The sequence below is a fragment of the Telopea speciosissima genome, chromosome 10, assembly GCF_018873765.1.
Source record: "Telopea speciosissima isolate NSW1024214 ecotype Mountain lineage chromosome 10, Tspe_v1, whole genome shotgun sequence".
Classification (NCBI taxonomy): Eukaryota; Viridiplantae; Streptophyta; class Magnoliopsida; order Proteales; family Proteaceae; genus Telopea; species Telopea speciosissima.
In genome coordinates, this window is record NC_057925.1 from 2432842 (window position 1) to 2563817 (window position 130976).

At 38.0% G+C, this 130976-nt stretch overlaps 8 protein-coding genes and 1 long non-coding RNA gene across 9 annotated transcripts in view; 5 read left to right on the top strand and 4 right to left on the bottom strand.

Moving 5' to 3' along the window:
- The first annotated feature begins 3216 nt into the window (after positions 1-3216).
- LOC122641343 lies at positions 3217-15679 on the top strand. The gene is made up of 3 exons (XR_006329888.1): positions 3217-3227; positions 11470-11473; positions 15550-15679. It is a non-coding gene; the product is annotated as an uncharacterized LOC122641343 (long non-coding RNA).
- A 13188-nt stretch (positions 15680-28867) lies between these two features.
- Positions 28868-44079, top strand: LOC122642232 (receptor-like protein 35). The gene is made up of 3 exons (XM_043835668.1): positions 28868-29771; positions 42601-43925; positions 44032-44079. Exons 1-3 carry the CDS (start codon positions 28868-28870, stop codon positions 44077-44079), a joined length of 2277 nt encoding a protein of 758 aa, XP_043691603.1.
- On the top strand, positions 43723-45053 carry LOC122642681 (putative receptor like protein 25). The gene has a single exon (XM_043836230.1). The coding sequence runs from the start codon at positions 44101-44103 to the stop codon at positions 45013-45015; it is 915 nt and encodes a 304-aa protein (XP_043692165.1). The 5' UTR covers positions 43723-44100; the 3' UTR covers positions 45016-45053.
- A 2687-nt stretch (positions 45054-47740) lies between these two features.
- LOC122642680 (arginine--tRNA ligase, chloroplastic/mitochondrial-like) lies at positions 47741-81493 on the bottom strand. The gene is made up of 18 exons (XM_043836229.1): positions 81455-81493; positions 81205-81356; positions 80903-80978; positions 80677-80778; positions 80364-80579; positions 79244-79324; positions 78394-78477; positions 78072-78176; positions 71886-72064; positions 69691-69775; positions 68868-69054; positions 68678-68747; positions 65090-65159; positions 64110-64199; positions 63801-63869; positions 63487-63585; positions 59496-59615; positions 47741-47837 (listed from the first exon to the last, which is right to left on the bottom strand). Exons 1-17 carry the CDS (start codon positions 81455-81457, stop codon positions 59505-59507), a joined length of 1779 nt encoding a protein of 592 aa, XP_043692164.1. The 5' UTR covers positions 81458-81493; the 3' UTR covers positions 47741-47837; positions 59496-59504.
- On the top strand, positions 53452-54411 carry LOC122642233 (putative receptor like protein 25). Its single transcript, XM_043835669.1, has 2 exons — positions 53452-53574; positions 53698-54411. Exons 1-2 carry the CDS (start codon positions 53452-53454, stop codon positions 54409-54411), a joined length of 837 nt encoding a protein of 278 aa, XP_043691604.1.
- Positions 81494-85278: 3785 nt separating the features above from the next.
- LOC122642726 (dirigent protein 19-like) lies at positions 85279-85879 on the top strand. The gene has a single exon (XM_043836301.1). It carries the CDS (start codon positions 85280-85282, stop codon positions 85877-85879), a length of 600 nt encoding a protein of 199 aa, XP_043692236.1. The 5' UTR covers position 85279.
- A 6372-nt stretch (positions 85880-92251) lies between these two features.
- On the bottom strand, positions 92252-98309 carry LOC122643097 (beta-glucosidase 13-like). Its single transcript, XM_043836730.1, has 12 exons — positions 98107-98309; positions 97771-97840; positions 95931-95989; positions 95611-95686; positions 95180-95345; positions 94812-95061; positions 94599-94714; positions 93889-94106; positions 93737-93768; positions 93507-93609; positions 93303-93411; positions 92252-92442 (listed from the first exon to the last, which is right to left on the bottom strand). Exons 1-12 carry the CDS (start codon positions 98275-98277, stop codon positions 92256-92258), a joined length of 1557 nt encoding a protein of 518 aa, XP_043692665.1. The 5' UTR covers positions 98278-98309; the 3' UTR covers positions 92252-92255.
- Positions 98310-115743: 17434 nt separating this feature from the next.
- Positions 115744-124561, bottom strand: LOC122643098 (beta-glucosidase 13-like). Its single transcript, XM_043836731.1, has 13 exons — positions 124349-124561; positions 124067-124136; positions 122094-122152; positions 121735-121810; positions 119103-119180; positions 118934-119021; positions 118567-118816; positions 118354-118469; positions 117700-117908; positions 117556-117587; positions 117342-117444; positions 116983-117091; positions 115744-116023 (listed from the first exon to the last, which is right to left on the bottom strand). Exons 1-13 carry the CDS (start codon positions 124514-124516, stop codon positions 115819-115821), a joined length of 1563 nt encoding a protein of 520 aa, XP_043692666.1. The 5' UTR covers positions 124517-124561; the 3' UTR covers positions 115744-115818.
- A 5789-nt stretch (positions 124562-130350) lies between these two features.
- LOC122643096 (dirigent protein 22-like) overlaps positions 130351-130976 on the bottom strand; it is a 670-nt gene continuing 44 nt past the window's right edge. The window contains exon 1 of the mRNA XM_043836729.1: positions 130351-130976. This exon is cut by the window's right edge and continues 44 nt beyond it. Coding sequence (XP_043692664.1) covers positions 130410-130976 — 567 coding nt within the window. The 3' untranslated portion in view covers positions 130351-130409.

Here is a 130976-nt window from a genome sequence, read left to right on the forward strand (position 1 = left end):
AGCATCTAATCTCAAGTGGGAGATCACAATAAGTTTGAAATAGAAAAAAAAAAAAAAGGCTATCAGGGCCCTTTTCAGATGTTGTTGCACTATCAATGCAAGAGGCGTCTTTTGAGGATGTTAATGTCCTTGGACCCCTCATTTTAATTTTAGGTTCTTTGATGGGTTATGAACTGACATTATTATCAATTATAAATCATGGATGATTTGTCTCTTTTGTTATATTTTGACCTCTCAGTGTGAATTGCACCACATTATTAGTCTATGGATACCCTCAGTCTTGATTAATTAATATATAAGACAAGATTTTACACATTTGGTATAATCTAATTCTGCAAGTCACACACCAATGTGGAAATCATGAGAATATATATATAAACTCTGTGGCTGTAAATGGAACATGACCTTAAGCTAGGATTTCCACCCCTTTATATACTGGATTTGGGGGGTTTTAGTGGCTGAAAAGCCAAAGGCAATGGCTACCATGTAAAAGCATCAGATTTTTTTTTTTTGCCCTTTTCATGAGTACAGCTTACCATGCCCAACAAAAGAAAAAGTGCTCAGTTTTACTTTGAGGAACTTTTACATGCATTACATCATTCTGTTGAGGAGTGCAGCTAAATGAGGAGTCTGTACATTTCAAGCTGTAAAAATGGTTCCCTAATCCATAATATACTTAAGAGATTTTGACTTGAAAAGGTAAAATTTCCCTTTAGGTCTGTCTGCCTAAATTAAACTTAAGTTTTTGGGTTGGACCCCAAGTTTGTGGGTTATCTTATTTATCATGAAGAGTGGTAAAGAGTAGCTCACTGTTTCAGAAATCAGACGGGCATCGAAACAAAAAAGGGGTCCAGCAGTTGCATTTTTCCCTTTTTAAAACAGTGTGCGATGTTACACCAATACATGCACGAGAGACAATTTCGAATACAAGGAAGTCTATTTGGTCTGGGAAGAGAGAGTGTCAGTGTGGAATCCATTGATTAGAATATGAAAGTGCATGAGAAGGAATCCCCATATTAGTGTTGTGGGGATGCTTTCCCATGAGAGAGAGAGAGAGAGAGAGAGATGAATAAATAAAAGAAAAAAAGAACTCTAAAAAATAAATAAATAAAAGTAAATTCCAGGTCATAGGGGCTGTTCCAATGTGCCTTGATGCAAGCTCCAAGGTTGAAGTAGGTGTCCCAATAGAGAAGACCTTAGAAGATTTTTGTTGTTTTGTAGTCTTTTAGGAAGACTCTCTTGAACAAATGGAACTTTGTGATCTTCAAGAAAGATTCTTGGGAGAAATAGTTGAAGGAGCTTGGACCAAGAGAATCTTTGAGAGAATGACTGCCACATCATCTTTCATTATGGGAATTGAAACAATCATCAAGAAGGATGCCACATCATGCATCTTCTACTATTAAGCTTTCAACATATCAAACCCTAAAATCTTCTATGATATCGCAACCGTCGATTTCAATTGAGCTTTAATGGTTGGGATTAAACCTTTATGTTGCATAATAAAGACTAAAAAAATGTTAGTCATGGGCTTGCTTTGCATTATGGGCTAACTAGACTTGATGTGGGTAGAATTCCATAAAAGCTTAGTTGTTGAGCTTGAATGCTTGGACTGCATCAGATTTGCAAGTCTGAGGATGATGGATGATCAGGTTTTCACGCTAGGGTTTCCTTAAGTCCAAAACAGAGTGAGTCGCAGGTCCAATGACACTTTAGATTTCTTCTTCAAGCTTTGGTTTTAGCAAATAAAGCTTCATCTTCATCAATGGCACAAGGAATTTCTAGATTTTGGTTTCTCCCTCCTCCTTAATCACTCGACCTCTCTCTGTTAACAAGTTCTCTTCGTTAGCAGAACAGAACGTGTTCTCTTTTATTTTATATACGAGGGCAATATGATCATTTCATCTTTTTATTTGACATCGTTAATAATAGGGGGTGCAGGAGTCCAAATCCGAGCGTCAGCGAGGTGCCTGGTATTTGGCCATTCTTCATGGGACGTCCGTGAAAATTACCCTAAAAAAATTCAATGTTAAGTCAATCTCAGACATCATTGGTAAGCTTGCCTTTAGTGCTGTAATTCACCATATTTGGTGAAAAAAGAATAAAAGAAAATGGACTTTCACATCACGTATTATAAAACAGATCAAAGAAGCTATTTCTTTTGAGATTGGACATAGGCTTTTTCCAATTCGTTATGCAAACCAAAACACAATAAGAAATAGGCATCTCACTATTAGTTGGGACCTTCCTCTAATTTCTCCTCCAACCCTGATTTTTTGATGTATAATGTTTTACTGATGTTTCCCCCTCCCCTAACGTTTGATTTATCATCATTTCATCAATTGTTGGTCCTCATTCTCTAGTTTCTGATATATCAACATTTTATTAGTTGTTTAGGACCCATTTTGTCTTGCCTATGGATTTTATTGTACTCTGCTTTTTAACATAATTTATTTTTCATGAACCCAAAAAAAAAATGTTATTGTACAACTTTATGTGTGAACAGCTAGCTAGCCTTTACATCTGCAATTGACCTTCTTCAGATGAGAAACAATCTGCAATTGATGACACTTTTTGAATTACTGGCTTCAAGCTATCTTACAATTTATGAGAAATGAATTTTATTTGTTACAGAGCAACCCAATACTATATGTTTCTGATCAATTATCTTTTATACTTATTTTTCAGCTAGCTTTATGTTCTGTAACCATTCTTGAGTTAGTTAATTTTTTTTATTTACCTATTAGTTTATTTTAATTAATTTATGACCTCTAATAGAGCTGATTAGAGGACAAGGATCTATGTAGCCGACCCCATTTAGTTGGGATAAGATTTGGGCACTTACCATTTCATGGGTTTCTTCTAAACTTGAGTACTTACTATTTACTATATATAGTCAGAGAAGGTTGATAAATTTTTTGGTAGAGAGCTCAACTTAGTTAGATGGTATATTGCCTTGAACTAAATGTAGAAAACAATTAGATACACTTCAACATCACATCTCCTGGGTACGTTATTGCTTACTTTAAAGCAAAATTTTGTTAAAGAAAAAGGTCCATATCCCTTGCCTTTGAATACTCACCTCATTATGTCCTTCCACCAATCTTAGGTTTTACATTGACATAAAAATGCAAAGAAGTAAGAGACTTTTGATGGGTCATTTTCCATCATTCAAGGAAGCAATCTTTAAGTTAATGTGGTTGATCATTGAAATGAGACAGATTTTAGTGCGTTTCTGTGTGAATCAAAAATTCAAAAAGAACACTCATCCTTTAAAGGTTTTCAAGTGTTTTGACATTAAAGAGATACCATTTATAAGAACAGTAACTGAAAGGTAGGTGTGGCTTAACGACCATCACATGAATGATGTTTCCCCAATTACTTCAATCACTGCTAAATGGTCCACATTTTCCATTCAAGATGTTGGCATTTGATTCCTTAAAAGTCTTAAATTTAAGGAGGATACTGTGTAAACTTGTTTGAAATAAAAAGCAACAGGATGCTCAACCTTGACAAGAGAACCGTCAGATTCCATCTGAGACCCAAACATGTTCTTCCTTCACAATTTAACCTGTAGGGGATTGAGTTGAGGTCAAGGTTCAAGGTATCGGAACCGAATCACTCCAATTTTCTTGAACCCTAGATGTTGTTAGACTATGATGTCTTGTATTCCATCGTTTGCATAAGTGGACTGATTCAGAAGGCCGTTAAAAGGCCGTAAATACGTTATATGGATATTTCGGTAAATTACCTGTATAGGATTTTCCTATAAATTTGTAGTGAGAGTTCTTTATCTATAAGAAATCTAAGAGAGGTGTGTGGATGAGCAGTTATAATACCCTATTCTCCATTGATAGTGAAACAAATATCATATCACTGAACGTACGCAATCTTGATGTGATTCCATTCTTTTCTGCATCGTTTTAGGTTTTCATTTTTCTACAGAAATCTGTGGAGCAATTCAAATTGCATTAGGATCAGTATCAACCGATTCTGATTCGGATTGATTGGAATCATCAATCAAATTCCAATTCCACAAACCATGGTTAGGATGGCTAAGATCTCAACCTCATGCACCTTATTTCCTAAACATGGCTTTACAGTCTCAACCAAGCCTCTCAATTTGGCAAATTCTGTATCCTATATTCATCACTGTAAAGGCAGCACTGATTACTATTCCTTAACAATTTTACCTAGTGAGATCTGAGAAGCCAGTTCTCCCAAAGCTACAGTAATTTTTATTTCTTTTCTTAGCATGTTACATGAGTGACAGGACACTCCTTTAATGCTACAGTTGTTGCTGTTTATTGGTATTTGTTAAAGTATCCCCCACATATGGAAGAAAGAAAGAGAGAGAGAGAGAGAGAGAGAGTCCATGCACTTGGTGGGCCGTGGTCCATATGCTTACTAACAAAAGCTTTTTGGCATAATAAGGTGGTCCCAAACAAGTACTATCCCATGTCTAGTGTTTATTATCTTCTTTTAGACTACATTCTCCTTACACAACTTCATTGACTTTTTCTTGCATTCTGGGGGGGGGGGGGGGAATGTAGGGTCCTTGATGGGCACTAGTTGATGGAAAGCATTTGCAACTTCCAAAAGCTAGAGAGATGCCAAGTTACCCAAAGTGTGAATTCCTGAGTCTTAGAACACAAACTTAAAACTAGATATGGAAAGCTTGAGAAATATACAGAAATTCTATGTTTGACAATATGTGCAAGAGCATGTTTCCTTGTTTCTCTGTTTGAGTGGGTGATGATAATAATTGAGAGCCATGTGTCATGCTGTAGATCCCCCAAATTAGGTTAGTTAAGGAATACCTTTTAATCACAGACCATGCCCAAGGGAGGATGGTGGGGTTAAAAGCTCAGGAGTTTCTTTGATTTCAATGTCCTTATTGTGGTTGCAGCTTGAGCCGTATCATCTCCAGTAATAATTTTTGGGCATTTATATAACCTATTACAGAAACCAAATACGGAACCGGATGACCCTACTCCCCAAGTATCGAATTCAGGGGGTACGCCCATGGTTGATCCTACTCGCTATCACTCTATTGTTGGAAGCTTTGCAATATGTCACCCTCATGCGCCTTGGTGTTGCTTTTGCTGTTAACAAGGCATGTCAGCAGGATGCATGCCCCTACTGAAAATCATTGGACTCTTGTTAAACGAATTTTTCACTATCTCAAGCACAGCCGTACACGTGGTCTTCTTGTAGAACGTTCACCCAATACATCTCTCCAAGCCTTTTTTGATGCAGATTGGGCGGACAGCAGTGCTGATCACCGATCCACGTATAGGGGGCTATGCTATATTTCTTGGACTGAATCTCATCTCATTTTTTAGTCTTCTAAAACTGTTGCACGGTCCTCCACTAAAGCGGAATATAAGTCACCCAATACATCTCTCTCTCTCTCTCTCTCTCTCTTAATGTTTAATATAGAATGCTCTAGTGGTGAGAGAGTCCCAAAGAGACCCAGAGTTAAGTGGTCTCTCTAACCTTTAAGTACGTGGTTCTCACTACTTCTCCCTGACCTTTATTATCCTATACTTGATTCTTCTTTTTCTATTAATGTTTTTTTCCATTTTTTTTTTATCTTATTGTGTCTTTTCACTTTAAAATCACTAGGATCCAGGGGAGGTAGTTGTCGAAAATGAAAACCTAAATTGGGTAGAAAGTATTGGGAATCACAAACAAAAAATCACACAATGCACAAAAAGAATTACAGGATTTGGAGAATAAGGTTCCAGCCGCTCGTCCTCACATCTCTCTCAAAACAATCTTAGAAAAAAAAAAAAAAACACTCACTACAAATATGAAATATATAGCGAATAATATACAACCAATTTAATGAAATACCCATATAGTCTTACAAAAAGATTTCTAATGCAAACGACAGAATATAAGACACGTATTCTACCCCAATAGTGGTGTGGTTAATTAAGGGATATGGAGTTTTTTATTTCAATATCCTTGTGGACATCGAGGAAGAGTTGGTTCGATCCTATTAGTTATTTATAGGAGAAGAGATCTCTACTTGATCACATGGTTTCTACACAAGCGTTGGACCAATGGGAAAGCACGCCTGGTTATCTACCTAGGGGGCAGAAGCGTCATTTCCTGGTTCTGAATAGGCTGTTGCTAAAGTGCATTCATGGCACACATGTGACTCAAGTCCCAAAGTTCCTAGTGTCTTTCCTCCATACTCTGTGGGAGCAAGTGTCAAACAAGTTCATCAGAACTCTCCTTGGATCACTGGGTTCATTATGTCCCTACAGTACAAACATCAACCAATGAACCGACATAGAGATCCAGTATTTTCTTGGTGTCCTTAACTTTGTAAATAAGGATGCTTATTAAGTGAATGTGCATTGTTTTTTTATTTTTTTTTGAAAATTTATGCCTATCACTCCTGGAATTTTAAAAATTATGTCAGTACCCCTGAGTGCTAACTCTGTTAATTTTATTTTGAAAAAACAATTTTGCCTTTTCTTATTTATCAATTCTCTTTTCTTATTTGTTATTAAGGAAATTTATGTTTACCACTCCTGTGGTTTCAAGCACTTACGTCTACCACCCCTGATTTTTTTTTTAAATTCACCAAAAAACAAAAGGTGCTTTTACATATTTACCCCCCATTTGTTTGAAACACCATTGTCTCAAAAGGGAAAGTCGCCGCCCACACATCCTCTGCAAAATCAAGCGTAGCACTTCTACCGAAGCATCAGGTGATCGCAAAATGGAAGGTCGTCGGCTCCCAAACCCTTGTCGCTCCAGATCCTAGGGTATGCAACGGTAACAAGGGTGGATGGGATGAGTTTATTAACAACAAATAAGAAATGGCAAAATTGACTTTTCAAAATAAAACTAACAGAGTTAGCACTAAGGAATGTACATAATTTTTATAAATCCAAGGGTGGTAGACGTAATTGTTTGAAAACACAGGGGTGATAGATGTAAATTTCTCTTATGTAAAAACACCTTCATTAAGGGTATTATGCGCATTTAGTTAATATTTGGACGATGACATCATCACTTAACTGTTCTCATCTAACGGTAGAGGTACGTTTGTAAGAATCTTTCAAAATACATGGAGGCTTATGAAATAGATGAAATTCCAAGGGTGGTATACGTAATTGTTTGAAACCACAGGGATGGTAAACGTAAATTTTCCTTTTTTTTTGAATGAAAAAGAAAGTAATTATGGGCCATGGGCTTAATATATTTATAAGTTTAATGTTGTAATGGGCTATAAACCCAAATATTATGGACTTAATTCCTATATGAGATTAAGTTTGTAGTTAGTTTCTATTTTGTAATAGTTTAGAAAAGTTTCTATATGGAAGAAGACTGAAGTTGTGAGTGATGATTCTTCCTACCTTACATAAGGGTTTTTTTTTTTTTTTTTTAAATATTTTAATTATTTTGATTAATTCCATGAAGTTATAAATAAAGAGTATGGGGTCATACCCCACTACCAATGATTTGAATAATTTGTTAATCTTATGCTTTCTCATTTTTGTGAGATTCAGAACTCCTTTGCTGTGAGATGCAGTTTGCTCTTGTGAAATGCAATATTGACAACTTCGGTGAGATGCTAAGGAAACTTGGTGGATACCAAGTTGGACTGGTGAGTGGTGAGATGCTAGTCAAGCTTTAGGTGGGAGGCCTAGCTAAAACATATCTTCTTCTTCTTCTTCTTCTTCTTCTTCTCTCAAGGTCAGATTCTGTTCTCTTCTTCAAACTCACACCAGTTGTTTTTTTTTGTTTTGATTTCTTAATTGTTGCTCTGTCCTTTAACTCCTATTGAATTCTTTTCATGTTTTAGGATAGGTTCTATTGCTGAAACAATCTCCAGCCATTCTATTGAGCCCTCTTTCCTATGTCCTGAGGCAGCACCATATGTTGCTGTGATTTCTTTTTCTTGCTAGCTTCTAATTCCAACCTTAGTTCCTACTTTGTTTCCTTGTTATGTAATTGCTACTCTCTGTAGAAATTAATTTTGAAATTTTGTTTTTAACCACTTTCTATTTTATCTTAATAGAAATCCAATCATTAGTTTCTATTTTGGATTTACTTACTCTTCTTTGTTCTAGTTGCAATTTTACCGAAGTTACTAAATCTAAACACTATTTTCCAGTAAGTTGCAATTTTCATGTCCTATTGATTACTTCAAATATGACCCTTGGATTGGCCCCCAATTTGACTGGGAATTTCTGATCATGCCCAGTCCAAACCAAAGACTAGAAAGGTTTAAATGGATTTTCAAGTCATTTTTCGACCGGAGTACAAACCCAAGACCCAAAGCCATTGTATTTTTATCTGCTCCATTTCCTTTCCGCTTCATTTCCCCAATTTCCTCTAATAGAGGGGGTGGACCCCACCAGGGCAGCGTGTTGGGGCACAGTTAGGGTGATCATTTCTGCCCCCCCTCTCTATTAAAGGAAATTGAGGAAACGGAGAAGAGCACAGTTCCACTCATTCAACAAAGTGGCCCTACCTTACCTCCCTCAGGTGCCACAAGAATTAATTATAAAATCCTATGACTTTCTAGTACTGCAGGAAAAACACAAGTTTATGCTAAAGTTGAAATTAGATATTCAGATCTAGCACATAACAAAATTAAACTTACCTAATAAAGCAAAATAAAACATACATAAGTGTGAAGTTTAATGTTGTAATTTGGAGAGCAACTGGGCCTTAAAAACTTTAATTCCGAAGGACAAGAGCCATGTATCTAGAAGTTCTATAGATATCCAAATCACAAACAGAAATGATAAAAAGAAATAGAGAAAGAAAAGGGGAACAAGAGGCCTTAGAGTTCACGTACAAGAAGAGTATCTAAGAATGGGAGAATAGAAAGGAAGAAAAATGATGAGAAGCAGAGAACAATATTAAGAGTCAATAAGAGACAGGAGATAAGACAGAGACCTTTCAGATACAACTGAAACCATAAGCGGCAGAAACCACTTAACCAAACTCAAATTTCCATTTAATCTCATATAGCCATAGCCCATAGGACATGGTACATATGCTTATTTAGATTTCTCAAAATTTTACTCTTACTATGACTAGAACTTGCCTAATCCTAGTACAACTCAAATCACTACTATTTGACAAATAATTTACAGAAAAGAGCATAATTGTATTCCTAATGAAAACTAAGACCAAACAATAGTTATTAGATTTTAAAACTCTTAATGCTGCTCGGAAGAGATTTGATTAGGGGTGTCAATTTGGCCAGGCAAACCTGAGCCTGCCCTAAGCCCGAATAGGATCTCGACCCGGTTTTTTTCAGCCCGCAGAGCGGGATTGAGTTTAATTTTTTCCGGGTCCTGACTGGGCTAGGGTAAACCCCAGTAGGGTTGGTCCTGGCTCGAGGGTTTGTTAGGCCATGATAGGCCAACTTTAAGACCCCTAACGTTGGGCTGGGGTTTTAACATGCCTGGCCCACCCCAGCCCAGCCCGTTGACACCCTTAGATTTGATATAAGTGTATCCCCTGAGTATGTCAAGTGGAGGGATCCTATTAAGCGATTCTATCAGCAATTTTTTATTAGAGTCAAACTTTATTTTATAAATAATGACATTTACTCACAAGGACACCCAAAGTTGGATATAACATGGAAGCCCGGTAAGTTAATAGGATCATTACGACTTAATCCTTTGCAAAATCACATAATAGACCTACTTATTTGCATGGAATTAATTACCGTCACTACCCCAATCCATTGGAATGTTGTATACATAGAATCTTAATCATTGATTAGACATATAATAGTTTAAAAAACTGTCACTGAAGGTGTATTTAGGGGGGTACGTGTATTTAACCCTTAAAAGAAGGTGTCAAGTTCTAGTCACACCAATAGAGGTGTCATTGAGACACTCCATAAGACCATAACTAATATATAAGATATCTCTATTAATGCATGACAAGGGTTCATATCTTTATAATACTTTTTTTTTTTTTTTGGATGAAAGTGTTATCACACAAACCACACACCAATCCCAAAAGGTTAACCGACTTTTGGGACCGTGAAATGATGGATATATACAACACACATCACACTCACACACCCGATGTGGGACTAAACCCACACATATTTTTTTTTTATTTTTTTATATCTTTATAATACTTGACCTAATAAGGGCCCTTTGGGGTCCATGCATGATAATATGTGTTGGAAAAGTGAACATAAAGAAAAGGCTGGCCGACATGAATGCAACCACCACTTAAGTTTCTTTTAATTCCAACCTTTGAAAGATTATTTTTTTCAATATTTGCCACCTCTATCATAAAATATTTAGATCAATAAAATACATAAGATATATATAAAATTGAGTCAATTTTCAAACATTTTCAAATGGAACTTCTAGTGTTTTATGGAAAACAAAGGATTCCAAAATGTTAATGGTTCCTACTAAAGATGTATATTTTCTTTTTTATAGCTTTATATTTAAATCATTGATTGTATTAGCAAATAAAAGTTATTTTGTAAATATTTTTTGATAATAAGTTATCTTGTAAAATTACATAAGAACATAATTTGACTTAAAAGGGGAAATTGCCACTTTGCAGTCGAATGTAGATAAGCTCATCTTAGTGACCCATCTGATTTTGGCACATGGTAAAAGAATTTGGCAATTTCAACCGTTGGATAAACATGATACTTTGGATATGCTACTCGTGGAATTACAAACACAACTTCGACCACGTATTCCATTGTGTTGGCATATATCCTTATGTATGTTCATGTATGCCTACAGTACTCACCACTGCACAGTCCTTTAATTTAGGTGTATGCCTTTGAGCGTGAACCGATGTCCTTATTTACTTTTATCCTCTAGGCTTAGAATTTTTATTTGCTCAAACATTGATGGCTCAAGTGTCCATTTTTTTCATTGGGGGTTATGCCCCGGGTTATGAGAGTTGTTGGAGAACCAAATCTTCCAACCCAACTCACCTTTTACAAAATCTAGTGATTCGGGTAGTCAAACCAGGTCCGGGAGAGTCAGGTTTTTCTATTTTTTCAAATACAATAAATATAGATAAATAATTAAAAGTAAGAAAAATACACAAAACATTTAAAAAAAAAAAAAAAAAACCTCAAACCGAAATCAATGTTGGTTGTGTAGTCGATGTTGAAGACAAGATTTAGATTTGTTCACTTGTTGACGAACAAGGATCCTCTACAGTACCGGCGGGGTGGCAGTGCGCATCCGACGAGACACAGCAGAGCTCATGTGGCACACATGGCACACATAGCCTCTGCTGTGCCGTCAGATGTGCACTACCGCCCCGTCAGGTACTGCAGAGGATTTTAATTCCTTGTTGTTGACACTAGCCAAGTCTTCAAGCTTATTGATTCGGTTTTTGTTTGTTTTGTTATTTTTTTTTTTCTTTTGACTTGGGGTCAAGTATCAAGACTATTTTTTTTTAGTATTTTTTTTTAAATGATCCATCGAGGAGAAGGGTGAGAAATTATATGCAGGATTGCCAGTCAAAAAGACCTTTTTTTTAGTAGAAAGCCAAGTCTCAAGACTTGGTTGTCCGACAATGGCTCCAATATTTTTCTTTTATATATATATTATGAAAAGAAAAATAAAAGAAACGGAAAAAAAAAAAAAGTTTTTTCTTTAATCCCATAAACTCAGACGGAGATAAAAAGCTTCAAAAACCTTTAAAAAACAAATGAAGAAGTGGAAGAAAAAGCTGGATTACTAAAATAAACCAAATAATTATGCAATTGCCATCTATGGTCCTGAGTTTTAACCAGAACTAATCTTCCTTCAATCTAATTCTATCAACTCTGTAACAAAAATAAAAGTGAAAGTCACAGTCAAAGCTGTCTTAGCCCATGGAATATAGACTATAAATAGAAGCATTTTTTGGTCATTAATTTTCGTGTTTCTTGAAAAGCAATAGCTTAGGTTAGGTGTTTGAGGTGGGTTTTGTGTAAGTCAAATAGCAGTTCATGGGATATCTCTATGGTGAATTACCCTGAGAAATCAATAAGAAGCATCATCTTGGATTCACAAGAATTGAAAAGTCTGGATTGACATGGGGCACCCTATTTAAATTTTGGTGGTATTATATGAAATTAAAAAAAAAAAACAAAATATTGATCTGGCTTTCTTTAGTTTGTCGTCTTTGGGTAAATGAATTTTCCCCCTACTGATGGCCTTGCCCATAGGTGGGGGATAACCTCATTTTGCTTGCATTTTTGTTTTTGTTTTTGGTGTCTCACTGACCCAGCTTGTATATTCTTTTTCCCCTTTTTCTTTCTCTTAATACAAATGATCGTCTAGCTAAAAACAGAAAAATAAAATAAAATAAAAAAATAGAGCGATGTTTTCCTTCAACCCACGTACTTTGACACACATAGTCTTATTTGATAGCTCCGTCTTAAGTGTAACTGACTAGGTTACACTTGAAGTTATAACTTAATTTACGATCCAACAAATGTCCCTATATTTATAATAAAATTGCAGGTCAAAATAAGGGTAAGTATGTCATTTAAGTTTTAAATGATCCTCTATAACATAGACCAATCCTGTCAATTTCCTGCAATAAATACAAGTCCTTCAACAGAATTTCCTTATCCAAAATTTTCTCTTGAAATATTGGAATCAAAACTCCATTAAGTCCCAAATAATTTTCAGTGTACATCATTGCTGGCCTGGGATACTGAAATATATACCCCTTAAATGCAGTAAAAGAAGAATGAAGAAACTAAAGAAAAAAGCTAGAATTTCTAATTTGAAAAGGAACAATGTGTGAAACCAAAATGGTTAAAATCATGTTTTGTTTTGGGATTTGGAATGCTTTATAGTAAGTCCAATTCCCTTTGGTTGAATGAAGTGGTTTGATAATTTCAAAAAGCCAAGAGGGGGGGGGGGGGGGTTGGATTTTTTGTTTGGAACTTTAATGGGTAAAAAGTAGGGTTTTGTTTTGGGGCTAGGAATGCTCAGCAAGAAATTTCTAGGTTAATTGGATGAAGTTTTTTTAAGAATTCCCAGGAATAAAAGGGGGAGTTGGATTTTAGTACTTTCTCTTTGCCTTTTTTGCTTAATTGTTTCATTTCTTCTATTTTAAGAGAAGAGCCAATACAGTTCAAAAGTTCCTGCAGTTGAATTCTCTTTGAATTATTTTACAAGTATACTGTCCTTCTTGTTAAGAAAAGCCAATAAATACAGTTCAAACATACTTCATTAGATTTCGTAATAAAACAAGGCCCTGTCATCTTAGAGTTCACATAGTCTACGGTTTCTGACCGGTGCGGTTCTCTAGTGCCTCTCACAAGAGGGGGTGGGACCCACGCATGACACCTAACCCAACACTCTATCAGGGTGGGGTCCACTCTTATGGAAAAAATTGTCTTCCTATTGTTAAAGATATTCAACTCGATTTGATTAATCGCTACAAAGATGTGATCTTCAGAGGGAAGGAATCACACTCCGCCTGCCCTTCTTATTAGAAATTGGGGCTTGCTATGTTTTGTGGTGTGGTTAGGCTTTGTTTTATCCGAGGTTGTGGAAGTTGTCCCTCGGGGGTTGTCCTTGGGAAGGCTGTGTATAGGGGGTGCAAGTTTAGCCCTGTCGGCCCGAACCCACCCTAAGCTCGAACATGGCCTAGGTTGAGAATTGAGATACCTGGCTTAGAGGGTGGGCCAGGACTGAAAATCTTTGGCCTAGCTGAGTCAGGATCGGGTCGGGCCAGGGTTGAGGTGTCATGCTGAGCTAGTGAGTCCAGCCTGAACCAACCCGACTCTGTTTTAAGTTATGCTATAAATATATATTGATATACGATATTTATCAATAAATATAAATTTAAATGTTGTTTCCATTTAAGAAGAGGATTTGTTGAAAAAACAATCCCAAAAACATTGATCATAAACTTCCATTACAAAAGAATACTGGACAGCACACAAAGAAAAAACACAAATTAAAATTTCAGTCTTTTCACCGAGTAGTTCTTATAACCAATGCAAAAAACACAAAAATTCTCTTTCTCCACTCCACTCTAGTTAGGTTGAAATCTTGAGGTAAACAATATGTCTTCTTGACTCTCCTAACCACAGAATACCAATCTAGCATACCATGATATTATACAAATTAAATTATTGTCTTCAGCTTACTTGAGTAGTTAACTGCAATATTAATAGGACTTGAGAGTTGAAAGAATTAGAAAACTCATACTCATCAATCATCATCCATGAGAGAAGGTTTTTTCTTTTTTCGATGAAACTATAAATTTTCAGGGCAAGGATAGCAGTAGTGTAAATACACAAACGAGGAGGAAACAGTTGTAATTAATTAATTATTGGAATAGTGACTTAAATCTCAAGTTTAAAAAATCTGCTTTACCAACAATTGCACCCCCCCCCTTGTCAATACAATACAATACAATACAAAATAATAAATGGTATAATAAGAAGATTATCATTACCGGACCAGGATCTGCTCCCTGTGTTTTTTCCATACCTTCTTTTTCTTCTTCTTCTACTCCCTCCGCTCCCTGTGTCTTGTTTTTTCGCTTTTGGTTGTTCAGTTACAACAACTTATTGTTTGGGATTGGGTGAAACCAGACTCCCAAAGTAGCTCAGTGTTGTAATTCTACTACCTGTATAATTGGGAACACCATGAATCCCAAGAATCCTAACCCACCCTGTGCAGGGATCATAAGAGTACAACACTTCCCTTGAGAGTATAACTTCACCATTCTTTGAATAACATACAGGTTGGAAGTAATCAGAAGACATTGTTGTCACCCATGGATGTTCGATGGACAACATTTTCTCCCAAGAATTATCCTCCTCCATCATCTTCCAAACCTCATAACCCCATACACCCAAGAACTTATTATGGAGGACGAAGCAGAGTTGTCCTCCAAAAACAACAACATTCAGATCAATCACATTGTTCAAAAAGTCAGGCAGTGGCACCTTTCGAAACTCCTCACCTTTAAGATCACAGGAAACTATAAAATTGGACACCGCCGTCTCGTCCTCGAGCTCGCCCTGGCGCTCAGGAACCCAATGGATAGCAGAATTTGCAAAAAGCCCAGTTCCGGAAATATCGTAGGTGAGATAGAATGGCACATCACCGATGGCGATCCTTCTCCATGAATTGGTGTTGAGTGAATAGACTTTCACCACCGAACAGTCACTGTTACCGCCGTTACCAAAGAATCGCACAACCCTTAAAACCTTGTAATCATCGGTGGTGGAATCGTAACCGAATCCATAACTAACATGAATCGTTGGCTGATGGGGAACATGAATATTATTAAATCTGGCGAGAAAATCAATAGGTGGAAGGGGCAGCTTCTGATGCCTTCTGGTACAAGGATTCCAGAGGCAGAGATCCTTATTAGAGTTGGTTATACAGAGTAAACCGTTGCATGAACCCACTATTGAGATCTCGTCGTTGTATAGAGATGGAAAGGGATGATGATGGAGGGGAATATCGAGGTTTACCGTTGGTTTTTGTTCGCAAGTATCTAAGTCGACAGATAATAGATTGGTATTGCTTTGAAAGTTGCTATCAGGGATGATAATGAGGCTGAGGTTGCTATTGCTTGCAAAGGATCGATTGAGTTGCATTTTGACGAAAGTAGGATTTGTTATAAGAACAAACCAGGGTTTGCATGCACAACTGAATCTTAGAAGAGACTTGACCGGAAGCCTTGACAGTATCTCTGCAATGACGTCCATAGGGAGGTTCTTGGTTGCCCTCGCCATTGCCTCCTCTTCGTTTATCTTCTTCTTCTTCTTCTTCTTCTTGTCCACTGCCCTAGCTAGGGACCAGGGTTGGTTGGGTTTTTTTTGTTTCCAAAGAGAAACTGAAAGAATAGAAGACGGTGGAGAGCGTGAAGCAGTCAGTGAAACTGCTATTCCCCAACTCCTTCTGATAAGGAATCACCATTGCTGAAGACTCGAAGGTTTTTCAGAATTTCTAAATTATTCAAAAATCAGAATCCTTTCTTCAGCTACTAAATTACTCTCTCTACTTTCCTTTTTATCCCCCTCTTTCTCTCGTCTCTATAAACAGTCTAATTCCCCAACTCCTTCTGATAAGAAAAGAATTTCTAAATTATTCAAAAATCACAATCCTTTGTTCAGTTTTTTTTTTTTTTTTTTTTGGTAAAATCCTTTCTTCAGTTACTAAATTAATCTCCCTATTTTCCTTTTTATCCCAATTCCCCAACTCCGTCTGATAAGGAATCACCTTGCTAAAGACTCGGAGGTTTTTCAAACTTACAAAATTATTCAAAAATCCTTTACTCGAAGGAATCCTTGCTAATAACTCTCACTCCACTTTCCGTTTTATTCCCCCTCTTTCTCTCCCTCTCTATAAAGGAAGCTACCATATACGGATCAGAGGTGATTAAAAAAATCTCTCATTGCCTCCACCATCGTTACACACCAAATCCTTCCATAGTGGACCAAATCTACCAAACGGAAATTTTTTTTATTTATCTATATTTATTTTAAATAATCAATAAATAAATTAACCCATTATGTCGGATCAGGATGGTCTATGGCATGCTGTCCGGAGAAGCCATAGCAGAGCCCTAATGAGGTGTGGCGCAATGACCGCCTTACGGCTGCTCGGGCAGGGGGTAAGGTGGTCATTACACTGCGCCTTATTCGGACGCTACTATGGCTGCTACGGGCAGGCAGGCCATAGACGATCTGAATTGCATTATGTCCTGAGGAGAAAAAGTAACTTATGGGTTGTGGGGGGAGTGTACTGCCCACACCCACACAATGGAGCGAAATGATGACCCCACCCCTAAGGGTGTCGATTGGTAGGATCTTTGTCGTCTCCATTTATCTGCCCTTCCATTTCCTCCATTTCATCTAATAGGGGAGCCGGGGGGCGGACATGACCACCCCACTCCCTGCTCGGTGGGGTCCACTCTCCCTTATTAGATGAAATGGAGGGGCAGATAAATAGAGACGATAATTTTCCCAATTTGGTATGGTTTCTTAACGGTTTTGGGCCTCAAGGGTCAGATTAGAACCGGATCAATATGCTAATCAATTCCAAACCCAGGGATCCAGGATCATTAACTAATGCATGGGCCGATTTTGGTTCCTAATCGGTTCTAAAATACAAAAAAAAAAAAAATTCCTAACACATTCTGTACATATATTCAATAATATTATAATAAGACAATACTTTCAATTACATATGCAACCTACCATTATTTTTTTTCTCAAATAACATAACTAGTATATAGTAACTCATATTTTATATTCGATTAATAAATAGGAACACCACCACCCTCATTAATTAGGATACCACCCTCATTAATTAGGATTACTTTAAGCCATACATATTTTTTATTAAGTTAGAATTCTCAAATGAACATTTAAAATAGCAATCAAATCTTTCGTAAAATAGTATATGAGACAAGAGGTACCAATCAAAATTGAAAAATTGATAAAATAAAGGACCTGTCTTTAGCTCTCATGACCTTAAGTCAAGGGCTGGGCACTGGAAATGCGCTTGTTCGCAGGAATATTTCAATTGACCCTAGCTGTAGAAGGTGTGGTGAATCTGTGGAGACTATCAACCATATACTGTTTGGGTGTCAATTTGCTCAGGGTGCATGGTTTGGTAGCAGTTTATCCTTCTCGACCCCTATGGATGATAACCCCAAGCTCTGGAGGTGGCTAAAGTCTTGGAAGGAGTTCGACTTCCCTTCCAAAGCGTGTAGCAGTGAAACGCTGAGCAGAGTGCCCTTCATGTGCTGGTCCCTGTGGCTAGCTCGTAACGACTTATTGTTCAACAACAATTGGGGATCTCCGGTGGATGTTTTCAACAAAGCCCAAAAGGCCTTTGATGAATTTTGGGCGTTGGAAGGTCATGCTCTGAATAAGAGGGCGCTACATGAACAAGTTCCCGTGCCCAATCTTAGTTCTGATGGTGGTTACCTGATACACTGTGATGCAGCTTTTTGTGCGGAGACCGAAGCCAATGGGGTTGGGTTCCTGATCCAGGATTCACAAGGAACCATGTTAGGAGCTTGGTCGTTGCCTTTGATGTTCCATGACGTTCTCCTTGGGGAAGGAATGGCCGTTAGGGAAAGCTTGCGTATGGCAGTCCAGCTTAATCTTCCACATCTGACTGTAGCCTCTGATAAGCTGAGCGTGGTCAACTTCGTCAACCACACTGCCACGGAGCCCCCAACCCTGGTTTCCAATGTCATATGGGATATTCAACACCTGAGACAGAAAATGTCTAGTTGTCATTGTGTCCATGTTTCTAGGGATGCCAATCTCATTGCGCATTCTCTAGCCCGAGGGCCCTTCCCCCCGTTAACAGGATGGATTGGCCTATTTCCACTCCCTGGTTACTAGAGTTATGTAACTCTCAAATCAGGTGTTTTGTTAACCCCCCTTTGAATGAAATTCCCCTTTACCAAAAAAAAAATAATTATATAAAATATAAGGTTAGAAAGTGGATTTATTTCGGTTCCAACGGTTCCTAGTTCGTCTTTCAATTCTGGAACCGTTGGGATACCAATAACTTAATCAGTAGATCCAAAACATGGCCAAGAACTTATTAGTAGATCCAGAACCGACCCAATAAACTATTGAGTGGGTCTAGGGGTGTCAATACCCAACCCGAACCGATGAAACTGGCCCGAACGAGCCCGAACCACACCGGACCGAACTCTTAATGGTTCGGGTTTGGTTTGTGGATCCAGAGAGGCAAACGGTTTGGGCTAGCCTGACGGTGCACCGGTAGCCCGAACCGTTAGGCTTGAACCCAAACCAAACCGACCTAACCCGATAAATGAGTAAATCAGTAAATGCCTAATGCCCCATTACCCCCTAAATGTGTTGTGATAGTTTCTCACTTTATCTCATATCCTTTGTTAGTGATTACCCAACCAATTGTATCCATAGGCCATAGGACATAAGATAGAAAGATGCATTGTATTTGAAATAAGAAAAATTAGCACTAACCGGACTTTACTAGTTATATAAAACCGGTACCAAACCGAATCCAAACCGATATCAACCCTTTATCATAAATCGAAACCGACACGAAATCGAAACCGCACCGAAACCGAACATTTCTTAATGGTTTGGTTTCGGTTTCTATAAAAGTCACACCGAAACCGAAAAACCCGAAACCTGCCCGAACCAGTCCTTTGACACCCCTAAGTGGGTCAGTTCCAGTTTTTACGAGCTGATTTTGGTGCCCAATTGACACCCTTACCCACCCCCCAAAGAAAGGTGGAAATCCCACCCCCATGATGCTTCTAGGCGCACTCTCATTGTCCCCTATGTGCTGGGGCCACGTTCCCCCTACAGAGAACTCTTGCCCTCTTTCTTATTATCCATTTTCTCTTATTTCACTCGACTTTCCTGGCGGTGCTGTGGGGCATGGTTTTTCATTGAAAGTGACTTGACCCCGATACAGAACTGTGGGAGGAGGATTATGTCATTAGCGATGGCATTTAGAACAGATCGATTGTCCATGGAAAATCAAATCCAAAAGAAGGAAAATTATTTTACTACTGTTTAAAAAGACAAAGAATGCCACTCTTATATTTTGAGGTCCGACCCAAAGCCTTAAGGCATTAGGTGGAAAGAGTTCCTCAAGCATACGAAGGACAGCACAAAGAATTTGAACAGACTGATGTGAAAATATAACTCTATAACTTCCAAAATCTCAACTAGAGGTGTCAATTCCATGCCTGGCCAAGCCCGGCCCGGTCTGGCCCGATTATTAAACGTGTTAGGCTTTACACGTTTAATAATTGGGCGGTCCTATTGTGGGGTCCTAGCTTATCAGGCGCCTGACTGAACCGATCGATTCCAGGATTTGACTTATTGACCCTGATTACAACCAGACGTAGCCCGACCCATTTAAGATAGATTGAAATTCCCATTTTACCCTAAGATACATTTTCTACTGATTAAGTTGATTGGATGAGTAGTTGAGGGTAGATCTGGAAAGTTGTTTTGGACAGATTAAAGCAATTGATTATTATTTTTAAGCTTTGGGTTGATTGCCCTATACGTAAATTCTATTATCGAATTATCGCTATGCAACAAGACAAATGAAAAAGGCATCATAGGATGTTCTGGTAAATTTACTTTTGATGTTTTTAAAAAAAAAAAAAGGAAAAAAACTTTGGGCCTTGTTTGCTATTTTAAGTGGTGCTCTTTCTTTACACCATAAGATACATCTAGGAAAGAAACCTTGATGATCAAGTTATTCTTTAATTAATGGATACTGGATTGATTAAGAGGTCACGAATTCGAGTCTGAAAACAGCCTCTCTGCTAAAGCAGGGGTAAGGCTGGTACATTATGACCCTCCCCGAATCCTGCAGTGATGGGAGCCTCGTGCACTGGGTATGCCCTTTTTGGATTGATTAAGATTAATAAATAATGAACATCATCCTATTAGCCCGATTAAAGACCATTTATAATTAAATAGGCCCATGGAACAATTAAGGCCCGATTCTAGTAGCTCGATTATAGCCCGAGACTGACCAAATCTGTCCAGACCCGACCCGATTACCTAAATGGGTGATCATGGTGCAAGGCTTGAGATTGGTGGAGCCTAGTAGGCCCGACCAGTTGACACCCCTAATCTCAACACACCCTCTGTGGTATAGTTTTGTCATAGTTACCTGTACACGGGAAAGACAACTTAGTGAGGATAACCAAGTGAGTTTGGCTCTGATATTACGACAAGAAAATTAAAGCGCTCCACAGAAGCACTTGTATGAGGCTTTCTTTTGTATAATTTTATTTTTGTTTATGAGCTATTTATAAACAAACAAGTAATGAGAACCATTTTCGATCAAAAAATGAAACCGTTTGATAAACATTGAACATAATAGAGTATAGAATGAGAAAACGTTTGATAACTACCTAAGTATAAATAATTTTTAAGAAATGGCCCAAACTGTGAATTTTTATCCTCTCAATTACACTGCTCGTACTTGAAATCAAGTACATCTAATAGAGGGATGTGGACCCTACCTCGAGTAGGGAGTAGGATAGTCATTTCGGCCTCCTATGTTAAATGTACTTGACGTCAAGTATGGGCAGTTGAGTTGAGAGTATAAAGATCCCCAAACTATGGAAAGTTAACATTAAAGTTAGCTTTTTATGAAGACATTGTCCTAAAACCTATATATAACTCAAGTAGTGAATGAAGGGATTCCCCCTTTACCTGTCTTCCATCTAAATTCCTTCACAAAACCATAATTAATAGAGTATTTTGTTTCAGCTGTTTCATTTTTTTATTAAGTTGGCAAGATACATTCAGAAGGCTATTTCAGGAGTGAATGACTTGAGTAAGAAAGGGAATGTGTAGTGGTCAGGCCAAACACGGTATATAACATTTTAGAATACAATTTTATTTTATTTTTTTTAATGAAAGTGTAATCACACAAATCACACGCCAATTCCAAAAAGTTAGCCGACTTTTAACATTTTGAAATACATTGAAGCTGCAAGATTGCAGTAATTTCCTTGAGAACAGCCTTTGATCATTGTGTTCCAAATAAAGAAACTGGCCGGGTTCTTGATAGAAAGCGGGTATAATCCATATCATCCGTTTAACGGGTGCAGCGAAAGGTGATGATTCAACATTGTTCAAGGGGATCATGGATGAGATCAGTCGTGATCAATTGGGAATGGACCTGTGAAGCAACCATATCACATGCAATATTAGATTACATCACATGTGATATTGGTGCAGCTCTCCAATCTCCTCTTTCCTGTTTCATGTGATTCTCTAAGATCACATTCCTTTCCTGTTTCATGTGATTCTCTAAGATCACATTCTTGTAATGTGATTAAACTCCACTTGTAGAGATCAATTAATTAAGGATCAAAATATTCTTTAACATGATATACAGAGCCTGAAGCTCCACCGAGCACACACATTCTCCTCCATTTTTTTCTGCTCTACCGAATTCTCCATCACTCTACCAATGGGCGACAACAGCAGCATCACTTCCACCTCTACCAATGTCCATATGAATAGAATATCCAAATCTGTCCCAAATTGCGTATGGTTGAAAGTGTAAACTGCAAAGAGTAAATTAGCCCATTTGTGCTCAAAACAGAATAGATAATTTAAAAGCAAATAGATGAATACATACAATGACTTGAAGGCCTATTCAATACTTCAAAGTGTCAAATAATTCTAACCTTACCTTATGCTTTGTCCTTTTAAAATTACATATAATTTTTTTCAATGAGGGTGAATATTGTCATTTCACATGTGTATAACAATGACACCTTTTGAAAATGAGATAGTGATATATCATTTTTAAATTATTTTTGAAAATCATTCTATACCGCTAATTTTAAATAACTTTTGAGAATAAAACAAGGGACAATTAAAATTAAAAGAAGGTATTAAAGTTCTAAAAACACATATAGAGGTGTCATTCAGATACTCTCATAACTAATATATAAGAGATCTCTAATATTAATACATGATAAATGTTCATATATTTATAATATTTGACCTAATAAGGCCCTTTCAGGTTCATGCATGATAATATGTGTTGGAAAAGTGAACATAAAGAAAAGGCTGACCGATATGAATGCAACCACCACTTAAGTTTCTTTCGATTCCAATCTTTGGAGGATCACTAGTGGACTAAATTCTAGCACCAATAGCTCAAGAACACTCGGAGTCTTGTCACTTGTTGACAGTAGTCAAGTCTTCAAGCTTGTTGATCAGATTTTTGTTTTTGTTTTTATCTTTTCTTTATTTGACTTGGAGTCAAGTCTAAAGTTTCTTTTTTTAGTAGAAAGCCAAGTCTCAAGACTTGGATGTCTAACAATGGCTCCCACTAAGATAAATATTTTTCTTCTGAGATAAAGAACTGTGTCTGAGAGTGTGGCCTACGCTAGCACTCCCATGAGTCCATCTTTCTCCTCCCATATGAAAGGACAACTCTTTCCCTTATTTTAAGGAGGAGAGATAGACACATGGGAGTGTTGGTGTAGGCCACACTCTCGGAAAGAAAACTGCTTCCATTTTCTTTTATTGGGAATTTGCATGTTTATGTATTTGCATGATGCCAATTTGAGACTGGATTGCAAAATATATATATATTTTTTGGTTTTATCAGGAGGGATTCTAACATGAATTAGATCAAATTGGGCATTGATGGAAAGACGATTCAGCAAAAGGATAAGAGAACACATATGAAAATAATTCATATGAAACAACTACATATTTTTCCTCTTCTTTTTCTCGTAACCATCTTACATAACAAGGGCTTATTTTCAGGTCCATGCATGATAATTAGTGCCAAAAAAGTAAATATTGGCCGACATTAAAGCAACTTCCACTTAAGCTTCTTTCCATATATGATTTAACAATGACACCTTTTGAAATTGAGATAATGATATATCACTTTCAAATTATTTTTGAAAATCCTTTTATACCCCTAACTAAAAGGTAAATATGTATATAACAATGACACCTTTTGAAATTGAGATAATGATATATCACTTTCAAATTATTTTTGAAAATCCTTTTATACCCCTAACTAAAAAAAACTTTTGAGAATAAAACAAGTGGCAATTAAAAGAAGGCGTCAAATTCTAAACACACCAATAGAGGTGTCATTGAGACACTCCATAACTAATATATAAGATATATCTCCATTAATACATGACAAGGGTTCATATCTTTCTAATACTTGACCTAATAAGGATCCTTTGAGGTCCATGAGATGATAATATGTGTTGGAAAAGTGAGCATAAAGAAAAAGCTGGCCGACATGAATACAACCACCACTTAAGTTTCTTTTGATTCCAAGTTAACTTTGGAAGATCACATTCTTCAAAATTTGCCAGCTCTATCATAAAATATTTAGATCAGTAAAATAAATAAGATATATATAAAGTTGAGTCAATTTTCAAACATTTTCAAATGGAAAGTTAGTTTAATTTGACTTCTAGTGTTTTGTGGAATACAAGGGATTCCAAAATGTTAATGGTTCCCACTAAAGATATACATTTTCCTTTTTATAGCTTTATTTTTAAATCATTGATTGTATTAGCAAATAAAAGTTATTTTGTAAATGTTTTTTGGTAATGAGTTATTTTGTAAAATTACATAAGAACATATTATGACTTAAAAGGGGAAATTGCCACTTCTCAGTTAAATGTAGATAAGCTTATCTTAGTGACCCATCTGATTCTGCCACATTGGTAAAATGATTTGGCAATTACAACCGTTGAATAACCAGGATAATTTGGATATGCTACTTGTCGAATTACAAACACTACTTCGACCATGTATTCCATTATGTTGACATAGATTCCTATATATGTTCATGTATGCCTATATATAGTACTCCAACCACAACTGTACACACTCCTTTGATTTAGGTATGCCTTTGAGAGACCGTTGTCCGTATTTACTTGTATTCTCTGGGCTTAGAATTTTTATTTGCTCAAACATTGATGGCTACCATTTTTTCCCCCTCTTTTTTGGGGGATGGGGATTAAGCCGTGAGTTACGAGAGTTGTTGGAGAACCAATCTTCCAACCCAACTCACCTTTTACAACTCACCTTCTATTTTTTTCAAATTCAATAAATATAGATAAATAATAAAAGATAAGAAAAATAGAAAATATATATATTAAAAAAAAAAAAAAAAAACTCAAAGCCAAATCAATTTTGACTGTTTAGTTGATGGGGAAGACAGGATTTACACTCTACATACAGATGATTATATTCCATGTCTAAGGACAATAATTAAAGAGAATGAAGGGGAAATGATTAAACTTAACAAGTTTAGGACAACTTATGAAAAAAATAGTCATTGGTAAAAATACCGAATCACTAATGACTCAAGAAGCTCACAAAAAAAAAAAAAAAAAAAAAAAAAAAAAACTCAAGAAGACTCAGAGTCTGGTCAGTTGTTGATACTAGTCAAGTCTCAAGCTTAATGATTTGGTTTTTTGATCCAGATCTTCTACGACATGGGCTGCCCGTCTTGCTGTGCTGCACAGATACAAGGCGGTGCACATTGACCGCTTGACCCCTGCCCGAACGCCTTGTCCATGCGGGGGTAAGGCGCTCATTGCATGTGGCCCTATGTCTGCGTAGCACAGGCAAGACAGGGCAGCACACCGTAGAAGATAAGTGTCGTTGGTTTGTGTTTATTTGTTTGTTTGTTTGTTCGTTTGTTTGTTTTTTTTTGTGTGTGTGTCTTTATTTGACTTGGAGTCAAGTTTCAAAACTATTTTTTTTAGCTTTTCTTTTAAGATGTTCCATTGAAGGGTGGGAACTTATATGCAGTATTGCCAATCAAGGAGACTTTTTTTAGTAGAAAGCCAAGTCTCAAGACTTGGTTGCATGATATTACATGTTGAAAAAACTGAACACAAAAGTAAATATTAGCCGACATGAAAGCAACCACCACTTAAGCTTCTTTCCTATCTTTTCTCTTATTTTTGTATTTGTTTTCTATTTTCTCTCCTCCAAGATCTGTGCAGCTAACATGTAATATGTCAAAAAGGGGTCTGATGTTTCAACGAATTTCTGGACCATGGGGCATAATTTGGTTAACAAATCTATTAAGGGGAAAGAAGAGAGAATTGCTTATCTTATGGGGTGGGAGAAGAGAATTCCATCATGGAATGCCTATATGACCTCCCTATTGTGGTCGAATGTCCAAAGTATCTTTGGTATTATTCTCAAATTTCCAATCATTCAAACATTGGAACTCATAAATGAGGAGATTCTCTAGTCACCGTTAATGAAGGAAAATTCAATCCTAAAAAAAATAAGGGTTTAATTGAAGTGCCATAAGGAAAGTACATGCAAAAAATTAAAGAGAATCTTGTCGAACTATGTAAATTCTTGTACACATGCATCTATGCCATGTGCAAGATTCTCAATGGAATCAATGTTGATTTTGATTTCAATGTCTTGAAAATTATAAACCGCACTTCTATGTATCCAAAGCATTAAGAAAAGAGAAGAAAAAGAAGTTTTTTCTTTAATCCCATAAACTCAGTCGAGGGAGATAAAAAGCTTCAAAAACGTAACCTTAAAATAAAAAATGAAGAAGTGAAAAAAAAAAAGGCCGGATTACTAAAATAAACCAAATCATTATATATGCAATTGCCATCTATGTTCCTGAGTTTTAACTAGAACTAATCTTTCTTCAATCCAATTCTATGATCAACTCTCTGTAACAAAAATAAAAGTGAAAGTTACAGTCAAAGTCGCCTTAGCCCATGGAATAATATAGACTACTTCGTGTTTCATGGAAAACAATAGCTTAGGTTTGGCGTATGGGGGCGGCTTTTGCTATTAATTACCAAATGTGAACAGACCAGGTGGCCCCTGCTCTGTTCTAGCTGGGCTAGATCCTCCAACTCTTGCCACGACTGGAGAAGAGCGGAATTGAATGTGAACTCATGGAATTTCCCCACACCCCTTGCGTCACTAAATTAAACAAGATCAAAAGTGTTTTAAAGGTTTCATATAACTATACAAGAATTAATGCCATATTATACAATAATGCAATAATGTCATATACTTTTTAAAACTATCTATCATGCATGCCTTTGAGCTGGCGTCTATAAATACCAAGGCTCTCCTCAATCATTTTACAAACCAATTAAGCTTCTCCCTCAAAATCAAAATCAAAATCAAAATCAAAATCAAAATTAAAAAATCGTCCCAGCCTCTTCAATCTTTGTAGTAGGTTCAGTTCCTTTGAAGGCATATATATATAGAGAAATATGTGGTGGTGGTGGTGGGGGTGTTTCCCGATCATTTTCTTACTGTCTTCTCTGTTTCAAACTTGTTTTCCTTCTTCTCATCCTCATCCCCAATTATGTCTCCATGATGAGAGACATGCCTTGCTGCAACTGAAGCAAATTCACTATCATCATTTCCATCCAAAATCCAAAAACCATCATTTCAATTCCTGGAATAGGCCCAATAATACTGATTGTTGCTACTGGGAAGGCATCACCTGCGATGCCACCACTGGTCATGTAGTTGGTCTTGACCTCTCTCATTCATCTCTCTACGGTTCTATCCATTCCAATAGCACCCTCTTCATCCATCTTCGTCACCTTCAAACCCTCAACTTCTCTGGTAACCATTTTTCAGGACAAATTCCATCATAGATATCACAACTCACAGATTTGGTTTCTCTTGATCTTTCTTTTAACCATTTTGAGGGCCAAATCCCATCTGAAATCTCACTACTGCTGACCAAGCTGGTTTTCCTTGACCTCTCTGAGAACTCCCATCTTGAAATCCCTAATTTGAGAGCATTATTATTTGTTCATCATCAAAATCTATCATCATCTAGCTTGAGAGAATTACGTCTTGATGGGGTGAACTTGTCAGCTCCAAAAAATAGGGATTGGTAGTGTCATCACTTATCATCCGCACTCCCTAACCTTCGTGTGTTGTCAATGGTGAATTGTTCACTTACAGGCTCCTTGGATGCATCCATCTCACGCCTTCGTTTCCTTTCGGAGCTCTACCTTGACTTTAACGAAGATCTCTCTTCCAGAGTACCAAGTTCTTTGGCGAATCTCACTTCTTTGACTGTCCTTAGTGTTTGGGTTTGTGGATTCCATGGAGATTTTCCGAGCAATGTTTTCCTTCAACCCAACCTGACGCTGATTCACTTATCTCGTAATCCTCTTCTCTCAGTTCAGTTGCCCAAATTCCCTGAAGTCAACAACAGTTCTCTTCGATTTCTGGGTGCTAGCGCCACGAATTTCTTAACTGGTGGTAAGTTTCCAAGTTCAGTTGGGAATCTCAAGTTTTTGAAGGTACTGTATCTCAATGATTGCAACTTCTCTGGACCAATCCCACCTTCTCTTGCAAATCTTACCCATCTTACCGAGTTGGAACTTTCAATGAACAGTTTCAGTGGTCAAATTCCTTCTTCCTTTTTCATGGCTGGGAGCTTTCCCAGTCTTGAGAAACTACGGTTGGGATACAATTTGCTCCAAGGGCCCATCCATTCTTCTTTGTTTTATCTCCCATCATTGATCAAACTGGACTTGTCTTATAACCAATTCAGTGGAGTAGTCATAAATGATGGCCATGATAACTTCGTCAACACTCGAATCGGGGTATTGTACATGAGATCTTGCAATATTAGTAAATTCCCAGAATTCCTTATTAGGAACCTAAAGGAATTGTCTGTGCTAGACCTTTCTAGTAATAGAATTGATGGTGCAATACCCAAATGGTTTTGGCAAATGAATTTGTCAGGGCTATACCTTTCTAACAACTCGTTGACTGGTCTGGAATTGCCATTACCTACTAATAATCATTCCTTTGTCGGCCTCGATGCACTTGATCTTAGCTCAAACATGATACAAGAAGAGTGTATCTCAACCGCTTTATGCTTTCCCCAAACATTCAATGAATCAAACAACGGTGAGTTTACCTATCTTAGGGAATCTCACGTCCCTTCTCTCCAAAGCCAGTTACTTTTCAATTTCTGACAATAATTTAACTGGCAAAATCCCTTTCTCAATCTGCAAGGCAATTACTCTCAAATATTTGGATTTTTCCAATAACCAATTGAGTGGTACCATCCCAAAATGCCTTGGCAGCCGCAACTTGAGGGTACTTAAGTTCAAGAACAACGTACAAATTAGCTGGAAATATCCCTTTCTCTATCTGCAATGCAAGTAATTTGGATATTTTGGATTTCTCCAATAACGCACCATCCCAGCATGCCTCAGCAGTAGTAACTTATTGGGGGTACTAAATTTAGAGGGCAACATATTACATGGTCTTATTCCTCCAATAATATTCAGAAGTGGATGCAGTCTACTTATGCTAAAACTCAATAAAAACATGCTTCAAGGACAAGTTCCGAGATCTTTGTCTAACTGCGATGAATTGGAAGTGTTAGATATTGGGGACAACCAGTTCAATGGTACCTTCCCATATTGGTTGGAGAATCTCTCTGAATTGCGTGTTCTTGTCATGAGATCCAATAACTTTGGTGGTCACATTGGACAACTCTCTCATGTGGATTCCCCCTTCCCAAACCGACATGTCTTTGACATTTCTTTCAATGCTTTTAGGGGGAAGTTACCATTGCGATATATTCTTCATTCGAAGGCGATGATGATTGCAGAGAACAATTCAGATTTGAGTTACCTCAGTTTCCAAGCAAAGACTTCTGGCTACTACTATCAAGACACAGTTGCTATTGCGTACAAGGGACTATACTTGGAAATGCCGGGAATTTTAAACACCCTCGTCACCATTGATTTATCCAACAACAATTTCCAAGGAAAGATTCCAGAAGCTTTGGGCAATTTGAAAGCACTTAGAGTACTCAACTTGTCAAGAAATAGCCTCACCGGTCAAATTCCATTTTCATTGGGGAATTTAAGTGAACTCGAGTCGTTTGATGTTTCAAGAAACAAACTTTCAGGAGAAATCCCAAGGCAATTAATAAGTTTGACCTTCCTTTCAGTCTTGAATTTATCATATAATAACCTCATAGGAAGTATACCACAAAGAAGCCAATTTGACACGTTTTCAAATGCTACCTATGAGGGAAATGCAGGACTATGCGGGTTGCCTTTGTCAAGGAAGTGTGAAATACCCGATGGAGACTTACCTCCAACATCAACATTCCAACAAAATGAAGATTCAACACATCTATTTGATTTGAAATTTGCCGTAGTTGGATATTGCTCTGGTTTAATAGTTGGGTTGATCATTGGACAACAATTGTTTTGGAGAGGCAACCGATACTCTGTATGTGGCTTGAGAATCAGAGGATCCAAGCAGAGGAAAGGATTAAAGAGAAAACACCACAACAGAGGAAAATGAATCAATGTATGTTAAGCATTAGAATAAACGAGATTTGAGTGTCACATCATAATAAAGTGAATGTATCTTCTTTTTATGTTCCTTCTTTTATTTATAGTCACATGTTTGTATTTTATTGTCTTGTTTTAGGTCAAAATTGCTTCCCCTCTCCCCAAACTAGTTGTATCCTCTTCTTTTATTACTAGTGTGGTGCATGCACAAAGCAAAGGCAGTACTTAGCATTAATTTTTTAAGTGAAATTTAACCTAATATGAGCAATAGAAAGAGAGGCAATTTTTAATTAGCTTATTTGGATGTATTATATGGAATCAAAAAATCAATAATATTGATCTAAAGCGAATTTCATGAGAAGAAAAAAGAGATCAGGTTCTAGGGTGTCACCATCTAAAGTTACTTGGGTGCGTGGTCATGTATTTTTTTTTTTAACTCGAATATTATCTGGGACTCAAGCCAGCCCCTATGATTTTATTAAAGATCAGACAAATAATCGGAAAGAATACAAGGGGGGACATACCTGCCTTACCCCAACCCAAAAGATATTAAACCCTCAACTCTCAAGAAAGACAGTTCACAGCCCTTAGAAGCAACCCCAAGTAAAGAACTTGGTATAAGTTCACTAATTTACAAATATAACTTGGAAAGAAGAAGTGTCCAACAACCAAAATGAAAAACAAGTTCACTGATCTACCCATGTGGATTTTCACCAGCCTAAATTATCAAAGTTATTTCCATCAAACAACAATTCATTTAACCCTCTAACAGTAATTGTTCTTATTGATTTGCAGTAAAAAAAAATTTTGAAAATCTTAATTTGAAATTTTGAATCGTAAGAAGTTCTTGATTAATTGACCAAAATTTTATGACATGAATAACCTCAACAATGTCCCAATCAAAAATCAAGAATCAGTTTTTGTACCTATAATAGAATTCAAATTGAGCCTTGAATATTTAAACATTGATTTTTTTTTTTAAAAACAAATGGATGGATTTAAAAAAAAACAAGCAAAATGGGGAAGGGGTTATATGAGTTAATTTGGCTATGGAATTTCGACCCATATTTAATTGGACCATGCCCTTTCTATCCAACGGTTGAAATTACTGCATCGCCCTTCTTCATCGCACAAATTGGATAGACCATATCAGAAGGCACTTCTTATGTTGACAATGTAACATAAGATATTGTTAGATTTTCATATTTTTCTTTTCTAGCATAGCTTTGTATTTTAAAAATCGTTTGATTTGTATAAATAATATGTAAAATTATTGTAAAAAGTATAAAGGACATATCAAAATTTAAGGAAAGAGAACGCTACCTGGTTGCATGCGGTGTGCGGCCCCTGCACCCAAACACATGACTGCATGAAATGACCACCGTCCCCTCAACGATTTCCGCTTTTTCATAGGGGCTTGGCAGTCATTTCACGCGGCCCTATGTCTAGGCACAGGGGCCGCACGCTACCAAGTAGCATTCTCTCTCCCTAAAATTTATAAGAGAAATTTCTCACCTCTTGTAGATAAGTTTATCTTAGTAAACCACCTAGTTCTATCAAACGAAAAAATAATGTGGCAATTTACAGCATTAGATAGACAGTGAAAATTTTGGATTGCCAGTTGTCAAATTTCATATTCAAATTCGATGATGTATTCCATTGTGTTTGCATGCATCTCTATGTATGTCTATTCATGACTATAGTACTTCGATCACTGTTGTGCACTCTTTCAGGATTTAGGCATGTTTATTTAGAATGAATTGGTATCTTGACTTACCTGTATTCTGTAAACTTATTACTCATATTAGATCAAGCTTTGGTGGCTCAATGTCCTTTCCTTGCCCCTACCCCCTTTCGGTGGGGATGTTAAGCCGTGGAATATGAACATTGTTAAAAAATTGAATTTTTCTACTTAACTCACCCTCAACAAAACCAAGTGATGATTCAAACAGTCAAACTTGGTTAGGGCGAATTACTTTTTTTATTTTTAAATATAGGAAAATATAACATAAATCTTTAAGAGAATGTAGGAGAAAAAAAAAAGCAAATCTATGAATTTTTGGTGTCTAGTCGATGACAACAACAAGAGTTACAAAACATATAGATAAAAATAGATCATAACAATTGTCTTACAATAAAAAAAAAATTCGAAGGGAATGCAAAATGTCCAAACTTGTCAAATTTTGGTTGATTTAGGTAAAAAAATATCGGTAAAATCCCAAATTATTAGTAACTCCGAAAAACTAAGACAGAATTTTATTACTTTTAACCCTTAAGCAAGTCCTCAAGACTATTTATCAAGTATTTGTTTTCTTTTTTACTCGACTTCGAGTCAAATTTTTCAACAAACGTTCCTAGGGAAAAATTAATATTTTGGTTGGTGAGTTCTAGGATTTTAGCAGGAATTGACATATGCATGGATTTGACATGTGTTTTGTGTGATGCAAAATTGAGTCCATCGCATTTGTGTTTCTTTTGGGTTTTTAAACTATGGAGTCTAGGAATGAGAGGGGACTAAACTCTCCTCTTCACATATTTATGGATTTGACTACATGGATTTTGAGTGATGGAAAATTCAGTCCGGATTGCAATTTTGTTTCTTTTGAATTTTTTAACTATTGAGTCCAGGAATGGGAGAGGACTAAACTCTCCTCCTATTCCTGGTCATGGAGTGTATTCACTGCATCAACTCTCCCCAGCTTGGGCCATGAGCCCCCACAAGGCTGGTGCATGGACAACTTGCTCTGATACCAGACATCCAATCCAAAAGCTTAAGCTTCAGGGTGGAGAGACTCTTCCAAGATCATAAGCCAAATTGTCGCACACTACCCAACCGATCTGGGACTAAACTCCCATCCCATTTCTGGCCATGGACTACATTCACTGCATCAACTCCCCCTAACTTTGGGCCATCAACCCCCATATAGTCAGTGCACGGATCACCTACTCTGATACCATTTAATGACGTCCAATCCAAAAGCCCGAGCTTTAGGGTGGAGAGACCCTTCTAACTAAGATCTAATCAACTCGAAACATATTTGCGATAAAGAACTCAAGTGAGTTCCTACGAAGCCGAGAATATTCCCTTGTCCATATTGTGTCTTGATAATAAAGGCCAGCAAAATTTTGAAAACTAATATATTTCAACTCAAAATCGTCCTCATAAACTACATCATCATTTTTCATTAAAGAATAATATATCGCAATGGTAAGTTCTCGATAAAAGCATTGGAAGAGATGTAAAAAAGATTTAGGTTTGGGAAAGGAGAATTAACATAGGAGAGCTGTCAATAGAACCATTAAAGTTGTTGGATCTCATGACAAGAACACACAATTTAGAGAGACTTGCCAACCAATGTGGGGAAGGTATCATTCAACTGGTCGTCCCCAATATCAAACATCTCCAATTCATATAAACTCGGGAATATGATCGATATCTAACCCCTCTAACACACATGCATGTTGTCCAATAGCTAATTGAGTGGTCCCATTCCAACATGCCTTGCCAATAGCAATTTGGGGGTAATTAATGGTGTCCAACCCAAAAACCCGAGCTTCACCGTGGAGAAGCCCTTCCAATATCATAAGTCAAACTGCTGCATACTACCCGACTGATGTAGGACTAAACCCCCCTCCCATTCCTATCCAAGGAGTGCATTCACTGCATCAATAATGAATTTAAAAAGAAACATATTACATGGACACATTCCTCCTACTTTCAAGCAATGGTCAATAGATGCATTCTACATACTCTCAAAGTCAATAATAATATGCTTCAAGGAAAAGCTCCAAGATCACTGAGCAGTTGCAAGGAACTGAAAGTGTTAGATATTGGGGACAACAATTGAATGATAACTTCTCATATTGATTCGAATTTTTCTCTGAATTGCAGGTTCTCATCATGAGATCAAACAAATTTTGTTGTCCTACTGCTCAACTCCCCCAAGTTGATTCCTCTTCCCCAGGCCTACATGTCATTGACCTCTCTTTCAATTATTTTACTAGAAATTTATCATTGCAATATATTCTTTATTGGAAGGCAATGATGTTTGATGAGGACAATTCTAAACATCAGTTTCTCTCAATCTTTCGGATGCTATCAAGACACACTTGCAGTTATGGGCAAGGGGCTATACCTGAAAATGCCAGGAATTTTCACCACCTTCACCACCATTGATCTATCCAACAACTTCTAAGGAAGGATTCCAGATGCTTTGAGCAGTTTAAAATCACTTAGAGTACTCAATTGGTCAGGAAATCGCCTCACAGGCCAAATTCCATCTTCCTTTCAATCTTGAATGTATCATCTAATAACCTCATAGGAAGTATACCGGCCACAAGGGAGCCAATTTAACATGTCTTCAAATGCTTCTTATGAGGGAAATCCCGAACTATGTGGGTTGGCTTTGTCAAGGAAATGCGAAATAATAGATAGAGCACTACCTCTGGCTTCAGTGTTCCAACGAAATAATGATTCAACATGTCTACTTGATTGGAAATTTGTCATGATATTGCTCTGATTTAATGATTGGAGAGGTCATAGGACAACAATTATTTTGGACAAACAACCAATACTTTACAAGTGCAGCTCAGGTTCACGTATGAGAACCATCTCATACGCCCCTGAGTTGACGATATGGAATCCACTTTGTGGACCTCACTTTGTGGATTCCATCTCGTCGGCTCAGGGGCGTACGAGATGGTTCTCGTACATGAACCTAAGCCGAACTCGTACTTTACATTTAATTTGAGAATCAAAGGATCCAAGCAGAAAAAGAGATTAAAGAGGAAACATCACAACAGAGGGAAATGAATCAATGTTAAACATTAGAATAAATGAGATTTGAGTATTATATCAGAACAAAGTGTATCCTCTTTTCTATGTTCCCCCTTTTATTTATGGTTACATGTTTATATATCCAAGTTCAGTTTTTGGCCAAAATTTCTTCTCTTCTCTCCAAACTAATTGTATCCTCTTCTTTTATCACTACTAGTCTTGTGCACGCACAAAGCGCATGCGGTACTTAGCATTAATTTTTGAAGTGAAATCAACCCTGATGAGAGGAATAGAAAGATGTAATTTTTAACTAACTATAGTTTATCTAGTGGTATTAGATGGAACCAAAAATAAAAATATTGATCTAAAGAGAAATTCATGGGAAGAAAAAAGAGATAGGATTTTAGGGGTGTGCCATCATCTAAAGCTACCTGGGTTTTTTTTTTCCTAGAAGGTCATATTTATTAAGAGAAAGTATAGAGGAAAAAGAATGTATAAGCTGGTTGTCATGTACTTGTATCACGTCATTCAAATTGGGTAGAAATTTGGTGGATAAATAGACCCCAAGATTCCCTCTCAAATGTCATGTTTTATCGCAAAAAAAAAAAAAGGTTTTCTATGTCCAAAAAAAAATAGGAGCTTAGGCTGTCAAAAAGATTGCATAGGCTTCCGATAGGATACATTAACATACATAGATGTATATAGTTAAGGCTGCAACAGGGTCGGGTTTTTTAAAACCGCAGCCTAAACCTAAATCCTCTTAGGTGGGCTAACGCCCGGCCCAGCCCTAACTTAGACCCGCCCTTAGGGCCGGGCAAGGCTGACCCTAATAGCCCCTAACCATGGGGCTTGACAACTATGGTGCTATGCTCTTCCTTTTTGGTTTGGATATTTTAGTTTATATCAAGATGTTTTGCAATTTTAAGGTTTAATAGGCTGACCTTTAAAACGATGTATCTTAAGCACATGGTTTGAAATTCTATCTCTTTTAGCCTAAGGTACCATGAGGGTTACTAAGGTATCGTACAAGTACCTTCCTACTAAAGTTCTACTATATCTATTATTTTAGATTGTCGAGAGTGATAAATCAATGAGAATTATCTTTAGGAGATGCAGGGGCTGGACCAGGCCCGAGAGAAGAAGAAAGAAATAAGAGGAAGAAAAAGAAAGAAGAATAAAAGGTCCAGTAGAGCCAGGTCAGACTCAGCCCGAGGCCTCAACCCTGGCCCAGCTCGAAACTGACTCAAGGCCAGAAATCAAAATGAACAAATTCACTAATCTACCAACGTGGCTTTTCACCAGCTAACTTATCGTAGTTGTTTCCACCATACAATCAGTCATTTAACCTTCAATAATAGTTACTGTTCTCATTGAATGCAGTAACAAATTGAGGATCTTTGAAATTTTGAATCCAAAGTGTTATTGATTACATGATCAAAATTTGATGACAAGAATAACCTCAACCGTTTCGCAATCAAAAAACTAGAAACAGTTTATGTACATATAATGTAGTATTCTACAATTCAAATTAACCTTGAATATTTAGGAGTTATATGATAGGTCAAAAATTAAATAGTTAGGGTTGGTCAAATTTTATCGACAGGCTTAATTCCAAGTAGAAAGAAGCATTTTCCCATGACGATGGCTGTTGCCTCACATAACAATAATCTACTTGTTTCCTCAGCTGATCCGACAACCTGCAAAGACTCAGAAAATCTTAGTTGTTCGACAAGTTATAATAATAACTGATATCAAGCAAAACAGGATACATTGAAGACAAATTGCAATCCAAGCCAAGTTCGGTTTAGTTCCACTTCCACAATCTCATCTCCAATTAAATTTATGGAAAAAAGATCGCTACTTGGTGGTGATTCGTGTGTCACCAAGTATGGGCCAATGGGTGAGCACACCTGGGTATCTACCCAAGGGGGCAGAAACGTCATCTCACGGTGTCCTGTGAGAAAGCATAGAAAACACCACCAAGTAGAGATCTTTTCCCCTAAATTTATATACAGTTATCTCTTCTTGCCAATCACTGAATACCGCAAAATTTAATTACTGGGCCAATTTCCTGTTGGATTCACATAAGAAGGGCATCTAGTAAAGCTCTTATATCAGCCAGAAGGGACCAACTTTTCTGGAGAAATAGAGCCCAAGCCCCCTGCTCACACGCATGAACTAAGTTTCAAACCCACAGAGTATAGGCCGTATGGTGAAATAAAGCTCTGAAAATCAATTAAAAGGAACTTTTAAAAACTTTGTTGAAAACAGATGGATGGATGAAAAAACAAGGGAAATGGGGAAGGAGTTATACGAGTTAATTTGGCTCTAAATTTTGACACATATCCAATCGGATCATGCTCTTTCTATCCAACAGTTGGAATTACCACATCACCTTCCTCGTGGCACAAATTGGATAGACCATATAGGAAGACACTTCTTAGTTGGCCATGCAAATAACCATTTGCCTCAATTTTTTTTATATATATATTTTTGCCAATTGCTGGTGGAGCCACGTGTAAGTGACTAACAGGCCATTATCCTTCTACGGACTTTATGCATCTGCTTTCCCAAACTTATTAGGTTGGAACTAGGAATATGGTATTTAGGGTTGATATGGGTGGGTATATATTGCATCTCAAATACGAAAAATCTTTAGTTGCATATACGCTTCTTTGGTTGGGAGGGGAAGTAAAGGGAATGAAAGTGAAATTTTCAAACAAAAAAGTGAAACATTTGTAATAATTACCCCATGTGACTATATCACTAATCCAAACCACTCCATATTTGATTATTAAATTTCACTTTACTTTGCATCCATTTCCATTTGGTTTAAAAAATAAAATAATTATTATATGTAAATTGTATCATTGCTAAATATGGTAAGACATTTAAGTAATTTATTAAATCACATGGGATAATGATTACAAAAGTTTCTTTTTTATTTGAAAATTTTCTCTTCCAATCCCTTTAATATCCCTTCCAACCAATCGTAGCCATAAGGAAAAATGTGTATAACTAATATGTAACATATGTCAATCAATGCATAATATGTGTTCTTCATACTTTATGCTGCTTGACCAATAATAAAGGCCCCTTTGCAAGTCTGTGCATGATGATACATATTGGAAATATGTACACAAAGAAAATATTGTCCGACATGTGTAGGTACAAGATCCCTCGAGCACTGTAAGTATCTAAAAGAGGTCGAGGAGTTTTCACCTTGAGATTGTACCCACTCACATCGAAGAAGGGTAAAAGGGAGTCGTCACCTAAATTAGAGTTTATGAGACATAAATGATGTCCCTCCTTTGTAGGAGAAGGACTAAATTAACTCCAACTTGAATTCCGATCTGCCTAGATCACTGGGGAAGTGTCAAGTTATGCTTGGAGGAAGGTGTTAGTCACCCCCAGAACTCTCGACCGAAACTAATCATCCTATACCAAATTCTTGTTGTATACTGTTGTTTATACACATTATACACCTAATTAATCTAGTTTGGGAGATTTAACTTATCTTTGTTAAGATTTATAAACATAGTTAATCTAGTTAAAATAAATATTTTGACCCTAGTTACTAGCCCTAGGTAGGTACTTACGTACATTATGAACTCTAATTAACTAATTTATATATTTTCACCATAATTTAACAATCATAATTCTAAGGCTAACATCCTAAGTCTGACTTTAAAAATTAATCAAAATATCTAACCTAGGCTTAATACACTGTTAAATGCAACAACATCTAACTTACGGCGAAATTAAACACTAAAATACTCAAAATGACGAAACTTCCCTTAAGAGACCAAATTTGTTTGTTTGTGTTTTTTGGTAAATCCTTAAGAGGTCAAGGTACAAGATAAATACATGAATACCACATTTAAATGCAAAAACTGGTTAAAACATGTTTCACTAACATTAAAATCATGAAAAGGACATAAAGAAAAGTATTTACAAGATATACGAGCTCTGTTAGCTAGAAATGAGTTGGCTGAATAACAGTTTTATGAGCCTTCTGGATAATAACAAAATAAAAAAAAATAAAAAACTGAAAGTAAGACATAATATTGTGCAAAAGATGGAAGAGTTTCCACGGTCAACAATGAAAATTCTCCTTTTGTAGCCAATTTGTTAAGTCAGTCCAAATAGCTAGGCACTTGATGCCCTTGTTTGTAGAGGATCGGATGCCATATTCGATTGCTTTTTCCTTCTGTTTCATCTGCAAAATCTACAATTCCATAATCAAATGAAAACACAAACATATCTAAGTTAAGGTATAATATTGATGTCCATCCACTTTCCTAGGAGTCACAATGAAAATTCCAATCAGTGAGAAGTAAAAAGTATCCTTCCCATGAATTCAGTTGGTTTAGAGGGATAATACATGAAGTAGGAGAAAGGTGTGATGTTTAAAGGTTGGTTTCCTAACTGCTGGATAGATATGGGAAAGACTGTGATGGACTTGGAGATAAGGTTTGATATTAGAGAGAACCCAATGGGGGTTAAGTTTATCCTGGTCATGAAAGACCCGATTCCATTTAATGAACCAAATTAAACGAGAAAATGGACACTCAAGATTCTCCTTGCCTTCAACCCACAGGACCCGTCAGGTAATCACCATCGTTGGGCCTCTCCATGGAAAATGAAGCATTAGTAGTCACCATTGTTGGGCCTTTCCATGAAAAATAGACCACGAATAGAGTAGTAGGTACTTGATCTAAAAAAACTTTGGCTCTGTCTGGTTGCAAGGGGAATGAAAGGGAAGGGAAGCGAAAATTTTCAAACCTAAAAAAGAAACTTTTGTAATCATTATCCCATGTGATTGTATAAACTACTTATATTTCTTACCACATTTAGTAATGATACATTTTACACGTAATATTTATTTTACATTTTAAACCAAAGGTAAATGGATGCAAAGTAAAGTGGAATTTAATAACCAAATATGGAATGATTTTGAAGTTAGTGATATTATCACACGGGGTAATGATTACAAAATTTTCTTTTTTAAGTATGAAAATTTCACTTCCCTTCCCTTTAATTCCCTTTGCAACTAAACGGAGCTTTTTAAGGAAAAAAATGCAAATACATGAATGGATGCATTAATTTCTTCAAGATTCTCCTTACCCCATAAGACCCCTCATGTATTCACTATCAATGGGCCTTTGCATAGAAAATGGATCATGATTAGAACGGTCAGTGATTTGATAGGAAAAAAAAAATAGCCCATAAGACCCGTCATGTATTCACTGTCAATGGGCCTCTGCATAGAAAATGGATCGTGATTAGAACCTTCAGTGATTTGAAAGGAATATTTTTTTTTTTTTTGCTCAAACATAGAATCTCAATTGGCACAATAAAATCCTCAATTTCGGAGAAGGCAAGAGATTTTTTTGTTTTTGTCCGAGACCATACCTCTAGAAGTGTTAAATATTAAAGAGAAAGAGAACGCCACTCGGTCGTGCCATACACGCCGCTCTTATGCCCTGACACAAACAGGGGTGCATGAAATGACCATCGTAGGGGTGGTTATTTCCAGGATTCTAGAGGGATGCTATGGTTATTTTGCATGCCCTTGTGTCAAGGCGCGAGGATAGCGTGTATGGCAAGACTACGTGGCGTCCTTTCTCCCAATATTAAATATTAAGTTTTAGATTTTATACAAGGGAGAGGGTTCCCTTCAATGCCCGTTTTCTGATGCGGGCGTTTGAGGGTTTCCCCTGTCGAATCTTCCAATATGAGATATTCTGAATGAATAGTGAAATGTGAGGGGGTTGTGTAGTTTCATTTTGAACTCACTTTGTGAGGATTTTTTTTTGGGGGGGGGGGTAAAAGAATCTTTTTCCTTTTAAATAATTATAAAAATGGTATTTCATCATAATGGGATTTTCTTCTTGATACCTCTCAAAGTGTCAAATAATTTGTAATCTTATATTTTTTATTCTCTAAGTACAATTTGGATCCTCTACTGCCGAGTTGCTCGGTAGGACCATGCCGCCAAGACACGGTGAGGTGCGCAATGACCGCCTTACCCCACTCGGGCAAGACGCTCAGACAGGGGTAAGGCGATCATTACGCACCTCGTCGTGTCTTGACAGCAGCACAGTCCTGCCGGGCAGCTCGATAGTAGAAGATCTGAATCTTCTCTAAGTATGACATCGATCAATTTTTTCCAATAAAGATATTAATTTCATTTCACTTGCATGTTTGAAAAATGTACATGAAAATGACGCCTTTTAATAATGACATAATGATATGTTATGTTCAAATTTTTTCCATTACTTGCACATATACAAGTGGATACATTAATTTTTTCAACATTCTTCTTAGCCTTAGCCCATAAGACCCGTCATGTAGTTACCATCATTGGGCCTCGACAAAGAAAATGGATCATGAAAAGAACGGGCAGTGATTTGAAAGGGGGAAAAACAAAATGCTCAAACATTCAATCTCAATCGTCGCAGTAAAATCCTTGAGTTCGGGTAAGTTTTAAGTTTTATATAAGGGAGAGGGTTTCCTTTGATACCTGTTTTATAATGCAGGGGAATATGAGGATTTCCCCTTTCAAATCGTCCAATAGGGTGTATTTAAGACATGTGAAATAAAATGCTACCTAGACGCGTGTGGTACACTACCCCTGCGCCAAGACACAGGGATGTGTAAACAGACCGTTGTGCCCCCAAAAAAATTCTGCTTTTTTATGAGGGTGCGGTGGTCATTTCGCATGCCCCTGTGTCTGGGTGCACAGGCAACGCACCACACATGCCCAAGTAGTGATGAAAATGAAACTCATTGATATTGTAGAAATCAAAGTCACCAATGAGTGGATGTACAAATTTCTTCAAGGTTCTCCCTTAGCGACCCGCCACGATCGAATCACCATCAATGGGGGAAGGCAATTCGTACCGATCAAAAAAAAAAATCAATGGGGAAGGCAATTGATCAGGTTTAGGCGATGAGAGAAGGGATCTTTATGGGAAGGCATTGTCGTTTAGCTATGAGAGAAGGGACCTTTAGCCGCTGCTGTACGAATCGTGCGGCGGTGCAACAGCGGCCATGTCTACATAGTGGGGTCTATTGTGCACACATGACCACTGTTGTCCCGCACAATGTGTACAACAGTGCTACCTGTACAGCAGCGGATAAAAATTCATGAGAGAAGGGGGTTTTTTTGTTTTGGTTAAGAGAGAAGAGTTTTACTATCATCAAATCAAATCAAATCAAATGCGATCCTGTTAATAAGCATATCCTTGAATCCATTATTTCATAATGGCATGCTTGTAATTTTCTCTCATGCCCTTCAAGACAATTAAAATTAAGAAAAAAAATCCTGTGAGTGGGGTCCCACAGGTCCGTGGGGTCCCACGGGTCCGTGGGGATCCTCCTATCTTGTGTCTATAAATAGGAAGCGGTGAAGGCTCTCTCACTCATCTATCATTCTACAAAGTACAGACCAGTCAGATACCCCTCCTGTCTCAAAAAAAAAAAAAAAAAAAAAGTACAAACCAGACCTTCTAGCTCCCCCCTCTGCCTCTGGCTCTGAATTGTCCCTCTCTCCTTTAAATAGTTCCTTTGAAGGCATATATAGAGAAATATGTCGTGGTGGTGGTGGTGTTTCCTGATCATTTTCTTACTGTCTGATCTGTTTCAAACCTGTTTTCCTTCTTCTCATCCTACTCTCGAGTTATGTCTCCATGATGAGAGACAGGCCTTGCTGCAACTGAAGCAAATTCACTATGATCATTTCCATCCAAAATCCAAAAACCATCATCATCGTCTCAAGTCTTGGAATACTAATACAACAACGGATTGTTGCTACTGGGAAGGCATTACCTGCGATGCCACCACCAATGGTCATGTAGTTGGGCTTGACCTCTCTCATTCATCTCTCTACGGTTCTATCTATTCCAATAGCACCCTCTTCCATCTTCCTCACCTTCGAATGCTCAATTTCTATGGTAACCACTTTTCAGGACGAATTCCGCCACAGATATCACAACTTACGGAGTTGGTTTCTCTTGATCTTTCGTCCAACCATTTTGAGGGCCAAATCCCATCTGAAATCTCACTACTGCTGACCAAGCTGGTTTTCCTTGACCTCTCTGAGAACTCCGATCTTGAAATCCCTAATTTGAGAGCATTATTATTTGTTCATCATCAAAATCTATCATCATCTAGCTTAAGAGAATTGCATCTTGATGGGGTGAACTTGTCAGCTCCAAAAAATAGGGATTGGTGTCATCACTTATCGTCCGCACTCCCTAACCTTCGTGTGTTGTCAATGATTGATTGTTCACTTACAGGCCCCTTGGATGCATCCATCTCAAGCCTTCGTTTACTCTCAGAGCTCTACCTTGACTTGAACCAAGATCTCACTTCCACAGTACCAAGTTCTTTGGCGAACCTCACTTCTTTGACTGTCCTTAGTCTTTACCATTGTGGATTCCATGGAGATTTTCCGAGCAATGTTTTCCTTCAACCCAACCTGACGTTGATTCACTTATCTCGTAATCCTCTTCTCTCAGTTCAGTTGCCCGAATTCCCTGAAGTCAACAACAATTCTCTTCAATTTCTGGGTGCTAGCGGCACGAATTTCTTAACTGGTGGTAAGTTTCCAAGTTCAGTTGGGAATCTCAAGTTTTTGAAGATACTGTATCTCAATGATTGCAACTTCTCTGGACCAATCCCACCTTCTCTTGAAAACCTTACCCATCTTACTGAATTGGAATTAGTTGGTAATAGGATTCATGGTTCAATACCCAAATGGATATGGCAAAAGAATTTGTCAGTACTGCACCTTTCTGAAAACTCGTTGACTGGTCTGGAATTGCCATTACCTATTAATAATCACTCCTTTGTCCTTGATGTACTTCTTCTTGACTCAAACATGATACAAGAAGAGTGTATCTCCACAACTTCATGCTTTACCCCCCAAACATTCAATGAATCGAACAACAGTGAGTTTGTGTCACCTATCTTAGGGAATCTCACATCTCTTCTCTCCAAAGCCAGTATCTTTACAATTTCTGATAATTATTTAACTGGCAAAATCCCTTTATCAATCTGCAATGCAACTACTCTAGAAGATGTGGTTTTGTCCAATAACCAACTGAGTGGCACCATCCCAACATGCCTCAGCAGTAGCAACTTAGGGGTACTACAGTTCACGAACAACAAATTAGCTGGAAATATCCCTATTTCAATTTGCAATGCAAGTAATTTGGATATTTTGGATTTCTCCAATAACCTATTGAGTGGCACCATCCCAGCATGCCTCAGCAGTAGTAACTTATTGGGGGTACTAAATGTAGAGGGCAACAAATTACATGGTCCTATTCCTCCTACAATATTCAGAAGTGGATGCAGTCTCCATACACTTAAAGTCAATAAAAATATGCTTCAAGGACAAGTTCCAAGATCAATGGCTAACTGCGAGGAATTGGAGGTGTTAGATATTGGGTACAACCAGTTGAATGGTACCTTCCCATATTGGTTGGAGAATCTCCCTGAATTGCGTGTTCCTTGTCATGAGATCCAACAACTTTGGTGGTCATATTGGACTCTCCCATGTTGATTCTCCCTTCCCAAACCTACATGTCTTTGACATTTCTTTTAATACTTTTAGGGGGAATTTACCATTGCAGTATATTCTTCATTGGAAGGTGATGATGACTGTGGAGAATAATTCAGATTTAAATTACCTCAGTTTCAAATCAAACTCTTCTGGCTTTTACTATCAAGACACAATTTCTATGGTGTACAAGGGACTATACATGGAAATGTCTGGAATTTTAACCACCCTCATCACCATAGATCTATCCAACAACAACTTCAAAGGAAAGATTCCAGATGCTTTGGGCAATTTAAAAGCACTTAAGGTACTCAACTTGTCAGGAAATAGCCTCACAGGTCAAATTCCATTTTCACTGGGGAATCTAAGCGAACTCGAGTCGCTAGATCTGTCAAGAAACAAATTTTCAGGAGAAATCCCAAGGCAATTGACAAATTTGACCTTCCTTTCGGTCTTGAATTTATCATATAATAACCTCATAGGAAGTATACCCCAAGGGAGCCAATTTGACACGTTTTCAAATGCTTCCTATGAGGGAAATGCAGGACTATGTGGGTTGCCTTTGTCAAAGAAGTGTGGAATACTAGATAGAGCATTACCTCCAACATCAACATTCCAACAAAATGATGATGATTCAACACATCTACTTGATTGGAAATTTGTTGTAGCTGGATATTGCTCTGGTTTAATAGTTGGGTTGATCATTGGACAAGAATTGTTTTGGAGAGGCAACCGATACTTTGTATGTGGTTTGAGAATCAGAGGATCCAAGCAAAGGAAAGGATTAAAGAGGAAACACCACAACAGAGAGAAATGAATCAATGTTAAGCATTAGAATAAATGAGATTTGAGTGCAATATATGTCATAATAAAGTGTATCTCCTTTTCTTGTTTTTTTTTTTTGTTTTTTTCTTTGGTGTAAAGTGTATCCTATTGTCTATGTTCCCTTTTTTATTTATAGTTACGTATTTGTATAATCATATCTGGTTTCAGGGAAAAATAATTGCTTTTCCTCTCCGCAAACTAGTTGTATCCGCTTCTTTTATTCCTAGTGTTGTGCACGCACAAAGTGTATGCAATTCTTAGAATAAATTTTTGAAGTGAAACTAGACCTAGTGAGAGCAATAGAAAGAGAGGCAATTTTTAATTAGCTATAGTTTATTTGGATGTATTATATGGAATTAAAAAATCAAAATATTGAATCTTAAGAGAATTTGATGGGATGAAAAAAGAGATTGGATTCTCGGGGTATCACTATATATAGCTACCTGTGTAGTCTTGTACTTTCATTTAAGTTCATCAATTTACAAACAGAACTTGGAAAGAAGAAGTTGTGTCCAGCAACCAAAATGAACAAGTTCACTGATCTACCAATGTGGATTTTCACCAGCCTGATTTAACAAAGTTACTTCCATCAAACAACAATTCATTTAACTCTCTAACAGTAACTATTCTCATTGATTTGCGGTAAAAAAAAATTGTGAAACATTGAAATTGTGAATCGAAAGAAGTTCTTGATTACTTGACCAAAATTTTATGACTTGAATAACCTCAACTGTCTCCCAATCATAAATCAAGAATCAGTTTATTCAATCATGGATTATGTGAATATTAAATGGTAGGAAAGCTAGGTAGGTAAAAAGTAACACTTGGGGTGGAGAGAGAGCTTAAAAGTAGAGTATTTTTATGCTTGACACATGATGGATAAATTGTAATCTTGATCTTTCTTTTAACCATTTTGTTGGCCAAATCCCATCTGAAATCTCAGGGTTGACATTGTTTTGACTTCTGGAGGGGAATGGTTGATTGAAATTTTCACACTAAGAGGAGGAAGAAAGTTGATTTCAGTCATTTAAATTTGAGAATTCTGAAATATTTTTTGTAAACGGAGCACAAAGAATATACCTTAGCCATCCAATCTTTCACTTCTTTGATTCCACGATTCCGAGATAAATCCATCACCTAGCTAGATCTCCATTCTGTTGCAGGTACTAAGAACAACGTAACAGCCTCTTCTATGTGGTTCAAGTCACAGATCTGTCTAATGGCCGGTGGCCATTCTGCTTCCGGAATAGCAAGTTTCTCACGCATTTCCCACTGGTGCGGTGTGAACACTAAGCCGTATAACCACAATGTTTTTCCTTTCTTTTGTATACCTTGACAGAGATTAAATATGGAAAATCTTCCCCTTTTCAAACCTTAAATGATTTGGGAAACATGAGTTGCAGGTTTTTTTTTGTTTTTTCTTGAAAGAGCATTTTTGTCACTTTATCCCTTGATTTTAACACTGTTAGTACTTAATCGTAAAACTCGACGGAATGGGTGTATATATTAATATTCATGAACCTCGGAGGGTACGCAGAATTTTCCAAAACTAAGGAGACTATGGTTATACTTTCGACAAACCTCGGGAGTGGTATGTATAAATTACCCTTGAAATTTTGTATCCGAGGAAGTTCTTCATTATTACATGACCAAAATTTGCCCCCCCCCCCCCCCCCCCCCCCCCCCCCCCCCCCCCCCCCCCCCCCCGCGCCGCCCCCCCCCCCCCCCCCCCCCCCCCCCCCCCCCCCCCCCCCCCCCCCCCCCCCCCCCCCCCCCCCCCCCCCCCCCCCCCCCCCCCCCCCCCCCCCCCCCCCCCCCCCCCCCCCCCCCCCCCCCCTAAAAAAAATTATATGTAATGAAATTATATTCAATTTCATTCCATCTCATCATACTAAAGATTCAAAAGGTCTTTGTCACATGTGGTCTTTGTCTTTTGTCTTTTGTCTAAAAGGTATTTTCACCAATCTTATTCAAATTTGAGTTTTCATTTCCCTCCAGATTTTGAGTTGCATTTGTAAAAGAACCAATGTTGTTTAGTCCCACATTGGTTAGCTTCAAGGATGTGAGCTTGCTTATAAGTATTCATGGGTCCTTAAGGGACATGGGTTCCTTAGAGAGAAGTGTGTCCTCTCACTTGTGTGGGGGGTTGATCCGGGGTGCTTTTACATTCGCGCGACGAACCGAACCGAACCGAGCCGAGTCCGGTCCGGGTGTGGGTGTGGGTGTATATAAATATCTTAATTTTGTTTTTATACATGCACCCACAAGTACCTATACGAGTGTGTAGTGGTACCTGTACACACATAAGGAGACACTTAAAGTATCAAGGCGTGGTTCTTCTCTGTTTTCATCAGAGAGTGTTTCTGTCCGTCCTTACTGTCTCTATGTGTTGAGTATAGCTTTCGAACCCCTTCTGTAATCACTTTGGGAGTGCCGTCTTTAATGATTAGTGGATCGTTTCATCTTGGAGGTATAATCGCATTGTTCCCGGTCTGCACTAATAAGGGGCGATTAAAGACCTTAAGGAGAGTGTCTTCTAGATACGACTCGATCCAACCTACTGTCTCCTTTGGCGATATCCTGCAACTACCAAGTATGTATATTTATTTGATTATTTATACTCTTGTTTCGTACTACAGTTTATGCTTTTATTACTGTTTGTATTCTTATATTGTTCTGCCTATAGTCTGGTGATAACAAAATTTTATGACATGAAAAACCTAAATTCTCCCAATCAAAAATAAGAATCATTTTATGTACAGATAATATTCTACAATTCAAATTGACCTTTGAATATATAGACATTAAATGATGGGTCAAATTTGATCGATGGGCTTAATTCCGAGTAGAAAGAAACATTTTTCCATGATGGCCATTGCCTCACATAACAATATTCTACTAGGGCACCAATTTTCTATTAGATTCGTATAAGAAGGGCATCCAGTAAAGCTCTAATATCAGTCAGAACTCAGAAGGGACCAACTTTTTTGGAGAAATAGGGCCCAATCCAAAAAAATTAAATAAACCCCCTCATACATGAGTGTATGCATTAGGCTCTTCAAGATTTTCCTGTGGCTTGCTTAGTCCATAAAACCTACCATACAGTCACCATCATTGGTCCTTTCCATGGAAAATGGACCATGAATAGAACAGGTCAGGTTTGGCCATTGGGTTTGGCTTTTACTATCATGAAATGTGATCCTATTAGGTCACACTACAGCCATGTCAGAAGTGTTTAAAAATGAGTGTTAGTTTTCATATGGTTACAAGAATAGAGCAGTCTCTGATTAGAAAAAAAGTAAAATGCACTTGCATAGTAGGAGTTCAGTCCTATCAACATCAACTAGTTTTGGTCAAATTTGGGCTACCTTTTATTTTAGGGAAAGGAAAGTGGTCAGGATTTTCTTTGGGGGTGGGTTTTAAATATCTTGACCCTAGTTACTAGCCCTGTGTTGGTACTTAATTAACTAATTTATATATTTTCCTCATAATTTAACAATCATAATTCTAAGGCTAATATCCTAAGGCTGACTTTAAAAATTAATCAAAATATCTAAACTAGACTAAATACACTATAAAATGCAACAACATCTAACTTATAGCGAAATTAAACACTAAAATACTCAAAATGACGAAACTTCCCTTAAGAGACCAAATTTGTTTGTTTTTTTTTTTTTGATAAATCCTTAAGAGGTCAAGGTACAAGATAAATACATGAATACCACATTTAAATGCAAAAACTGGTTAAAACATGTTTCACTGACATTAAAATCATGAAAAGGACATAAGAAAAGTATTTACAAGATATACGAGCTCTGTTAGCTAGAAATGAGTTGGCTGAATAACAGTTTTATGAGTCTTTCGGATAATAACAAAATTTAAAAAAAAAAAAAAAAAAAAAAACAAAAAAAACCTGAAAGTAAGACATAATATTGTGCAAAAGATGGAAGAGTTTCCACGGCCAACAATGAAAATTCTCCTTTTGTAGCCAATTTGTTAAGTCAGTCCAAATAGCTAGGCGTTTGATGCCCTTGTCTGTAGCGGATCGAATGCCTTGTTCGACTCTTTTTTCCTTCTGCTTCATCTGCAAAATCTACAATTCCATAATCAAATGAAAACACAAACATATCTGAGTTAAGCTATAATATTGATGTCCATCCACTTTCCTTGGAGTCACAATGAAAACTCCAATCAATGAGAAGTAAAAAGTATCCTTCCGATGAATTCAATTGGTTTAGAGGAATAATACATGAAGTACGAGAGAGGTGTGATGTTTAAAGGTTGATTTCCTGACTGCTGGATAGATATGGGAAAGACTATGATGGACTTGGAGATAAGGTTTGATATTAGAGAGAACCCGATGGGGGTTAGGTTTATCCTGGTCATGAAAGACCCGATTCCATTTAATGAACCAAATTAAATGAGAAAATGGACACTCAAGATCAGGGCTGCAACAGGGTCGGGTTGGGCCGGGCTTTATAGTACCCTAGTCCAACCCTAAGTCCCCTTAGCTGGGCCCAGGCCCGACCCGACCCTGACTCAGGGCCAGAAAAATCCAACCCTGACCCGCCCTCAGGGTCGGGCCGGGCCGACCCTGATTGGCCCTGATCATGGGGAGGGGAAAAGAAATGCATGGGCTGGAATGGGTTGGGAAGAACATTATTAATTTTATATAAAATAATAATATAATAAATTATATTATAACACTTATTATCTTCATATATAATATATTATATAAAAAATTGTGGGTGAAATTTAAAGTTTATAATGTATAAATTATATCAATATATATTTTATAGTATAACTTAAATCAGGGTCGGGCCGGGCCAGGCCAAGCTTAGCTCGAGGCCTCAACCCTAACCCAACCCGACCCTAACTCAGGGCCAGAAATTTCTAGCTCTGACCCGTCCTCAGGGCCAAATATCTCAATCCAGACCCTGTTCGGGCTCAGGACGGGCCAAGGCGAGTTTGGGCCGACAGGATCAAACTTGTACCCCCCCTACTCAAGATTCTCCTTGGCTTTAACCCATAGGACCCGTCAGGTAATCACCATCGTTGGGCCTCTCCATGGAAAATGAAGCATGAGTAGTCACCATTGTTGGGCCTTTCCATGAAAAATAGACCACGAATAGAGTAGTAGGTGCTTGATCTGAAAAAAACAAAAAAAAGGAAAAAATGCAAATACATGAGTGGATGCATTAAGTTCTTCAACATTCTCTTTAGCCCATAAGACCCGTCATGTATTCACTATCAATGGGCCTCTGCATAGATAATGGATCATGATTAGAACGGTCAGTGATTTGAAAGGGAAATTTTTTTTTTTTGCTCAAACATAGAATCTCAATTGGCACAATAAAATCCTCAATTTCGGAGAAGGCAAGAGAAAGTTTTTTTGTTTTTTTTTGTTTTTTTGTCCAAGACCATATCTCCAAAAGTGTTAAATATTAAAGAGAAAGAGAACGCCACTCAATCGTGCCATACACGCCGCTCTTATGCCTTGACACAAACAGGGGTGTATGAAATGACCGTCGTAGGGGTGGTTATTTCCAGGATTCCAGAGGGATGCGATGGTTATTTTGCGTGCCCCTGTGTCAAGGCGCAAGACACATGCATGTATGGCGAGACTAGGTGGCGTCCTTTCTCCCAATATTAAATATTAAGTTTTAGGTTTTATACAAGGGATAGGTTCCCTTCAATGCCCGTTTTCTGATGCGGGCGTTTGAGGGTTTCCCCTTTCTAATCTTCCAATATGAGATATTCTGAATGAATAGTGAAATGTGAGGAGGTTGTGTAGTTTCATTTTGAACTCACTTAGTGAGGATTTTTTTTTTTTTTTTGTGGGGTAAAAGAATCTTTTTCCTTTAAAATAATTATAAAAATGGTATTTCATCATAATGGGATTTTCTTCTTGATACCTCTCAAAGTGTCAAATAATTTGTAATCTTATAGTTTTTGTTCTCTAAGTACAATTTGGATCCTCTACTGCCGAGCTGCCCGGTAGGAATGTGCCGCCAAGACACGGTCAGGTGCGCAATGACCGCCTTATCCCCACTCGGGCAAGACGCTCGGACAGGGGTAAGGCGGTCATTATGCAGCTTGTCGTGTCTTGACAGCACGGTCCTATCGGGCAGCTCGGCAGTAGAAGATCTGGAAATCCTCTAAGTATGACATCGATCAATTTTTTCCAATAAAGATATTAGTTTCATTTCACTTGTATATTTGAAAAAAGTACATGAAAATGATACCTTTTAATAATGACATAATGATATGTTATATTCAAATTTTTTCCATTACTTGCACATATACGAGTGGATACATTAATTTTTTCAAGATTCTTCTTAGCCTTAGCCCATAAGACCCGTCATGTAGTTACCATCATTGGGCCTCTACAAAGAAAATGGATCATGAAAAGAACGGGCAGTGATTTGAAAGGGGAAAAAAAAAATGCTCAAACATACAATCTCAATCGTCACAGTGAAATCCTTAAGTTCGGGTAAGTTTTAAGTTTTATATAAGGGAGAGGGTTTCCTTCGATACCTGTTTTATAATGCAGGGGAATATGAGGATTTCCCCTTTCAAATCGTCCAATAGGGTGTATTTAAGACATGGGAAAGAGAATGCTACCTAGACGCGTGTGGTACACTGCCCCTGCGCCAAGACACAGGGATGTGTAAAAAACAGGCCGCTGTGCCCCAAAAAAATTCTGCTTTTCTATGAGGGTGCGGTAGTCATTTCACATGCCCCTGTGTCTGGATGCACAGGCAATGCACCGCACAGGCCCAAGTAGTGATGAAAATGAAACTCAGTGATATTGTTGAAATCAAAGTCACCAGTGAGTGGATGTACAAATTTCTTCAAGATTCTCCCTCAGCGACCCATCACGTAATCACCATCAATGGGGAAGGCAATTCGTACCAAAAAAAAAAAAATCAATGGGGAAGGCAATTGATCAGGTTTAGGCTATGAGAGAAGGGACCTTTATCAGCTGTTGTATGCATCGTGCAGTAGTGCAGCAGCGGCCATGTCTACACAGTGGGGTTCGTTGTGCACACATGACCACTGCTGCACCGCACGATACGTACAGCAGTGCTACCTGTACAACAGCGGATAAAAATTCATGAGAGAAGGGGGTTTTTTTGTTTTGGTTAAGAGAGAAGAGTTTTACTATCATCAAATCAAATTAAATCAAATGCGATTCTGTTAATAAGCATATCCTTGAATCCATTATTTCATAATGGCATGCTTGTAATTTTCTCTCATGCCCTTCAAGACAATTAAAATTAAGAAAAAAAATCCTGTGAGTGGGGTCCCACAGGTCCGTGGGGATCCTCCTATCTTGTGTCTATAAATTGGAAGCGGTGAAGGCTCTCTCAAGTACAAACCAAACTTTCTAGCTCTCCCTCTGGCTCTGCTTTGAATTTTCCCTATCTCCTTTACTTCTCTTCTTATTAATTAATTAGTTCCTTTGAAGGCATATATAGAGAAATATGTGGTGGTGGTGTTTCCTGATCATTTTCTTACTGTCTGATCTGTTTCAAACTTGTTTTCCTTCTTCTCATCCTCCTCCCCAATTATGTCTCCATGATGAGAGACATGCCTTGCTGCAACTGAAGCAAATCCACTATGATCATTTCCATCCAAATTCCAAAAACCATCATCATCCTCTCAAGTCTTGGAATAATAAGCCCAATGATACTGATTGTTGATACTGGGAAGGCATCACCTGCGATGTCACCACTGGTCATGTAGTTGGTCTTGACCTCTCTAATTCATCACTCTACGGTTCCATCCATTCCAATAGCACCCTCTTCCATCTTCGTCACCTTCAAACCCTCAACTTCTCTGATAACTATTTTTCAGGATGAATTCCATCACAGATATCACAACTCACTGAATTGGTTTCTCTTGATCTTTCTTTTAACCGTTTTGAGGGCCAAATCCCATCTGAAATCTCAGTACTCCTGACCAAGCTAGTTTTCCTTGACCTCTCTCCCTACAGGGCTTCCCAACTTCCAATCTATGAGAACTCCCAACTTGAAATCCCTAATTTGAGAGCATTATTATTTGTTCATCATCAAAATCTATCATCATCTAGCTTGAGAGAATTACGTCTTGATGGGGTGAACTTGTCAGCTCCAAAAAATAGAGATTGGTGTCATCACTTATCGTCCGCACTCCCTAACCTTCGTGTGTTGTCAATGAAGAATTGTTCACTTACAGGCCCCTTGGATGCATCCATCTCACGCCTTCGTTTACTCTCGGAGCTCTACCTTGACTTTAACGAAGATCTCACCTCCACAATACCAAGTTCTTTGGTGAACCTTACTTCTTTGACTGTCCTATTCCTCTTACAATATTCAGAAGTGGATGCGGTCTCCATACACTTAAACTCAATAAAAATATGCTTCAAGGACAAGTTCCAAGATCAATGGCTAACTGCAAGGAATTGGTGGTGTTAGATATTGGGAACAACCAGTTGAATGGTACCTTCCCATATTGGTTGGAGAATCTCTCTGAATTGCGTGTTCTTGTCATGAGATCCAACAACTTTGTTAGTCCCATTTGACAACCCTCACATGTTAATTCTCCCTTCCCAAACCTACTTGTTTTTTACATTTCTTTCAATGCATTTATGGAGAATTTACCATTGCGATATATTCTTATTCATTGGAAGGCGATGATGCTTCCTGAGAATAATTCCGAATTAAATTACCTCCATAAGTCTTCCGGCTACTACTATCAAGACACGGTGGCTATTGTGTACAAGGGACTATTCTTGGAAATGCAGGGAATTTTAAGCACCCTCATCACCATAGATCTATCCAACAACAACTTCAAGGGAAAGATTTCAGATGCGTTGGGCAATTTAAAAGCACTTAAGGTACTCAACTTGTCAGGAAATAGCCTCACCGGTCAAATTCCATTTTCATTGGGGAATCTAGGCAAACTCGAGTCGCTAGATCTTTCAAGAAACAAACTTTCAGGAGAAATCCCAAGGCAACTGATAAGTTTGACCTTCCTTTCAGTCTCGAATGTATCATATAATAACCTCATACGAAGTATACCGCAAGGGAGCCAATTTGACACGTTTTCAAATGCTTCCTACGAGGGAAATGCAGGATTATGTGGGTTGCCTTTGTCAAGGAAGTGTGGAGTACCAGATAGAGCATTACCTCCTACATCAATGTTCCAGCAAAATGAAGATTCAACACATCTATTTGATTGGAAATTTGCCGTAGCTGGATATTGCTCTGATTTAATAGTTGGGTTGATCATCAGACAACAATTGTTTTGGAGAGGTAATCGATACTCTGTATGTGGTTTGAGAATCAAAGAACCCAAGCGAAGGAAAGGATTAAAGAGGAAACACCACAACAGAGGGAAATGAATGAATGTTACGCATTAGAATAAATGAGATTTGAGTGCTTTATCATAATAAAGTACTGTGTGTTCCCTTTTCTGTGTTCCCTCTTTTATTTATAGTTACATGTTTGTATTTTTATGTTTGATTTCAGGAAAAAAATTCCTTCCCTTCCTCCCAAACTAGTTGTATCATTTTTATTTTTATTTTTATCTATAGTTACATGTTTGTATTGTTATTTCTGGTTTTAGACCAACATTGTTTGCCCTCTCCCCTGTGTTTTAAAATTATACAGCCACACCCCCTGGATGGTGTTAATTAATACATTTTAAATATCAACTTTGTCCTCTTCTAATATCCTGTTAATACTCAATGGAAAATTCCAACTTTATCCTTTTACCCTTATGTAGAAAACCCTACTGAGATGTGAGCTTACCATTTTGCCCTTAGGGAAGCCCAAACTTCACACCCCTTCCCTTGCCTTCCCTTCCCTTCCCCTGCTACTCGAACTTACCTGTTTGCTACAAGGCTTCTTCTAAAACCCTTCTTCTAGGGTTTTTGAAGAAATAATTGCTGTCTTGAGAAGAGCTATCAATCTCATGAACAGATTCAATAATCGCCTCTCAAGCAACGGCATTTCTGAAATCTCTCCTCAAAAAAAAAAAAAAAAAAAAAAAGAGAAAAATGAGAACTTCGTAGAGAGAAAATCTCTCAATCTTTCAATCTCTCACAGCTCCTAACTCTCACGGTTACTGTGTCAAGTTAAAACTCCTTTGAAGAGATATATAAAACGTTTTATATGAAAAGCCCCAAACATTTGATTCCAGAATGATTCCTGCAAAACACAGGATCTTTGGATTTTTACTTGGATTTTCATGGAGGTTAAGGTTTCTACTTCCCCCTCCCCCCTGTATTCTCTTTTCGTGCTTTTTTGTCTGGGATCTCTGGATTTTTACTTGGGTTTCTCGCATTTTCGTCTCCTCCTGATTCTTCTTCTTCTTCTTTTTTGCTTTTGTTAATTGAAAGTACGGTTTTGTCTTCTCTATGCATTTTGCCCCTTTTTACAGTTTCAGCTTTTCCTGCTTTTTTCTTCCTTCTGTTTCGTATCACTACATGTTTTTGTAGAGCTTCTTTAGTTTTCTGGTTTCTATGTTAGCTTAGCATTTAATAAGATATTTTTACCTCACTAAACCACAAGAGACAACAAACTTTTTCAATTCTCCCTTTCCTTTTTAGGGCAAATCTTCTTGACCAAATAAAATTTGTGAAATCACAGAGTACATCAAACCAGCAGACCCTCCACGTCTCCAATGTTGGAAGGAATTGTGTAAGACACATGGGGATTAGTAGGAAATAAGGCTTGCAGAGCTCAAGCAATAGCCTCAGCGCCCTCTATTCCATCTTCAATCGATCTCTTTACATCATGTAGACCCTCTCTCTCTCTCTCTCTCTCTCTGTTTGTTCTTCAAGAGTTGAGCTCTAGCACTTATGCATAACTCATATATGGGAGGGTGTAATTTCATCTGTTTTGTTCAAGCAAATTCAAGCCGGGAGGGGAGGATGGGGTGTGGTGGCGTTAGGTTGCAGGGGTAGGGGCGGATGGGTTGGGTTGCAGCAGGTGGTGGGGCCAGTAGGGTTGGAGAGAAGATCGAAGAAGAAGAAGAAGAAGAAGAAGGGATGGTGATGGGTCCCATTAAGTCTATTTCAAGGATAAAATTAGAAAAAAGAAAAAAGTTGAGCAATTAGGGGTATATTAGTCATTTTAAGTCATGAATTACTAACATCGTACCACTTAACGGGAATGATATAACGAAGTGGGGCTGTCTGTAACAACTAACCAAACCTCAAGTGTGTGACTGTATAATTTAGAAACACAGAGGATCGCTTTGTATTTAATACAAATCTCAGGGGGTGGCAATGTAATTTTCCTTTTCTTTTATTACTTAGTCTTCTGCACGCAAAAAGCACATGCTGTACATAGCATTAATTTTTGAAGTGAAATTAGACCTAATGAGCAATTTTTACTTAGTGTATTTGGTGGTATTATATGGACTACAAACACTGATAAAAAAGGGAACTGAGGAAGAGTCTCTGATTTGATACTCAGCCGTGGGTTTGTTTAATAAATCAAAACTTGCTTTAAATATCACAACTCACAGATTTGGTTTCTCTTGATCTTTCTTATAACAATTTTAAGGGCTAAATCCCATCTGAAATCTCACGGCTGACCAAGTTAGTTTTCCTGGACTTCTCCGACAACATTTTTAACAATAATCCCAAACTTGAAGTCCCTAATTTTAGAGCATTTGTTCAAAACCTATCTAACTTGAGAGAAATGCATGTTGATGAGGTGAGCTTGTCAGCTCAAATCTCTCTTCCACAGCAACCAAGTTCTTTGGTGAACCCCACTCCTTTGATTGTCTTTAGTCTCTGGTTTTGTGGATTCCATGGAGACTTTTCGAGCAATGTTTTCCTTTAACCTACCATGACATACATGGCCTTATTTGATGGCTCTGTATGAATGTAACTGACTAGGTTACACTTAGGGACATTAGTCTTGGATGATGGTTGGGACCATTGGTCATAGTGGTGTCTGGGGTATGTTGGTACTCGAGACCTCCCTCCTCCCCTATCTCCTGCAGCAAGTCAGATCTTTTCTAGAACAAGTGTTGGTCCTTTGTGGGCCCCTCCTGGCCCCTTGTGGATCTGTTGATCCATTAAACATGGATCAATGGGGTCTTCAATACCCACATTATCTAGAAAAGATCAACTTATGGGGTTGAGTACTTCCTCTTTGCCTTTTTTAGCTTAATTCTTTCATTTATTATATTTTAAGAAAAGAGCCAATACAGTTCAAAATTTCCTGCAGTTCTATCCCCTTTGAATTATTTTACAAGTATATTGTCTTCTTGTTAAGAAAAGCCAATACAGTTCAAAGAAACTTCATTAGATTTCGTAATAAAACATGGCCCTGCCCTCTTATTGTTAAAGATATCCAATTCAATGTTATTAATCGTTACAAAGATGTGATCTTCAAAGGACAACTTATGAAAAAATACAATCACCCGTAAAAATACCGAATCATTAATATGACTGAAGAAGAAGAAGAAGACTCGGAGTCTTGTCACTTGTTGACACTAGTCAAGTCTTCAAGCTTGTTGAACAGGTTTTTGTTTGTCTGTTTTTGGGAAAATTATATGATTATCCAATAGTAGATTTCAGTTTACAAAATTATCCAAAACTTTTGTTCTTTTAAATAAACTACTCAAAATAGTGTTAGGTACCGTTTGACAACGTTACTAGTGTTTCTGTGCCGTTTCTGATAAAAAACGTATTTTGATGTTACTGTTACCAGAATAACGTTATTGGCTTCCTGAAAAGTGTTTGATAAACTTGTTCCAGAAACGTATCCAGAACACTATTAATACTGAAAGGTGTTTGATAAAACCTGTTTCTGTAACAGTTTTGTATTGATTAATATAAATTACAAAATTGTCATTTTTACTAAAATACATATAAAATCATGAATGATAGGACATTAAAAATTATTTTTAATAACAAAAATTAGCCAAAACAGTGATTAACATACAGATTCCTTTGTATTTCTCAACTATTGATTACGTACCTAAAATTTTTCTAAGTCCAACGCATTTCATAGCGGCATAGCGGGAATACGCAGAGGATGGTGAAGTCACAGAGAACGGGGAAGTCACCAGAAACCATAATTAAAAAGCCCTAAATCGTTACGTATGAAACCATGTGAAACCCCACATTTTGGATCATCGGTGAAGATGAACTCGTACTAGAGAAAGTTCATTAACATAAGAACGAACGAAGAACTATGAAACCTCAATACGTAAACCTCAAATCATGAAATCATTAAATCTTGTCGTGAATCCCTCGATTGAGAAGAATCATTGCCGAAAAAATGAGGAACAACATAGTAAAATTTAACATTGACATATTTTTGGATTAAAAATGGTCGTCTAAAGCTACCTGGGTTGTCATGTACTTGTATCACGTGATTCAAATTGGGTAGAAATTTGATGGATAAATAGACCCCAAGATTCCCTCTCAAATGTCATGTTTTGTCGAAAAAAAAAAGGTTTTCTAAGCCAAAAATAAAAAAAAATAGGAGCTCAGGCTGTCAAAAAGATTGCATAGGCTTCCGATAGGATACATTAGCATGCATAGATGCATATAATTAAGGCTGCAACAGGATCAGGCTTTTTAAAACCGCAGCCTAACCCTGAGTCCTCTTAGGTAGGCTAAGGCCCAGCCCGGCTCTAACTTAGACCCACCCTTAGGGCCGGGCAGGGCTGACCCTGATTGCTCCTAACCAAGGGGCTTGACAACCATGGTGCTATGTTCTTCCTTTTTGGTTTGGATATTTTAGTTTATATCAAGGTGTTTTGCAATTTTAAGGTTTAATAGGTTGACCTTTAAAACAATGAATTTTAAGCACATGGTTTTAAATTCTCTCTCTTTTAGCCTAAGGTACCATGGGGGCTACTAACGTATGGTACAAGTACCTTCCTACTAAAGTACTATTATATCTATTATTTTAGATTGTCACAGAGTGATAAATCAATGAGAATCATCTTTAGGAGATGCAGGGGCTGAACCGAGCCCGAGAGAAAAAGAAAGAAGAATAAAAGGTCAGGCTCAGCCCGAGGCCTCAACCTTGGCCCAGCCCGAAACTGAGTGAAGGCCAGAAATTAGAGCCTCATCCCATCAAGCTCCACTGCATACAAGTCTAGATTTACAAACAGAACTTGTAAAGAAAGTGGCCAGCAATCAAAATGAACAAATTCACTAATCTACCAACATGGCTTTTCACCAGCTAACTTATCGTAGTTGCTTCCACCATACAATCAGTCATTTAACCTTCAATAACAGTTACCGTTCTCATTGAATGCAATAACAAATTGAGAATCTTTGAAATTTTGAATCCAAAGTTCTTGATTACATAACCAAAATTTGATGACATGAATAACCTCAACTGTTTTGCAATAAAAAAACTAGAAACAGTTTATGTACATATAGTATTCTACAATTCAAATTAACCTTGAATATTCAGGAGTTATATGATAGGTCAAAAATTAAATAGTTAGGGTTGGTCAAATTTTATCGACAGGCTTAATTCCAAGTAGAAAGAAGCATTTTCCCATGACGATGGCTGTTGCCTCACATAACAATAATCTACTTGTTTCCTCAGCTGATCCGACAACCTGCAAAGACTCAGAAAATCTTAGTTGTTTCGGCAAGTTATAATAATAACTGATATCAAGCAAAACAGGATATATTGAATACAAATTGCAATCCAAGCCAAGTTTGGTTTAGCTCCACTTCCACAATCTCATCTCCAAATAAATTTATGCGAAAAAGATCTCTACTTGGTGGTGATTCGTATGCCCTGTGACAAAGCGTAGGAAACACCACGAAGTAGAGATCTTTTCCCCTAAATTTATATAAAGTTATCTCTTCATGCCAATCACTGAATACCGCAAAATTTAATTACCGGGCAAATTTCCTGTTAGATTCACATAAGAAGGGCATCTGGTAAAGCTCTTATATCAGCCAGAAGGGACCAACTTTTCTGGAGGAATAGAGCCCAAGCCCCCAGCTCACACGCATGAACTAAGTTTCAAACCTACAGAGTATAGGCCGTATGGTGAAATAAAGCTCTGAAAATCAATTAAAAGGAACTTTTAAAAAATTTGTTGAAAACAGATGGATGGATGAAAAAACAAGGGAAATGGGGAAGGAGTTATACGAGTTAATTTGGCTCTGAATTTTGACACGTATCCAATCGGATCATGCCCTTTCTATGTAGAAAACCTAGGACCTATAATAGTGTTGAAGAGGAAGACGAAGAGGAGAGAACTGTTATATTTTTCAGTCTCCCTCATAATGCTTGTATTTATAATCTCAAATTACAATAGAAAGGGGAACTCCTAATCAGATTAGGAATTCCTAATCATGATAGGATTCCAAGTTACAATAGGAAAAGAACTAGAACTAACAACTCAAACTGAAACTAAGACTACCAACTCACAGTAGAATTAAGACTTGACATAATTAGAAACTAGGACTCCAACTAGGATTAGGAAAATAGAAGATACACATATCAACCAAATCACTATTCACATGAACAGTGTCACATGAACAGTACTTCAACACTCCCCCTCAAGCTGGATTATACAAATAAGTAAAGAAAGAAGATCCAGGTTGAATTAAAAGGAACAAAAAAAGAACTGCATAATAATGCAAACACTCTCCCTCAAGTTGGCGCATACAAGGTATCAATACCCAACTTGAACAAAATGAGAAGAAACTAAGTTCCAGCAAAATCCAGCTTGACAGTAGCTCCCAAATAAACCTTCAAGAACTTAAAATAATTGATCTTCAAAACTTGGGCAGATTTGAGCAGCAAACTTTCACCAATCTTTAACAACTGTCCAGTGATGAATCTCTGACTGATAATCTGGAAGATAAGCAACTAGGGCAGCAAGCAGATGAATCAAGCAGCAGAAAAGATCAAGCAGCGGAAAAAAACAACCCAACTGTAGAACCTCATATAGGCAGGCAATAACCAAACATGGTCCCAAAAATATCTTCAATACTTGAAAACTTCAATCTCCCCCTTACGGCAAACTCAACCCAATAACGAAAGATACCCAATGGCAATGGTGGAGAAAACTGATCTTCTGTGTTCTGCACCAATGTTCCTGCAAGTTCTGCGTTCTGCAATGTCTGCAGGTGTATTGTACATAATCCCCCCTCACGTGTAGTACACATGGACATAACAGAGATGATGTAAGAGATAGGGCAAAAACATAATATTCTAGAATTGTCCAAGAGGTGCTAAGGGTAATGGAAAAGGAAGAAATGATAAATTAGAGAAACCATTAACTTCCAAAGGGGTTATGGGTATAGGCCAAATGTAGGGGATATGAAGGGAATTAGAATTATTGAAAGGGAACGGTGTTGGAAAAAAGGATGGCATGGCTGTAATTTGGTGAAAATCCACTTTTAAATACAAACCAAGCCAAAGGGCAAACTGATAATAAACCAAAATTTTAAGGGTCAATTGGGTAGTCAAATAGGGGAATGTATCAAAAAAGAATGGCAGTTCCGTAAATAACCAGAATTTTGCAAGGGTCCCTTGGTAAATAAGAAAGTAATGGGTCATGTAGGGAATTAGATTTATAAATGGGAGACAGACTTGGAAGGAGAAAAACTTAATGGCAAGATGTAAATAGACATGAAATGGATGGGTAATAATTAAGGAAGGGTAATAGGAGCATTAAATACCAAAGAGGTTAATAGGGGAGAATGAACCGTGAGTATGGAGAACCCATCGTCTTCAACCTCAAGGCTCCAAACAGTAGCGGAAACCAGGGAAGAAAAGGAACCAGCGGCAGCGGCAGCGGCAGCGGCAGCGGCAGCGGCAGCGGCAGCTCATAGACTTCAACCTTACGAAACCCAGCCACAACTCCAAAATTCTCCTCCAGATGCAACGATACAAATCAAATACGAAATTTGAATCGCAGGCAGCAACATTAGCATCGGTAGGAGCATTACAAGTGCAAATAGATTCAGCAAATCAAAGGGAGTTGTGATAAAATAAAAGGAAACATAAAGAAGGATGTTAACTTCTTCCTTACGACTCAACAGAACCAGCAAATCCAGCGAAAACCCAACATGATTCAGTTAATAGATCTCTCTCTTGCAAGCTTGGTTCAACCTGAAATTTAAGATGTTGTAACATAATACCAAGGCCTATTGATTCCCACAATATTGAGTCCAAAGAGTAACAATAGAGTTGAACTGGTGATTCTGAAATCAGCCGTGGCGGTAGTTGCAGCTCAGATCGAAACCAGGGAGAAACCATAAACCAGCAAGTGATCGATGCAGCCAGTCAAAGAAGAACCAGAAAAAAATAGTTCGATATTTGGAGAAATCGATTCAAGAGAGTGAAAACCTTTGATAGATGCTGTCCATGGCTGCTGGAATGAATCTCCAATAAGAACAACCAATCTCCAAGGGAAAAAAAGAGACTTGGTCTTCAAGGGAATAGAGACTCCAAAAAACGCAGGTGAAGAGGGGCAGTAGCTACCGCAGGAAAAAGAACTTCTTCAAACCATTAATTGATGAAGTTGAGTGTCTCTCTTGATGGTAGAAACTCCTCCAAAAAATTACTGTAGCAGCAAGCAAAGCAAAAAATCGACTCCAAGAGACCGCATATACTCCATCGACCAAACCTTCGAACCAACAAATATGTATGATTCATCATACGAAACCCTAGTTCTTCTTCTTTTATGAACTAGGGTTTCCTTCTTCAAACCAAAAAACTTAAAACGATTCTCAAAACAGCTATTATAGAGAGAATTAGTACTGGTTACAATAGCTCAGATACCATGTAGAAAACCTAAGACCTGTAACCAGTAACTTGAGAGAGAAGAAAAGATGAGGAAGAGGAGAGAACTATTATATTTTTCAGTCTCCCTCATAATGCTTGTATTTATAATCTCAAATTACAATAGAAAGGGAACTCCTAATCAGATTAGGAATTCCTAATCATGATAGGAGTCCAAGTTGCAATAGGAAAAGAACTAGAACTAACAACTCAAACTGAAACTAAGACGAACAACTCACAGTAGAATTAGGACTTGACATAATTAGAAACTAGGACTCCAACTAGGACTAGGAAAATAGAAACTACACATATCAACCAAATCACTGTTCACGTGAACAGTGTCACATGAACAGTACTTCAACACTATCCAACAGTTGGAATTACCACATCACCTTCCTCATGACACAAATTGGATAGACCATATAGGAAGACACTTCTTAGTTGGCCATGCAAATAACCATTTGCCTCAATTTTTTTATATATATATTTTTGCCAATTGCTGGTGGAGCCACGTGTAAGTGACTAACAGGCCATTATCCTTCTACGGACTTTATGCATCTGCTTTCCCAATTTATTTCCATTTTTTGGGGGAAGTACAGCTCATAAGTAGGTAAAAATATCATCCAACAACAGAAACTCGAAAATAAAGAAAGCTTCAAAGAAGTTTAGGATAAACAGACCTGACAATTGGAATAAAACTTTGTGAAGTTCTCTGACAAGTTATAAAGGTACTCGCACAACACATTTGGCAGGAGATTGGTGCAAGCCTCCTCAACAGTCTGATATGCAGGTAGATAACAAATTAATATCCATCCAATGGAGCTGGAAGCATCATAAAAGGGTATCATAGAGGCCAGCATCTATCTATCACCACTTGGAAGTTATAAATAACAAACAAATGGAAAACAGCAAAGCAAATTGTACCGCTGCTTGCGATAAAAACAAGATATGAAATAACCCAATCCTCCAAACCCTCCCCCCTTAAAATTAATACCTCTGCAAATTGGAGTAGATGAAGGCCCAACACACGCTCGTCTGCATGATCTAGCGAAAGGACTCCTGTCTGAACCAGAGAGGACTATGAGAAATCTATTGCATAATAAACCTTGCCTCAAAACCGAGTTATTCAAACTGCAACCCACATTTGTGGCTTAGGGGAAATACTAGCACATGTTACCCCAACAAGTACCAAGCTGATTGAGATAAAGTTACTCAGTTACAGCTTTAGCCAAGCCACAAACCCAAACCCAAAATGATTATCAGTTCTATCATAGATGTTCTACAAAATAGGAAGACAACTTACTTTCTTCAGATCTTCTATGTCTTTACAAGATTTCCTGATGATTGAACATATTCGAGCATATGCATACATAAGGTAAACTGCAGTATTTCCCTGCTCAGCAAGACACCTAGGTAGGTAAGAAATAACCTTGGGGTGTGTGTGAGAGAGAGAGCTTAAAGTAGACTATTTCTATGCTTTACACATAAGTAAAATTGTAGCCAACTTGATCAACAATCAAGCCCAGAGTACTTTTATGTCCCAAGATATAACTAGATAAAATGATGCCAACATGATTAAAAAAAAACCCAGCTCTTGATGCTAATGACCAATTCGGATCAGTAGCAAAATTATCTGTAAACATTCCAGAATTGCAAACAAAGCACTCAGTCCAAAAAGAAAAATCAATCCAACAAAATCTGGTTAGAAGGCTCCCATTTTTTGTTCGTGCACCATATGATCATCCAACATTTGCAAGGTCCTAAAGGATAACTAAGCCTGCAACATCACTAACTGCTGGTTTACATCCAAATTGCTACCTATCATCACATCATCATCAAAACTTCATCCAAACTGTTTCGTATCGACTAAATGAGAGTGAGAGCTAACCACACTCACACGAAGAAAAAAAAAAAAAAAAGGGGGATGAGAATGCAATGTTAAGACCTCCTGGCAGCAATAAGCTTTTACACACCACAAGCTACCAAGTGCACTAGGTAAGGGGGAGAATGCAATGTTATCTCAGCTGCCAAACATCCAAGAAAAAAGATGAGCATATTTGACGTATTGTCAACATGGTTATAACAGCATATAAACATTCTGGAAATATATAAAAAAAATAATAATAAAAAAAGGACCCACTTTTTACATTAAAAAAATTCAAATTAATGTTTAGACATATGGGGAGAAGAACAAAAATAGAGATGGTACATATAGTCAAGCAGTGTCAGACAATTATGTAAGCTACTTCATAACATTACACACACAAGAAATTTAAAACATACCTTATCATTAAGCATCTGATCAAAATTAAATGTATAATTGGTCAGCCTGTTGTTTTTCAAGTCAGCATACCTATTAAAGAACAGGTGCAAGCAGAACAATACAAGTCAACCAGCATACCCGTTATGAATAAAAATTAGACTCCAAAAAGAGAAAGAACATGAGCAGATACATACTGCCCAACATAAGCATGCTAAGAATAACAAATGTAATAAAACAAAACAAATAAATACATTTGCTCATACAGAAGCAGCTCTCAATGTGAGATAATTATTCCAGCCTGTCGGCTAACCATATTTACGATGCTGTAACTATAAATCCATTTCCCATTTAGATCAAAGAATTGACATGTGCTGTGCCAGGTGATGATTTTTTTTATTCCCAAACTGATATATATATATATATATATATATATATCATAATAGAAAAATTAATCTCAACCTCTAACACAGTGAGCAAGAGTGGAAATGACAGATACAACTACAAAAAATTTGATAATTTGATGAACAAGAACATATCTGACTATGCAGCCCTAAATATTCCATCAATTTTAGTCTCTTCATATATCAAAAATTTAAGTTCCGTTTTCATCTCCAAACCAGCAACAGTGAGTTTGTTTACCAAGTCAAAACTTGCTTTAAATATCAATTCTTTATCTAAAAAAAAAAGGAGGGCCGTAGGCCCATAACCAGTGCAAATTCCACTTTCACAAGTCCCAGGAGGGGTGCATTGGAGATGGTCTAAACCCTTGGTATTTTTGCACAAAGTGGCCACTCTCTACACTTAAACCCACAGCTTCACAGTAGCAGCCCAAGCTCTTACTATCAAACTAAGAGATAACCCCCTAAATTCTCAATTCTTGATACAGTCAGTAAAAAATTAACACTCCTTTGAAAAACAATTATTTAAATAAAATTCAGCACCATCATCTTGTGAGCATCACAATGTAGGAAATATTCTTTCTCGTGCCAAAAAAATTAACATGAACAACTTGAATTGTCATGCAAGGTTTGGGCCTTAATCACTTTGCATCCCTTTATTATGTAGTAGGCTAGTAGCATTCCACCACACATCAAAATTGTATGATGCAATACCTGAAGGAACTTTGGATTTGTCATTTGTATCAAGCCTTGTGCAGTTTATGGCTAAAAGTTACATCAGTGTCCTATCTCACACAGTTTTGGACATTAAAAAAAATGCAGTTTAATCACCTGTCCTATCTCTTTTATCTTTTTCTCTCTTAAAGTATTGAATCACCAGTTCAAATATGCCATTGGAATGTAAGTTGTGTCTTTTGACATCTAGTACAATTTTCAAGATGGTAAAAGATAAACAAAGACAAATAGAAGGGGAAGGGGAATGCCCCTTCATATAGTAAAATTAACTATATAGCTACCACCCCTTGATGCAGATACGTGGTTCAACCAGCTTGACCAGTCTTACCATTCAGAACAAGATGAACCAGGTCCCAACTTTGTTTTGGTTCAGTATTATATTTAGGGTATTTTACTTTTATGGTTTATTTTGTAATTTAAACATGGCAGTTCTAGATAAAATAAGTGTACACATAGTAGAATTTATCTCAGTTTCCTTTGGGAAGTAGTTTCCTACTTGGCAACACTGCAACAGTATCCATTTTTTTTAGGAATTTCCTTTTCTTTATATATGCTTGAAATCCCCACCGTGGGAGTAGATTTGAGGATAAAACAGTGAGTTTGGTTTAGAAGAATCCTGTGTGGCTTGTACAACTCCCCCCCCCCCCCCCCTTCATCTCTTCTTCTTTCTCTCCCCTTCCCCTGCAGGACCTTCTTCTTCCTTTCTCTCTCAGGTACGATACCCACTCCCTTCATTTTCTCTCCTCTTCTTCTTCCCTTATTTTGCATCTATCTTCTTTCTGTTTCTTTTATTCTTACCATTGTTTTCCCCCATTCTCTGTGCTGCCAGTATTTGTTGTCTTGGAGAAATTGTTAAAAAACCCAATCGGTTAAACTTAGAATGGGCTGAGGATTGGGGAAGATCTTCCTTGGTTGGAAGCAACTCATCATCCCAAGTCTTAGGTCAAAACAGAAAAAGGGTTGTGAGAATTAAACCTGATACTAATGCTGAATCCTTGTCTTCCACTAGCTAGCCCCAGTTTCAGTCAAGTCTTGTTTCGATAATCCTTGTTTTAAGGGACTGAGATTGGATGATCTTTAGAGGTCTATGGGTCGGTGAACTCCACCTGAAATTTCAGCCTCATTGGTTGTCGTGGGAGAGAGTTCTCCTCTTCAAACTTTATCTGGTTCTACTGCCCCTGTTTTGATAGAAGGTTGAAGACAACCTCATTCAGGTTGTTAAAAGTAGGTTTTATCTTGTTATGCCATAAATACCCCTGTGATTCTTATTAAGTCGAAGTTTGTCCAGCACTACTAATTGCTTCCAACTCTGAATGCATAGAAAATATAAAAGACATTTGTATCCTAACCCACATCCACCTTCCAAAGTAACCCTTTACAATTCTGGTTATCAGATTGCCACTCCCCCTTGCCAGCTTTGATATATTTAAATTTTGCCATGATCTTCCTACTATTAGCTATTGTGCATTAGGGTGGGGTCCACAGCAAACCAAAACAGGGTTTCTTAACCCAGGGATCACATCACCCCTTCTTGGACTGGGTAGAAGGAACTGTAGATTCGGATGAAAAGGAACCATAATTTCAGTACACCAAGTAATTAAACCAGCTAGGACAGCTAGGAGAGCCAATAGAATGATAGAAATATCATGATGGAAACTTTTAGATAATTTCCATTTAATTATTGGGGAGAGGGTTCTCTGAGCAAGTAGCATAGAGGAGTGCACCAATTAAGTGTGGTAAAACGGTATCGTACAACTGAGGGCAGAGAGGTCATTTCAAGTGAGGAGAAAGATAGACACAAAGATACTAAGGAACCCTACCCTAGCGCCTCAGAGAGCCTTTTCCTTATTATTAATATTTCATTTATAAAGATTTAAGTATTTAACAATTATCTAATCTTTCGTTTTCCTTAGCATTAAATAGACTTTTTGGGCTGTTTGTTTACACGGTGGTGCTAACAGCATTTGCTTTTTCTTTTTTTTCTTTTTTTTCTTTTTTTTTTTTTTCTTTTTTTTGGTTGGGGGGGAGGGGAGGTGGTGAGGTTTGGGATGTCAGCTTTGACTAGGTTTGGATGCATGAGTACCATAACCAACATTACCGTAAAACTACTCAGGCATGGTATGGATTACATGGCCATATGTGAATGATCTTTGCTTTTAAAAAAAAATTTGAAACTATAACCCACCCACCCTAACATTGAATAAAGTATGATGAATTTGAAGGTCCCCTTTGTTAGTGATAAAGTAGGATCCATAATAGCAGTTGCTAAACCATGACTGGGATGAATTAAAACAGAACCAAGACTCCATGGTCGCAGCAGGTTTCAGACCTTGCATGTAAAGCTTTTCGCAAATAACCCACCAATATCATAAGAAACATCAAGGAAACTATAAGACCCTTTATAATTTTCATCAATTCACATACAACATATCATTAATCATGTGCATAGGCAGGCATAGATACAAGAGAGCTTACTTTACAGCCCCATAACCAATTTTTTCAGCAGTTTCTTCAAGCTTCTCCTTTGTCCACTCTGCAGCTTTACCTGATCAGTACTCACGAATTTCAGCAAGTGAAAAATTCACATGTTACACCACAGAGAACAAATGTATAAATAGTGAGTTGGCCTTATTTGGCAAAGACAGTAGACCAGTCAACAAAATACCACGCTCATTAAGTGCTGCTATGCTGCGATTTTTGGCTTCATCAAGTAAATCAATCAATCGAACCACTTCACTACTGCGGGTCCGAAAGCGCTTTCCATCATCTCCAAGAACAAGACCAAATCCCACATGATTAACTTTGGGATACAAATTAACATCAGAGGGAAGCCAAGAGGCCATTCTGGCAGCCTGAAAAAGGAAGAGAAAAGTAATTCTCACTTGCAACATCGTAGTGGGACAGCACTGAACAGTTGTTCACAATATTGGCAAGGCATGATAGTAACACATTCATGATCCACACCAACCAGCATCCATGATCAATTTAGCTAGCAAAATCTTCAAGAATTAGAGATTCAGGAATCACCAAACCCAAAATTCCACCTAGTTCCAGTAAGTTCAAGAGACTGGAGTGGACAAATAACTAAATTAGAAAATAAATTGATAGCAAAATCTTCAATAATTAGAGATTCAAGAATCGCCAAACCCAAAATTCCACCTATTTCCAGTAAGTTCAAGAGACTGGAGTGGACAAATAACTAAATTAGAAAATAAATTGATAGCAAAATCTTCAATAATTAGAGATTCAAGAATCACCAAACCCAAAATTCCACCTATTTCCAGTAAGTTCAAGAGACTGGAGTGGACAAATAACTAAATTAGAAAATAAATTGACCTGTCCTCAAAGCCATGATTTTGGTTCAAACTTGTCTATTATAAGTAATAGGATCAGCAGTAGCCACTCCGGGGGGTGGGGACCAACAGACAAGAAGGGAGAGAAAACCATAGTGTAGCAGCACATAGTTGGAGATGGCATGGGATACATACACTGAATACCATTTCAAAGTGCTGTTGCTGACCAACATCAGTGACATATATTACCCACTCAGCTTTCTCTTCATTAAGACGATACCTGGAAATTGGAAGCAGCACCATTTACTATGGCATGTGCATCTAAAAATGAAATGAAATGAACAGAAGTGGAATGGGTACACACAGATACAATTTTTGTTCTACAAATATTTCAAATATGTAATTAAAAAAAAAGGTCATATACAAAATACATGGGTCAGTAGAACTCATGACATAAGGAAACTGCATCAATATAGAAGTCTATGGGTCAATCATTACACAGTAAGGTTAGGATGGGGAATCAATATACAACTGTCCATTCATACCCCAAGGAACAGGCATATTGTTGTCTCCTGGGGCTCCCTCTCTCTTTGCTTCAGCCCCCCTCCCCCTCCCCCTCCCCCTATTTGAGGCTGAGTTTGATCCCTTCTGGGTTCTTTTTGTAGTCTTTCTTTTCCCAAGTTTTCAGGGGATCCTTGTTTCTCTCTTCTCCTTTGGTGATCATTTATTCACCCCCAAAAAAAAAATCTTAACTTCTGGAGTCGCCAAATTGAGTTGAGTCCTCCAATATGATATCATGCTTGTCATGGTTTTGGTATCTGGTGCCTTTTGCAAAGAGGGGCAAGCTACATTGAGCAAAGTAGAGGAGCACTTGACTGGTATTAAATCTTACACAGGGCAGTCAAAACAGAGAAGTGCAAGGGAAGAACCAGGAAATCTATTTTAGTAGACTGGCACTAAGTAAATCCTCCAGCAACAAAATGTAGGTAATGTAGTCCTAGATAGGTAGGAGACCTACTAGGAGCCAAACAACCGGATCAAATAACAAAAGGGGCTGCTGGTTCGAATGGACAGCACTAGGATTTAGGTCAATTCCTAGGGTTTGGGTTGGATATTGGGAAAGGGGTTTATAGGGTATTAATGGGCAGGTCTTGGGGGTCAATATGGTATAAAAAGGTTAGGGTTTGGATGAGTTTTGAAATTCTGCAATTCTGGACAGAATTGAGTTGCAGGTTTTGGGCTTTAATGGAGTTAGGGTTTATGGGATTCAAACCAAACATAAAGGGGATCAATTGGGGGAAAGGATTAGAGGATTAGAAGAAGAATTTTGGCGTCAAACTTACTGGAGATTCCATTGGCAGCAAGCTTTGACAGTTGTGAAGGATAAAGCCACCTTCGAATTTGAAGAAGATCCTCCCAGCCGTCACGGCGTAAGGAGTCAACCAGATTCCACCAGTCCCTTTCTACCTTAATAGAACCACAAGGATGCACACTCACAAGGAGCACAGAAGCAGCAACAATGGCAGCCAACAAGCAAAAGCTTTTTTCATTAATCAAATTCGTGTACAATGCTGGCCTCCCTTACAAACTTATATAGAAGACTCAAAAATAGACTTAGACACTAAAAAGGAATGACCTAATCCTATCCCTAACCTATTAGGTAGTTTAAATTGACTAGGAAACTAAAATACTAAAGGAAATAGACTCAAAACATGGCTGGACTTATAGAGTCTTAATCCAGCCCAACTTACATCACATGACCACTTAACCAAGTCACATAATCACTTAAATTGAACCAATTGGATGCAACCAATTTGAACCGGTTTAATTAGAAAACATAAAAATAAACTAAGTATTGGGCTAATCCCGTATGCAACCTATGCACCCCTAGTTTAGGCTCATTAAAATGGCGTAATACATAGAAAACCCTTGGGAACAAAGGCCCAACATATATATAACCCAACCCTAGGCCTATTTCTAAAGAAATAAGCCAATATCTATGATGAACCTGCATCAGGGGCGGCAATACTTTGTACCCATCAACCAATTTGATCTGAGTTGGATATAACTAGAGTCAGAAAGAATTTTCTGCTCGATATCCAGGTTCCTGACAATAGATCTCATCCGCTCTAAAAACTGGCAATTCAGACAATATCTAAATTAGTCGTATTAGGTAATATGAACTAATAGATTATTTACCTGAGAAGCTAAGAATTAGCTTAGTGGTTTACCTTAAGATTAAAACTAAGAAGTTAACTTAATGTTAGAAAAATAGACATATGGTTACACCATATTGATCTACTAAATTTAGTATGAGGAAAAGAAAAGAAGATATGGTAGCATAGAGCTACATATACGAAAACCTTCCAACTGCATGCCAATAAACTTACCAAATAGCAGTTAGATCGGTTGAAGCATAGTTGTAACCGCCATCACTCTTCACAACAATAAGAGGTATATCCTTCCCATCAATAAAGATCACACGAGCACCCTCACTATCCTTAATCAATTCTTTCTCAGCCAATAACTTCAGAGCTCCAGGAATATATGAGTTATAAAAGCTTTCCCCCTGGCCATGAAAAGAGAATAATAGACAGAGAAAAGCTGTAAGCATGTTGCTTTGTCATTGAAAAGGTCACTTGTCAACACATACCGTGTTCAATTGTTTTGGGTTCTGCTAAGATTAAACTTTACAGCAAAAGCAAGAGATAAATCATCTCATTCTTCAAAAAAATCTTAAGGAGCCATTTGAATGCACAAAGATTAAAATGTGGTGAAGAGCAAGAAAATGCATAGAATGAATGCTTATTCTTTTGACAGAACAAAATAATTTAATTATAGTTGACCATGTCAGAGGCTATCCTATCCAAAAGAGATGGCCTTTTGAATTGTCAACCCATTATCCAATGTGGACTTCTAGGTGCTGTTTGACAACATTTCTGTTCCGCTGCCCATTATCCAATGTGGGCTTCTAGGTGCTGTTTGACAACATTTCTGTTCCGCTGGAGTGTTTCAAAGCTGGAAGTGATTTTTTTTTTTTTTTTTTTTTTTTTGCTTTTTTTTTTGTTTCTATTATTGGGGAGAACTTCTGTGGGGTAGAAATGTGTTTGGTAACATGGCGTAAGAAGTGTTTCTGAATCTAAAAAGAAACAAAAATACATTTGGGAGAGACAATAACAGAAACACTTCTGTTAAGAATTGAATCAAATAGGGAAGACATTAATCAATCAAATAAATGAAGAAGAATACAAGTGTCACTGGGAGCTACCTTCCTACAAAACAATCAAGAAGATGGAAAGAAGATTGGAGACTACCTCTATCATTTATAAGTGTTAATCGCTCGTTTACAAGAAACTTCAGGAAACCCAACAAGAAACCACAGGATCACAAAAGACAATGACAATATCTGAGCCTAACAAAAGGGAGCATGAGAACCCGAGGGGGAGGGAGAAGGAACCTGAAGTTCCATGGAAGCAACATTGTCAGAAGCCAATCCAAGCTTCCCCGCCCCCCACAAACGAGATAAAATTATGAATCTTAAAATCGATTGAATTGCAAAACTATCAAAATTTCACAACGATTATTTCAAAATAAAAAACAAAGATACATGTCAAAGCCATTCATCAACCAAGCTATACAAGAGGGGGGGGGGAGAGAGAGAGAGAGAAATGATTGCGAACTGAATGAACAATTCTTACGGTTTAATTGCTTTTGGTTTTTAGCAATGTTTTACCATATTAAGATTTATGGAATTTTTAGATTTGAGAAAAACCCCAGCATTTAAAAGTTGAAAATTGCACCTATCACCGAAAATTCAGTTTTTGTTCTTGAACTGGGAGGGTTGATTTTTTATCCTTTTGGAATTTGATTTTTTAACTATTTTTATTGGATTCAAATAGGGGGTATTTGCTTATTTATGAATAATATCTTAAGTAAATGAAAACATTTACTAATGTTATTTGGCATAAATAAGTCTGTCCTAGTTTCGAGCCAGGCTTCCTCAAGTTACGATGGGGACAAGTGAATTTATATAGGTGTTCAGGTCGAAACTTGCGAAATATTGACTGTTTTGGTCAAAACATGTCGAGTTGGGTCAAAATAGGGGAATTTTTAAAATTGATGGCCATCTCATCTCAGTTTCTTGCAAAACCGAGATGTTTTTCTATGGTGTCACCACAAGTGATGCAAAAGCACTTCCTTGAACCGGTGCAAACCTGTTGGGGAGCCCAGATGGATATGGACCGGGTCCAAAGTTAGTTTTGATCCAGTAGGATTTAGCTATTTACTTCACTTATTATTTGCACTTTAATCTTATATGGGGAATTTTTAGATTGGATTAGATAATTAGTAGATAGAGTAAGAGTCTACTTCTATTTCAGTTTTAGACTACAATTAGGAAGGTTTCAATTTCTTTTTTATAAATATGCTTGTAATCCGATGATTGTAGTTAAATAATGGAATGAAATTGGTTTTTGGTTGAAGCCTGCATGGCCACTGTTTGTGCGATCTCCCTCTTCTTTCTCTCTCTCTTCTCTTCCCTTCTCCCCCTGCCCAGCAAGACCCTCTCATTCTTTTCTTCCCTCATTCTTCTTCTTTTCTGGTTTTTCTTCTATTTCTCTTTGCTATTCTAGACACAGGATCTTCACTCTAGGACGACTTGAATCCCAGAGTCCTTCCCCCCATTCGACCCCTATGTTGTGACTGTGACCCATCTTCTCAGATTTCAGTCTTGCCATGCTACTACCACCTCGTAGCCATTAGAAAGCTTGGACTGGTCTCCTCCCCCCTCAGTCTAGGTTGCTACTTGTGTGTACATTCATAAGGTCTCATCCTTGTCTGACCTTCCCTTGAAATCTCAGAGCCAACAGAGGTCTATCGCAGGAGATCTTTCCTTTGCAAAGTGTTGTTTTTTTTCCGCATTGCAGGTCATCAAAGGATGAAGACGCTCCCCCCCCCCCCCCCTTCACAATATCTATTCCTTATTTCTTTCATCCAAACTCCCCATATTACCCCTCCTTTTTGTCTTTAACCCCACAATCCACATGTCCCCTTAATTTATCTCTGTCCAAGTCAATCCTCAATCTATAATTCAAATCCTTTTTGAGTCCTCCTCTTGTTAGTTGTTACTAATAAACAACCTTTCAAGTTTTGGTTTTATTACAAGTTTGTCTCTCCCCCTTTTCCTACCTTTGATATATTTACGATTTTGCCATCATTCTTTAATATTTGTCTATTGCACATTTGAGTGGGCCCATAGCGAACCCAAATAAGGTATTTTGACCCCAAGATTGCATCAACATTTACTAAACATCACCATGTATAACTGAAGTTTTAATAGTCCCCCTCAAGTCGGAGCATAGACATCACCCATGCCCAGCTTGGAACAACCCATAAGAAAATCCAGACGAAACAACGCATTGGTAAACATATCACCAAGCCAATTTCCAGATTCAACAAAAGGCGTAGCAATCAACTTCTTCATCACAACATCTCACACAAAATGGCAATCAACCTCGATGTTCTTACTGCATTCATGAAACACAGGGTTGCTAGCAATACAAATGGTTGCCTGGTCATCACAAAATATATTGATAGGCTTAACAATAGGAAACCTAATCTCCTGAGGAAGAGACTTTAACCACATCAACTAAGCTACTGTAGTTTGATTTTTACTTCTCCAAGTAACGAGATCTCTACCAAGAAATGTATAACAGCCAGTTCCTATCACCTTCAACACTAGCCCCACATCAGAATACCAACAAGATCAGCATTCCTATTAGGTCTATATATATATAACCCTTTTTAAAGCATTTTTAAGATAATGCAAAACTCGACATGCTGCCTCCCAATGAGATCGCTTGGATGTTTCCATGAACTGGCAAATAACCTTAACTCGACAAGATAAATGAGTTTACCAACCAGTCTTCTGTATTCATGCTTATCTAGAAGCTCTCACGTCATCAACCCCAAACTTTTGATGTGGATCTATAGGCGTATCAACAGGTTTAGATGCTAACATCCTAGTCTCAGACAAAAGATTAAGCACATACTTACTCTGAGAAAGACTAATGCCTTTACTGCTCCTCACCACCTCAATCCCCAAAAAATATCTATGGGTACCCAGATCTTTCATCTGAAAATGTTGCCATAAATAAAATTTAACTTCACTTATACCAGAATAATCATTGTCAATAACATTATCAACAACATATGCAACCAGCGCTACCAACCTAGAGTCATAACAGCAAACAAGCACAGAATGATCTGAATAACAGAGTAAATCCACATCGAATAACAATAGTACTGAATTTACCAAACCATTCTCAAGGGCGGGCATTGGTGCAATGCTAAGGTTGCTCCAATGTGACCAAGTGGTCACGGGTTCAAGTTTGGAAATAGCCACTCCGCAAAAGCAGGGGTAAGGCTGCATACATTATGACCCTCCCCAGACCCTGCAGTGGTAGGAGCCTTGTGCACTGGATTCGGCCTTTTTTTCTCAAGGAGATTGTTTTAAACCATAAATTGCTTTATAAAGTCTGCAAACTTTACCAACATTCTCCCTCTGAGCAACATATCTTGAAGGTTGCTCCATATACACTTCCTCAAGCAAGTCACCATAGAGATGCATTTTTTATATCAAGCTAATATAACGGCCATTCAAAAATTAACAGTAAGTGAAATAAGCACCCATATAGAGTTTAGCTGAGCAACAAGCAAAAAAGATTCAAAATAATCAACATCATAAGTCGGGGTATACTTGACACTCAACAAAACCATCTGGATTATACTTGACAGTATACACCCAATGACACTGTACTAATTCCTTACCTGGAGGAAGATCAACTAAGGTCCATGTCTTGCAAGAGCCTAGAGCATCCATTTCAACATTCACAGCTGACTTCAACCCAGGAACAGGCAACCCATCATGATGGATTTAATTAACAATAGCAATAGAATACTAGAACAGGGAACCACAAGTCAGATCTGACTGCATTAAACCAGCAGTAAACCCAGACCTGTTAAGCACTACTTAGAAGTAATGAAAGACCCTTAACAAACCCATGCCTCCCCCGCTCTATTAAGGCAAGGCTTTGTAAGTTGTATTTTTTCACTCTTCTTTGGTAATGAATTTTTTATTCACCCAAAAAAAAGACCGTTAACAACCACAGAAAAGCAGCAGAAAATAATTGAAATCAGGAGTCGATATTCACTTATGGGGGAGAATTCTCTGTGGGGGGAGCGCTGGGGCCATGCAATCGTGGCAGCCAATGAGAGCATGCACTGGCATCTCAGGGGCTGGATTTCCGCCTTTCATGGGGTGCTGGGCAGTCATTTTGCCCCCACTGTGTCTGGGTGTGGTCAGTGCTTCCCCCACAGAGAACATTTTCCCTTCACTTATATTGCAGGATAAAATGGAAGGGAAGAAGATAGAAGGAAAGGGATATGACTCGAGTGTCCCACTCAAGCCTCAACCAGCATCACACCTACCACCCTAGCATCTCACCAGGAAAATTACCGCATCTCATAGCCAGATGCATCACACAAGCTCTTTGGTACAAACCAGAATTCATTATCAACTCAAATCTTTTTTCTTTTTTTTCTTTTTTTTTTTTTTTTTTGGGGGGGGGAGGGGGGGCCACGCACAGCCTTGCCTCAAATCGACTTACCTATCTTGTCAAGGAACAAAATTAAAAAATGAGTCAAAAACTACATACGCAGCCTAAGAAGTTTCCTTATTCAATGGGAAACTAAGAAAATAGAAACTAACTAGGGTGGGACCGACAAGACAGCTAGCTACTATAAATAGAATAAATACCCAACTAATAACTAATGGGCCTCACTACTAATCAAAATTAAAAGACTAAATTAGGGAACCCATTATGGACCTAAAATTTAGGCCTTATAATTGAGTCTATTACAAGTAAAATAAAAAAAAAAATTTAAAAATTCCATAGCCATGTACTATCATTCAAGGTTCGAGAACTCGCGAGATCTCGCCGAGTTTCTCGGATTTTCGAAATCTCGAGACGAGATTACCTGCAAGTCTTAAAAGTGCAATATCTCGGCGAGATCTCGGATCTCGGTTTCGACCCATTATTTTAACCCACCTACCACTTAAATACCTTACCTAATTGGACAAAACTCGACATATCTCGGCGAGATCTCGGATCTCGGGTCCAAATCTCGGGTTGACCCAACGTTGAGGCTTCGAGTTGAAGAAAAAAAAATGCACCAACTCGGCGAGATCTCGACTCGTCTCGGTTTTTCCAAGAGTCGAGTTGGCACCGAGACCCGAGTTTTAGTACCTTGCTATCATTAGCTCCTAATGTTGCACCATAACTGCTGTACTTGCATTGGCCAATTCCCTATATCTTGATGGGGTTGGTTTGATTTCTTGTATCTCTCACTTCTATTTGGTTGGGCCCCCCGGTGTTGTTCCGTATTATTTACTTTATTCAAATAAATAACTATACATACAAATACACATACAAACATATAATAAAAATAGCAACAACATCTTTGTTTCCTTGAAGCCCTATATGCTACTTGGTAGAAGACAAGGATAAGATCAAAACCTTTTCCTCCAGCTGAACTCCAAGGCGTTTATAGACCTGATCAAATTCCCTGCGGCTTATCTCGCAGATCTGTGCCCATGCCGTGTGATACTTGGATTCTCCACTCTGAGATACAATTGAAATGACAGAAGAAATACAAAGAAAATTTAGCAAGCACATGAAAGACATTCTCTTCCTCTTCAAAGTGGAAAGGCAAGGATTTAGAGTTCTTCCACATGATCAGCAAATGAGGAGAGAAACTTGCCAACCATAATCAATTAATGCAGAAAGATCAACATCACATGAGTACTCACAAGTCTCAACATGGTATTAAGTTCCTCACCTGAAGGCGAACCACAGCGTGTTGTGCCCTCTCCTTGAAGGCAGGATCAGAATCAAACCTTCTTTTTGATTCCTTGTAGAAAGCCTACATCACTTATAAAATTAGACAGACAATTACCACCAGTGTGAAATAGTACGATGCTATGATTTTTTTGGACAAAGCACATCTTGTTGTCTTGTGGAATGCCAAGGGATGCACACGTCAAATTTAGAACATGACAATAAATTTCCTAAACAGAAGAGTGTTATGTAGAAGCCTCAACCTAAAGTAAACGTAGTATACCCCTTGACAAATTCACAAATAACCGCATACAATCTGTTTCACTAAGAAGAATAACTTTTCTTACTTCATCCTGAAGTATTTGATTGGCCTCACCTAGCTCTCTAATCATCCATACAACTTGAAAAGAAAACAAAATCAAGGTCCAGTTTCCAAGTCAACTGCAGCAAAGCAGTCCAACAAAAAGTACTAAGCATAGACATTGCATGCTTATCAAATAAAATGTTCAACTTCAAACAGATTCCATTATTTCCTATTAATGAATTACTCTCCTACATGCTTGATACCAATCATATGAAGGATAGTAATTTATCCATGTACCAGTTAGGGGAACAAGAATATGGAAACTTGTAATTCAGCAATAATTTGGCCCACCCCCTTTTTTTTTGGGTGGGTATTGGCTTTCCTAATTAATATATAATAGATGCAGAATGGATCAACAACATACCCATTTGCAACTGGTTGAAGAATCATAATAAGGCATCTATGTGTTATGACATGGTGAATTGAAGAACCAAGAAGAGTATAATATCCTCAATCCAAATGGAACTTAAAAAGCAGTTTAACTCACCTGTAGATCTCCAACAGCTTTTTCTTTTTCATCCTCCCAATTTGGGGATGTCTCAAAAAGGTGCTCAATCAGCATACCAAACTGCAAAACACAAACAGAATCTTTAACCTAGAAGTTTGTATAATAAAAGCAAAAAGAGAACTATTGATATCTTGAGCTGATAATACCAAATATGAACTACCACTAAACATCTGTAGCATAATCATAATAAATAGATAGAAGTCCCTTCTTCACATGATTCAGCATGCCATTCGGATGGCAATGTCATTCAACAAGACATACTCTGGAAAAGCATTTCTGAGAATGAATATTGTTTTTTCTTTTCCTTCTCCAAATTGTTTCTGGTTGACATAGATCATAAAAATTATAAAGTTTGCATTTGGAACCATTTGTCCGGATACTTCATCTGAAATGTAATTCAGCCATTTTTCACCCTTACTGCCATGTATTATACACACTAAAGCATTCTTCAGAAATTAAGTAAAATAAGTAACCAAGGCACCACATGAAGCACATGAATCCCAGAAAGAAGTGAAACACCAAAAAAATAAAATTTGGTCTCTCAATTTTAGTAAAATAGTGGATGATTTACTAGAATAACAGAAACAATCATAAATGTTATAGTTTCAGTGACGGGACACTACTAAGGAGTTAACTATTACAAAACTGGAATCTGTCAATCAAGGAATTCACAAGAAATGCCTGATTCAGAAGGATAGGACCTGCAGAATTAAGTACAGTATCTTTATTGAATCCATGCTAGTAAAAGAGTTTCAACACATTTCCAAGTGTGTAAATGCAAAGGACAATGTTGTCAAATAGGAAATCAATTAGGTACAAAATAAGCAAGATAAGACATAACATATTAACACCACTACCACCCCCACCCAACCCCCAAAAAAAAGAATAAAAAAAGAAAGGGACAGGTCAAGGTTAGCTACAGAGAATCAACATATTTGACAAATACAATGCCCATCACAAAGGAGAGGTGTTTATTAACTACAAAACACATATACGAAGCAAGAAGCAACAGAGATATGGATGGATACACAGACTAAACCTTTGAAATGAGGATAAAATTGCTTCACTAAAAGACAGGGTATTAAACAATCAAATTCACCTGTGTACCCCAATCACCAACATGGTTCCGTCGAAGAACTTCAACCTTTGAAAACTCCAGCATGCGAGCTAGAGTATCACCAATAATAGTAGATCTTAAGTTGCCTACATGCATTTCCTTTGCAATGTTGGGTGAAGAAAAGTCAACAACTGTCCTACTGATCTGCAATCTTGGCGCCCATGTCTCAATACCCTCTGTAAGCATATTTTGTATGCTCTGCAACGATAGTATCAACAGATTAAGGGAAATATTCATCTGATCATAGAATTAATATGAGAACTTCCATTGAGAAAACTTAGGAGTATGCCAATACCTGGGCTATCCATTTGCTTGACAAAACAACGTTTACAAATCCAGGTCCTGCAACAGAGCAAGATTCTACTATATCACATTTAGGAAGATTTTTCATGAGGGCCTGCAAAAGAGGAGCGCCCATAATTAGTTCATCTAATCATTCCAAGGGCTAACAACAAGATGTAGTTCCACAATAATATTGTTATTTTTCTAAATAATTAAAGAAAACAGTTTTAAAAGATCACCTGTCCAATAGAGGAATGATCCTTGAACTCAGTCTTCTTGCCTTTTATCTTTGACCATAGGCCCATAGCATTATTACTACAACATAGAGAAAGGATATCTATTCCCTGACTTGGTCCTCCGAAATAAATGCACATAGAAGCATGTTTTGAATACAACAGTACCCTCGATATATGTTTTCATAGTACATAAGAGTTCCAAATTACCACTTCATCTATGTGAGATATATTCCTCACATAAACTTTGTGAATAATTAATTAGAACAATAACCAAGCCAAAAGAAGGAAACATAAATAACACATACCATTGATAATCGCCAAATTTAGCAGTGCAAGCCGCAACCAGTGGCTCTACGTCTATCTCTAGCTCATTAGGAACTGTTGCTTTAAGTGATGCTTCAAATAGTTTCGACAGCTGTTGCTTCACATTCCCAGGATTCTCTTCCTCCAGTGGCGCCTTGTTTAATTCAGACGATAAACAATGTGTTTCACTAACAAATATCTTTTACAGATTGAAACTTGGGGCAGATGGGTTTGAAGCAGGGGTATGCTTACCATGGTTGCAACTGATGCTATCTTCGAATTGAAGATAAGTCTTCTAGATTTCGCTTTAAAGAAATCTGTCTAGTTTCACAACACCCACAACAAAATTACAAAAAGTATAACATGACTTCGTTTCAGGGGAGAAAAACAACAATTATCCACACATTTCTCTGGTAGCTACAATTAGAATATCCAAAAGATATGTAAGCAAAGAAAAATTGAAACATGAAAGGAAAGTTCGAACTTTTCTTCAATTAATCTGCATTAATAACTGTTTACCATAAGCAGAAGCATGTTAACATAAAATATTCCAGAATTTGTGGGAGTATAGAGAGAAGAACATATAAATTTTCCATGATTATAATTAGAGCTAATAACCTAAAAACCAATCCTTTTAAAAAGGGGGGTGGAAAGAGGAGAAGCCTCTGCTTAACTCCCAACTGACGAATAAATAATTATTCCTAACCAAAAAGATTTCATTTCTCCCATTGTTCACAGGAGGAAAGTACGAGCTGACAAAAGTACCTACTAAGACATTATAAAGAGAAACAAGCATAAAAAGACCATTAATGGCGCAATGCATAAAGAGATTAACCTATTTCATCTACAAGAAGCAGTCCACACTAAGGAACAAAGAAACAGAGTCCAAAGGAAATACCAGAAAATAACGGAAACAGTATGGTGTGACGACTCACCACTCTTGGGAAGAGATAGTGAAGTGTGAAAACAAGAGAATCGATGGAATGAGAACAATGGAAGGGACGCTGCAGATGGATAATATTAGATGGACAAATGCTCCGTTCATTCCTCTATTATATATTCTCCTCTACTTCTCCTGTCACTCTCCCTCCTCCCTTCTCTGCTCTTGCCTAGGGTTTTTAGGTAGGGGTGTAAATAAATAGTCCTATATCCGTGTCCGTATTCGTTTAGCATTATCCGAATTCATCTGAAAGTTAAACGGATACGGATATGGATAGACTATAACTATCCGAAAAGCTATATTTACATGTAAACGGATAAAATATCTGATTTATATCCGTGTCCATATCCATTTAGCACTATCCGAATCTGTCTGAAAGCTAATCGGATGTAGATGCGGATATGGCACTATCCGAGCCAAATCCGATCCGTTTACATCCCTATTTTTCGATCACGAATAAATTATTTTTTTTTTTAAGTTGATAATTAGGAAGTAAATATTGATTGGGAAAAAGAAGTCTGCCAAAATGTATAGAGCCTGGGCTAAGGCCTAAGGGTTTCAATTCGTTTGGTTCGATTCGGTTTAAGATGTATAAATAAAAAATGGAACCAAACCAAGAATAGGAACAAACTTTTGAAACCAAAATCGAACCACTTCGATTTGGTTTGGTTTAGATCCTATTTTTTTTATGTTTGGAACAACATTTTATATCTTCACCAATTTAAAAAAAAAAAAAAACCCTATTTGTTGGATCATAATCCATCAAACTTTTTCCAAAATTAAAACAAAAAATAGAATTTATCATTCACATAGATTGAAATTTTAAAGAAGAGTATAATTTTACCAAGTTCCTTTCCTTATTCAGTTGGAAAATAGGTAATTCGGTTTGATTCAACGTTTTAGTTATAAAATCGAAACCGAATCGATATAAGATTCTAGTTTTTAAACCAAAACAAACCAATTTGCCTATGCCCAAGGAAAGGCGAAATGACCACCTCACCCCCGTTAGATGCCCTAGTTTTAGTTCAAGGACCACACAGTCGGACAGTGATCCCCCTCTAGTTGTAGCCAAAGTGGTGAAAGAAAAAATTTCCCAATAGCTCTTTAAAGTTAGGGGTAATAAGAAGTTTTCAAACTAATTTGAAGGCGGGGGATCTGGGGTGCTTGCTGGGGGTGCAAGTTTGGCCCGTTGAACTCAAGCCCATATGAGCCCATTCAGGGCATTGGTTGTCTTTTTTAGCCCGTAGGGTAGGCTTGGGCTGGGATTTGCAGGATCAAGGTAAGGATTGGGCCATGAATGGGATGAGGCCTCGATTTGGGTCTGGATTGGCCCAGACCAATTCTGTAGATTTAAATTATGTTATTTAAGTAATGGGAGAGAGAACACTACTTGATCGCGTGGCCCCTACGCCAGTGCAGGGACCAATGGGAGTGCATGTCCAAGCATCCATTATGGGGGTGGGGTAGTCATTTCGCCACCCATGTGTCTGGGCATAGGGGGCGCAACTAAGCGGCTTTCTTTTTCCCTTAAGTAATACATTAAGGGGAAAAGATCATTGTCTGGTTGTTGCACCAACGTGAGGGCCAATGAAAGTGTATCCAAGGGGCATCAACATGGATGAGATTTTCTATTTCATAAGGGTTAAGTGGTAACTACGAACGCTCCTATGTCTGGGCACAAGGGCCACGTGACTGACAACATTCTTTTTCTCATACATTAAATAGAACATGTAATTACATATTATGGTATAGATAATAGATGTAAATTACTGCTTTGTCCATCAAATTAACCATTTGCTCCTTAAAAAATAGGAGTGAAATCAATTTTAATTTCAAAATTGAAACAGCTTCTCAACTATTTGAGAAGTTCTATTCTATTTGATTCCTACTTCACTGAAATAAGGTATAAAAATCAAATCAAACAATCTTCGAAATAAAAATCATACCAAATCAGGCCTAGTTCCTCCTAATGTTTCAAAAGCGTGAGGCAAGCGTCCTACCTCTTACAGGTAGGTTTCTACTTTCAAGTGTATTAGGCATAATGGCACTTTGTTTTTTTTTTTTTTTGATGAAAGTGTAATCACACAAACCACACACCCATCCCAAAAGGTTAACCAACTTTCTAGTGTATTAGGCATAATGGCACATTGGCATTTACTAATGTAGAACTTGCCCCACTATATATGCTTTTTCATTAAAAAATGATTTTAAATACATGTAAGATAACCATCATTTGTTATTTTCTAATCCAAGTAATGTAAAGTAACAATTATCCTTGATTAAGATTTTTTTTTACTATTTTCCTTATCATTTCCTTGGCTGCCAGAGAGGCAGCAGCATTCATAGCAGCAAAATTTCGATTTGGCTCCTGTCCTACAGTGGCGTGAGCTGGAGCATCCAGCCCAATTAAATGATAGCTAAAACAGGGGTGGGGTGGTCATTTCATAGGACCCACCTGTAAAATGATCACCCCACCCTCTATTTTTAGGTCATTTCTATGGGCTGGACACTCCAACTGATAGCTAAAACAGGGGTGGGGTGGTCATTTCATAGGACCCACCTGTAAAATGATCACCCCACCCTCTATTTTTAGGTGATTTCTATGGGCTGGACACTCCAACTCCCGCCACAGCAGGACAGAAGCCAAATCCGTCAAATTTTGTCCCCCTATAAGATAATAAGACCTCTACTGCCCCGTGTGCGCCCTAGACACAGCAAGGCAGCAAAAACATCGCTCTATTCTGACCGAGCACCTTGTCGAAAGGGGATGAGGCAATCTTTATCGCTTGATGTGTCTGGAGCGCACCGAAGTAGGGGCAGCTCGGAAGTGGAGGATCCGGATCAGAGTAGGTGAACTGAAAACTGGAAACCATCAAAGTCAAAAATTCTACATCCAAGTCAATTCCATAATGGAAAAAATGGAGATGCTTTTGTCCTGTTAAAGAATTCAGCACGATCACTCATATCCCTATTAATTATTATTGCTTCCATGCTTCTTCGATTCCCCTTTGCAGTTGCAGTTTCACATAAATTCACAGATAACTTGACAAGCACAAACCCAAATCAAATCGAGTTCGATCTGTGTGGTCACCACTTAATCCTGATTTCTTCAAGACCCATTCCCTCATTCGCCTCCAATGTCAGGATCTTCTCCCAGACCAGGTTCCCCCTTCATCCTTCTCTCCGCCATAACCGTTACCATCATTATTCTCCTCTGCCAAATCCTCCCTGTCGCCGCTAGCAGCTTCGGTGAAACCCTAAATCGAAGGTCATTAGGGCTTAAGAAAGAGAAGCTGAGCCACTTCCGCTTCTACTGGCACGATATCCTCAGCGGTCGCAACCCCACCGCCGTCAGAGTTGCTAGAGCTTCGACGACGAATTCGTCATCGACCGGGTTCGGTCTGATGTTCATGATCGATGATCCATTGACGGTAGGGCCAGAGGTGAAGTCGAAGCTGGTCGGGAAGGCTCAAGGGTTCTACGCATCTGCTTCGCAGCAAGAGGTTGGGTTGCTCATGGCGATGAACTTTGCTTTCATGGAAGGGAAGTATAACGGGAGTACCATTACTATACTGGGGAGGAATACAGTTTTCTCGGCAGTAAGGGAGATGCCGGTGATCGGAGGGAGTGGGCTTTTCCGGTTTGCTAGAGGCTATGTTCAGGTCAAGACTCACAGCTTCAACTTTACCAGCGGTGATGCCGTTGTTGAGTACAACGTGTTTGTCTTGCATTATTAGTACTAATTAGGCAGGTGATCATGGAATTAGTACTAATGGATTTCTTAATCCATCTTGGCCTAGCTAGTACCATCTATTAAGCTTTTTTTTTGTGTGCCAATTTTATTATTTAAAAATTTTAGTTTCCAATAATTTAATGAGAAAGAGGACCCTACCTCGTCATGCGCCTACGCCTAGACATTGGGTCATGCGAAATGACCGTTGTGTTTTTAGGGATTTTTGCCTTTCCATAGGGGTGCAGTGATCATTTCATGAAAGCTCATGGTTGAAGGATACATAAATCCAATAACCATGAATTACAAATAGGCCACACGGCCACACCATCATGATAGCTCATGGTTGAAGGATACATTTTCAATTGACAGATTAGATGGGGATCAGATTTTGTAGATAGATAGATCCTAAGATTCCCATTTACATGTTAAGTTTCAACAAGAACAGAGATTGCCAATTAAGTTGTAAAATAAGGTGTTGAAAAATTCAAGTCTATAAGAGAGTGAACAGTAATGGTCAGAGTATCATAGGTCTTCGTCATGGACATAATGGAAACAGTATTGGTCTCGATCAGTCTCTCAGATGCTTATCTAGTCGCTGTTATCATTTAGCACTTTGATTTGTTTTTGCTTCGTTGCAATCATAACTGATTCTATTTCACAAAGGAGATGATTTAAAAGATTTTGTTTCTCGGATTAGTGTTGTTGAATCACTTCAATACTAACAAGCAAAGCCAATGCATGGAAGCAATCCTTTGAGTTAAGAACTATTTTTGCAATTTACAAGTAATTTGACACCAAAAAATAAAAAAACTATGGACAAATTTTTATTTTATTTTTTGATGAAAAACAAAGTAACCTTAAGAAGATAAAGTAGATACAACCATAGTACTATATCTCGCGATATATCGGTATCTCGGGCCTACCGAGATATCCGAAATATCCGAGATATCGCTGAATATTCGAAATATTGCATTTTTCTCGCAATATTTTGGGGTCCATCTCGGGGTATTTGGCCATATTTAGGCTCGAAACTTCATGGACAACCTTATTTAAGCTTAATAAACACATTTAAACCATAAAATTGTAAAAATGTGAATTCAAATTGGTGTTTTGGGCTTGCACCTTGATTGACATACGAGTGCCGACCTTAATGTATAAATAGTTAAATACACATAGATTAATGAAATCACAACTTAAGTTACAAATTACAAGTGCTAAAGCTGCTAATAGTAGTTCTTGTGCCTCCCGGATCAATCCCACTCATGCCTCGCCGAGTCGACGTCCATTGCTCTCTGTTTGAATGACATATGTGGACCACGGTATAGAATCGAGGAGAAAAGAGTGTAGTCATCCACAAGTGTCACGTAAATGGAATCATCAATGATGCAGCCTGTAGGTAACCTATCCTAGGATATAAACTAGGGTTACCAATCGATCGATCAGTGAAGAAGATGATCCACTTGTGATATGATGTTGGCGCCTGGCAAGAGGCGATGGCATTGGTGCATGTATGGTGGTGAGGTTGGTATCTAGGTCCGCTAGGGTATGCAAAGATGTTATCTACAAAAGATGATCCAAGTATGTCCACGGGTGGGGTAGTAGTCATAGTCCCCTACCCCACTAAAGCGCCCATATGATGATGATCCATCTCCATATCCACCGTAAGGTTGTGATGCACCATAATCCGATGCCAATGGAGTGGCATGTGCGTCAAAAGATGGGGCACGCCAATGTCGGTCGGTCCTCCCTCCCTATCACCCATACTCAAACCACCAACAGAGCTAGATAGGTTATCAATGTCCATTTGATCGGGTTGCAAGCTGTGTTTGCGAGCCCCTACGCTTCTGTTGTATGTATGTAGGGGCCTCTCGAGGGTGGGGGTGCGGGGGCACGTGCTCCGTGGTCCGTATCTTGTGTGGCATGATCAAGCGTGTCTCTCCGGTGAATCGGAGTGGGTCTCACAGTGCCGAATCTGGGCCTCTGGCCTACCACATAACGCTCTCGCATGCCGTCATATTCTTCACAAAGATCACCACCACCAACATCACCACCACCAAGCATCACCATCACCACCACCGGCATCACCATCATCACCATCATCATCATTTGAGGACTTAGACCGGTCTTCATCATCGCAACATTGCCACCGGTGGGCGGAATGGTATGGGTGAGGCTTCCTTGCATGTATCCGACCTCGTCGGCCATATACTCGTCCACATCGCACCAATCTCGGGAAGCTATCATGGGGTCGGGCCTACCTCCCTCCTCATCCAACACGGCTCACCTCTATCCTCACCCAATCCACAATAGGGTCCTCATCGTGCGAGTCAACTTGAAAGATGTCGGCTAGATCAATGGTGCCCCTTTGTCCCTCATGTCCCATGCGTATGTGTTGCGTTTGACCTCAAGTTGTAGTGCACATACACCATGTCGGATAAACGTTGAGACCCCAATCACTGCGCCTCTTGGAGTGGATGAGTGCAAAGGTACTCCAGTTCCTCTCACACCAGGATGCGAGAACATGTTTGGGCAAGGACTTTAATTGCTATTCTTCTTAAGTTTTCACCGATTCCCATACAACACCCACCATTCATTTGCATTACAAGTTTACAACAAAAAGACATGTGTCAAATGTTGTTTCAACTTTCAACTTTCAAATTTCAATACATATGTAATTTAAAACTTAAAAGAATTACCAGCATCACCACGTGCTCGCCTTGTATCGCAGCCTCGGTTCCAAAACTTCCCAATGCATCCCTAAATACCTTGATCTATACCCATGTGGAAAATTAGTAAGTACTTCTTCACTACTTATTTGAAAGCATCAATAAGTTGAGTTTCCAAATGAACTCACTTCATTGTTGCAAATTGCTTGTAGTGCACCATCGGCTCCAACTTCTTCACTACTTGTTTCACACATCAATAAGTTGAGTTTCCAACCCAAGCCTATTGTTATATTGATACTTAGGGTTGAAGTAGTATTGAAATATGACATATAGAATAGAGGTATTGTCAAATGCATAGGTAATTAGTAAATAATAATACTATGAATTAGTAAACATAAAACAAATTTACTCACCGACCTTATGCGGTGGATGCATAAGTTGATTCTCCAATGAGCATTTATGATATCTAAGAAGTGTTTGCTCTGCGAGGACCCACACTATAGACACTATCTTTCATCAAGTCTATTGCGCATATAGGATGGCATGGTTGGGCCCTTCAGCGAGTCGACAACATGTAGAACTTGAATTCTCGGCTCTAAAACTTTCACCACTTTGCTTAGTTTGGTCGAGAAGTCCTCGGATGACATCGTTGTTTGTGCTTCCCTCCCATTTGCGGTCTTGGAACCCTTCCATTGAAACCACTCCTCGAAGCAAACATGCTTCTCAAGCCTTCTTTGTCTCAATGCTTTTGAGGGCAATGTAGTTGGTGGCAAATCTTGTGATGCCAGGCCTAACCAAGTCACCCCCACATTTTCCCTCGATAGATTGAGTGCATAGGAGTGGTTGTATACAAAGTTGGTGACTTGTCTTGCACTTTCAACCACAGTCTTCACCAACTTTAACTTTCCCATATCTTTTAGCATTAAGTCAATGCAATGGGCTGCACAAGGAGTCCGAGAAGAGCCGGTACTTATTATTGTTCATCATCTTCTCACCGGCCAAGCTTGAAGTTACTTCCATTGTCCGTTACAACTGGACAACATTCTCAATACCCACATCTTTTTCCACTACTTCCTTTAACAATCAGAAATATATTTTGCATCCTTTATCTCTTTGGATGCATCCACAGATTTGAGGAACACATCCTCCCATCACAATAAATCATGAAATTGATGATGGACTTTCTTGTAGGCCGTCCATCCATCTCGCCATTATAGTCACCCCATATGTCTCCCACATATTCTTCATCTCACTAATGTACTCATCAATCTCACTCTTTTGTTGAGGTAGATAAACATTCATTACCTCATATGGGGTGGGGCCCTTGAATCCTGGGCCGCCTCCGCAATGGTATCTATCATGGTATCATAATGGGGGCCTTGTGCGTGTTCTTTGGGATGGTATGGTATAGCATCCACTTAGCTATTGATTCTTTAACCAATCCCTTCATCCCCTTCCATGCTCCTTTGATTCTGGGTTATTGCTTCCTTTCTTCTTATGCAATTTAGGATCGAGATGTTGATGGTGGTGCGATGCAGGTAGAGGTGTTGGGGTTGCCCTCACACTTTGTGATCTTTTAAAAGGATTCAAAGTTTTAGGACCTCCCAATTGCACCTCCTCCACTACCCCCTACTCTTTGTCTCTGATGATCATCTTGAAAACTTCTCTACTCCTTGAAAGCAGTCCGCCTAAAATCCCTAGCCTCCTCTCTTGTTTGTATGTCATCAGTATCGCAATGTCATCATCGAGGAGGAGGAGGAGTCATCATCATCATTGTATCGTCTTCCTCCTCCCATCGAACTCCTCACCGTATCCTCAAGTTGTTCTCTTATCCTTTCGCTTGTCACCCTTCCTCTTCTTTCTTCCCTCAAACTATCACCAATCTCCTGGCTACTTGGTAGGGACCATATGACAACCTACAACATCTTTAGATCCTCCGGTCAGGATGTTGTTTAAGTCTCATCGGACCCACCTCCCATAAATTGCATGTGACAATAATTACATATAGATTTTCTCTTATCCCCATCAATGGGAGTACCATGTAACCATGCAATGTCACCCTATCTTTGGCTGGTTGGTCTCTCTTGTTCCCTCTGTTCTCTTTGTTCCGTCCGCGCCCCTTTGTTGACTACTTTCCCCACCTTTTGCTTGCCCTCGCACGTTGTCTATCACGATCCGCCATAATGATACTTGTTTCTGCAATGTAAGTAACACAAATAATTAAAAAACTTAATGTAGATGCACTTCAATTGACACTTTTAGATTACTAATACACTTGTATAGTTATTTAATATTTTTCCCCTAACCCTTATATTTTTCACAAAATTAAAACCAATTTTTTATATATAATGTTAATATAAGTATTGACCTAACACAACAAAACTATGAATTAGTAAACATAATATACATGTAATGCATCTCAAAACATATAGAAATAACTTTCATATTTTTCATTATTTTTAAACTTAAAACTCATATTTTTCCTTATTTATTTCTTTTTTTTAATTTTTATATATTTTCTTAATTTTCGAAAATTAAAAGAATTATTTAAGAGCAGAAAAATAAATCCGATTTGTGAAGCCGTAGATCGGCCATTGGTGTCTAACATATATTTAATTCATTACCATCTAAGTCATATTACCCCTAATTATTTCCTATTTTAGTTGTAGGAAAATGAATTTTTAAAACCAGAAAAAAATAAAAAAATACATATGGGAAAAAATTTGACACCGTGAGGCTGTAGATCGGCCTCCGGTGTCTAACATATATTAATATCATCAACATCCAACAACATTTGTACAAAGTTTTTTAAAAAATTGTTTTAGAGAAATATAATTTACCTTAAATAATGAAATTAGGCTTGGATGATGAGCTTGATGACCCTCCGACGTCTTCCGGACAGGAGCTTCAATGAGGCTTGGAAGGGAGGAAGAAGGAGAAAATTTCATTTCACTCTCGTGAAATATCGACCAAGAGCTGCGAAATATGCAATTTATAAGGATTTTGAATGTGACACTATTGTCACTTTACAATATCTCGCGATATATCGTGATATCTCGCGATATATCGTGAGTTCCACGATATATCGTCAAATATCTCGATATATCGGCAGTTATTTACTTTTTATTTCGACCTTGTTTCGTATCTCGGTCATGTCGAGATTCACGAAATATCGCGATATATCGCCGATATTTGCGAGATTTTATACCATGGATACAACATGATCCCAAGAGCGAACACGAAGCAATCAACTTCTCCTTCAGGGCCTTGATAGCTATACATTTGCTCAACTTGATAACAAAATTATCCAACCCAATACATGACACTACAGAATTAAAGATACAAGAAATATTTAAAAATGTAGAAAAAGAGTTCCATGGTCACCAAAATTTATTTGGTTCCATCACCATATCCTATAATTGTTGGGAAAAACTCATTGTAGTATGATATCTATTTTTGACTTAAGAGTGATTTCAATTTCTAAGGTTGTTTGGTATGATTTTAACACCCCATTTCTTGTAAATAGAAATCAAACTAAAAATTCTTGAGATAAGTTAAGAGGTATTTCAAATTTTGTTGAGGCTGAAATCAGTCTATAGACATTTAAAACTCTATCTTTCGAGTACTTTGGAGGAACTTCTTGAACCAAGTGGCCGAGTGCTTTGAGTATCTCTTCAGCCCATCCTTGTAATCTATATAGTAGCCTATAGACATTTAAAACTTTATCTTTTGAGTATTTTGGAGGAACTTCTTGAACCAAGTGGCCGAGTGCTTTGGGTATCTCTTCAGCCCATCCTTGTAATCTACATAGTAAATTCCGAACCGAACTGTGTATCCGAAACTCCACTCAAAATTGTCAAGCAATGACCATACAAAGAATCCTTTCACATTTACACCATTACTGCAAAAAAAATGAAATCCCTTAAGATGTTAGATAATTTGTCATTATTTTTTGGGGAAGGAAATTGTTCACGTCGGATTCTCCCATCGACTCCGTCAAATAGGGAGCCGGCAGTGGTTTTATGTCATTATGTATGGGCACTTATGTCAATCTGGCCGCATTTAATGACGATGGTACATAAGCACAGTCGTGCATGAAAACTTTTGCCTAATTTTTTCGTAATTTTAGTATAGGGGAGAGGTTTCTCACAATGCTAGCATATAGTTTCCCACCAATAGGTGTCATGGGTGATGATCGTTCAATAAGGGCATTTAACGTGGAAAGAGAGTGTCAGGACCATAGTGGAACGTGAGAGGGCATAGAAAAGAATTTTCATTGTTGGTTGTGGGTGTCTTTTTTCCTTTAGTATGATACAATTATTCTTTCCATGAAGGCAAAATCTTGTCATTTCATATATATGTGTACTCGAAAAATATGTGAGATAATAACAACTATAGATCGAGGTGTCATTTAGATAGTCCATTTTATAATTGTTTGCAAAGGTCATTCTATTTGGGACTATTTGGAGAACAAGTTTAAGTACATTTGGAAAAAATAAAAAAGGAAAAAACTCTCTATTAATGTGTCATGTGGCTGAGATTGGCCACCAAATATGATGTGAAGTCGTTCAATCTCATCATATTGGTCTCAGATTAAGCCAAGGTCCTTCCAAGCTAGCCCAAAACATTACTTTGGGCTAAATCAAAATTTCATTCCCACTTAGGCCGGGCCAGCCCGATCAACCGGTCTTAGGCTGACTTTGCCCAATTTATAGCCCTAATTCTAGAGGAGGAAGAGGCTTGTAGTAAAAAGATACTCACTCGATGGCTTTGTTGACAAACTGAAGATGATGTTTGTAGGAATCGATTCTCCATTCATCCTTTAGAGCTTCTTCCAATGTGAGTGTACTGTTATTCAACTCTGATACTCCTACAACAGAATCCAAAGAAATAAAATCACATCCACTAGTCCATTCTGCGCGATAAGCTGATTTCGGGATTATTTAAGGCCAATTAATGTCTCACCATTCTCAGTAATGTAAATCTCTGGATTGTTATATTCTCTCTTAGTGTATTGCAACAACTCACATATTCCTTGTGGATATACACGAAGCCAAGGTGAACCAGTCTGTAATATTCACACAAATTGTGTATTAATTACAACATTATTTTTTTGGTGAATGTTAATTACAACATTAATGCAAGAAGAAATTAAATATTCTACTAAGTAAGTAGCTAGAGGGTATAATTCTTACACTTGGACCAATGGGGATCCCATTTCTCTCCTCTGTCATTACCAAAAAAAAAAAGAAAAAGAGATTTGATTAATTAATTATGTTATTATGATTCAAATTAACATGTCATTAACTTATATTATGAACAGTTTGAAGATCACTTTTGAACTTACGCAGCTGCTTAGAGCAAGAATCTGTATTATAAGTTGAGTTAACATCTTTGCAAAGGTCATCATTAGTCACATAATAAGCTGTATAGTAATTGAGTCCGAGGAAGTCGTATGATCCTTTAACCATTTGCACTTGGTTATTTGAAAATTTTGGCAACCGATTTTTCAGTGTGGTACTCATGCTCTTGGGATAGTAACCGAAAGTTAAAGGGCTAATAAACCTAATACACAGAAGAAGGAAAAGACAAGTTTAGGCAACAATATCAGGAGGAGGGTGTCATGTGCCTAATGGAGTTCGATCTAATGAATGGATGCTAGATTAGACCAGCCTAGTATGAGATAGGTTAAATGACTTGACTTAACGTATTCCATCAGCTCCAGAGCTTTTGGTGTATCGGTCAAGTACCTAACATTTGGTACCAGAGCCCAACATCATGTCATGAGTTTGAGTCATGGAAAGGGCTATCTGGAGTAGAGTAAAAGCCGTTAAGAAAACAAAAACCCTGGGGTAGAATTGAATCCCTTGGAAAAGGCTATCTACCGCCAGAGTGAGAGCCATCGAGGATGACAACTGCAGAATTATGATGGTCTGTATCCCAGTCTAGTATGGGATATGGGCTTGATTTAACGCGTTCCATCAGCTTTGAAGCTTTTAACATATTGATCAAATACCTAACAGAGGGATGGTTGAAAAAAATAGTAATAATACTCACCATCCATACACGAAATCAAGTGATCTCTGAGCTGCATCAACATCAGAATTGTTATCCGTGAAAGGTACTGTCCAGTGTGAGTTTAATGTTATTCCAATCTTGCCCTTTTGAGATGTCTGCAGCAACATACACCCATACATTAATTAATTTATGTGATCGAGCTAGGATATAACTATGATTCAGTACGTCTTAATAAGTATATAATTAATTAACCTGATACTTATCCCTGTACAATTTGACTGCGGCTGCATGAGCAAGAAGTAGATGGTGGGCTACCAAGTAAGGTTCGGTAGCAGAATTCCCAGCAGAGCAATCTCCCACAGATTTGGAACATCGGCCAGGTGGACAGGTTGGCTGGCTGTAGCCCAAAATAAAGACCGCTGGCTCATTTAAAGTGATCCAATGCTTCACCCGATCACCGAATTCTTTGAAACAAAGCTCCGCAAAGTCTTGGAAATCCTCACTTTAATTTGCATTATATTGGAATCAAGTACTCAGTTCAATTAGTACTGAACCATCATCTTAGGAATTGAAGTAGGAAATGAGAAAAAATGAAAATTAATTTATCTCTGCTAGCTTACATAATGTGTGGGTTCAAAAAACCACCATAGTTGTCTTCCAAGGCTTGGGGTACATCAAAATGAAACATAGACACAAAGGGTTGGATACCGTTGGATTGAAGCTCGTTGATAAGGTTGTTGTAGTATTGGATGCCTACCTTGTTAACTCCTCCACTTAGATTTCCATCTGAAAGAGAATGGAAAAATAAATAAAAAAGCAAAAACAAAATGGTTATCTGTCTGGCAGCGTGGTCCCTGCGCCAATGTGGGAGCAAATCACAACGCACAACGGAGCATCAACAAGGATGGGATTTTGGTTTTATATGGGGCAGGGTAGTCGATCATTTGGCCTCCCTTTGTGTATGGGTGCAAGGGCTACATTGCCGAACAGAGTTTTTTTTCAACACACTCTCATCATTCAATTAACCGGGGAAGATAGAACATAATCTTACAAGGTAAAAGTCTTGGCCATGAAATAGAAAGTCTGTAAGCATCCATGCCCATATCCTTTATTAGACTTACATCTTCCTGCAAATAACATGTCTAGCTACTCATTAATCTTAATAATGAAAGGATAATATATACATAGAGGGCAAGGGAGATCTCTACTTGGTGGTGTTTTCTATGCCCTCTCATAGGACATTGTGAGATGTCGCCTCTGCCCCAAGATAGATACCCAGATGTGCTCACCCATTGGAGAGCATAGAAAACAACACCAAATAGAGATTTTTTTTCTTCCATATCTATATATATATATAAGATTAGACCATACCTTGTACCGGTGATAAAAATCAATGGCTACATCTCCATTACTATGGTCCGCGATTTTATCTGCCACAATATCGTGATACTTCTCAGCATATATCCAAAATTTGGACTGGCACATCTTCTAACGACCACATGTCATTAATGTTTGGTGGGCATGTAAAAGATATAAATAATATAAGTATAAAATTTCCCATGTCCCCATAAATGTTGCATTCGATCGGCCATGTTTTCTATAATAGTCAATGGCATACCCACTGGTTACTTTGTTAGTAGAAAAGGAATTAATTAGACAAAGGAACCCCATATCCCCATTTTTGTTCAGGATAGCTATGGAAGTTCTTACATCCTTATTGAACAATATGGTGGAAGATCAAAGCATCAAGCTTATTCCTCACTACATGCCTCTCTTGTTATCTCATTTGATGTTTGCATATGATTTGATGATATTTGTGAAAGTGGAAACCCGCTCAATCTAAATAGTGTTATTGGTGAAGTCTGATTTCGATCTAGAAAGTGCGGTTGAGATCTTTTGGAGGGTCATTTTAGCCTTGAAATAATCTTGGATGGTCGAAAAAGGGCGTAGATCTTTGCCAGAGGCGGTGAATTGTGTTGGGCTCATTGAGACCTTCGAAATGGTATATTTTTTTATATATGTTATGTTTTGGTCTGACCCTGTCTAATTTGGCAATTTTTGGATCCAGGGGCATTTCTATACTTTCTCAGGTTAGCTAGGACTTTTCTATAAGGTGTCCTTATCTCTTTAAGAGGATGTGTATGAAGTCTGAGGGTTTGTAACATTTTCAGAGACAGTGAAATTCATTCTGATGCTCGACCGTGGATATAGCTTCCCAACTTGGGGGTGAACCACGTAAATCCTATGTGTTTGTGTGCTTTTGTTCTTCTTTGTTTTTTGTATTTTTTTTGCAAATCATCATTTCTGGACGTTGTTTTTCTTAACAAATAGTTATGAGATCTTTAACTCATTTATCAGTCAACGTCTTCTCTTATTCTTGGTAGGGTGGAGCCCCAGGTTCGTGATTGATACGCTCTTCATGTTTTCAGGTTTTTCAAACATCCTGTTGCTTGTAAGTTATCTTGGGGCTCCATCGATTTCAGAGAAGCTAATCAGAAGCCGACTAGAAGAAAGTCCAGATTTGTATCCTTTGCAGGTAGCCTCCAAATTATTATTTTCGATTCTTTAGGGTGGTTAGAAATTCTAGACTGGACTGTTGCCTACCTAGAGCTGTGATAACTAAGTTGGAATCCATATTCTCTACTTTCTCTGGTCGGGTCATTAATTCCCATCAGCGGAAGGTGCACTACATCACCTGAGATGCTATTTGTAGGCCGAAGGGTGGTTTTGGGTGTGAACCACATTTAGGATATTAACTACACTTGAAGTATTTGAAGGAGAGTCCATCCAGATTGTAAGCTCTCTTAGAATTGCTCTTGGGTTCGGAGGAAGATTCTCAAACTTTGGATTCATGTTCCACCTTTTATTCTCCATTCTATTGGTGATGGATGTTCTATTAAAACGTTATTACTCGACTCTGCGTAGGTGGCGTTTTTTCTCCTATAAATAATAAATAATTATTAAAAAAAATAGATTGCTATACTATCCTTGTACAAATTCCTTTATACCCTTCTCGTGTAATAAACAATGGGACCCACACATACTCTCTTATTCTGACCATATCGCCCCTTAAGGATGATACTGTTTTTCAACCCCTCATTTTTGGAAACCCTCCCCCATACAAATATATCACACAAGTTAAGTCCAGTTCATTAATCCATTAGAAGTGAACGTGAGTCGAGTCAATATGAGAGAGAGAGAGAGAGAGAACCTGGATGTTCATGGGTGAAAGTATCCCATATGCTTGGGCTCCTTCCACCTTCTTTTGCTGCACCTTCATACTAAGGGAAAAACACAAAAACGTGTGAGGGATAAACAACTATTGTATATAGAAACTGAGAAACACATCCATAAACCCATTATTGTCTCCATTTATCTGTCCCTCCATTTCCTCCATTACATCTAATATGGGGGAATGGACTCCACCTGGGCAATGTGTTCGGAAAGGGGATAGGGTGGTCATTTCCGCCCTTCTATGAGATGTAATGAAAAAAATGGAAGGACAGATAAATGGAGACGATAAAGATCCCCGACCCACTGATATTACCTGATAAGCAGAAGAAGTTGCACCAAAAATAAAACCTGATGGGAAACTACTCCGACTAAATATTGGAGATGACTGGTGATTCATCATTCTGGCGCATCCAGTATGAGTAAACAAATTGACTAAGACTAGAACCAAAAGAAATAGTTGATATTGATAAAGTTGAATCCCCATCTTTGTTTTGGGTGTTCTTACTCTCCCTTTTTCCCACCTACGACACATGAAATAAATAAAATTTTAAAACAGAAATATATATACAAGGAAGATTATTAAACACTCATGTTGAAAAAGAGAAGAGGAAGATGATATACTATATCTTAAAATATGGGAAAGAAAACGCTACTTGGTTGCGTGGCTTCTGTACCTAGACACAAAAGTGCGTGAAAGCTAGTACCACAACGCCCTCATGGAAAGATAGAAATCCTACCCAGAGCAATACTTACGCATGTGCTCCCTTTACCCAACATGTACGTGCAGGCTTTAGAGGCCCAAGCAGTGATCTCTTTCCCTTAATATATATAGGGAGAAAAAATGCCACCCGGTCGTACGTCTGGGCGTGTACCTACGCCCAGACACAGTCAGGCACAAAATTACCACCCTGCCCCCATTGAAAGGTAGGGGTGTGCCAATCGTTTCACGCCTAACTATGTCTAGGTGCAAGTACATGCCCAGACGCACGACCAGGTGGCATTCCTTTTCCCATCCATATATATATATATATCAAAAAATACCTTAACAATTCCATGTTCACCCCTTTCAGGCAAAATTTTGCTGTTATACTTGTACAAGGCTGGCAGCCAAGGAAATGGGATCTTAAAGGGTATTTTAGAAAATACTAAAACGTAGGAGGGTATTTATGAACCCAAAAAAATGTAATTTCATTTCCTTGGCTGCTAGCCTTCTAGCAGGAACATTTCAGCTACAAGTGTAGCAGCAAAAAATTTTCCCATAGAAGAGTTGGGTTCCCATTTTGAAGGGGCTATGTTTGGGCACAGAAGCCACACTTCTGGACAAGCTTTTTTCCTCTATTTTCTTTTAAGAGAAGCATTTTTAAAAAAAAAAAAAAAAAAATTAATAATAATGCTGGCTTGTGCAATGCCTGTTAAGGAGAGAAGACTCAAAAGCTGAAATGAAAACGAAATGGGATTATTTTTATTTTAATTATCTGACCTAATTCTGTATGAGAATGGAGTTCACTTGTTCTTCCCAATTCCCTAGCCTTTTCGTAGTCTCCTTTATCGATCAATGGTGGTGGTTTGGCGTTGAATTGCTTCCCCGGCCTTATCCAAACAGAGAACGAGTTGATGTTGTAAATTGTAAATCTGTAAAACAATAATATCGATCTGATAGAGCTTTAATAGATTGTTTTCTGATCTCTTTGACACGAATTTATATATTTGGGTTCAGTTTCTTACTTTAGATATAAAAATTGCGAGAATAAAGGAATGCTGCAATTAAAGGACGGCATGAAATGAAGGGGGAGAAGATGAAAGAAGACTAATGGTTTCTTCTATTTTTCCATTTTCGAGAAACTTGGTTGACCTTGTCTTTATTTACCTATTGGCGGCAAATCTTTGGAAGTGGATAATATTAATCTAAGTAAGAACTCCATCTCGGGGTGCGAAAAAGATCTTGTGCATCTGGGTAGTCGGGCTGCATGTGCAGCGCCAGACTCAAAACGCTACGTTTTGACCGCCTTACCCTTGCCCGATGCACAGGAGCCTGGTCCCTAGGGGTGAGGTAACTCGACAAAGGGTAGCCATTCTCCCACATATGTTTGAAGGACAACCTTACCCCAAATCAATAATTAACTAAATAAAACTAGAGAAAAGAAAAAAAAAAAAGATAGAGAAGGATTGAAAAGACTTGACCCAAAAAAACTAGGCAAAATAATTTCTAGACAGCTTTCTATATATGAGATTTACATATAGGTGCTCCTACTTTTGTAATGTAGAAGGATGATGTAGCAATTCTTATTGTTGATTGCTAGGGAATGGTTATTGAATTTCATGTTCGAAATCAATCTTATACCCTCTCCAGTGCATGTCATTGCACCCTAAGTATGGTTATTGAATTTCTCCTCCTGACGTTTTTTCTATGAAGTCTTCTAACTTCCCGTTTTCATCCTAACTCTTTCCTTTAACCCTTTCCCTATCTTTCCTTCTACCCACCTCGTTTCTGTTTTCCCCCTCTAGTTCCTCTATTTGCTCGATTGGGTAGTCGAACCACACATGACACACATGGCCTCTGCTGTACCATCGGATGTGCACTGTCGCCCCACCGGTATTATAGAGGATTTTCATCCGTTGAACCTGGGCTCTTTTTTGGAAATCCATTTTCAACCCTCGTCTCATTTGGTGGGTATTTTACGTTGCTCTTTGTTCTCCTGGTGCGACTCCATGCCGACTCCCTTTCTCGTCCCAGTTGGTGACATTCTCTCTCGAGGGCTTGGCTCTGTTGTGTTCCGCTGCCATCACTTGGTAGTGACGTTTTTAGTTCTCGTCTCTTTTTGCTACTTGGGCCTCTGGTTCCTGGCTTGCATCCCAAGCTGTTGTTTCGTCTAATAGAGTTTGAAAACAAATGGGATTTGAATTGTCCTCACACCTTATCTGGTGGTTTCGGATATCTTGTATTTATAAACAATTTTAAACTTCTTTGTGACTTTACAAGAGATAGAGATATACATGAGTTTGTTATCTACAAACTAGGAGAGAGACGTTTGAAGAGTTTTGTTGTTTGGAGACTCTTCTTTTGAATCCTTGGGTGACCGTTGAGATTGTGCGTTATCACACCCCCTCAAGCGCAACTGGGACTCTTGAACAGTAAGCTTGTCCCTGAGAAATATGAACCGTGAATGAGATAACGGCTTTGTCATCACATCGGCCGTTTGATCTTGGGCGCATAGGTACTGAACATCAAGGGATTTTTTGGACACTTGATCACGAACAAAATGATAGTCGATCTCGACGTGTTTTGTCCGGGCATGTAGAACCGGATTGGCGGCTAAATACATCGCACCAATATTGTCGCACCATATTAATGGTGGATTGGATAGCGTATAGCCCATATCACAGAGAAGATACTGTATCCATATTAATTCCGAAGCAGCATTGGCAATTCCTTTATATTCGGACTCAGTGCTTGAGCGTGCAACAGTTGGTTGCTTTTTCGAACTCCAAGAGATCAAATTCGGACCAAAGTAGACACAGAAGCCACTGGTTGATCTGCGATCATCGGGGCACCCTGCCCAGTCTGCATCAGTGAACGCAGTGATGTCAACCTTTTGAGCCGGTCTAAGTGAGAGTCCATAGTTGATTGTGCCTTTGATATACCGAAGAATACGCTTGACTGCCATCCAATGATCCGATGTTGGGTTGTGCATGAACTGGCACACCTTATTAACTGAATATGACAGATCTGGCCTTGTCAAGGTAAGGTATTGAAGGGCACCAATCGTGCTCCTGTACAAGGTTGCATCCTCAAATTCAGACCATGTGTCCTTTGTGAGCTTCGAACCCGATGGAGCCATAGGCGTGGAGCATGGCTTAGAGTCCATCATGCTGGTTCGGTTGAGCAAATCTACTGCATATTTTGCTTGAGTCAGATTAATACCAGTGCTGGAGTGACTCACTTCAATGCCAAGAAAGTAATTCAACCGCCCAAGATCTTTGATAGCAAATTCAACTCCCAAATTTGAGATTAGAGAAGAGATGCTAGCTGAATTGTTTCTTGTGACTATTATATCGTCAACATAGACGAGTACCAACAGTATGTGACCAGCCTCTCTTTGAACAAACAGTGATGAGTCGGCTTGTGAAGCTTGAAAACCGACCGACATTAGATATGAGCTTAACCGATGATACCAGGCCCTTGGTGCCTGTTTAAGCCCATATAGCGCCTTACGCAAGTAACAAACATGATTAGGGTGCCGGCTATCAACGAACCCTTGTGGTTGTACCATAAACACCTTCTCAGTTAGGTTGCCATTTAAAAAGGCATTTTGAACATCTAATTGCCGAATGGCCCAACTGTATGTGACCGCAAGAGAGAGAACAAGTCGTATAGTAATGGGTTTAACCATAGGGCTGAATGTTTCATCGTAGTCAAAACCAGGCTCTTGGGTGAACCCTCTAGCAACCAAACGTGCTTTATATCGGTCAATAGTACCATCAGACTTGGTCTTGATCCGATAAATCCACTTGCACCCAACTATATTCATTGAAGGTTGATATGGTACTAATTCCCACGTCCCATTTTTAACCAATGCATTGAATTCTGCAACCATAGCTGCTCGCCATTGTGGATCCTTATTGGCTGTGGTGAAACACGTTGGTTCAGAGGGTGCAGTATTGGGTGATATAGGTGGACAAATAGTTTGTAACTCAGAGTTGAAGGCTCTTGGTTTTCTAATATTATTTTTGGACCGGGTTTGCATTGGATGAGTGGAAATAGGATTTGGCTGATGAGCTTCCACGGTTGTATGTTGTGGTGATGGTTGATTAATGATGGAAGTAGTGGATTCAATTTGAGGTGATGGTGGAGAAGGAATAATTGCCAACTCATCCGGCTGGGTTGATGATGAATTTGATTGTGGGTGGGCTGGTAGTGGTATTATGCTAGGAGATTGGTTAGGTAAAATAGATAATGGTGAACAGGTTGTTGTTTGCACCCCCTGAGTCACAATGGGTACGGGTAATGGTAAAATGACTGGTGAGTATGGTTTTGAGGTGGAAGTGGGTAATGGGGAAGGATCCACAAATGGGTACTTATCCTCATTAAACACTACATGGCGCGAAATATATATCCGGCCGGTGGGACGATGAAGACATTTATAACCCTTGTGTTGGATGGAATAACCAAGGAACACACATTGCAATGAGCGATTATCCAACTTGTGATGTTGATATGGGCGTAGCCAAGGGTAACATGCAGATCCAAGAACCCGCATAATAGTATAATCTGGTGCCTTCTTAAAGAGTTTCTCATATGGAGAAATATTCTTCAGCATTGGTGTAGGCATTCTATTGAGCAAAAATACTGCCGTACCAAATGCATGATCCCAATAGGTTTTGGGAATATTGGCTCTTGTCAAGAGTGCAAGTCCGGAATCAACAATGTGCCTGTGCTTTCTTTCAACAATTCCATTCTGTTCCTGTGTATGTGGACAAGAATATCGATGAAAAATGCCGTTGGCTGCTAAATAATCTTTGAATTTCCTGAATTCACCTCCACCATTGAAAGCTTTTGATTTTAACACCAAAATAATTTTCCACTGTGTTTTAAAAACAACAAAAGTAGAGAGAGCTTCTGACTTGGCAGTTAGTGGAAACATCCAAGTGTAACGGCTATAATCATCCACAAAAGAGATATAATATTTAAAACCAGTGAGAGAAGGCAGCGGAGATGGACCCCATAAATCTGAATAAATCAATTCCAATGGTGCATTACAACGAGAAACAGAATTATTGAAAGGCAAACGACTAGACTTGCTTAACTAACATGGTTCACAAAATTTAGAAGAGGATGAAGAAGGTCCTACAGGTAAGGCATGCTTTGAAATAATCGAGGACACTACACGTTGAGCAGGGTGTCCAAACCGATCATGCCATACCATTATAGGAACTCTTTCACCAACATAGGCAGTAGCGGAATTTGAAGTACTTGACAAGACGATCTAACAAGCAGAGAAACCGATTTATTTGAAGCGAGCTTGCACCATTGAGAAGGTAGAGACCATTTTTACTCTGGCCACGCATGAGGAGGTTCCCCGAGTATCGATCCTTTACACAACAAAAATCAGGGTGAAACTCAAATATACAGTCATTATCTTTGGTAAATTGGGACACAGAGAGTAGATTTTTCTGTATATTTGGAACATGAAAAATATTTTTGAGTGCAAATGAAGACAAAGGAGTACGCAAAGTAGAGGAACCGACATGAGAGATAGGCAAACCTGAACCATTTGCTACCCGAACTTGATCGGTGCCATTATAGGTGGAAGGAATGGAGAGATTTGCGGATCGGATGTGAGATGATGTGTAGCGCGGAATCGGGATACCAGAAAGATCAGTGCGATTTGGTGAAACAAGCATACATGGCAGCGAGTTGATTCTGTTGTGTAATATTCGGATTGAACCTTTGATAGCATCTAATGGCTGTATGACCAGGTTTATTACACACTTGGCAGTACACTGTGGATCGATGGTCCATGTTGTCATTGTAGAACCGACCACGACCTCTTCTACGGCTGCTTCCCCGTCCTCTGTAAGAAGAAGGAGTTGTAGTGCTTTCTTTGACAGCAACATTGGCACTGGGAGCTGTTGGAACTACGTCAGTTGCTCGACTTTGCAAGATAACTTCTTGGTTGTTGAGAATGCCAAGAAAATCATCCAACGGAAGGGGTTCAAGTCGTGATGTAATCGAAGTCACGAACCCATCATATTCGGTCCTAGTCCATTTAAAATATCGAGCACCATTTGGTAATCGGGATGGGTGTGGGCGACAGCGCTGTGACCAAAGTCTTGGCTTGTTGAACATATTCAAGAACATACATCGTTCCTTTCTTCAAGGATCGAAGTTGGAATTCGAGTTGCATAACCCGAGCTTGTGATTGGGATGCAAAATGCTTCTCAAGAGCATTCCAAACTTCATGAGAGGTATGTAAACCAACCACCAATGAGAAAACTGATTCGGTTAGTGTAGAGATGAGGCAGCAGAAAAGCATTTGGTCTTGCTGCTGCCAGGTCACATACTCTAGATTGTCCATGGTTGTTGAGGCAGCAACAGTGGTGTCAGCAGCGGGTGGTGCCGTGACAGTGGCGAGTGGGCAAGGATACGTTCCATCAACATATTTAAGATATCCATGAAGTCGAAAGAGAGGTAAAAACTGAGCTCGCCACAACAGATAATTATTTTTGTCAAGTTTGATCTGAAGGATATGAGAAATATTTCCTCCAAAACCAAATGGAGTTGATGGAGAAGAAGAGATTAGGGAAGATGAGACAGAGGAAGCCAAGGAAGGAGAAGTGGCCATTACGAGATTTTGAAAATTTGAAAAAAAAAATAAAATAAAATAAAAGGAGAGAAAGAAGGGAGGATCGAGTGCTTAGGCACTTAGGCTGATACCATGATAGAGTTTGAAAACAAATGGGATTTGAATTGTCCTCACACCTTATCTGGTGGTTTCAGATATCTTGTATTTATCAACAATTGTAAACTTCTTTGTGATTGTTACAAGAGATAGAGATATACATGAGTTTGTTATCTACAAACTAGGAGAGAGACGTTTGAAGAGTTTTGTTGTTTGGAGACTCTTCTTTTGAACCCTTGGGTGGCCGTTGAGATTGTGCGTTATCATCGTCTATGTGTTGATCGAATTCATCTCCCTCATCTTGATCGGTTTGTTTTTTTTTAGGGATTCTTCCTTCTTCTTGATTTGTTTTTTCCTCTTTCCCTTTGTCGAGCTTTCGCCGGTCTTTTTTCTGGCGAATGTTTCGCCCTGTTTTTTCTTTGGCATATTTTTGCTGCCTTCACCTCTGCGCCTTGGCCTCCACTTGGGCGTGGATCTTGTTTATCTGACGTTTTGGGAATCATATGGTGCTTCATCATTGCTTGTTTGAGAATGGTCTTTTTTCATTTGGATCTTTTTCCTTTGAGCCGGGTTGTTGTGTCAAGAGGCCTTTGCATCTGGGTCTTTCAATCTTTTGGACTTTGATTCGTTTGAGGCTCTTCTGTTCCGGGTATTGTTTATGGGGTTTCTTCCTTCCCTTTGTTTTCAAGGAAGTTCTTATCTCCCTTGTATTTTCTTCCCTTTGGCTCTGCTTCGAATCAAGTCTTGGTTTGTATTCGTATTTGCTCCTGACACAACCCTTTGCCTATCCTTGTTGGAGCATATGGGGCCTCTTATTTGATTCTCCAGGCCTTTTTTATTGTTGTTATTGCCACTCCTCTTTTTTCTAAATCTTTGCTGGATGTTTCTCCCTCTGGTTGTACCCCTGAGTCTGGTGGTGAAGGCAGTAACTTGGTGAAATTTGTGGAGATGTTTCCTCATTTTGTTTCCTGATTCGGATTTTGGGATAATTATACTTTGATGTTTGGTGATATTTGTGGAGATGTTTCCTCGTTTTGTTGCTATGTCAATTTTGGCTCTGTCTACTTCTCAATCTTCAATCTCATCGACTTTCTTCTCTCCTCTTCTAGTCTGGTTTCCTATTCTTTTCTTTTTCCTTTGCTTTACCTGGTTTTTTGGATTTCCACTGTTCTTATTTGTCTGGTATGCCCTTTTTTTCGGAGAAAACTGGTTCGCAGAACACCAATCGAGCATTCCTTTACCCTCTTTCCTATTAGTTTATTTTTTCTTTCTCCCATGCATTTTTGGTTTTTATCCTTTCTTCTGCTTTGTCTGTTTTATTTTTACTTACTAAAGCCTTGCTGAATTGTTTCCATCCCCGTAAAAAATCTTAAGTGTGTTTTTTTTCTTCTCTGTACTTCTGTCTATCTTCTCAATCCTTTCTGCATTTTTTCTTGTATTGTTTTGTTTTATGTGTGGGATCTTTCTTTAGTTGTCACCATGAACATATTCTCGTGGAATGTTAGAGGACCTCACAGTGCTTTTACTAGAAGATGTCTTGTCTCTTTTTTGAAAAAAAGTAAAAAACACAACCCCAATCTAGTTTTCCTTTGTGAGACTAAATGTAAGGACCATAATAATTTAAAAATTCAGGGGATTCCTCAAAAATACCAAATTATTTCTTCTTCTGACAGTGAAGGACTAAAAGGTTTAAAAGGGGGGATGATGATTCTTGCGAATTTCTCTGTTACCATTTCCATCATTTTCTCCTTTGACAATTTTCTTGGACCAGAAATTGATGACCCTTCTTTTGGTAAATGGACTTATGTTTGCATTTATGCTCCAACCCAATACCAGCCTAGAATTTCTTGTTGGGAAAAACTCACTATTTTTCTTTACTCTCTCAATCATGGCTTCTTTGTTATTGGAGATTTCAACGAAGTCCTTTCCCAGTCTGATAAATTGGTGGGGGGGTCACACCCATCTTGTCAACTGAAGAACCATGCAACACCCATCTTGTCAAACTGTAAGAACCATGATTTCCGAAAATCCAAATTCACCCGATAGGGGTTTTCTTTTCATCATGCGAACCGGATCTCGCCAGTGAACCCTAAAGCAAGGACCCTGATCCCTCCTAAGAAGGCAAACAGGTAATATTGAAGCCACCACCTAGAAAGGGTCTAAGACCCAAAAATGTTCCCACTAGGGGAAAGAGTAATGACTCAATGGATAAAGGTCATGGTCTACCTAGATCATCGGGCAAGTGTCAGGTTACAGACTGAGAAGGTGTTAGGCACCCAATCCGCCCAGCCAAAACCAGTCGTCTTTCTCTAGACCATCGCTATGCCTAAACTTGTTTGCAAACCCTAAAGGCTAGTTATTCTAGATCTAAGTCATCCTAAACCTGGGCACCTATGACTAGGTATCTATGTACAAAAAATTACAGCCTAAACCAAATTTCTAAATTATTCTAGGTTAAAATGTTGGGCATGAAATATTAAGAAATCAATAATCATAGCATGGAGAGATTTAAACTACACATGCAAAATCATACTAGAACATGAAACATGAAGCAAATTTCTAAGCATGCATCAACTGAAGACAAGATATTCCAAACATCCATGGGCTAGATGACGGGCCAGCCCAATTTTCGTTTCAAAGAGCGTGTATCTACGTCCCATGGGATCCCAACGTGTAGCGTTTCAACTCGGGCCACTAGATGGGCATTCTCACTCCTTCGCACACGTTCTAATCCTACTCAAAATCGATTTTAGAAATTCATTTGAAATCCCTTAAATCCAATCGAATGAAATGGGGAGATATAAACTTTGTATCCTAAACTGTAGGCTAAAATGCACTCATAGGCCCAAACAATGGGCCCAAACTCCCCACCCAATCCAATCTTGGTTGATGGGTCAATACCCGAACCGAAATCGAAATCAATAAGGCCCAAATCAATATGGGCCCTCCAAGTCGACTCAAAAAGAGTCCTAAAGCCAAATTGGTCTAACCCATGGGGTTCATGTGATTCAACCCGAAATGGGCCAAGGACTAAAGAAGACAAAATCAGATTTGGCCCAAAACCCCATTTAAATTTTATCAAACATGGGCCTAATCATAAACAGATTCAAACACCGAATCTAGGCAAATGGCTCCATTCTAAAATGTTTTTGTATTAAGACCCAAAAATGAACCCCAAATGGACCGATTCCACCCCGTATTACTGTAGCCCAAAACCAGGCCTGGTAGGCCCAATCTTTCTTGCTGCAGCCCATTACCTAACCAGATTCAAATCATCCATTTCAAAAATCCAACCCATATTTGAAATCCCATAAACACATGAATACTGATAAACGAAACAAAATAAACCCATCAGCCTAGGCCCAAATACCAAGGCAAGCCCACAACAATGAGAATCAAAGACTTAGCAATGGAAAAAGAAAAGACTACAGAGACATTCAAGAAACCATGAATAACACCTATATAAGATTCAAGAATTCAAAAATGAAAGTCTCATGACAACAAGAACCAGAAATTATAAAAATGATAATAGGACTTAGATCATGCTCAACACAGAATACAAGTCAAGACTAGAAATTATAGAAGCGTGTACTTAAAAATCACATCACAAAATGGGGATTCCATGACATAAAAGATACAAAGATTATAAAAGAATCAATCACACAGATCTAGTCTCAAGAACATGAAGAAAGTAGATCAAGACATGGAGATGCATTTTCAGATCTGAAGCTAATCAGAAACCGAACTAAAATGCAAATTAAAGAGAGATGCAATCTTGCATCTGACATGGTTCACAGAGACTGGCAATGGCATATCTAAGTCATTCACAGGGACTGATTGCAATACATTCTTATATCTACTATTGATCACAGAGAAAGAACCAAAATAGAAGTCACAGAGACATACATTTAAGATCTGAAATTAACCAGAGAGAGAAGAATAAGAAGCAAGATAATGGAGATCACATATTAGATGTAAGAATGGACCGTAAGTCTATGGAAAACGGGATTCAATCATTATGATTATAGAGAAGCAAAGAGTTGCAGAAAAATTTCTGAGAGAATCAATAGAGGAGATGAGATTTACCTGAATCAAGCAGTAGAATCCCTTTGAGATCGATCAAGATTGTAGAGGATCAAACAATTACGATGACTGCTGCTCTCGGATTCCAACGCAAGAACACCAAATTCGACCAGAGGGGATGGGGAAAAATTATTACAGGTTGGGGATTAAAACGGGGAAGGGATTATTACAAACCCACTCAAAGAGAACTAAACATGAAAAAAAAATTGAAAAATCAAACAAGAAGAAGGGGAAGAAGAAGGGAAGATCCTGCTGCTGCGTTTTCTCCCTTGGCTCAGGAGAAGCTCCACGGCTCCAGTGTCTCAGGCCATTTCCCTCTCTTCACTCTGCTCTCTCTTTTCTCTCCGTTTTTTGCTCTTTTTTCTTGGTTTTTCCCTCTGTTTTTTCCCTTCTCTGTTCCCCTTTTGAAATCCGTTTTCTCCACTTTTTCTACCCTTTTCCTCTCTTTTTTTCACTCTCTTGTCCTTTCTTTCTTTTTAGTCCTTTTAGTCCTTTTGTCCTTTCTCTCCTTTGTTGATTTCTCTCTCCCCTCGTCAATGACAGCTGCACTCTCTTTTTTGTTTTTTTAAATCTCCTCCCTTTCTCTTTTAAAACCCTATCTTAGGTTAGGATTTAGGTTTGGATGCATCAATTTGTAACCAAGAAAATTACAAACAGAATTTATAATCAGACTTTATATACCCTTAACATAATTTACTTTAAGTTTATATAGGGGTAAATAAAGTAATTTCGCATATAAAAGTACCAAGTGACTTATTCCTCTACTTTTCAAGGGTAGAAAGGAAATTACTCACCTCAATTGCTTAATGTAAGCGCCGAAGGTTTTCTCTTTATTCTCGTCGTTGGTCGTAGTGTTGGCTGGAGTTAGAACTAAACCACCATGGATTAATCTGTAGGAATCTAAACTCTAAAGAGAAGGTAACTAAAAGCAGGTTTTGTAACATGAGATTGGAGTGTAAATGGGAATGGAATCCTTGTTGGGCTCTACTGAACCCCCTTTCAGTTGCTACTCTCTTACCCCAGGCCGTGAGTCGATCCCCCGGCTGCCTCTGTGGCCCTGGCCATGGCTGGCTGCGCCCTGACCCCTCCCCCTTGTCCGAGCTCTGCCGCCCTCTATATATCTCCCCCACTCCCGCGTCTGGTGCATCTCTCCTTCTTTCCCCCGCCCTCTCTCTCTCTCACACACACACACACACACGAGGTTTTCGACTGGTAATTGAAGAACTAGAACTTGGAACCAAATAAAGTTGTATTTTAAATTGCTTTGGCTTTAATGTTCGAATAGCGCATGGTGGACAAGCTCCTCATTTAATTCCACCACAGAGCATCTCATCAGTTTCTTTTTATGGGTAGATCATCGAAATGTGATTTTCGCAAATCAACGAAACTAATTTCTGATTAATCGACTTTTTTTGGGTTCTTGGAATGTCAAACAACTAATGACCAAATAGAATTCATGGATTGGGATTATGATGATAATGGTATTGGCGCTTCAACCCTGCCATCAATATTGGGCTAGACTGTGAACAGACGCTTCATTGAGACAAAGCAACAAGGATAGATGATGGATCTCCTTGAGGAGTACGAGTGAACCTATGAGGAAATTAACTTAGGCATGGCGGTCTCTTTTTCTCTCAGATTTCACCGAAGCATATCTCCTCGGTGTTGACGTCGTAGGCGAACAGTGAGAGGAAGGGATTTAACGGTGGAATATCACCAACCGACCTCCTGCCCTGGGCTCTGATCATAACTCTATCCTTCTAAATTCATCCACTTCTCATTCCTCTTTCAAAAAACCTCTTTCGCTTCCAAGAAGCCTGAAAATTCCACCCTGAATTCCTTCCCTTTTGCTCATCATCTTGGATTTCTTTGGCTAACGAATCCTTGCCTTCTAAACTTGCTTGCATGAGCAGATTACTTCAGAGATGGAATAGGACTGTGTTTGGAAATATTGATACACTTAAATTCCAACTTATGGACCAATACAGTAATCTTGACAATATTTCTTCTTCTCACTCCAATGATTTGAGAAGGATATCTACTCATATTGATTGGTTGCCGAAAGCTGAAGAGATGTTCTGACTTAAAAAATCTAGACACTTTCATGTAAAGGATGGAGATAGAAACACCAGGTATTATCACTCTGTTTCAAAACTTAATTTACGTACAAGAAGCATTAACTTCATTATATCTGATGAAGGGTAAAAGGTGGAGAATCCTAGTGAAATGGCCCATGCCTTTGCCTCTCATCTTCAAAATTTATTTACCTCATCTCAACCTTTGGAGGCTTCTTTTATTGAGAATCTTTTTTAGCCTATCTTGGATGAGGCTACTCGTGAATCTATCTACTCCATCCCTACTCTTGATGAAATTAAGAAGGTTGTTTTCTCTTTTTTTGGGGTTAACCATACTCTTATTTGTTTAATACCTAAGAAGGAGGATTCGGTAAAAATCTCTGATTTTCGACCTATTAGCCTTTGCAATGTTTTTTATAAAATTTTAGCTAATAGATTGAAAGGTCTTCTCCTTTCTTTCGTTTCCCCCTTTCAGGCTGCATTTATCCCTGGTAGACAAACCTCTAATAATATTATTATTGTCCAAGAGATCTTTCACTTTTTATCTCACAAAAAGGGTAAACTTGGGTATCTTGCTATTAAGCTTGACATGTCTAAGGCTTATGATAGGGTTGAATGGAGCTTGCTCAGAGATCTTTTCTCCTTTCTAGGTTTTGGAAATTGTTGGGGAGATCTGTTGTAGAATCTTATCTCTACTTTCCCTTTTCTATAAAATTGAAGGGTAGTCCTTTTAATTTCTTCACTGCTTCAAGAGGTGTTAGGCAGGGTTGTCCTCTAAGCCCCTACCTCTTTATTTTAATAATGGAAGTTCTTTCTCGACTTCTTAAGGTTTATAGAGATTTGAATCTTTTCAAAGGAATAGAAGTTGCTAGATCTGCCCCTGAAATCACACACCTATTGTTTGCGGATGATACTTTTGTGTTTTGCAGAGCTACTGATGATGACATTCTCACTATAAAGACATTTTGGAGTTGTTTGCTGACCTGTCAGGTCAAGAAATCAATTTTGAAAAAAGTGGTCTTTTTTTCAGTAAGAATGTTTATGTGCCTGAGAGAAATAGGCTATGTTCTCTTATTGGAATCTCTGAAGATTCCTATCTAGGCACTACTCTTATTCACTCAAGATCCAAGACAAAGGAATTAACAGGTATTGTCAATAGGATCAGATTTAGACTTTCAACTTGGAACGCTAACCATCTATCTTATGCAGGTCGAAAAGTGCTTATCCAATCTGTTCTTAACTCCATACCTACTTGTTTAATATCTTCTTTCTTATTTCCTATAAAGGTATGTAAATCCATTGACTCAATTTGTCTCAATTTCTGGAATGGTAACATTGATTCTGGTAAACATCACTGCCTTATTGCCTGGGATAGAATCTGCTTACCTTTAGCTTCTAGTGGTTTAGGTCTTAGGAAATCTGAAATTCAAAACAAATCTTTGATTCTTAAACTTGGTTGGAGATTCATTAATAATCCTATTGACTTATGGTCTAAGGTTTTAAAAGCAAAATATTTTCCCAATTCCTCTGTTTTTTATCCAAAAACTGTCATCAAAAGGAGATCATGGTCTTGGAACAGTATTGCTCATTTACTTCCCATCTTAAAATCAATGTCTTTCCGCATTATTGGTGATGGGAAGAACTTTTTTTTTTTTGGACCGATCCATGCGTTAACACAATTCCAGGTTTTTGTCTTACTGACGTTATGCAAGACTCTTCAAGGGGAGATATGGTCTATAAGTATTTCACACAGAATAGACTTATTGCTGACTTACTTCCTCCTCAATTCCCTATTGCTTTTATTGCTGCTTGTGCTTCTGTGTCTCTTAATAATAACTCTGATTCTTGTATATGCTCTGCCTAAAAAAGTGGTAATGTTTCTACTCGGATTGCAGCCAAATTTCTTACATCTTTGTTGAGATTGTCTTCTCATCCTGGGTTTGCTGGTTGGTGGCGCTTCCTCTGGAAGTTGCCCATCCACCCTAAATTTAAACATTTCTTTTGGCGTGTTTTACATGTTGGAATCCCGGTTAAAGCATCTCTCTCAAAATAAATCAAGATCGATCCCCATTGTGCTTTATGTGGCTCTTGTCCTGAATCCATCTGGCATCTTTTTCTCTCATGTGACTGGTCTAAACATATCTAGATGGCTGGCCCTCTGGGGTTGAAAACGGAATACTTCTCCCATCAATCTTTACTTCACCTTTGTAATTATATTCTCAATGATAATCTCCGAAGCAAGCAGCTTTCCAAGTGGTTCTTTTCAGTTTTTATTATTACTTGTTACTTTATATGGCATGTCAGGAACCAAGTGGTCCATAATTCTATTAAACCAAACCCGGTCGGAGTAATTTCAAACATCTGCAAATGGTTGATAGACTTAAATATCTCACCCCCAACCCATACTTCGTTCTGCTACTAGCGACCTGCTTATAGATCTCTGCTTCAAATCCTTTCCCATATTAGACTATAATGTTCTGATTTGTGCAAGAACTACTTAATCTTCCCTGAAAAGATCATCTTCCCTGAAAAGATCAAGGTGGAAAATCAATCTTCACCCAACCTTGCCCTAGAATGGGGTTGTAGGTTTTTCTAGAATTTGTTTTGAAAAATCAATCTTCACCCAAAATTTAGGTTATTCTTATCGAAACTGTTAAATGGGGGGGGGGGGGGGAGTGTATCCACTAGGGCAAGGTTGAGGGAGAGAGAGACAGAAACACATTTATTCCTATATTATCCTTTTTCCAAAAGAAACAGGGCAGCTGGGTTATTAGCTTTAAGATCTGAACGGATTCAAGCTTCCTCCTTATATGATCTTATGTGCAAGGAATCAATGCCTCATAACTCATTGCAGTCCAAATCCTCTTGGAATCATTACTAATATCTACCAGTGGATAGGAGACCAAAATCTACTTGGAGCTGACCCTACACCTGAAACAGAACCTTGCATAACATCGACTTTGTCCTTATGGAATATCATTGAATCTACTTCACTAGATCACACCACTATGATTTGTGACGGGAGTTTTATACATGACACCAAGGAAGCAGGATGGGGATTCATCAGGTAAGATATTTTCAATATTATATTGAGCTTAATTAATTATACCTTAATTATTGGTGGGTCCATGGGCATAAAACTCAGCTTGGGACCACTTAAAGGTTAATGGGGGTATACTACTCTTTTTCATTGTGGGGGTGGATAAGGATTAGGGTTTTGTATTATAAATACAAGGTTGGGGTCTCTACAGTCACTTGATTTCACTCTCTGTTCTTCCCACAAGAATTTGAGAGGTGCATGTGAGACAAGGAGACTAGAGAAGATCCTGACCAAGGCTTGATGTGTCAAGGATAGTGACACAAAGAATTATTCTATATTGTTCTTCTCCAACATACATGGGTACAAGGTACACATCGTTTCTCCTGTTTTCTTTTTCCAATCGTGTTCTAGTTCACTGTATAAAAATTAATTAGGATTTCACAAAATCCAAAGAATTTCTAACAGGTTCATCATTATTATTACCAATCGGAGGGCTTATATTGCATCGTTGGATTTCGATTATGCAGGGAGTGCATTGGAAACTGAAGCAAGGGGAGTGTTCCAGGGTTTGCAACAAGCAAGGTCATTAGGAGCTCAACATGTAGACATTTGGACTGTCTATCAGACTTTAGCAGAGTGGATGGAACATAAGAATTGACAATGGCCCTACGAAATCGTTCTGTATGGTTCTTTATAATATTATGTCTCTTCTCAAATGTTTTGTGAAAATTTGTACTATTAAGAAGATTAGAGAGTCTACTAATTTTGCTCATATCTTGACTAATCACGCTAGATTATCTCAAATTAGGACTAATGTAAGGGACAATATAGATAATTTCCTTCTTAGTTTTTAAAGACATTGGTCTTGATGCTTGTCCAGCGCCATTATCATTTAACACTTTAATTTGTTTTTGCTTCATTGCAATCTTCTGTTCTTGCTTTGTTCTTCGAGAGGGAACCAATCTCGTGGAGACGAGAGAAGAATGTCCAGCTCTTGATCATTAGAGAGAGAGAGAGAGGGAGAGAGAGAGATTCTCAAAGTGAACTACCAAACATATTTCTTGTCTTTATATATATATATATATATATATATATATATATATATATATATATATATATATTGTTTTTAGGTAAAAGATCCTTTGTATTAAGATAAATGAAAATAAAAGAATTTACAAATTGAACAAGAAAAACCATGTAAAACCAACTACATCAAAATGCGAGTCAAAACTTCCACTTACGGCAAAGCCATCAAATTATTTTTTTCTTTACAATTGATGCAATTAAACAATTTCAATTTCTTGACCAACAACCATTTATTGACTTATTCCAAGAAATCAAAGAAAAAGGACAGAATGCCCAAAATGAAATTAGGTCAAACGATTCACGCTTAAGATCGATCACTGAGTCATCTGCCCGAGCCCAACTTACTGGGCTCTATTGACATTTAAAACTGTCTTTGGAGTTCTTTGGAGGAACTTCTTGAACCAAATGGCGGAGTGTTTTGGGTATCTCTTCAGCCCATCTTTGTAATCTACGTAGTTCATGCCGAACCGAACTGTGTATCCAGAATTCCACTCAAAGTTGTCGAGCAATGACCATGCAAAGAATCCTTTCACATTTACACCATTTCTGCAAAAAAAAAAAAAGTTGACATTATATATTGGACCGAGTTTCCCTCTATCCATGGTGAATGGGATCCCATTCATTGCGGGACGGAAGAGAGCGGGAAAGAGTATCAAGAGAGTATTTTGGAACATACTATAACCCTGCGAAGGGTTTGTGAGCTATAATTGTTTCCACAATTAGGTGGATATGTTGTTGATGTCATCTTCCGACAAGTTTTCAATTTCAAACTCATTTGACAATCTAATCTGTGTTTTTGATAATGGGATTTTCTTATTGAAATCCCTTAAAGTTGTTATATAATTTGTACATGTTTTTTTTTCTTTTGCAGTTTTAGTACAGCATGTAGCTTCCAACCAATAGGTGTCATAAGTGATGAATTGTCCAATATGGGGAATTTAATGGTAAGAGAGTGTAAGTCCCATGGTGGAACACCGGAGGGCATATAAAAGATAAAAGAATTTGCATGCTGGTGTCGTGAGCTTCTTTTCCCATGTAGTATAATATGCTCATTCTTTCAATGAGAGTAAAATCTTGTCACTTCACATGTGTACTAAAAAACATGTGAGACAATGACAATTCTTGAAAATAACATATGAGTGTAAGTCATTCTCAAATTATTTTGATAACTCCATTTGACCCTTAAAAAACTTTTGAAAACAAAATAAATTATAATAAAAAGAAAGTTAAATGTTCTTAAATACATTTATAGATCGAGGTGTCATTTAGACAGTCCCTTTGATAATTATTTGCAAAGGTCATTCACTTTGGGGCTATTTGTAGAACAGAATGACACCTATAAAGAAAATTTTCTAATTAATAGACCATGTGGTTGAGATTGACCACTAAATATGATGTGAGGTCGTTCAATCTCATTGTTACCCATGTTCCCAAAGACCATAGTATAGTCTTTTGTAACCCTAGCTACTTCTAGAGGAGGAGGTTTGTAGTAAAGAGATACTCACTTGATGGCTTTGTTGACAAACTGAAGATGGAGATTGTAGGAATCAATTCTGTGTTTATCCGCTAGAGCTTCTTCTAATGTAAGTGTACTGTTATTGAAATCCGATACTCCTACAACAAAATCAAAAATAAAAAAAAATAAAAAAAATCACATCTACTAGTCCATGTAGCAAGATAAATAAGCTGATTAGGTGATATTTTCTAATTTTGTTTAGTCAATGGATGTCAAGTTAGGAGTAAGAGAGGTTATGTCCCACCGTTGTTTTCTCATAATTATTTTCTATCAATAAAATTTTAGGGTCAGTCTAAGGATACCCAGATAAGTTCCTAACTAGTTAAAAAAAAAAAAAACATAACTCACCATTCTCAGTAATGTAAATTTCAGGATTGTTATATTCATTCTTAGTATAAGTCAACAACTCCCATATTCCTCGAGGATATACATGGAGCCAAAATGAACCAGTCTGCAATAATATTTACATATTATTAATTAATGCAAGAAGAAAATTAAATATATATATTTTTTTGGTAGAAGAAAATTAAATATTACACTAAGAAAGTATTGTAATTCTTACACTTGGACCAATGGGGATCCCATTTTTCTCCGCTGTTAATAAAAAAAAATAAAAGATTTGATTAATTAATTATGTCATTATGATTCAAATTAACAAGTCATTAATTAATAATATGAACAGTGTAAGGATCACATTTGAACTTACGTATGAGATTAGCACAAGAATCTGGATTATAAATGGAGGTGCAAGTGTCATTGTTATTCACATAAAAAGCTGTATAGTAATTGATTCCTAGGAAGTCGAATGATCCTTTAAGCATGTGCATTTCCTTCTTTGAAAAACTTGGCAAGCGATTTTTCACTTTAGATCTCATGCTCTCAGGATAATAACCGTGAGTTACAGGGCTGACAAACCTAATTAAAAAGAAAGAGAGAGAGAGAGAGAGTATTATAATTAATCAATATCTCAGGCGCATGCCGTGTATAAAATTAGGGTCGTCTGATTTAATATCGAGACTCTTTTGCCAAATAATCTAGTGGGATCCTATGTTGGAATCAACAAGACGTGGAAGGCAGAAATAATAATCCTACATCGGATGTGAGTAGCCCGACATAGAGAGTTATAGGTATTTGGGTACCCTCTCCTTAAAAGCTTGGAGTTCCACATAGAAGACAAAAGTAATTAATAATCCCACATCAAATGTAAGTAGTCCGATGTGAAAACTTATAAATACTTAATTGGGTATCCACTCCTTTTAAGGATGGGTTTTGCCAAACCCTTAACAAGTGGTATCAGAATCAAGAGGTAAAGAAGGTAATTAAGTGATCTTTGAGGAGGTGCATGCAGGATAATACTCACCATCCATACATGAAATCAAGTGCTCTCTGAGTTGCAGCAACATCAGCAGGGTGATCAGTAAAAGGCACCATCCAGTGTGAGTTTATTGTTATACCAATCTTACCCTTTTGAGTACCCTGTAACACATGTACAATGCTTAAGAAGGATACACCAATTTGATCAATCAATCAATCAATTATGCAAATTAAAATTTAACAGTTAAAAGTATATAACCTGATACTGATCCTTGTACCGTTTCACTGCGGTTGCATGAGCAAGAAGTAGGTGGTGCGCTACCAAGTAAGGCTCGGTAGTAGAATTCCCAGCAGAACAATTTCCCATAGATTTGGAACATCGGCCCGGTGCACGGTTTGCATTTTTATAGCCCATAACATAGGACGATGGCTCATTTAAAGTGATCCAATTCTTCACTCGATCACCGAATTTTTGGAAACAAAGATCCGCAAAGTCTCGGAAATCGTCACTGTGCATTAAATTGGCATCACTCGATCAATTCAATTAGTACTACTGGGCAACATCTTCAATTCCAAAGTAGGAAATAAGAAGATGGAAATTCATTTATTAATTAATTGATGCTTACATAATTTTTGGACTCAAGAAACCACCATATTTGTCTTCCAAGGATTGGGGTGTATCCCAATGAAACAAAGTCACATAGGGCTCGATACCTGTAAATGATAACAAAGAATTAATGTTTTTATGTATGAATTAACCCTATAACATGAGAGAGAGAGAGAGAGAGAGATTACCGTTGGATTGAAGCTCATTGATGAGGTTGTTATAGTATTGTATGCCTACCCTACTTACTCCATGACCTAGCTGTCCATCTGAAAGACAATGGGGAAATAAATAAGGACAAAAAGAACATTCATTGGTAAATTAACTTAATAACAGAATAGGAAACTCATTAAGGCACTCAAGGCTATCCAATTCCCAGGCACAAGATGTTATGGGTTTCCCCATTATTGCTTTTGCAGGTGTGGGTGTAAATGGATCAATCCATTTTATGGAGTTGTACGCTACTAACTTTCAGTGTAAGACTTTATGCATTAAAAAAGGTTTCTATGAAGTGTCCATTCAGTCAGATTTCAAATTGATTGTAGACTTGCTAAATGGAAAGATTAAAGGTCCTCAGACAGTATAGTGGTTGAAGAGAAAAATCCACCATTTGGATGCCTCTCTTTCTTCAGTGGAATATAAGCATGTGTGGAGCAAGGTGAATCAACCAATTGATTCTATTGTCTCCTTACCTACGGGTAATGTGGAAACTATTCTCCAATTGATTGACTTCTGAAAGGATCTTTGTAAATTGGTTAAGGGGGATTCTAATTTTTTTATCTACTATCGAGTGTATCTTCCTTGTTTTTTGCACTTTCGTTGATGCAAAGCTTGGCCTGTTTTACTTAGGGGCCTCCCATTTTCCTCTTTAAACCTATTTTAAAAGGGTTCTAGGTGGTTTCCTATTTTTTGTATCTTAAAATTTTTTTTTTAAATATAATTTACTTATCAAAAAAAAAATTCTCAGCCACAAAAGAAATAAATAATAATTATAATAAGGGAAAAGTACACGTACCCCCTTAGAATGCACCCAATATTCCACGTACCCCCCTAAGTGGCTCAATATTCCGCGTACCAGCCCTCAATATTCCACATATCACCCCTGCTTTACACTCCAAATGCCACATAGGTCCAATCCGTTAAATAGCACCGTTAGATGACAATATTTTGACCATTTTACCCTTTGCTTCATTTTCTTAAATCTGAAAAGACTTAATTACCCTCACTTATTTGTTGCCCTAAACTAATTGAAAATGACCATTTTATCCTTTGTTTTATTTTTATAAATGAAAAGACCTAATTGCCCTCATTTATGCATTACCCTAACCTAATTTGAAAAGACTATTTTACCCCTAAATACTTGTTCTTAAAAACCCCTCAAAAGACCCTCATTTTCCCCAAATCATCATCTTCTTTTACATACCCACCACCACCACCACCACCACCACCATCACCACCGCCACCGCCGCCACCACCACCACCACCACCATCCACCATTGGCTTTGGGTTCTAAGACAAATGCGAGGTAAATTCTCTGGAAACAAATCAATTTCCGTACAGGTTTCTCTTATCAACCAATTTGATGAAACCCTAACCCAATAATGAAACTTATATACTTAAAATTCAACTTTTCTGAACTAATCTTGATGTCCAATGCGAGAAAACAACTAAAAAGATAATGATTGATCAAGAGAAGAAAACAAAAAAATGTGATTTGCGATGAGTCTTTCACAAAATGGAAAGATTTGGAAGTTCTGTTACTAGATAAAACCAGAGTTTCTAATACTTCCATCTCTGGTTTTCAGTGGAAGGCTCTGCTCCTCTGTCTCTCTCTCTCACTGTCCTAACCTCTCTACTTCCCTTTATTCAAAGACCAAACTCCAAAAGTGAGAAAGGGAAACAATGTGAAAAAGAAAGTTTGAAATTGGGAGAAAAACAAAGTAAAGAGAAGAATTTGTTTCCTCCTGTGACACTATGAGAATTTGTTTACAGGTGTAACAGATTAGTATTGTTACTTTAGAAAATACTGTGTTGATTGTAGACTGAAAATTAAGTTAAATACATTGACAAGGAAAGAACTAAGCGAACAGAGGTGGTGCTACTTTGTTGCATCTACAAATAAATTAAAAAAAAAATCTGTGTTTTTTCTTACCCCCAAATCAGGATTCGATTTCTGGAATGGTGGGTGGTGGGTGGTGGGTGGTGGTGGTGGTAGTGATGGTGGCTGTGGCAATGGTGGGTGGTGGTGGTGGCTACGGCAATGGTGGGTGGTGGTGGTAGTATTGGCTTTGGTGATGGTGTTAATGGTGGATGGCGGTGGTGGTGGTGGGTATGTAAAAGAAGATGATTTGGGGAAGATGATGACATTTTGGAGTTTTTAGGAACAAATATTTAGGGGTAAAATAGTCTTTTCAAATTAGGTTAGGGTAATACATAAGTGAGGGCAATTAGGTCTTTTCATTTATGAAAATAAAACAAAGGATAAATTAGTCATTTTCAATTAATTTTGGGCAACAAATAAGTGAGGGTATTTAAGTCTTTTCAGATTTAAGAAAATGAAGCAAAGGATAAAATGGTTAAAATATTGTCATCTAACGGTGGTATTTAATGGATTGGACTTATGTGGCATTTGGGGTGTAAAGCAAGGGTGGTACATGGAATATTGAGGGGTGGTACGCGAAATATTGAGCCGCTTAGGGGGGTATGCGGAATATTGAGTGCATTCTAAGGGGATACGTGTACTTTACCCTTATAATAATAATCATCCAAACCACAACACACTTGATCATTTAATTTACATGGGAAGATGGAACATAATCTTACGAGGTAAAAGCCTTGACCATGAAATGGAAAATCTGTAAGCATCCATACCCATTTCCTTCATTATACTTACATCTTCCTGCAAATAACATGATTAATCTTAATTATGATATTATAAAAAAAAAAAAAAGGGTAAGAGATGTGCTTGATCGCATAGTCTCTACACAAGCATCTGGGCCAATGGGGGAGCACGCCTGGATATCTACCCAGGGGAGCCGTCGTTTCACAGTGCATGTGAGAAGTCATAGGAAACACCACCAAGTACAGATCTTTTCCCGTAAAATAAAATAGCTTCGACCAACATTACCTGATCTCCCACAAGAACATCTATATATATATATAAAAGAAAGATTAGTCCATACCTTGTACCGATGATAAGAATCGACCGCTACATCTCCATTACTATGGTCCAAGATTCGATCTGCCACAATACCGTGAGACTTCTCAGCATCCAAAATTGGACTGGTACTATATTGAATCGTTATCCCCTCCAATTCGCTGACCCCTCCAATTCCTCCAATTCCTCACATGCGGATGAAAATGACCACCCTAACCCTTGCCCGAAAACACTGCCCAAGGTGGGGTCCACTCGCCCTGTTAGAGGAATTGGAGGTGCCCACGAATTGGAGGTGATAATTATTGTACTATATTGTAGTATGGGTTGTTTGGCTTACCTAGTGCTATGATAATAAAGTTGGAGTCCATATTCTCTAATTTTCTTTGATTGGGTCCTTCCCTTAAGAGGAAGGTGCACTACATGGCCTAAGATAGTATTTGTAGGCCAAAGGAGGAGGGTGGTTTGGGTGTCAACTGTATTAAGAATATAAACTACGTTGGTATCCTTAAGCAGCTATGGTAGATTGCATCCACAAAGACTCTCTATGGGCTAAATGGGTGAAGAGCTTGGGACATTTGAGGAGCCCCCATTCTGGAGTAGGTTGAACTTCATGCATTTGGTTTCCAACATGTATCCCATACCAATCATTCACAGCTTGGAGATCTTTGACGGATGCCCTCCCCACTAATTAAGGAACAGCTATGGAAGCGATCAATCCAGACCCTTTAGGTCTCTATATTCCTCAGGCTTCACTTGATCGCAAGGAGAATTAAAGGGAAGGGAAGGGAAGGGAAAATTTTCAAACCTAAAGAAGAAACTTTTGTAATCATTACCCCATGTGATTAAACTACTTAAATTTCTTGTTATATTTAGTAATAATACATTTTACATGTAATTTTTATTCTACATTTTAAACCTAAAGTGAAATTTAATAACCAAATATGGAAAGATTTGGAGTCCATGATATTGTCACATGGGGTAATGAATACGAAAATTTCTTTTTAAGTATGAAAATTTCAGTTTACTTCCCTTTATTTCCCCTTGCAACCAAACGGAGCCTTAGGAATGTGTATATCGCCAAGATATGGGGTATCCAAACCGTTTGGTAGCTCTTGAGGTTGTTGTTCTTCCATTTCTTTTTTGGTTGGGTAGGGTGGTTTGTATTTTGGGTTTACTTGGGCCGTTAGTGTTGGTTGTTGGTTTTCTCTTGGCCTCCTAGGTGCTGTCCTAGTGAGGCTTGTAGGATCTCGGCCTTGTCCCTCTATAGTTTTCTTTTCTTTATAATAAAATTAATTTTTCAACTCCTAATTGGTATAGCATGCAGATTCCATACATTGTCTTTGTAGAAAACCCTCCCCATTCAACTATATCATTAAAGTCAGGTTCAATTCATAAATCCATTAAATTTGCTAAGTGAACTTGTGACTCATAGTTGGAAAACCGGGTTTGATTGGGACGAGTCATCCAAGTTGAGTCAAAATTTTGGAAAACTTGGTCAACAGTCATATAGACTAGGTCAGGGTAAAAAATGACAGGATTGAGTCATAAATCGCCCTAGTCAAATAAGACTCGGTATTTTTACCTGAATGCTGAATCATGACAAACTCGACAATTCCAATCAATGTTTTTTTCAAAATAATAAAGTTGGTTCACTTAGAAACTAAGTTGAGTAAAATACTAAATCTATATTTTTTTTTAAAAAGAGCAAGAAACCCTCAACTCTTCGACTCCCTTTTCTTTTCAATGGTATAAACTCAAAATGCATAGATATGTGATTCCTTATTTTATCTAGTTTTTCCCATATTTTTTTCTGTATTTTTTTATATTAATTTATTCATATTTATTCTATTTAAGAAAACATAATTTGCCTTGACAGGGTTTGACAAGGCGGAGTCCCCAAATTTTTCTAAAAGATAAATCTAATAAGAAAACTTGGATTTCCAACTATGCTTGTGAATCGAGTCTAAATTTATGGAGAGAGAGAGAGAGAGAGAGAACCTGGATGTTGATGGGTGAAAGTATCCCATATGCTTGGGCCCCTACCACCTTCTTTTACTCCACCTTCATGCTAAGGGAAAAACACGAAAAACATATGAAGGGGTAAACAATTATTGTAAATATTAGATGGTCTCAACTCTTAATGGAAGGAGTCCACCTTGTACGCCAAGTCTTTCATTCCTTGTATTTTTCCACGTGCAATATAAAATTCTTCTAGAACATCTAATAGTATAGATATATAGAAATTGAGAAACACATTAATCGAACTCCCCAGAAAGTTACCTGATAAGCAGAAGAAGCTGCACCGAAAATAAAATCAGCCGGGAAACTGCTCCGATTAAATGAGGCTAAGTTTTGACTCGCAATGACGCCTCCATTATGAGTCAACAAATTGACTAGGACTATTAGAACCAAGAGAAATAGTTGAGATTGAGAAACTTGAATCGCCATCTTTGGTTTTGGGTGTTCTTGCTCTCCCTTTATCCCACCTACACATGGAATCTGATTCTTCCCAACTCCTAGCCTTTTCGTCTTCTCCTTTAATTGATCAGTGGTGGTGTTGTTTCCTGGCCCCGGCCTCTCAGACCTTGCAATAGCAGGAGCCTTGTGCGTTGGGATACTCTTTTCTTATTTATCTGGCCTAACTTTTTACTCTATATATAAGAATTTGAGAAAGAGAGAGAGATGCAATTATAGGACAAGATAAAATGAAGGAAAACGAATGGTTTCTTCTATTTTCTATTTTGAAGAGAGTTGGTTGGTCATGTGTTTATTTAACAACCGTAGAAAGTACTAAAAGAAGGGATAACCATTTACTCACCTTAAATTATCCTTGTTTGGATGAGAAACTTTTCCCGTATCAATAATGAACTAATAAAACATTTGGAATAGAGAAATGGAAAGAGAGAGAGAGAGAGAAAAAAAAGAAGAAATTTACAGTTTTTTTTTAGGTAAATGATGGAATTTACAGATAGGTGCACCTAATTTTGTCATGTAGAAGAAAGACCTATCAATTCTTACGGTTGGATAAGGAATCGTTATTGTCTACGGTGCAGTTCCCTAGTGCCTCTCATAAGAGGGGGGTGGGATCCACCTGGAGCACCTAACCAAACATTCTGCGTCGGTGGGATCCACCCTCCTCTTGTGAGAGGTACTAAGGAACCGCACCGGTCAAGAAACGCATACGATAAAAATTCTTGGATAAGTAATATTTAGGGAAAAAGATTTTTTTTTTTTCAAATGCCCTCCTCAAATTGCCCGTTTGTATAAATGCACTCTTACTTTCCAAACTTTGTAACTGTCTAGTCCAGTCTGTTAGTCTAGATGTTAGACGTTAGTTTTAGGGAATCTAATGATCAAAATACTCTTATGATAAAAACCCACCAAAATCAAAGAACAAAGTGATCAAATTGCCCTCATCTTCTCTAAATCATTTAGAATTTGAAATTGAAAATCGAATAAAACTACTACATCAGAAGTTCTAGAGGTAACTAAAAATTGTTTAGGATTTGAAACCATCCAAACTCATTAATATGAACTGTTGGATGTGGCAGCTACCAGGTGTCGACATTTTCACCCAATACTCTCACACTACCATATTTTAAGGAATTGAAGCGAATAATTCTCCATATGGGTCTTGATGAGGGCCAATTGAAGACCTATTGGAGTGATTCTAAAAGGACAACAAAGAAAGAGAACACGCCTGTGTAGTTGAAGGAATAAAATATATAAAGTGTTTGCTTTAAGGTTTTTGTTTTTGATAGAAATGTTTGCTTTAAGCTAACTTTTAAACTGTGGAGCAATAATAACGGGAAGAGTTGCTCTGTAAAGGGCATCTGATTTATGTTATGATTGGGTCATTGGAGTGAGTTGCTAGGATTCTTAAATTTTAACAAATTGGGGTATAGGACCATGGAGCACTCCTTAAACGTATTTATAAAGTTAGCATCATTACATACATTGTATTTTACCTTGTAATTCTTACACACAAAAAAAAAAAAAGTAAAAGAGAAAGTTTTCATATACGGTTGTGTAATCCGTGCATGTGAGAGGGTGAGAGTTTCAAGACATTAAATATGGGTGGGGGATTTATGACTTTTCCTACTTTTCGTGAGAAGGAACATGACCGTGCATGCTTGCACGGCCGTGTATGAAATCTTTGACCAAAAGAAAATTTACCTTGTAATTATGAATTTATTTTTGAAGTTTCACTGATATTTCTATTTTTCCTTTTTTTCGAATATAGCTAAATGATTCCCTTACGTATCGTATCAGTTCAAATAAAGGTGTCAAGTTAGAACCGCATCAAAAACCAAAATCTGCCATTTAAAATTTAGACTGAATATCATTTGCGTGAATTGAATCAAATCGATAAAGTATAACCTGTATAAATCGTACTAAATCAAACAATCATGTGTCTTTGTTGAATTATATGAAATTATTTATTATGGGTTTCCTTGTTGAGTTGTGTAATAAAGATGAAAGTTACGAGATACAACACATTGTGGGATTGTATCCTCATGAGATTATAATTTTCTTACTAATTTTATTTACCTCAGCATCTTATTTCTGCTTAAACCGGATTTGAACTGAATTACTAAACCAATTAGTCAAACTAATTTGATTTGATTTTGGTTTCAAGGTTATGAAAACTATTCAGTTTTGATTTGATTTGAATTTGTACATATTATATCTTGAATCCAACCAAAATAAAAACCAAACCGATTGATTGACTTCTAGAAGTCCAATTTCGAGTTCTATACCCATTAGAACCTGGTTACTGAATTTGAGTAAAAAAAATTTTGACAGCTTGTCAAGAAAGACTTTCCTTGATGGCAAATATGTTCCACGTGTCATTTACATGGGGCTCAAATTTTGTAGGTGTGTGTCCAGCATCATCTATCTCTTTACTAAATTTCAGTCCAGTCTCATTATTTTTATGGGAAGGGGATAGGCACACTACCCACATTCGATGGGTGTAAGCCCCTTAGAGGAGAGACTCTCCCTTCACCCATGTGTCAGGCTGTGGCATGTCATGTACTTGGACTCTAATTTTTGGTTTTTCCTCCCACAATAATTTGCATATTTGTCTTCATGTGTTCTGCCTTTAGGCATCGCACATTTTGTGTTCTGATAGAGGCATATATATATGATTTTATAAGGGTGTAAGCCCCTTAGAAGAGAAACTCTCCCTTTACCCATGTGTTGGGGGGTCTGGGGTGTATTTTCATACATGCGTGCATTGGGCCGAGCTATGGCATGTGGTGGACTTGGACTTGGGCCCATAAGGCAAGGAGTACAAAATACATCAGACACATTCATATAAACACATACATATACGTTCTAGGAATCAAGAGTCACACCTACTCCATGGGATATCTTCAAAGGACACTTACTTTAACACTTGAATTGAGATATTTTAATCCAATCCGTAGGAACCACGAGTCACACCCATTCCATAGGACGGCTTTAAGAGATATCCATCTGTACAAATAGAGAAAGTGAATGCCTTCAAATCAATTCTTTACCAAAAAAAAAAAATGCCTTCAAATCTAGCACACAAACTCTCTCTCTCTCTTAATTGAAAAATCGACTTTGTGTAGTCACGATTGCATTGCATACAAGTGTGGCTTGAATAGTATTCAGAAGTTTTCAAAGGGGTTTGCAGTAGTGAAGCGCACTGTTATGGCTAGAAGCAAACAAGGCTATTGTATCTTGAAGGTCTACTTGCATACACCCAGTTGCACCTGTAGAGGGCGATTAAGGTCTTAAGCAGAGTGCCCATTGGTACACCTCAGCCTATTCTATCATCTTGCTAAATTCGTGTCTATCAACATTTCAAGTCTTAGTTTCCATTGTTACATCATTTAGTACTTCAATTTTCCACAACAAGAGAAAATTAATGATATGGCAACTCTTTCTAGGAAAGAATCCATCCCATGTCACTTGGGTTGGTGGATCAAATGTAGTGGGGTATTTTTTTTTGGGTAAATTACACGTCACCTCCTGGTTTTCAAATGAAACTTAGACCACCCCTTGGTTTTTAAAAAAACTCAAATCGCCCCCTGGTTTAGACCCAATATGAAAAATTAGTCCCTACTGTTAGTTTTATGCTGTTAAGTGATGATGTCAGGCAGTTAATAAATTTAAATCCCTAAACTACCCTTGACATCCAAGCATAGATTTTGAAAGGTAGTATTGTAAATTTAATTCTAATGTTTTAGTACAAGGATAAAATAGTCATTTCACACCAATAACTAACACCGTTACCATAGAGGAGGTGATTTGAGTTTTTTTTTTTTTAAATCAAGGGGTGATCTAAGTTTCATTTGAAAACTAGGAGATGATGTGTAATTTACCCTTTTTTTTTTCCTTCTTTCTTTGGGAAAAGCTTAGGGTTCTATATGTTTTTCTTTCAAACATGAAGACATGTGACCTATTTCTACCATGTGGATGGCTGATTTAGTTATTGTTACTTTTGGCTAAATAGCTAAGTTGGCGAGTCAAGTAATTAGAATCTATTTATTCTCAATTACGTTTCAAAATTAAGCTCTATTCTTCCAATTGGTCAGGTTTAATTGGATTAGCAAGAAAAGCTTTAGTCGGTAATGTAGTACATTATGACTGAATTCAATTCCATGGATGGTGGAGCCTTTTGACTCAGCAACTATGCATTCTTCACGTTCTAATGAATAAATTTTAATTTATCCAAAAAAAATAAATGCTTAATTCAATTGAAAATTGGCGAAAATGGAGTTTCCTCGACCACCTTTGAAGAAAAAATCCACTTTTCCCGGTATCCTTGGTGCAAACCAAAATACTATCACTAGGAATATCAACTAGAAGTTAAAAAAATAAAATAAAAGAAAGAAAAAGATATAAGGTTTTACTTTAAAAGTGGTTTATGTGTGTCCATCATATAGAGTTTATGGTCTCGATTAGTCATGTATCAAATTGGTGCCTAGTGGACTCACCGCTAGGGTGTCTCGGAGAGGGAGTGGGTGCCTAATGGGCTCAAGGGATAGTGATTAAGGATGTCAACAGATATTCAAAAATCTATATTGGATTCGTGTTCATATTAGTTTAGGAAAATCCAAATCCGTTTGAAAAGTAATCGGATACGAATATGATAATCCCCCTATTCGACCTATCATTATCTGATTCGTTTAGCAATCTAACAGTAATAAAATGTCTGAAATATATCTTTATGTCCCTCTATCTGATTAAGTCACCCTTGAATTTTATTTTCTTATTTTTTTAATTTTATAAGTTAAGATAATGTGATTCTTTTTCTTTCTATTGGTTTATATATATCTTCCTTTATGCACTGTATTACATGGAATCACATATCTATTAATTAAAATAAATACAAGACAAATTCAAAAGTAAAAATGTAAGAAAATCAAAGACTAAGAAAAAATAGAAGAAAGGATAGTTGTTGAACTCTCAATTCTCAACCATAACCCTCATCATTATAACAATAAAGATGTCAACCGATAGTCAAAAATTCATATTCGATCCGCATTTATATCCATTTAAGAGAATCTGTATTCAACAAAACATTATCGAGATACTATTCGAAAACGTATAATCAGATACGAATATAATAATGCCACTATTTGACTGAATTCAATCGATTTACATCCTTAGTAGCAATAGCTAGATAGTGATACCTGGCAAGCACCATGCACTTGTGAGTATTTGATTAAGTAACCAAACCTAGGGTATGCCTTCAACCTGGCAATGCCAAATCACAGATTATTATCTTCCCAAAATCTTAAAGCTCGGCAGTGCGACAGTAAAGCAGTACTAGATAGAGATGCCGACACCATGACAGCTCAGACATCCAAAAGTCGGTTGTTAGCAGCTAAAATAAGTGTATACCTAAAACTCATTTATTAGTTGGGCTTGCATGCCACCCTAGTCAGAACCCTAGGAAACAGCACCAGAACCCAAAAGAGGATCTTTAATTTCTAGTTCTTGTCTACCCATGTTGAAGGTCAAAGTCAAATACAACAAGTGCTGGTTAACCAACCACGGCTACCACCCACTCACTACACCACAACTTTTCAACACGGACTGCCAACTTTTCCACATAAAGCCAATAGGAGGGAGGCCCGGCCTGTTCCATCTTTAAGAAACAACCAAAAATAATAAGCACTACAAAACAAATGCGAAATAGGAAAACCGGTTCAGGGGTGCGATGGTCTTTTTCATATCGAATTATATTTGAGCACAGATAAATCCACACGCAGCACCGATTGGCATTCTTTTTCTTTAAAGAAATAGACAAGAGCTAAATTCCCAACAATTGTAAAAGGAGAAATTAATTAAGCAACATGGATCAGTAATGGATGACATAAACATTATACTCAACCACAGCATCACCAGTTGTGATGTCCAACCAGTGAGTCTTGGCAAGAGCATAACCCCGGGCGAACCGGAAAAGTCCACTCCCTCCGACCACCGGCATCTCTCTAACTTCCGACATAACTGTGTTTCTTCCAAGGATGCTTAGTGTGCTTCCATTATACTTCCCTTCCATGAAAGCATAATTAAGTGTCATTAAGAAACCAAACTCACTCTGTGAAGCAGATGCATAGATCCCTTGAGCTCTTCCCACGATTTTAGATGTATTCTCTGGTCTCTCCGTTAATGGATCGTCGATCATTCTCATCATTCCAAACGCTGTTGGTGATGTCTTTGTAGATGCTGCTTCAGCAACATTAATGGCAGTTGGGTTACGACCACTAACAATGTCATGGAAGTAGAAGTGAAGGTAGCTTATCTTCTCACGCTTAAGCCGCTTGACCCCCAACGACAGAGTTCTAGAGAAGCTCTGAGACTCGCCGTCGACGGCGACGGTTGAGAAGGAGAAGATGGCTAACAAAACGAATGAGAAAGTAGATAT

Coding starts and splice junctions, on each gene's coding strand:
- LOC122642232 (XM_043835668.1), top strand. CDS start 28,868: ATGCTTCAAGGACAAGTTCCGAGATCTTTGTCTAACTGCGATGAATTG. Junction 29,772..42,600: donor ACAACAATTGTTTTGGAGAG/GCAACCGATACT, acceptor ACCACTTTTCAG/GACGAATTCCGCCACAGATA. Junction 43,926..44,031: donor GCAGTAGTAACTTATTGGGG/GTACTAAATGTA, acceptor ATATGCTTCAAG/GACAAGTTCCAAGATCAATG.
- LOC122642681 (XM_043836230.1), top strand. CDS start 44,101: ATGGTACCTTCCCATATTGGTTGGAGAATCTCCCTGAATTGCGTGTTC.
- LOC122642233 (XM_043835669.1), top strand. CDS start 53,452: ATGGCTAACTGCAAGGAATTGGTGGTGTTAGATATTGGGAACAACCAG. Junction 53,575..53,697: donor TCATGAGATCCAACAACTTT/GTTAGTCCCATT, acceptor ATTCATTGGAAG/GCGATGATGCTTCCTGAGAA.
- LOC122642680 (XM_043836229.1), bottom strand. Junction 69,776..71,885: donor ACCGATCTAACTGCTATTTG/GTAAGTTTATTG, acceptor TCCAATTTCCAG/GTATCGTCTTAATGAAGAGA. Junction 63,870..64,109: donor ACATAGAAGATCTGAAGAAA/GTAAGTTGTCTT, acceptor TCTCTGGTTCAG/ACAGGAGTCCTTTCGCTAGA.
- LOC122642726 (XM_043836301.1), top strand. CDS start 85,280: ATGTCAGGATCTTCTCCCAGACCAGGTTCCCCCTTCATCCTTCTCTCC.
- LOC122643097 (XM_043836730.1), bottom strand. CDS start 98,277: ATGGGGATTCAACTTTATCAATATCAACTATTTCTTTTGGTTCTAGTC. Junction 93,610..93,736: donor GGATCCCCATTGGTCCAAGT/GTAAGAATTATA, acceptor TGAATATTACAG/ACTGGTTCACCTTGGCTTCG. Junction 93,412..93,506: donor GATTTACATTACTGAGAATG/GTGAGACATTAA, acceptor ATTCTGTTGTAG/GAGTATCAGAGTTGAATAAC.
- LOC122643098 (XM_043836731.1), bottom strand. CDS start 124,516: ATGGCGATTCAAGTTTCTCAATCTCAACTATTTCTCTTGGTTCTAATA. Junction 121,811..122,093: donor ATTCTTATCATCGGTACAAG/GTATGGACTAAT, acceptor TGTTATTTGCAG/GAAGATGTAAGTATAATGAA. Junction 117,445..117,555: donor GGATCCCCATTGGTCCAAGT/GTAAGAATTACA, acceptor ATATTATTGCAG/ACTGGTTCATTTTGGCTCCA.